General features: G+C 38.2%; 2 protein-coding genes and 1 long non-coding RNA gene across 9 annotated transcripts; 2 read left to right on the top strand and 1 right to left on the bottom strand.

The window, feature by feature from the left end:
* The first annotated feature begins 4819 nt into the window (after positions 1–4819).
* st3gal8 (ST3 beta-galactoside alpha-2,3-sialyltransferase 8) lies at positions 4820–25263 on the top strand. Of its 4 annotated transcripts, XM_017692839.2 has the most exons (9): positions 4833–4904; positions 12515–12717; positions 14342–14437; positions 14558–15359; positions 16920–17110; positions 19168–19347; positions 20248–20293; positions 20973–21092; positions 22068–25263. In XM_017692839.2, the coding sequence occupies exons 4-9, from the start codon at positions 15036–15038 to the stop codon at positions 22269–22271; spliced, it is 1065 nt and encodes a 354-aa protein (XP_017548328.1). In that variant the 5' UTR covers positions 4833–4904; positions 12515–12717; positions 14342–14437; positions 14558–15035; the 3' UTR covers positions 22272–25263. The 4 variants fall into 4 exon arrangements, with proteins under 4 accessions (XP_017548330.1, XP_017548328.1, XP_017548329.1 ...); XM_017692840.2 differs by lacking the exon at positions 14342–14437; XM_017692843.2 differs by lacking the exon at positions 12515–12717 and having other exon boundaries at positions 4867–4904.
* Positions 25264–27265: 2002 nt separating this feature from the next.
* Positions 27266–112593, bottom strand: unm_sa1614 (un-named sa1614). 4 transcript variants are annotated; one of them, XM_037532538.1, is made up of 29 exons: positions 112309–112593; positions 87351–87423; positions 86426–86571; positions 85941–86015; positions 85385–85434; positions 83066–83195; positions 80827–80912; positions 76645–76720; positions 69314–69400; positions 67744–67752; positions 64452–64552; positions 62515–62584; positions 61988–62075; positions 57880–57928; positions 53930–54093; positions 52519–52652; positions 51910–52001; positions 47803–47989; positions 46146–46231; positions 43860–43975; positions 42784–42851; positions 42260–42367; positions 38628–38859; positions 38324–38503; positions 37110–37173; positions 36744–36805; positions 34834–35018; positions 32030–32152; positions 27266–27619 (listed from the first exon to the last, which is right to left on the bottom strand). In XM_037532538.1, exons 1-29 carry the CDS (start codon positions 112432–112434, stop codon positions 27545–27547), a joined length of 3042 nt encoding a protein of 1013 aa, XP_037388435.1. In that variant the 5' UTR covers positions 112435–112593; the 3' UTR covers positions 27266–27544. The 4 variants fall into 4 exon arrangements, with proteins under 4 accessions (XP_037388435.1, XP_037388434.1, XP_017548334.1 ...); XM_037532537.1 differs by having other exon boundaries at positions 36714–36805; XM_017692845.2 differs by lacking the exon at positions 67744–67752.
* Positions 112594–122526: 9933 nt separating this feature from the next.
* On the top strand, positions 122527–124304 carry LOC108424673. Its single transcript, XR_001857636.1, has 3 exons — positions 122527–122720; positions 122847–122936; positions 123307–124304. It is a non-coding gene; the product is annotated as an uncharacterized LOC108424673 (long non-coding RNA).
* The last annotated feature ends 11979 nt before the right edge of the window (positions 124305–136283 follow it).

Here is a 136283-nt window from a genome sequence, read left to right on the forward strand (position 1 = left end):
GAGCACCTTCTTCCACATGTTTGGTGTGTCTCCCAGGTGGCTTGTGGCAAACATTAAATGAGACTTTTTATGGATATCTTTGAGAAATGGCTTTTTCTTGCCACTCTTCCATAAAGCCCAGATTTGTGCAGTGTACCACTGATCGTTGTCCTATGGACAAAGTCTCCCACCTCAGCTGTAGATCTCTGCAGTTCATCCAGAGTGATCATGGGCCTCTTGGCTGCATCTATGATCAGTCTTCTCCTTGTTTGAGCTGAAAGTTTAGAGGGACGGCCGGGTCTTGGTAGATTTGCAGTGGTCTGATGCTCCTTCCATTTCAATATGATCGCTTGCACAGTGCTCCTTGAGATGTTTAAAGCTTGGGAAATCTTTTTCTATCCAAATCCGGCTTTAAACCTCTCCACAACAGTATCTCGGACCTGCCTGGTGTGTTCCTTGGTCTTCATGATGCTCTCTGCGCTTTAAACAGAACTCTGAGACTATCACAGAGCAGGTGCATTTATACGGAGACTTGATTACACACAGGTGGATTCTATTTATCATCATCAGTAATTTAGGTCAACATTGGATCATTCAGAGATCCTCACTGAACTTCTGGAGTGAGTTTGCTGCACTGAAAGTAAAGGGGCCGAATAATATTGCACGCCCCACTTTTCAGTTTTTTATTTCTAAAAAAAGTTTAAAATATCCAATAAATTTCGTTCCACTTCACAATTGTGTCCCACTTGTTGTTGATTCTTCACAAAAAATTACAATTTCATATCTTTATGTTTGAAGCCTGAAATGTGGCAAAAGGTTGAAAAGTTCAAGGGGGCTGAATACTTTTGCAACCCACTGTACATATTTGAAACAAACATTGTCTCAAAATCACAATGGTTAGAAACACAGTCAAAGGCATCCAGTCCTGTTTCGTGCTTTACTAGTTGTACAGTACAAAACTTTTTCACATAAGGAGAGATATATATATATATATATATATATATATATATATATATATATATATACACACAGTGGGGAGAACAAGTATTTGATACACTGCTGATTTTTCAGGTTTTCCCACTTGCAAAGCATGTAGAAGACTGTAATTTTTATCATAGGTACTCTTCAACTGTGAGTGATGGAATCTAAAACAAAAATCCAGGAAAATACATTGTATGATTTTTAAATAATTAATTTCCATTTTATTGTGTGAAATAAGTATTTGATACACCAGAAAAAGAAACTTAATATTTGGTACAGAAACCTTTGTTTGCAATTACAGAGATGAGACGTTTCCTGTAGTTCTTGACAAGGTTTGCACACACTGCAGCAGGGATTTTGGCCCACTCCTCCATACAGATCTCCTCCAGAGCCTTCAGGTTTCGTGGCTGTCGCTGGGCCACACGGACTTTAAGCTCCCTCCAAAGATTTTCTATTGGATTCAGGTCTGGAGACTGGCTAGGCCACTCCAGGACCTTAAGAGGTTTCCTACGGAGCCACTCTTTAGTTGCCCTGGCTGTGTGTTTTGGGTCGTTATCATGCTGGAAGACCCAGCCACGACCCATCTTCAGTGCTCTTACTGAGGGAAAGAGGTTGTTGGCAAAAATCTCACGATACATGGCCCCATCCATCCTTCCCACAATACGGTGCAGTCGTCCTGTCCCCTTTGCAGAAAAGCATCACCAAAGAATGATGTTTCCACCGCCATGCTTCACGGTTGGGATGGTGTTCTTGGGGTTGTACTCATCATTCTTCTTCCTCCAAACATGACGAGTGGAGTTTAAACCAAAAAGTTCTATTTTTGTCTCATCAGACCACATGACCTTCTCCCATTCCTCCTCTGGATCATTCAGATGGTCATTTGCAAACTTCAGACGGGCTTTGACATGCGTTGGCTTGAGGAAGGGCACCTTGCGTGCACTGCAGGATTTAAATCCTTGACGGCGTAGAGTGTTACTGATTGTTTTCTTTGAGACTGTGGTCCCAGCTCTATTCAGGTCATTGACCAGGTCCTGCCGTGTAGTTCTGGGCTCATTCCTCACCTTCCTCAAGATCATTGATGCTCCACGAGGTGAGATCTTGCATGGCGCCCCAGACCGAGGGAGATTTTCTGTTATTTTGCATTTCTTCCATTTTCTAATAATTGCACCAACAGTTGTTGCCTTCTCACCAAGCTGCTTGCCTATTGTCCTGTAGCCCATCCCAGCCTTGTGCAGGTCTGCAATTTTATCCCTGATGTCCTTACACAGCTCTCTGGTCTTGGGCATTGTGGAGATGCTGGAGTCTGACTGATTGAGTGTGTGGACAGGTGTCTTTTATACAGGTAACGAGTTCAAACAGGTGCAGTTAATACAGGTAATGAGTGGAGAACAGGAGGGCTTCTTAAAGAAGAAGTAACATGTCTGTGAGAGCCAAAATTCTTACTGGTTGATAGATGATCAAATACTTATTTCACACAATAAAATGGAAATTAATTATTTAAAAATCATACAATGTATTTTTCTGGATTTTTGTTTTAGATTCCATCACTCACAGTTGAAGAGTACCTATGATAAAAATTACAGTCTTCTACATGCTTTGCAAGTGGGAAACCTGAAAAATCAGCAGTGTATCAAATACTTGTTCTCCCCACTGTATATATATATATATATATATATATATATAAACCATAACCAGCTGTTGTAATTGTTTTTTTTTTTTTTTAAATGAAGATGACAAGTTATTTAAAACTTCAGCTGTCTTCTAGCTCTGTAGAGACCCTAGTCATATCCTCTTTTGTCAACTGATCCTATTTATATGCCTAGTGTGTCCAAAGTGTGTCTTCTCTCTTTTTGCCCTATTATGACTGCCTGTCAATGCTTCTCTTAGGTCTGGCTTGGCTCCAACTTAAAATTGGCCATAGTCACACCAGCTCTTAAGGAGCCTGGACTTGACCTTGTAGATTTTGGGAACTATCGATCCATTTTAAACCTTCCTAAGTTACTTGTGTGTGCGGTAGCCACCCTGAAAAATCATCTAACTTCCAGCAACCTATTTAGGTAGTTTTCAGAACTAACTATAACACTGAAATTGCACTGGTTATGGTTCCAAATCATTTATTGATAGCAATCAACTCTGGGTTGTTAAACATACTTGTTCTTTTGGACCTTATTGTTGCATTTGACATTGTGTGTCACAATATTCCACTGCGCAGACTTGAGAACTGGACTGGCATGACTGACACTGTACTTGCATAGATTAGATCATATTTTATTGACAAGCATCAATTTGTCTCTATTAGCAAGTTTAGGTCTGACCCATCCCATCTCTCCTATGGTGTTCCCCATGGCTCAGTTCTCAGCCCTTTGCTTTTCATCACATATATATGCTACCACTTGGCAATAATACTATATAGAGCCTCCAGGTTCATTGTTATCCAGATGATATGCAAATCTTTACAATAAACACTAAACACTCAGACCTGTTGCTTTGATCAACTGTTTGGCTGATTAAAGACCTGGATGGCTAAGATTTTTTTTACAATTAAGTAATGATGTAACTAAGGCCAGACCATGGGAACATACAATGTTTCTCAAACGCTTACACAGGCTCCCTGTCCATTTCACAATATAGCATAAAATAATTCTGTAACATTTGGGAGTGATGAGGAGGTGGACACATGTGTGAAGACAAGTGAGATTTAGTAAGGTCAAATCCAAACTTGGGGTCAACACAGTCCAGGGTCATAGAGCCAACATGGATCAAATGTGGAAAAGACATGATGAAAAATGAACAATCCAAACACTACAAACTGCACAAACAATACAAAGACCAACAAACAACTAGGAAAAACACAGGACTTAAATTCACCCCGGGATAATGAGGGATAACAGGACACAGGTGGAAAACACAGGTGGTAACAATCAGGAGTGGAGTCTGAAAACAAGGGGGCCTGACTGGGAAGATAAACGAAAGCACTTTGACACGTAAACAAAAGCACATGGAAGACCAAAACACAAGCACATGGACAACTGGGAGGGGCCAATCATGACAACTTCTTTTGGTTTTTAGGTCCCTCTATGTCTAGCACCATTTTACCTTTTAGCTTTTCTTCAGCCGTTTTCGCCTTCGTGCTCTTTCTAAACCTCCAACACCCACTTGCTTTCTGACACACCCTCCAGCGTCGCACTCCCCAGTGACTCTGATAGGAAGCAGGGGTCAGGATATCTACAGTACAAATATAGCTCTTTCGATGCGGAAGACTGGTTCCTGTCACCGTAGCTGTTTCTCTAGTACACACCAAACTACTCTGAATGACTTTGTTTACATCTCACCCATTTAATTATGTAGAATTTTGGAAAAATCTGTGGAGCTCCCCTTTAAGCAGCTATTAACATACACACCTTAATCCTTCTTCTTTTTTCTTTTTCTCAGAATCAAATTAGGATACAATTTAATTAAAAGCATGTTTTTAAATAGAGTCGGAACTGAAGTAAAAAAAAGGAAATGTCAGGATCAGAAGAATTGATGCCTCAGTATTGATCCACCCCTCCTTGCCCCTATCCTTCAACACACACACAAACACACACACGTGTGTGTATGTGTGTGTGTATGTATGTATGTATGTATGTGTGTATGTGTGTGTGTGTGTGTGTGTGTGTGTGTGTGTATATATATATATATATATATATTGTGTGTGTGTGTGTGTATATATATATATATATATATATATATATATATATATATATATATATATATATATATATATATATATATAATGTGCTTTGTGATTTCTAAGATTGGCCTTACACTTTCATACACGCGCGCGCACGCACGCACACACGCACGCAGGCGAGAACACGCACGCGCAGGCAGCATGTAAGTCTCGACATCGTTTCTTTCGCTTGCAGACAGAAAGCAGCAGCAGTACGGCGAGAGCTACAGCGGTGAGTAACTAAACTCAGACTAAATTAAACTAACCACAAAAGTACCCCTAACCTCTTTTCTTGAACTTAAACTAGCAACACATCACTCAAATTGGCCAGAAACCTTGGCCAAAACGAATTTTGGTCGACGATGCTACAGAAACGGGGACAGTGAGCATGAGCTAGAGCCTTGTTGAATATCCCTCTTTCCTAAACTTTTGTCTTCATAGCCTTCAGACTGTAACAAAATACATTCGTGCCCATTCCGAGACATAAACGTAACGCTACTAACCAGCAAATTAAAACCGCGAGATGGAAATTAGATCGAATTTGTGCCTGAAAGGTCCATTATGTTGTTCAGCACACGGGTCTGAGTAAAGTTAACGGACATTTGCTTATTCACGCCGAACAGCATTAACAGTGTGCTGGATTTAAGCCCAGAGCAGGCTAGAGACGCGCATGTCGGTGTATATAGGTCGAGTAAATATGTTAAAGCAAGTCCGAATAACGTTATGAAGTAACTTTTCTGTGTGCTGATAAAGTCATGTGTCGTGTAACGTTAGTTAGACAGTGTTTAGTGTAACTAAACACATGAAACCGTGCTTTCATGTGAAATGGTACAGTTTTTAAAAGCTAGCTGGACTGCATGTGTCCTGGTCTTTGCTTTTAGTTCAGTTTAGAGGCTGAAAAGCGGTATTAAATGCGTGACATTACAGCCCCCACCCCTCTGAACATGGTTTCCCTGGGGTTGTGGGGTGGGGAGTGGGGGTGTTGTCGAAGAGGACCAGCCTGTAATAAGAAACATACTATGCATCTTCATTTCCACTCTTGCCAGTGCCCAGCTGGAGCAACAAAGCAGGCAAGAAAACAAGGTAGAGGAAAAAAGTCTACAGTACTTTGGAAATGGGCAAATTAGGAGATGTGGGATTAGAGCATGAACTCATTTCCTGACAGGACATTTTGCAACCCTGGCACCAGGAACTAGCCTTTGAGAGTCGGTTCCCAAGCCCTACTTTAAAGGAGTAGTTTGGTGAAAATTCAGATTTATCTCAGATGTAGTCGATTAGTCAACGCAAGTTTGGTCTGAAGTTAAGAGCTTTTAAAACATCTTAAACAGGCTGTTTTGTGGTTTGTGATGGTGTATAAACTATTATGTATTAAATACCATTACAGAGCTAGGCATCAAGATGGGTTCTACTGTTTTAAGCTATATGAACTATATGATATCCCTTTTGAATTAGGGATGGAGATGTGTACATCTATGTATTTTTGGCTGAACTGTTGCTTGAAATGCTAGTTCTGGGAGATTCCCATGCATGTCCAGTGAACTTGTGTGGGAGACATTGTTATGAGGATAGAAGAGCACAGAGGGCCAGCTGTTTTAAATTCCCCAAGATGTCTAAGCTCAGGGTAGGGAGGTGTTGCGGGGGGGTTCAGGCTGTGGGCTCATGTTCGGTCAGATATAGTGAGGGGGGGCGTTGGAGAGGGGGCACAGCATGCCGTGCTTTCTTGCTTTTATTGAGGTTTGTGCTGTGACTGAGTTTGAGCCAGGAAACATGAGCCATTACACAGCCTGCTGCTCTCCCCCTCTGCCCCCCAGAGCCGCCCCCCAGATAACAGTCCTCTCCACTTTAAATTCGTACTTTACTTTAGTGCTGACATGGTGATACTGTTTAACACACTCAAAGACAAACCTTTAACCTTTCCAAAAGTATTTGACTGGCTGTGATCCAAAGCAAATCTTTAAAAGGAGGTTTTAGGTAGCTGTTTTGTTTGTTGGGAGAGTTGTATAGTTCAGATTAATTATGTGTAAAGTGTGTTTACACTTCAACAAAACTAAAATTAGTGCATGACTGGGCATATTGGTTTTGTTCTTTTCAGACTTTTTTTTTTAATAGATTAGCATCTATGAAATACAGCACTTGAGATTAGTCCCAGTGATTTACAAAATGTGCCTACTCCTTGCTATTTGGTCTAATAATGTGATTTTATTTTTATTTAACTTAGTGCCCAAACAAACTTATTGAGGTTGTTGTTTTACAGGTGTTTTGATTTCAGTCCGCTTTATCACATAAGCGAAAGGATTTTTCAGCTTTTTAAAATTTTTTAAAATCCCAGAGTGTAGTTTTATTATTCTGCTGTGATGTGTGATGACAGGACAGCATTGCAGTGGGTCTGTCCGTCCGTCCGTCCGTCCGTCCACTCACTCACTTACTGATTTGATTAGGCACTGTTTATGTTAATCAAACCAAGGATTAGAGAGGTTAGCGGCTTCCTCTATTAATCCAGGTTTACATACTCAAGCTATGACCAGTCCTTACCCACATGCACATGGACGTGTGATGCTTATGAGGAACAGCCTATTGTGTGAAATGCGAAGAGGAATCAAACAGAATTGATTGACAGCTGTGATATGTATAATTCATCCAATAACGCTGAGCATACCGTGACTGGACACCAGGGGAAGTATAATCAGGACAGGGATGTGAAATTAAGCACCACATCAGCTCCTCATGCTATATCATGTTAGGTAAGCTGAGGTTGTTGCATTTCATGTGGGTGTGTGTCCTTGCTTGAAATATTATGCTGTGGGTTGCCGTTGCCTCAAGCTGACAAAGTTAATTGTGAGCTGAGTGAGCTCTTTTTTTGGCCAATTGAGCATATTAATTGGCATTAGCCATGAGAAATGAAAGAAAAAACACACATAGCATAACCAAATGTAAGTGCAGAGTAAGTTTTATCACTAGGGATGGAATTTGTAAACACATATTTGAATATCAAACAAATGTAATTTTTTAATCTAAAATGGCAGGGAAAGAGTTAAACTAAGTGATGCAGAAGTAAGTGGGCAGAGTAGCCCTATTATTTGCTATTCAAGTGAACCTCAAATAAAGGATAGTTAATACTGCATTTAAACTATCTCATAAGTAGCTCTTTTGCCACCTGGCGACCAGCTAACAGTGTTTTGCTTTCTTGCACTAGATTAGGTTTATAAGAATAGTGGATGCCTTTTAAATGGTGTGATTTTGGCTGTGTAAGATTGGTATAGAGTTGTTTGGGGTTTAGAAAGTAACGCAGATGTAAAGCAATGAGAATTGTGAGATTACTTTTCTCTGTAGGTAATGAATAGTGAACCTATCACAATTTAAGGGAAGTAGCAATTTGCAATGGATTATTGCTGGTCACTGATGGGTCAGCTTCTTATTTTGGAGCATAACTATAGTTTTGTGGACTGATCGTATGTCTAGCTAAAAACTTTGAAAGGCTAATTTTAGACCATATGTGGGCTGGTTAACTGCCCTGTGAGGTTTGTTTGTGTATTGCTGCCCCAAGCACTCAAATTGGCTTGACTGTAAAAATGCACATACTGTTACAGGCTTTATAATAGTTATAATAAACCTAGTGTGGGGATTTATGGTTCTCATGCTCTGACAACTGTGTATCCCTCACTTTTTTGTTACAGAGGAGAAAGCGTGTGGCTTGGCAGTCTGGCAAAACCATGCTTGTTGGAGCAGTATGTGCTTCACATTGTTGTTACGATTTACCTCTACTGCAAAAAAGTGGTATTTTTCACATCTTTAACCAAAAAAAAGATCAGAAGGATGTTCATGATCTGAAATCTCAGGTTAGGTGTGCTGCATAATTTGACATTGTGATATAACTGTGAGGTCAAACTAAGTTCGAAGCTGGTTGCTTCATGAGACAGGCCTATGATGAGCCTGAAACTAAATAAACAAAAGACTATTTACATAGAGATAAACTAAGAAAATAATCAGCTGATGTGTTGAGCAAGTTGCATCACACCAAAATTTGAGCCTGCTACAGTGTTACTTAACAAAGGATTTAGAGAAGGCAGAACTATTTATTACTTATTGTTAAGAGGTAAAGCATAAACTCCCAAATAAAAAACGAAATGTTCATTTCTTTCAGGTTTGTGTTGAGTTTTGTAACCTGGGTGACGAAATCAGCATTTTTCCAACTGTTTGATGACAGAGTGCTGTGAAAAGATTGCTGTTGCTGAGTAAAGGGCACTCCTCAATGTGCAATCAAACCTGAATAGTTTGCCTAGTGCTAGAGAGCCTGTGGTTTTAGCAATAGGAAAGTTAAAGGCTCCCCTTTTCACTGGTTCCATTTTGTCATATTGGTATGCTAATGAAGCTGCTCAGATGCGGGTGTCCTTTATGACGCCTAAAAGCTAAAGAATGGCTGTGCGAACTACTTTAGAACTTGATCATGCAGACTTTTAGAGGTTTGATGGTTTTGGGGAAGCACAGGCTTGTTCTCTTATTGGAAAAGGCTAAAATGGCCTTGTTTTCATTTCTTGTAAAGGTAAGTAAACGTGGACTAACACTGAAGCAGGTAACAATATTGGGGTTTTTCAGATCACATTAGAATCACGTCATTGACTGAGTACAATTGTTTGCACAAGGAATAAGACTTGAAATTGGTGCGTACGTTACTGGACAATACAAAATACAGATATTAAACAGATGACACAAATAAATACAAAGAGTAAATGCCACAAGGGGTTCTATGTATTGTATGCACAATGTAAGCTAAATGTGCAGATAGACAGTATGCAGTTCCTCCACTTCAGCACAAGACCATCTTTTTGGTGATGACCTGAAAGGTTCTTTCAGTTTTTGACCTTGTTTTTGAGCAGGAATAAGTTGAATCATTGAACCATCAGAGTTTCCCAGTGGAGCAAAGGGGTGTGGCAAGATGAGCATTCTTAGTGTGGTGAGTGTTCAGTAAATGAAATGCGATTTTTGAAAGTGACACTGTGAAAAAAGTTTTCTTACTCAAAAAGCACAAGCATTTAGCTATTAAGGCTGCATGTTTTGTTGAGCCTGCTTAGTTAGAAGTGGCAATACTGTAATATGTTATCGGTATTGTGATGACTTTTATCATGATAGACAGAACATACACTATTATTGCTAAAAGTATTTGCTTGTCTGCCTTCACATGCATATGTGCTTGAGTTATATCCCATTCTTAATCCATAGGGTTTAATATGATGGCGGCCCGCCCTTTGCAGCTGTAACTGCTTCAACTCTTCTGGGAAGGCTTTCCACAAGAGTTAGGAGTGTGTTTATGGGAATTTTTGATCATTCTTCCAGAAGCGCAGACAATGATGTTGGATGAGAAGGCCTGGCTCGCAGTCTCCGCTCGAATTCATGCCAAAAGGTGTTCTGTTGGGTTTAGGTCAGGACTCTGTGCAGGTCAATCAACTTCTTCCACACCAAACTCGCCCATCCATGTCTTTTATGGACCTTGCTTTGCACACTGGTGCACAGTCATATTGGAACAGGAAGGGGCCATCCCAAAACTGTTCCCACAAAGTTGGGAGCATGAAATTGTCCAAAATCTCTTGGTCTGCTGAAGCATTTAGAGTTCCTTTCACTGGAAAAAAAAGGCAGAGCCCAACTCCTGAAAAACAACCCCACTCCATGAACCCCCCTTTCCACCAAACTTTACACTTGGCACAATGAAGACAGATAAGCACCGTTCTCCTGGCAGCCAGCAAACCCTGACTTGTCCATCGGATTGCCAGATGGAGAAGCGTGATTGGTCATTCCCGACAACATGTCTCCACTGCTCTAGAGTCCAGTGGTGGTGCTTTACACCACTGCATTCGACGCTTTGCATTGCACTTGGTGACTTAAGGCTTGGATGCAGCTGCTCGGACATGAAAACACATTCCATGAAGCTCTCTACGCTGTTCTTGAGCTAATCTGAAGGCCACATGAAGTTTGGAGGTCTGTAGCGATTGACTCTGCAGAAAGTTGGTGACTTCTGGGCACTATGTGCCTCAGCATCTGCTGACCCTGTGCTGTCATTTTACCTGGCTGAGTTGCTGTCATTCCCAATCACTTCCACTTTGTTATAATACCACTGACAGTTGACTGTGGAATATTTAGTATCAAGGAAATTTCACGACTGGACTTGTTGCACAGGTGGCGTCCTATCACGGTACCACACTGGAATTCACGGAGCTCCTGACCCATTTTTTCACTAATGTTTGTAGAAGCAGTCTGCATGCCTAGGTGCATGGTTATATACACCTGTGGCCATGGAAGTGATTGGAACACCTGAATTCAATGATTTGGATGGGTGACTGAACACTTTTGGCAATATAGTGTATTTCTGAGAACTTAAAGAACTGACCAGTGTGCGTATCTTTTAAAAGAGAACATGAGTTTTGTTTAATTGCTTTCAGTTCAGCACAATATGAGAAATGTTGAAAAGTAAAAGTCTTGAGTAAAAGACTTTGCACTTTTTGATGGCAGTTTTTAAATTGGATTTTACAATAAAAATCGCTTATTATTAATTGTTATATAAATAAATGCAATTAACAATTTAAGTTTTTTAAAATGCTAGCCTAAAGTGGCCAAATTGGCTGATAAGCCATCTTACTCGCTAGCTGTGTTTACTTAGAAGCTAACACTGGTTTACTGTCGAATCAACACTGCATGCACACTCACAAATGTGTCCATAATTCAGTGTAGAGTTAAATAAAGCTACTTGTTCTTCACAAGAGTGACAATATTGGCAAAATATAAGCACATTCTTCCAGCACACTTGCTAAAACCTTAGAATTAGGTAGATTGCTTACAAATAAAATTCAGCGCTGCCCTTGGTGTTGGTGCACCAAGTTGGACTTTTTTTTTTCTTTTTTCTTTTTATTTCATAAACCGCATCAAGTCTCAGGTAATGCATTTATTACTTTCTTTTATCTATATTTATTTACCTCAACGTAACACATCCAATTCATGCTTGTTGTAGCATATTATGATTTATTTTTTCCGTCAGCCGCCAGTTCTGTTACATCAGCTAAATCGGCTGGGTGTCACTCGCTTACTAACCCAGAGAGAGTGAGACACTACCAGCCACAGATAGCTGTAGCACCACCAGCGTTCAACTCGCAATCTGCTAATGAAAGGGCTAATGCTTCGATGGTTGCACTACTGCAGTCACTTTAAATAAATTTGATCATCTCAAACAAGTGCAATTATGCAATTACATGAGAATTGTGACTGGCTTCATTGTGGCACTGCTGTCGCCTTGTATCTGTGGCAAAATGTAATATTTATTGTGTACTGTGAAAATATCTTAAAAGATTGTCATGTGATATTTTGGCTTGAGCACCAGTGTGAAACTAAAGAAGCAAACTTCAGACACCAAACATATCTTGGTGCATAGATTTCATTTGAAGTAAAGACTAAACTGCGTTAAAAAATTTTTTGTGCACAACTGTTACTTTAACGTAGTGAAACATTTTGTAATTCAGTTGTGCACCTCAGGCAAATACAAGTATAAAGTTTCTAGTTTATGCAAAGATTATTCAACATAAGTATAACCTTCAAACAGCAATCAGTTTCATAAACATTTTCACTTTAAATTCTGAGTCACTTTTACATAACTTTGAGTCACTGTGATTCATTTTTAAACCCGAAACCATTTATTTTTTTTAAATAAACATTTTGTGTTCATAGTCTGCCAAGGGCTAAGATCGCAGACTATATGAACTGTTTGGCTTTGTAGCTTGTCTCCCTCCATATTCTTTAGCCCTGTTATTTAAGGTTCCTGCTTTTTTTTTTTTTTTTTTTTTTTTTTTTTTTTATATATAGTGATGGGAAATGCCAGACTGCCGCTTTGCTGACTGGGTGTGTTTTGCTGTTGCTGGCTGGAGACGCAGTGTGTTTGGTCTGTAGGCAGAGAGCCGTCTGGCAGCCAGCGTTTCTCCCCACCAATCAGCTGAACATCAGCTGATCCCACAAAAATCCTGCGTCCCCCACTCCCTGCTAAAAGGAAAAGGCAGATCAATACACAGGTATCAATACATCTGATCTTGACTATTTTTTAGAAGCAGTTTTCATGTAAAAATATCAGGATCAGGTGTTTTTCTTTTAAGCATTAATTCTAGTAATTATTTTCTATAAAACAGAATGGATTTTGGTGGTGGAAAGGTGTTTTTTTTTTCCCACTCTGCCTCTCCCTCTGCTTACCAGTATCTTTACTGGTATCAGGATACAAGCTTTGGTATTAGTTTGAATCTGATCAAAAAGTAAGCCAGTGGTATTGCCCATCCCAACACCATTGCATGGACATGGATTGCTGTTGCTAATGTGCATGAAAAAAAAACTTTTCTTAAGGTTTCTTTCTTTATTAACTCTTATCGTGTACATTGAAACCTTAGCGTAGGATGAGCACAAGCAGATTTGTTTTATTTTTGTCACATATATACACAATCAGACTCTTGCCTGGTAATATTTGAACAACCTGAAAGATGACTGGTTAACTGAAAATCAATAACTATTGTTAGTAACATTAATATTAGCAATAACTGTAATAAAAGAAAATAACATGGCTTTATAGAGTTAAAATTATGATAAGAAAGCATAACGTCACTTTTTATTCTATGTGTTAAAATTCTGTGAGGACAACCATTAGTCCATGAGCCTGCTGAATACTTTGTTTTATAGGCCCGCTGTTTAAATGAGGATGTGTATATGAGGACACCTTGAGGCATGCTTGTTGCAATTGACAGTCATGCTTGGGTGCTTGTTTCCACACACCCTGAAGCAATCGCATCAGTTGTGCCTAAATCACCACTTGTTTTGTTGTATGTTATTCTTATGTCTTTGTGAATAGCAAAATCATTATACATGAGCCTACATTAGTTCCATATGGCTAGTCAGCACAAGGCCCGATGGTATATTGTTTATTGTTGGTTTGATATTAGTGACGGTGCTTGCATCTTAACCAGTCTAAAATATATATTTTTTCCAAAATACCACTGTATTTTGTAACATGTCACATTATTGATTCATTGATTTACCAGTACATTTTATATGTATTGGAATTGTGTGCTCTAATACAGCGATTGTCTAAGACATTGCAAACATGCAGTAATATAATCACAATACTAGAGTGGTAGCATTATCTTCCAGCCCTAGTCAGCACTGCTGCTCCCTAAACTGAAGTGACTTGTCCCAGGATGCCTGCTAAGGAGGGCAGGGCAGTGCTATTGCAAGTAAGCCAGAGTGCAGCCCTGAGGGACTGCTTATTGATTCAAGCTCTGCGTGGGCACTCTGGAAGTAGCTGTATTTGACACGCATCAATTCAGGGTAGCATTTGCCTCATGCTTCCTGCAGGTCAGAACGAAAGCAGCCCAGGCATTTTATTTATGAAGTTGTTTGACGCTGCCGGGGCAGGGGGAGGCTAGGCTATATTCCTGCAACCTCAGCAAGCAGCAACAGTTGTGTCTGTCTTTCTCTGCCTGCCTTCTACACTATTGCACTACTCTGAGAACAGATTTGAGACTGAGTAGCTGCACTGTGACTTGCAGAAATAGCCTTTTAAGCAGCTGTTAAAGTCAGCGTTTTTTTTATTTTTTTAACTGAGTTTTAATGCAAGATTGGTGGGTTGCTGCTTTTTGTGTTAACAAACGTCAGGTGGAGCTGAGGTTTCCAACTGAAACCTTTCACTGCAGAATCACTGGCACTGTTACAGAGTGTTCTATGGGCTGGTGGGAGAGCTTCTTGCCAAAGGTTTGTTTTCCCCTCTGTCTTCTGTGCTTTGTCATTCATATTTGCAGCTACCTAGATGTGGCAACACTGATAAAGATTGATCAAGGTTCATCACCTGTAACTGTGTTCTGTGTGTTTTAGGAACAAGGAGGCTGGGAAGCAAAGGGGGAATCGGTTATGCTGATGAGGCACTGAGCTCACAAATAGTATTCTCCACCTGGCAAAATAAGAAGTGAAACTATATGGTTTTTTGCACTCATTTCTTTGACGACATACCAGAAGCCTCCCTGTGTCTGGACCAACGGAGAGCCCTTGTCGTGGATTTGTTCTACTGTGTCCCCAAAAAGGAGCTGGAGATAGTTAAGACATTAAAGACTATTTTATAGGAATATTACTTTTATTTTATGCCTCAAAAATACGTTTTTAGATTTTAAAGAAAATTGTCAGCTTATTTTCTACCTGTCTGGCTGGCACAGAAGGGACCTAAATGATTCAAACCAGCTACTGGATCCATCATGTTATAGAGCCACACGTGGCCTCCTAGCACTGAGGAATATCACTTTTTTTGCCCATTGAGCATTGCAAAAGGCAAAAAGGATACAAGAAACCTGCTTTAGCCATGCTGCTGAAGAAGAAATTGTGCATTGCTGCCTTGTTTTGTGGCATCCTGTTTTTTATGTTGGCCACACACACTATTCAGAAAAACAGTCTCTTGTCCATGACGGAGGACGTTACACACACGGCGGCCCAGTTTGTACTAAAGAACCAAACACACTCTCAGTCCGTCACCCAGTCCATCCAGCGGCGCTCCTGCAGCTGCCCCACATGTGTTACAGATCTGGGTGTCTCTGAGTGGTTTGACCAACGCTACGACCACAAACAGCAACCCTACCTCACTACCAAGGAAAATGAAATAGATCCACTTGCATTAAAGTGGTGGCTGGTAAGTGATTTGGAGGCAAATTCTGTATGCAGATTTTAGGTCTCTAGACCCAATCATTTCCAGAAAAAAATGGTCTTTTGTATTTTAATAAATATCTGAAATGTTCAGTTTGTTTTAATTTAATAGTACAATGCTTGTTGTATCCAAACTCTGAAAGTAATGCAGTAATACTCTTACTTGTAAAAAAGGGGTTAACAACTTAGTTTTTCGCCATGTTATCTGGACACAGCCAAGTGAGCTCTCTCATTGATTGGCCTTAAAGAGATTGATAGAAAGCCTTTCAGGTTAGATTAACTGCCAACATAATTAGCAAGTGACAGAGAAATCAACCAATCATGTTTTCTATTGCAGTATGTAGGAGCGATTTGATGAGGGGGAAAGTGTCTTGGATATCACTGACTGTGAATATGAGCTGCAGCCCTGCCTGTGAATATGGCCCAAACTGAAGGCCCATCTCTAATACTTGTGTTTTGCCACTGGATTTACATATTTGACATTTATTTTATATAGAATTTTAGCACAAAAGAAAAGTGATGAAGAAAAAGGAAATTAAAAAGTAAACACTGGAATCTGATTCTGAACAGCCATAGAAATAAGGTGTTAAGTCAGTGGAAGTACAATAGATTGGTTTAAGGAACACTTGCATGTTTTGTCATTGCTTCTTTTAACATACTTAATGTTAGGGTCGTATTAAAAGAAATGAAGTGTAGTTAAAACTACAGATATTTCGGCAAGTGGAAATTTGCATATAGCAAATTGAGTTGCGCTATAAGTTTAAGCACTGTTGTATTTTATTGTACTATAACACAGGGTTCACTTGCATCAGTCATGCACAGGATACAGAAGAGCAAAGCAGATGCTGCATGGAAAAGAAAAAAAAAAGCTTTGATTGAGCACAGTCCAAACACTGTGTCTCTCTGGGTTGCTAATGCATCCTGCAAGCATCATTTGAAAGCTGCAGATATCATTAACCACACTGGCCCAGAGACATATCTGGAAAAGAGTGCGTAATCGTCCAAATCTGTTATTACCATCACTTGTTTAACAAATATTATTACAATCCACTGAGGTGAACCCCCAAGCCACCATCTTTTATTCTGATTACTTAAACAAAAATCCATTTACCATAGTGAACAGAGAGATGGATCCAGTCTGAATAAGCTACTTTCCAGCCTATGCATGCATTTCAGTAAGGTTTAATTTAACATAATTAAAGGCTTTCTAGCTTCAGACAGTGTAACTGGGGCCAAACACAGATAAGCTTTTCAGTGGCACATATGCTGCAGTTTCCTGTCTACAATGACACACACACACACACACAGGCAACCTTACATCAAGCTACCTTGTTGAGCTTTTATTGAGAGAGCCAAAATGCTGTAATAAGATAAGGTCATAATTGAGGTACAGTCAAATGAAAGACGAGTTTTATTTCAGTGCTTTAAAATTAGAGGCTTCTCAGGGTGCTTATTTCGAGGAACATGAATGAGGGTTCCTGGAGGAAGAAAAGATGCTTTATTGGATCGTCTGAAGTTCTAATGGTGCTTGTTAATGTGAATGCAGGCTCTGCAGCGGTCAGTTGATGGGACAATCAAGGAAGTGATGAAGAAAATGTTCACTGTGATTTCTTCTCCACCTGTGGAAGAACTGCATCAGCCAAGTCACTGTCGGACCTGTGCTGTGGTTGGAAACTCAGGAAATCTACTGCAGTTCAAGTATGGAGCTGCAATAGACTCCCATTCCATTGTCTTTCGGTATGTTCCACTCTGCTGGTTCTCAGTTCAACAATTCAGACTGTTTTAATTAACCTACTCATGATCTGCCATACATACTGGCATCACGACAAAAACAGAAGAAGCAGCAGTTTTCAGTAGAACTTAGTGAAGTTAGTGACAGAAACAGTGGTAACTAGCTGTTTATCCATTATATAACTTTATAAAACACATAGCAGAGCATACTGCACATTGATGTGAATGTCAGCAAATTTTTGGACACTGCCTGTGGGGGCCTTAACTTTTCTCTCGCCATGGTCACGTTGGAGCTGAGGGATTAATTGTTTGCAGTTCCCCCTTTCTTATCCAGCACGGATTTGCATACAGAGCATTAATAGGTTCTAGAGATGTTCTGTGGATCTGAATGTGTGAAGTCTGCAGTGCAGTAAGCAAGTTTTGGAAATTATAGGAAAATGACAGCAATATTGTAATAAATCAGTATAATACATGGTATACTGTCACTATTACATCTCTAATAGTGTCTGTATATGTGTTTACAGTAGTGTTTGAAAGTTTGTGAACCTTTTTAGAATTTATCTGCATAAAATATCTTGTGAAATTTGACCCTAATAGTAGACAAAGAGAACTAAATTAAACAAATGAGACAAAATATTATACTTTTTTTTTAATTGAGGAAAATGATTCAATATTACTTATCTGTGATTGGCAAAAAATATGTGAACCTTTGCTTTCAGTATCTGGTGTGACCTACTTGTTCACCAATAACTGCAACTAAACATTTGGGTAACTCTTGATTGAGTTCTGCACATAGGCTTGGTGGAATTGTAGCCCATTACTTCATACAAGACAGCTTCAGCTCTGTTATGTTGGTGAGTTTACTCCCATGAACTGCTTACTTCAGGTCCTTCCACCACATTTGTATAGGATTAGGATTTTGCTCTGATCATTCCAAAACATTAATTTTATTCTTCTTTAACCTTCTTTGGTAGAACAACTTGTGTGCTTAGGGTCATTGTCTTGCTGCACAACACACATTCTTTTGAGTTTCATCTCAGGGACCGATGTCCTGATATTAAGCTCTAGAATTTGCTGGTATGATTGAGTTCATTCTTCCATCAATGATGGTAAGCCATCCTGACAAATAAACAGAAAAACAGGCCCAAACCATGATACTACCACCACCGTGTTTCACAGATAGGCTACAGTTTTTATGCCTGAATGCAGTGTTTTCCTGTTTCCAAACATAAAGCTCATTTAAACCAAAAAGATCAATTTTGGTTTCATCCATCCACAAAACATTGTCCCAATAACCCTCTGGCTTGTCTCTCCAGTGTTCTTCTTGGTGAGCAGTGGCTTTCTCCTTGCAACCCTACCATGCACACCATTATTGTTTTAATGTTCTCCTGATGGTGGACTCATGAACATTTAACAGGCCTTTAATTGCTTAGAAGTTTTTTTGTGACCTTGTGGACTATTACATGCCAGTGGTGGACAGTAATTAAGTAAATGTAATTTTTTACTGTACTTAACTTTGTACAAAACTTTGTTTTGAGCTTATTTTGACCTGTTGGACATATGTACCCAGTGCAAGCATACGGTTCAATGTCAGTGCAGCAGGGTAAAATTTGGGAGTGCCTATGCCAACATAAATGATGGAACTAATTAACTTTGTGTAGAAATCTATTTTGTTCATGCCATGGTACAGATTAGGGTTGATATGATGGGGGTGTTTTTCATGGCATACTTATTCAGTTTGTTGCTGGATTTGCCTACACATGATGCAAAGTATGGCTAACACTAAACACTTACAGCAGTTAAAGCATATCATTATGCAAATGCTCAGAGTGCAGTTCCAGAGAAGTGTTGCTCAAACTCCAATGTTGCTTGCAATGCTGCACCCACTGAATAACGTTTTTAAATAAAAAAAAAAAGTAAATTTAAAAGTAAACCAGAGGGATCAGAATAGGTCACTTAGAATTAATTTAAGAGTAAAGTGCTAAACCATGTATCACTATATATGTCAGCAACAACAGAATTACATACAGTAACTGAAATATCTCTGTTGGATTATCCTGCAGGATGAATAAAGCCATGACTGCTGGGTTCGAGCAACATGTGGGGAATAAAACCACTCACCACTTCATGTACCCAGAGAGCGCTGTGGATTTGAACCCTGGTGTCCATCTTGTCTTGCTGCCTTTTAAACTGAGGGACCTTCAGTGGGTGACGAGTGCACTTTCAACTGGAGAAATTAAAACGTGTGTTCCTCATTCAGCAAACTCACAAACATGTCTATATTTTATTTGCATCATAGTCAACTAGAAAACTGAAGGCTGGGAGAAAAGCAACCTTAAGCAGTTCCCTTCTAGCTAATTTCCCTGACCTATCCCTTCTGTGGCCTCTGACACACTTTTCACTCACCAGCTATCTTCCTGTCTGTTTTGGACTCACTTGACTAAATGCATGCTTTTCATTATTGTAATCAACATTTTAATCTAAAGGCGAATACTCAAATACATTATATTTATTTCTAAAAAGTTGATGGCTATGATCCCATGTTTGCATTTTTGTGATTAGCTTATGCATATTTTCAAGCCTGTTGAAAAAGCATCTAATGAGGTGGCTCCTCCTGACACGGTTTGAGTGAATGCCAAAATTGTGCAAAGCTGCATCCGAGGAAATGGTGGCTAATTTGAAGATTCTAAAATAGATAACACATTACATTGACTGAAAAATGTGTTCCCGTTTTGATGTATTCACTGTTCTTCGGCAGTGTGGAAAATGGTTAGGCTAAGAAACCCTTAATGAGGTGTCCAAACGTTTGACTGCTACTGTATTTTCTGTTCCTGCCAGCAGGGTGGAATCTAGCCATCTAATAAATTTCAGCTTCCCTATACAATTAAGACTATAACCATATATTAAAGGTGTGGTCTTCGCTGTCATACTGCATAGATGTTTAACTGCATGGTTTAACAAAGCCCAGATTTGCCAGACATTCTGTAGTCACTCAGTGTGAAGCCGCCGTTCCCTGAAATTCACTCATATTTGAGTGGCCCATCTTTATTTTGTTTGTTATTAACAAGTTTGTTAAATTTATGTATAATGTATATAGATGTATAAACAGTGCTTTACTAAGAGACATTCTTTTTCAACCTCAGGACATATGTGAGAGTGAAAGAACGTGTGCAAGCAGATAAAGACAAGGTGAGTGTGAAGTATAATCATTTAGCCAAAGCCTGTGGCATTTACATGCATAGGGAAATGTTCAAGGCAGTTCCTTGGAACATGGTGAGGGTAAATGTCTTTTATTATTACGAGTACATTGACTGTGAAAGGATTCAATTTTGAGATGCACTGAAACCATGACCAAGAACATTTGGCTGAAAATGGTCAAAGGCAGCACTTTTGGTAATTGGCTGAAAGAGGGGAAAAAATGTAAAGATTAAATTAGACTTTGTTGAAGTGTCAAAATTGAACACAACATATCATTTGAACGTTATGAAAATGAAAAACTTTTTTAAAACGCTTTTGTTCACCCTCCTGTGTTGGTCAGTGCATTCAAACAGTTTAAGCTGCAACAGAAAACAGTGGGAATAAAAAGAAATTGCCCATGTGGAACTATTTTACGGTTTCTGTGTGGGACATTAGACAAAGCATCTGGTAGTACCTATTGGTTTTGTGTTTATTAAAGGCAAATACAAATAATTATTCAATTGGATTCGGCTTTTGGCCAGGTGTGTCTCATTCTCATGTTCATTTTTTGACCTAAAACTTTGTTTCTGTGCATCAGTAATGAAATCTCAAATTTCAGCACAATTTGATGATTTGTACCATTTTTACACCCATACTGTATTTTTTTACCATGCTGTGTTTTGGCTTGCAGGTGATTGTGGTGAATCCGAGTTTTTTTAAGTACACTCATGATCACTGGACAGAGCACCATGGAAGATACCCATCCACTGGCATGTTAGCCATAGTGTTCGCTCTGCATCTCTGTGATGAGGTAAAACCCCTTACTTTCTTTTAGTTTGGATAAATCTTCATAGATCTCCCTAAACTGCCCAGGTGGTTAGAGATTTAGTTTCAGTTCCTCATATCACACTGTGTAGATTATAATCATATGATCTTAACATGAATTATCACACTGCTGAGGCAAACTGCATGCTGTTAACCTCTCAAACACCACAGAACCCCCAACATTGCAAACTCCTATAATTTACAAATAACTCTGTTTTGTGTGTAATTAATTAATTAAATTAAATTAATTAATTAATAACAATAATAATTTGCATGTTAAAGTTTGAGGTAATTTTGAACTTGTATGTGGTTTCTTATACTGTATGATACATTTATTTGTAAAAATGGACAGAAAAAAAGTACATACAGCGTTCAGAGACTGAAAGGCTGCTCTGATTTTTTTTTTTTTTTTTTAAAGCTATAAACCATATTTTTTCTGTTTTTATAGGGAACAGTATGTAAAGATATTGAATATGTATATAATGACTTCAGAGCAAGGTTTCTTTTTTTTTAGGTCTAATTCAGTCATTTTTAGGACCTCGGCAAAATACAATTTTTAATGACACTAAAATAGGGCATGTATTTGTGTTTTACTGAAATTGATTAGTGTAAAAAAAAATGTAATTATTTGAAATTCCATGATCCTTACGATGTCTCTTTACTCTTTCCAACTTTTAGTTCCACTGTCCTTAAGAGTTTCGTCATCCATTATGATATAAAAGAGGCAATATTGCTCCACAATTTAGATAGAATTATATTTTTTAAATGTTTTTTTTTTTTTTACCCAAATTAAGACCTTTGACCAAGATTAAGACCTAGTCTTGTAATGTGTCACACAGTTAGACGTTCCTTCAAAAGTGCAACTAGAACTAGGCACTACTATGTTGTTTTCTTTTACTGTGAAGTAGACCGAGTTGGGCAATCCAGGTAATCCTCATGTTATTGTGGTTTTTCCCTCCAGGTGTCTGTGTTCGGCTATGGTGCGGATTCACTGGGAAACTGGCACCACTACTGGGAGGACAACAAGTATGCGGGAGCTTTCAGGAAAACAGGTGTTCATAATGCTGACTTTGAGAGTGAAATCATCCGTAAATTGGACACAGAGGGCAAAATTAAACTTTACCCGAAGGTGGGACAACAAACCAGTCTGAATCTGAAGGAATGACTCAAAGCCACGAGACCACACATGTTGGGTCAGAATAGAGGCCAAAGAGGACAAAGACACACCTGTGATCCACCCTGCTATTAACTGACCACTGTGAGAATTGCTGAACCAAACCCACTGACAACAAGCTGTATTCTCAAGACCAAACAAACCTTAACTGTTTTTTAATGAATGTTTTATTGTTACTTGTCACACATTTAACGTAGAACCACAAGATGGACTAAATTCAATGAGAACAAAACTCTTGAAGATGCAGGAGGGCAGTGGACCAGAGAAGGAGTGGTAAGAGGAAGGAATAAGCTTAAAGTGATAATTGGGTCAAGACATGTTTGGTGTCTGAAGTTTGCTTCTTTTTTGCACTGGAGCTAACAGGCTAATGTAGCTAACAAATAATTGATGCTTATACTACCCTGCATGCTTACCTCAGGCCATGTTATCTAAAATACTATCTAGACTTATGTGATGTAGGCATACTGTAAGCACAGTGCTATTTGGTGGGGTATAGCTTTGTTAGCTACATTAGTCTGTTAGCTCTGGTGCAAAACATAAAGAAATTATGTAAATGTAATTTTTCACTGAACCTTTAAAGCTGTTTCATGTCCACATTGAGCTGCACTGTCAAGCCTTACACATACTGACCCTTGGGACTTGACTGCAAAGAGGAAAAGGATGAAAATAAAACTCATGTTTGGCAAAGCGGCATTCTTGGCCCACTTCTCAACTTCTCATTTTAGACAAAAAAGCACTTTTTACTGCAACTGAGTACAAAGTATGTTTTGCATTATAGTTACCAATAAGTGTTTTTAAGGAAAAGTATTTTTTTATTAGTTTTTGCTGTATGGATCACTAAAGCAAATGAAAACATTATTTACCATCTGGATCCAAATTGGCTATTTTGCTTGCCTTGTTTTAGCAATACACAATAGAGACAAAAGTATTGGGACATCTACAGGTGCTTTTATGACATTCATTTGGAGTTGGTCCCCCCTTTGCAGCCATAGCAGCTTCCATTCTTTGGAGAAGGCTTTCTGCAAGATTTTGGAGTGTCTGCGTGAATGTTTGGACATTCATTCAGAAATGAATGAGAGGGCCAGGCTTATAATCTTCGTTCTAGTTCAGAGGAGCTCAATCCTGATCCTGGAGATCGACCACCCTGCAGAGCTGAGCTTCCAAATGTAATCTAGCACACCTGATCTAGGTAATGAAGGCCTTCTGGAGTATCTGGTAATTGAGCCAGGTGTATTGGATCTGAATCCTTAAGGGTGGTGGATCTCCAGGACCAGGATTGAGCACTACTGTTCAAGTTCATCCTAAAGGTGTTCCATCAGGTTGAGGTCAGGACTCTGTGAAGGCCAGTCAAATTTGTGCACTGGGACACAGTCACGCTGGAACAGAATAAGGCCTTCCCCAAACTGCTCCTACAATGTTGGAAGCATACAATTGTCCAAAATTGGTGTGCTGAAGCATTAACTAAGTGACTAACAGGTGTGTCCCAATACTTTTGTGCATATAGTGTTTGTCTTTTTTAAAAAAAAAACAATTGAGCACATCATGATCAGTAGATTGTGAATATTTTTATTATTTATATTGATTAATGGTGCATTAAAGGCAAATATTTACTCTGTTGTTTTGCATGAAGAACCCAACCGTCCTTGAACGTTGAGCATCTGTGCCTTTGCGTGGTTGCACTGATTACACACACACACATTTCAGTTTACTACCTTTGCCAGTAATACTTACCACAGTTTGGGATTTTTACCAGCTACTATTTTAGCAACATAGACTGAAACGCATCTTTGACTTGACCTGTGATTTAGAGTAATAAATGGAATCTGTTTTGGATAATTGTAATGACTGATTGTGGTTTTGGTCAAAGTTGTTTTCTTTTTGTAGCCTATCAACTGTTGCAGGACTGTGAAAATGCTGAAACTTGACTTTTCATTTTGTTGCAGATTTTTCTTATTGCCAAGTTTCTTATATATTTGTGATTTATTATGTGATTTTATGTTTATGAATGTATTATGTTTTTCTTCTACATTGCCCTGTGCCTGATGATAATGGCGATGATGATGATGATGATTGTGGTCTACTGAGGCTGAAGGTCATGTCTCAATTCACATTATCAAAACAATAAAACCATCCCATCAAGACTGAAGGAAAAAACCTTTCATACACACTTTAATAAGTGTTCTAACAAAACTCATTAATGAGTAATGAAAATAGTGCAGGGGACATAAACATTTCTTCCATTTACCTCCTGTTCAAAACATAAAATCAAATTATAAACAATAAAAAAATCACGTATTAAGAGATCAGGTAACATAAATAAAAAATTGGAATGCAGAAGTAAAAATAAGGAAATACAACATTGCTATGGCATTTCTTTGAGATGCACTAAATATTTTCACTTTTTAAAATTACCATTCCAATTCTACTTCATCACAGACTTAATGTAAAACAGTGAAGATAAACAACATTAATACAATGTATTCAAGTTACAGGCATCAGTCACAGGCAACTATTCCCCTACCTAGTATAAGGTATGAATGTGCAAGTTGGTAGAAAAATAAAGCAATAAGTCAGTGGTTAGTCTTGGGGACTTGTTATTTACAGGATTGTGGGATATGAATTTATTTCAAGTATTACTTTTAAAGTTGTGGCCCAGAGATTTCTGTTAATTACACTGCATTCAACACACACAGGACATGTGACTACACACAGTATATAGTCCAGGCCCAGACTTGCCTTGGCCCTGATGGCCAAGTATTTAACTAGGTTACCATCTCCCAGTGTGCTTTAAAGAGAAATGAGAAGTTACATGTGTTAAAAGATTCTTGACCTGAATGTGACAGTGTGCCCCCATTTTAACGGACAGAGTACCAAATCATGTGCAAGCACCTTTGTAAGCAACTTCGTGCCAAGTTTTTGTGAAAAATCTTGATAAAGCTGTGGTCTGTCTTGAATAAAGCCTTGTGTACATATATAATCACGACCACCTGTATGGAGTCTTTTTGACCTTAGGAATCTATAAAGACTGAAATACTGAAATAATTTGCCTTTTTTGTGCATTAGCCATTTGGCCCTCATTTATACCCTGCAAATACACTTACAGGCCACAAGCCCATATGTTAAATTGATACATCCAAAATAATACCGATACATCATTGCATCATTAGCATTGCACTTCTCTATTTGTCTTAAAGGGTAACTTCACTGATTTTTTTTAATTCTGTAAAATTCAAATACACTCAGAGCATCTTGATCTGAATGGTTAATTGTAGAGAAGCATACTGAAGCTTACTTACAGTGGTGGTGATAGGAAGCTGGGGTCTTAGTTAAGACACGTACTTGAATTTCATACGAAATGTGTTAAGAAAAGTACGCAGCATTTGTGTACAACTGATGTGAGGGTATGTCAGCTTGGTCATTTCATCAGGCTGTTTAATTTTTTCCCCGACAACGTTCTGCATATACTTTTCCACAATGAATAGATTTTAAAAACTGTTTATTTTTAAACTATATACAACAGTTTCTCAGGTATCAGGCAGTGAATTCATAACTATTTCATGTAATAGCTCTCTGAGGTAGCTTTTAGAGGTATTGAACACTTCAGACGTCTGGTTCATATCACCACCACTGTAAACAAACACTGTGTACATTCCACTAGAATGAAGCACTTCACATCAAACCTCTTTTTTATCTTTTCACCCAAATTATTGAGAAATTTAGAGAAATCTGTGGCATACCCATTTAATAATGCAATTGAACTAACTTCACTTGTCAGTGTTCACATTTGCTTGTCTTTCCTTTCTCCCCCAGACTTGAACATTTTAATACCAACTAGACTTGGATATGATATGCACATCTTTAGACTTGCAGACAGTATGTGTTGTCTTAACACTTCTATCTCATAGACATTAGGACTGCACAATTATATATATTGTTTGTTAATCATTACAACGATATTAGTACATGATGACATACAAATATCAGTCATGGGCGGGAGGTTAAGGAACAAGCCCTGTGACTGGAAGGTTGCCTGTTCGATCCCCTCGGCTGACAGTCCGTGACTGAAGTACCCTTGAGCAAGGCACCTAACCCCCAACTGATCCCCAGGAGCCGTGGATAGGGCTGCCCACCACTCCAGGCAAATGCGCTCACTGCCCCTTAGTGTGTGTGTTCACTAGTGTGCATGTATGTGGGTGTTTCACTGCAAGGATGGATTAAATGCAGAGGTCTAATTCCACATTGTGCAAATACAGTTGGCTGATGGTTCTGAATTCATCTTCTTAAATTTGTTCTTGAGAAAGGTCCTAAGAAAAAGTCTACATCAGATTTAGAACTTTTTCTTAATTTAGGATCTGTTCATAGCTTTGTGCTCTTGAGTGTCTGTAGATTCTGTTCTTACCTAAGATCAAAACCCAAATAAGAAAACACTGGCGAATGTCAGAATCTTCCTGAAAACTGCATAAGTGGTGTTTCATCTTTCATCTTAACAATGGCTGGTAAACGAGGCCCATTGTTTTTTTTACTGAATCTTGACCAATCACTGTTCTAGGTGTTTCTGTGGGAGGGTTGAGGAATTAAGATATTCATGTAATTCAACAAAAGTAAACTATTTAGACCAAAATAATGCAAACTAAGCTTTCACCATGTCGCACTAAAAATTCCCCAACATGTTTATAAAATATTGCAAGGTGTATCTGCAATACGTAGTTGTATATAACTCCTGGTATTTTGTCCATATTGTGCTAGCCCTAATGTAGACACCCTAAATGGTTCTATACAGTTCTATTAGAAGCCTTTAATCAGGAATAGAACCTTTACACGGGACTCTTGTGTCCACTGAAAGGTTATTTAGGGAACAAAAAAGTGGTTCCTCTGCCTGTCTGCAAATGGCTGGTGTTAGTTATTCAGAAGCAACAACAGCTTGGGTGGAATGAAAGCCTGCAGCCACACAGCCTCTTTGCAGTGAAGATCTGCCACCATAGTTCCATAGCGCTGCTCCAAAGGAGCCTATTTGGAAACTTTATTTTTTAAGAGTGTACATGATGACATATTCAGCTCTCTTGTGTCTGAAGGGCCTGAACAACCACTGACTGTTACAGAGGTTGTGAAGACTTGCTCTGTGCTGTAGAGCTCTCTGTGTCCACTGCCTTGCTTTGTAGCACTGATTATTCATAACATGACCAGAAGAGCAGAAGACATCTCATGCTTCTTTCTCCGACTGCTACCACCGTCTTCCACTTGGTCTCAAACTCCTTTGTCCGGCGTCACTGGGACAGTAATGAGACGAAAGAGGCTGGAAACAGGCCTTTCTTCTCTGGCTGTCCCTCGATGTAGCCGTGCTGGGAAGAAATATTGTTGGCAATGACAAACGGCCTCAGAGGAACATCATACAGTTCAATTTTGAAGAGGAAGCACATTATACAAACATGGCCTGAAGGGAAATAAGCCTATAAAAAAGTATTTACCCAAAACAAAGGATTCAGGAACGTCTTGGTGTCCTGAGATTCTTGGCCATCGTTTCACTTTATTACGTTTCTTCCACTCTGCTCTCCCCTTTCCTCTCTTACCTCTTCTCTTAACTCTCCTCTCTTTGTGCTCAACTTATTCTCTCCTTCCTTCCTCTCTGCTCATTCTTTCTCCTTTTCTCTCAGCTCTCTCGTACTCACTCTTTTTCTTGCTGTCTCCTGCTTTCTCTCTTTCCCTCCTTCCTCTCTTCCTTACTGCTGTTTTCTCTTTCCTTTTTCTCTCACCTTTTTTCTTCTTTTCTTCAACGGTCTTTCTTTCTCTTTCCTTTCCTATAAATTTTCTTATACGTACACTCTTTCCTTTCTTGCTGTCAACTGTCTTTTTCCTCCTTCTCTTCCTCTCCTCTCGTTTCTCTCCCCCCACCTCTTTCTCTCTCCTCTTTCTGTTCATCCTCAACTCTCTCTCTGCTTCCTATCTCACAACTTTCTTTCTCTCCTTTCGACTCAACTGTCACTCTTTCCTTTCTTCCTGTCAACTCTCCCACTTACCTTGCCTCCTTCCTTCCCAATCATTTCTTAATCTCACACTCTTTCCTTCCTTCCAGTTAACTTTCTCTCTCTCTCTCTCTCTCTCTCTCTCTCTCTCTCTCTCTCTCTCTCTCTCTCTCTCTCTCTCTCACACACACACACACACACACACACACACACACACACACACACACACACACTCTCAAACTGAAATGTATTCTTCTGATGGGCCATTCATGGCCTGCTGCTCACTGCTCACTGCCTTTGTGGGTTTTTATTTAAACCCTCTGGAGACGCGTGGATGGTTCTTTCTCTCCAATACGGAGACAGAATAAAACATAAAGAGGCACAAACGGAGCGAGCCATGCCAATCATTTCCATCTGTTCCCCGGAGAGAGAAAGGAATACATCTGTACATACAGCATGGCTCTATCAAAGGCTAAACAAGGGCCTCACTGCTTCAACTTAAAAACAGCTTCCACTATAATAGAGAGGTTGATAAACTGTTTGTGAGATACAAATTGAAGTTGCCAGGAGGATAAATTATTAGAATTTCATTTACGAGAAATAGAAATGTGTCGGGGCAGCAACTGCCAGGATACATTTTCTTAAAAGCACACATGATAATCAGCATCATGACTTAGTTTTCATGCAAGACATAAAGTGGTCAAATTGCCCACCTGCATCACTGAATTCTCAAATGAACCCTTAGAAGTCAATACAGATATTACTGCCATCTACCTACACTGTTGAGTGTACTATTTATACTATTTATTTGTAGTTATTAATTTTATTACCAAAGTAAAATATTATAGGATAAAAATCTTATGAACAGAAATAGAGCACTTTATTTAAAGGCCAAATACACTAATTTCTAATACCAATTTTCTCTTTTATATTTCACTTTTAACAGTGTCATGGTATTGTCAAACTGATGCATTTGGTCAATTATAAGAAAATATGTGATACATTATGTGAACAGTTAGCTGATAAGTGTTAAAAAAACACTTCAGGTACATAGTCACCAAAACAGTTTGCACAAATGGAGAAGCCAAAATTTTCATATGCTTGGTTTAAACTACATTGATGTCCACTTGTTCAAAAAAATATTTAGAAAAATGGCAGGCTTTTTTTGTTTACACATTTAAGTTAATTTTGGAATTACATTAACTAAAGGTTCCATTCAGCCTTTGAACTCTAGGAGGCTGAAGCACATGAGTATGTTGTGAAACATCACAACATATATGTAGCATAAGTATAACAGAACCTAAGGCTTGGTCAAAAGGGTAAAATTGTTAGTTGTATAGCAAATAACAATAAACCTACGAAATTGCAGAAACAAAACAACAAAATCAACATGTGGTGTGTCACTGTGATACAGGCACATTCAAACTGTATCTTTTGGGAAATGTTGCAATGGGAATATGTCAAGATTCTGAAGAAGATTCTGTTAAAGAGCCGACCAAATTATGCCAACAAATCTGGAAAACAGCTCACTGGCCAGCAGATTGAAAGATGTCAGTTTATATCCCGAAACAAAGAAAGGAGACAACAGTGTGCAAACTATCACACAATTTTCCTAACATCACACGCCAGTAAAGTTATGTTCAGGAACATTCAGCGCAGACTAGAGCCATGGACTGCCAGATGTGTAAGAAGGCTTCAGGAAAATCATAGGAAAAAAAGACATCATTGGATTATTAAAAAAGCCAAGGACTTCAAGAAGGATGTCGACATGTGTTTCATTGACCACAGCAAAGACTTCTATATTGTCAAATGGAATGATTTCAGGAACACCGGAATACTAGCACATCTTATCATTCTAAAGGAGTTGGACAAGGCTACATACTATCACCATATAAGGAAAGTTAAGGAAAGTCCTAATAAGGAAGGTCAAAGGACAGCATGAAAAGAAGGGACTGTAACTCAGTATGAAGAAGATTAAGGTTATAACAACAGGAAATACCACTAACTTTACCACTGATGATGGGGATGTGGAAATGGTGGACAGCCTTTGCTTACTCAGATCAGTTATTCACAACAGAGGATCCAGCACTCAAAAAATACAGCAAAGATTGGTACAGACTGGCGCATGGATGAAAGATTAAAAAGGTCTTCCAATCCAATGATTTGTTGTGATAAATAAAAATTAGAATTGTCCAGGTGGTGGTTTTAACGTATGAGGCATTGGGGCAGTGCCTCAAGGGTGAGTTGCTGAACAGTGAGAACAGGTGAAAACAGGGCAGGATATTGGAGGAGCCAACAAGATAACAAAAGTAGAACGGACGTTACAGTGGTCTTCCCACTGGTTCTTTATGGATGTGAAAGCTGGAAAATAAACATCAAGACAGGAAAATGATTGATGTCTTTGAACTTTGGTGTTGGTGAAGACTTTGGAGAGTTCCTTTGACGGGAAAGAAAACAAGCAGATAGATTCTTGACCAATCAAGCCTCACTTCTCACGTGGCGCCCAGATAAACTGAAGACATTTTCTCAAAAGAATTCATTGAAAAAAGACTACTATGCTTGGAACAGTTGAAGGTCAAAGAGGAAGAAGATGGCCAGCTGCAGGATGGACAGAGACAATCAGAGGAACACAAAATATTGACAGTTTAGGCTAACATAAGCTTTTGTTTATAGAAATATAAAGGTTATATCAGCATAATCTATCAGTATTTTATGATCAGTGATACACATCAAATATTGTGGCACCCACACATCACTGTGTTGAAAACTTGACAAAACTGAATTTTTAAAAATAATTTTTATTTGTTTTCCTGTGAGCCTTCATTCTTTCTAGTGTTAAATTGGTGGACATAAAGTGGTTTAAAACCACATCATTTTTTCTGGGCAGCCTGACTAAAGGCCTGGATGCAGTGTAAGCAGGTTAAGTGCTGTTTTTGGCATGTATTTGTGGAAACATTTTGGGAGACTTGCAGTGTTAGTCTCATAGCTCCATTTCTAAACTGAAAAAGGTGAATTTTTTGCTAAACTATCACTTCAAGGTGCAAAAAAATATACATAACTGTCAGAACATACAGCAGATTTGCTTTACGGGATTGCCATAAACCAGCCTCTTTTGAGCATTCCCGCTAGCAGCGAACTGAATCAGGCCTAGTTTCATGCAGTAGGCACGATTATACACAGATATCATGTATACATTTGAGAGATATAGCTGGATCTTATACTATGGAAGTGAAAGTTTAAATAAAAAGGTCATTTCAGGCACTAACAGCGAGCATGCCATGTATCATCATACACTATATGTGTACTTTGGTGAACTTTAGCCATTGCACTGTCAAATCAATCAAACCAAATGGAAAAAATACAATGTCACAAAAAATCTAACTCTGGTGAGGAGCAAACAAGCTTGGTGTGAAAACAGCCTTGGATTTAGACCATTTAGACCCACAATTTTTTCCAAACCATGGTTCTTTGACCTGAATATGGGTGGAATGGTCACGCGACAAACACGTACTGAGCTAAGGGAAAAGTTCTATAGGCCCAGATAGGCCAAAAACAGGGTCGGTGCTCCTTTGGCTAAGAAGTATTCAAAGAGACATTTAATAAATTCATACAGACTAAAAACTGTGATCCAGGGCATTAGATCATTTATCGCAGTAAAACATTTTACACCATATTAGTGAGCTACAGCTCCTCTCACTGAACTTGCCTTACTGTTTGAGAAAGGCTCTACCCCCCAGCTGAAACAGGATTAAAATGAACTGAGACAGCGTATTTGACTATGTTACTTACCCACCAGTCAGCGTCTTCTTCTGTCAGAACCACCAGTACCTCTCCCTCATTGAATGTGAGCTCATCATGGTGATCAGCCACACAGTCATACATGGCCTTCACTCTCTTAAGCTTTGGCTTTATCTGAAAAACACATTCAAAGACATCAGGCCTGGGTTTAGCACACACCCCAGTTAATCTTGTGTATTTAGCTGGAGGCAACCACTTGCTACAATAAGCCTGTCCATACATGAACACAAAACTATGCAGACTCATTACTAGACACATGCTACATTCTTGCATGGTCAGTTAAAGGTTCGCTCATTATTCATCATCCCTTATTCTTATACCTACCATCATACAGTACAGTGCAAAGTCAAAGACTAACTTTCATTTATTTAATTTCCAGTCTAAGCAGCCATTAAGTGCAAGGTTTTCATTTTCATTTTTTTAATATTTAAAATTATTTTTTCATTTAGTTGTTCACTCTTTGCCTTTATTACAGATTTGATTCTTTTTGGGAGGCGTGCTTTCAGTTTTTCAAAGAAATTTGCAGCGGTGTTTTTTTCTGCAACTCCGAAGTTCAGTCTTACAAGTTGATTGCATTTTCTGCTTCTCACAATCCAATTAATCCCAAGCAGATTTAATGGTATTGCAGTCTGGACTCAGGTGGTCAGTCCATTATACTTCAGCAGCTACTTTGTTTTGTTTTTGCATTTTTTTTCTTTTATGTCTGTCTCCTTTTCTCATAAAGGCTTCTTGACAGCTACACATGCTTTCAGACTCATGGCCTTGAGGTATCTTCTCAAAGTGGAAGGAAGCACAGCAACTCCTTTTTCAGCAAGTGTGAAAGCAGAAGCACTGTTAATCTTACACAGGTCTTACACAGTTGTCAGAAGTCTCATTTTGTTTTTTCACTTTTTCCTTTGACTTTCATCTTGTTTATGCAAGTGGTTAATCTTAGATATCTCTTATAACACTATAGAAATTAAACTTGGATATAACTTAAAATAGTCAGTGTACAGCTTGTATAGCAGTGTAGATTTACTGTCCTCTGAAAATAACTCAACACACAGCCATTAATGTCTAAAAAGCTGGCAACACAAGTGAGTACACTTCAGTGAACATGTCCAAATTGTGCCCAGTTGTGTCATTGTCCCTCCCTGGTGTCACGTGACTTGTGAGAGTTACAAGGTTCCAGGTGTGAATGGGGAGCAGGGCTGTTAAATTTGGTGTTTTGGGTATAATTCGCTCATACTGGTCACTGGAAATTCAACATGCCACCTCATGGCAAAGAACTCTCTGAGGATGTGAGAAATAGAATTGTTGCTCTCCACAAAGATGGCCTAGGCTAAAAGAAGACTGCTAACACCCTGAAACTGAGCTATAGCAGTGACAAAGGTTATACAGCGGTTTTCCAGGGCAGGTTCCACTCGGAACAGGCCTCACCAAGGTAGACCAAAGAAGTCCACGTGTTCTCCGTTATATCCAGAGGCTGGCTTCAGCATTGCTGCAGAGGTTGAAGAAGGGGGAGGTCAGCCTGTCAGTGCTCAGACCATATGCCGCACAATGCATCAACTTGGTCAGCATGGCCATCATCCCAGAAGGAAGCCTCTTCTGAAGCTGACGCACAAGAAAGCTTCAGTTTGCTGAAGACAAGCAGTCCAAGAATATGGATTACTGTAACCATGTTCTGTGTCTGATGAGACCAGGATAAACTTGTTTAGCTCAGATGGTGTCCATAATGTGTGGTGGCGTCTTGGTGAGGAGTACCAAGACAACTGTCTCTTGCCTACAGTCAAGCATGGTGGTGGTAGCATCATGATCTGGAGCTGCATGAGTGCTACCGGCACTGGGGAGCTGCGGTTCATTGAGGGAAACATGAATTCCAATATGTACTGTGACATTCTGAAGCAGAGCATTATCCCCTCCCTTTGGAAACTGCGCCGCATGGCAGTTTTCCAACTTGACAAAGACCCCAAACACACCTCCAAGAAAACAACTCCCTTGTTGAAGGTGATGGACTGGCCAAGTAGCAACCTGTGCAGCTCTGGTGAATTCCATACCCAAGAGGGTTAAGGCAGTGCTAGATAATAATGATAGTCACACAAAATATTGACATTTTCAGCACAATTTGGACATGTTCACTGTGAGGTGTACTCACTTGTGTTGCCAGCTGTTTAGACATTAATGGGTGTGTGTTATTTTCAGAGGACAGTAAATCTACACTGCTATACAAGTTGCACACGGACTACTTTAAGTTATATCCAAGTTTCATTTCTATAGTGTTGTCCCATGAAAATATATAATAAAATATCTCCAGAAATGTGAGGGGTCTGCTCACTTTTGTGAGATACTGTACATTGTTTTATGTCAATGACAAACAGAGCTGAGCTCTATTTACTACAATTTGATTGATAAATAGTTTCCAATACAGCCTTTATAATGCATTAAATTACCAGATGTGATAAACTGCACTGACAGAAAAACCTTATAACTGTTTTTGATAAACAGACCATAAATAGTACTTTCTGAACAGTGTTTACATGGTACATCCAAGATTTTTATTCTAAAAAGCGAGGAGAAATCAGTTTTCCATGATTTCCAGTTTGTTATTTTAAACTGAATCTCAGTTTAGACACTAGAATCAGAGTGAAATCAGCACTGACGCATTTAAATCTGATTTAGAGATAAGCTACAGAAAAGATTGCAAATAAAGATCTGTAAATCTTCATTTGGGCAAACAGCAAATTATAAACTGATGAACAATCTACTGTGGCTACACCCCTGTGTGTGAGTAAAATGCAGTGACATGAGACTCTCACCACAGTGCGTCTGGGCAGTGGGTGTGGGGCGCTGGGGCAGGAAGATACAGAGCTGCCATTGGAGTCCAGGCTAAAAGATCTAGGGGAAGTGGGGGACAGGGCCTGGGCATGACGGCCTGAACTGCTTGCCTGTGGAGTCTGATACAGGAAGTGACAACTGCTGCCCTCCCCATCTGCTCGAAAACCTGCAAAGAGACAGCAGAGCTGTTACACCACTTCCTTCCTAATGTTTTCTGCAACACTCAACTCAGCTTCTGTGGAAGCTTCATAGGAATAGGATAGTTTGAATCTGAAATAAAAATAAGAGGCCTTGCAAGAAAAATTCCTCTTTGTTTTGTCTGCATTCTCTCTTTCACATATAATGTACTGAGATGGCCAAACTATTCACACTACCATTTAAGCTATTCTCCAGCTTGTTGGTGTTTGTCAAGTAAGTGTATGTGAGCCTTTTGATGGAGTCATGCTTAAATATGCCATTTGTCTGCAAATTTTAGTTCACAATTTTTATTTATTCACTTAGTTTAACATACTGAAAAGAAATGCTGAACTGAGAAAACAGTAATTGTGAATTAAAATGTGCAGAAGTGTGTTCTCCGCAGAGAATGCGATAACTTATTTTTGCATAGAAAATCAACAAAACGTAATTTGAACAAGGCCACCTAAATTCTGCACACAGCTACATACTTAACGTACTATGTACGCTTAACCAACAGTTGATAGTGTTACTAAAGCCAACTAACAAAACCATCACGTCATAAGAACTACAACAAAAGAGACCTTTCTTTACATTATGGGATAAAAAACTGATGTTAAATAATGACGTTAACAATCAATATAACAAAAGTATAATCTTGATATTTTAAGACATTTCACGATTTCACTATATGTATAACAATATTTAGTTTAATATTTTTTGTGCTTTAAACAAATACAGTCAACAACTGTGAGTACAATGATTTTTATTTAAAGTTATCTAAATTCAATAAAACAGGACTATTAGGCTCTCTTTGTAATAAACAATGACCATGCAGTTGCCTTCAGTGTCTTTGCTTCAGTGTGTTAAACCCACTTTATCATTTCAAGATTTACATTCCAGCATGGGGTGTCTCCTCCTCTTGACCATGACAGGCTTGCTGAACTTTTGATTCTGCCGTGTTTGCAGGACCAGAACCAGTCTGAACTGGTTTGAAATGTCTGTTTCACAGCACTTGGCTAAAGCTTCGACAAAGGTTACAGGGAAAGGTAGATTCCTTGCTGCCATGATCATATTGCACATGCTATGTGTTCCTACAGTGGTGACCTTTAGTTGTCCACTTCCAGATAGAAATTATCCAAACTTCCATCTGAAAGGTTTTTAAAACGAAACTTATGCACACCAGGAGGTTACCTCAGTCATCGAGTTATCTATGTTTGCACCTTTCAGTAAATCCACACAGGAGTTAAGGAAGGAAGTCAGGGTCAAACTTGGTGATATGATTAATCTTGAGCGTAATAAAGTTGACAGCCCTACTGAAAACGCCTGACAAAAAAATCATAGCAGACATTCAAAATGCAATGTTATATAAACTATGTTTAGTTTATGCATATATATATATATATATATATATATATATATATATGGTGGCTTATCATCTCACATCCACCTATCAGTTTACAACTGTTGTACATTTATTTTAAATAGTTCAACCATATCAAATACTCCACATCAAATTAATGACCGTTTCAGCCACACTCGCAGAGTTACCACCAGGGTGATCTTCATCCAACTTTAAAGCATACAATGAACCTATTTAAACCAATTTAAACCACACACACAAGCAAAGCAACAGAACATAGAAATCTAGTAAAAACACATCACAAAAAACAGCATGAAAACCCACCAGAAATAAATGAAGGCCTGGCGTGCTCACCTCGCTCGGGCAGCTCAGACAAAGAATTGAGTGCTGTCATGGTGTACTTGGGAGACCCTGAGCTGAAAAAAAACTTATTATTAGCAATAACATCCTTAAAGTTTAATATACCAAAGCATACTGCTCGGTTTAGGTAAAAATAGACAGAAAGCGTGTGATTTGTTCAGATATCGAGATCTACATGATCCCTGAAAACTGTAAACGTGTAAAAATGTTAGTATGTAACAAAAGCATCATATAAAATCTTTAATAATCTGTGCACATTATGCTGACTATGTATCTCAACAGTAAAGAGTGATGATTCATTATCTCACCACTAGAGGCCAGAATTGACTTCTAGCAATCTATCAAGGTGCAGGTACTTACACACACTTGTGAACAGATGAATCATGACTGCTGAAGCCTCGAGGACTTGCTGGGACACCGTAATCTACCCAAAAAAAGGCAAAAACATTAAGCCATTAGCTGTGTCAGGCACTCTAGAGTATGGAAAACACGAAAATGTGATACATCATCTGTCTCAGGACTGAGAGAAAGAAGCCCTTAGTGACCTTAACATGTGCATTAAGTGTCCTTAAAATGAAACATAGCATGTTGTCAGCAAATGTGTTTATGAACTGTATATTAAAATGAAATAAAAAACGATTCCAAATAATAAAATCTTTGAGATGTAAACCTTTAAAATGTAAGTCACTGAGATGATGATGTGAAATGTGGCATTACAGAGAAACTTACTGAAACGTACTGTTTTTTTGCTGAATCTGTTATTTTTACTAATATTTGCTGAAAAATGCCACATATACATTTATGTTAACTTACATTCACTTAGAAAACAAAAACAATTTCAAAAACATATATTCTGACTCTGCATACTATACTCTGCATTATATATAAATTCTTTTTATATTTTCCTGTGTTGATCATGGTGGTAAAATGTTGATAAATCTAAAGAAACATGCTGGTTTTAATGCAGTGCTGTCTGAGGGGTCAAAGGTCATGGGCTTTCTTTTTACACTGTGTTTTTTCTGGATTCCCTGAATCTCTTGACAATATGGATTTACAAAGCACTGCTTTCTGTTGTTATTTGCATTTTACCTATGTTTTTAGATTAGGTCTTGTACTACACCCCACATGTGCCTCATAAAAATACATCAATGTATCTTATGTCAAAAAACGGTATGTCAAAACTTATGTAAAACTATTTTGTGTAATAGTTTTCTGTGAGGGAGCTTTTAGAGGGCTTCAGATGGCTGGTTCCTGTCACCAACACTGAACAATTCTGACTCTTTTTGTTTCTCTAGAATGAAGCATTCACATCAATCAACTAAGAATGGCATTGTTAACATCTTAACGATTTAATTATGCAGACACTTCTGTGACACATCTGTGGCATCTCCCTAAACTCTACTGTCTGAAGTGTGGACTTGCCAGCACAATGTGATTTTACCCAAAAAAGGCCAAAATGTTAAGTTAAATGTAGGCACTACATTCTCAAGCTAGCATATCATTGCTGTGGAAATAAAACATCTTTGATATAGTAACTTTCCAGCAAAAACAAAAAAGGGTGCACATGTGTGTACCAGCATGTCCTGGGCGTAAGCCTCCGTGTGGACTAAGAGGAACCTGAGGAGATGGCTCAGAATACGTCCGCTTGTGTCGGATCACCAGTGGAGGAGGAGGAGTTCTCTTCTTACTGAAGCTGACCTCTGTCCACCCATCTGGAGGACTGACTGGGGGAGGAGGGGGAGGAACATTCGGAGCTGGAGAGAAGAGAAGAGAGAAGAGCAGAGGAGAGGAGAAGAGCTTCACTTTGCTACTTTTTCATAAATTTAAATTCAAATGAATTTAACAGACAAACTGATGGTTTTAAGAACTGTTTCTCACCACGGGCTCTAGGTGGCAGTGGTGGTGCAGGAGATGATGGTGGAGGAGGTGGGGGACTGTCCAGGCTGCGTGTTTGAGGACTGGGGCTGCAGTATGCTTCTCGTTTGTGTTCGCCTCGCCCCAGAGCAAGCCGGCGGCCCACGCTGAATATACCCCCCGAACCACGTTCCTGAGATCCGCTGTGGTAAAGGCTGAAAGGCCTACTTGACCGGTCCTTCTTCACTGGACCTGACTGCAGATAAAACCATACAGCCACCAGAGAGATAAATCAACTTACAACTGAAACTCAGTCAAATGAGTCATGGGCAAAATATGTATCTGTCATAGTATATTCAAATGAGAATACTATATTCAAATGGCAACGCTTTATTCAAATAATGAAGAAACTCACTTACACTGAACATTTAAGAATTACTACAGTAGCTTCTAAACAAGGCAGGACGTAACCTGAACTTCTACTTAACTGATAAAAGAACAAATACATTACTTTTCATGTTTAGGCTGACAAGTTTTGTGCTGTGTTTTGTAAATATAAACAAATTTTGATTTTGATGCCTGTAACACTTAAAAAAATTGGGAAAATAAAAGTGAAAAGTTTATAGAATATTCAAGTTATGTCATTTTGAAATATACCACAATAAGCAGGTGAATTCATAAAACATGAGGGTATCATGATTGGATATAAAAGTAGCATCAACAAAAGGCTGAATCTTCGTAAACAAAGATGGATAATGGCTCAACACTTTGTGTCAAACTTTGTGAGAGAATTGTCCAACAGTCCAAAAAGATTTCTCAATGCAATATTGCAAAATATTTAGGTCTTTCACCATCTATTGTACATAATGTTGTGAAATAATTCAGGGAATTTGGAGAAATCTCAGTCTGTGAAGGGAAAGACTGGAAACCACTGCTGAATGTGTGTGACCTTTGAGACCTCAGACAGAACTGCATGAGAAACCATCATGCTGCTGTGTTAAATGTCACATGGGCTAAAGAGTACTTTGGAAAACTGTTGTCACTTAACACAGTCTGTCAGTGCATCAAGAAATGCAACTCTATTACACAACCTTGTTTTGGAGAAAAACAGACATTGAGTTCTCTGCGCCAAAGACGAAAGGAACCATCCAGACTTTAATCAGTGAAAGATGCAAAAGCCAACATCTGTCATGGTATGGGTGGCACAGCATAGGTGACTTGCATGTATGTAAAGGAACTATGTATGTGGACATGTATATTGGGATTTCAGAGAGACATATCTGCCATCTTTTCCCATGAAGTCCATGGTTATTACAGCAAAACAATGCCAGGCCTCATTCTGCACATGTTACAACAGTGTGGCAGCATGATATGTGTGTGCTTGACTGGCTTTCCAGTCCAGACTTGTCTCCTATTGAGAATGTATGTTGAATCATAAAGAGAAGAATAAGAAGACGACAACCAGCTGAAGTGTTGTATTAAGAAAAAATGGACAAAAATTCCATTAGAAGTGTAATTAAAAGGATAGTTGATCTAACAAAGTGGTAAAAATGCCTCTGTCCTAACTTTTTTCTTGAGTGCACTGCAGGCATCAAATTCTAAATTTGTTTATATTTACTGAATACAATTAATTTGGTAAATGAAAACAATGGAAATCTTAGTATCTTAGTTTGTCAGTTAAATAAAGGTTCAAGAGAATTCAGAAATCACATATTCTTGTTTTTACTGCATTTTACAAAATTTCCCAATTTTTCAAGGAATGAGGTCGGATCATCTCTATACATCTGCCCTCGAAAAATTCATGAAAATGCATGATTATGAAACCTGAAAAGACGACAATGTTTTTACGCCATCCCATATCCATTCCTTTTCCTGCTACACTAAATATGCTAGGCTATTGGATTCAGTGTTCTATGCTATTACAAAATGACAAGAGGAAACAATGCAAAAATACAACATTGTCTGTTTGAACCTCAGACTGACTGAAGCTTCTGTTCACTAAAATTTTTGATTGACATCAATTTTCATTTGACATCAATGTTTGATGTTTTAAATTTAAGGTAACCTTAACTTTTAACTTAGCTAGGTAGTTAACTGCTAGTATCCACCTTATCTTTTTACATATTTTTTACATATTTTTCACCTGACCGCTGTATTTTGAGATTATTGTCTGGATGTTTGGTTGGGGAACAGGCATTTCATTACTGTTTGAGCTAAGTCAAGGACAAAGTGCTACTAAGTTATTTTATGTTCCCTGAAATGTTTCTAAGGTGTTTCTGGGACAACATGCAGTTTGTAACTCTCACTGCAGCCGAGTGAAACTGAAAAGATGGCAAGGACAGCATAAACCTATTAAGAAAGCACACTGCTTTAAAAGACCTGAAAGTGGCTTCATAATCACTGCATTGGCTGAGCAGCTTAGCAGAAAGCTATTGGGCTAATAGTCCAATAATAAAAGACTTCTAGTTTTAGCCCTCACACAGGGAGTTACTTAAAAACTGAGACATACAAAGTAAAGAATATGCCACAAGCATGCCTTTAATTATCTTACAATATCTTTATTTAAAACAGAGCTAACATCAAAATCCAACACAATGTTAAGCTAACCAACTAGCCTGGCAAGTTAAAAAATGTAAGTGAATGAACAGATTTTGTACATTTACAGTGTTCTTCTTCATGGTTTTATACCTGTACTTTAACATGTGAACAAAATCATAAAGTTGAAATTAACTGACTTTATTACCATAAAATAATTTGCATAAGCTATAAATAGAACCCTCTGCCCAAAGCTTTTCTCTCATGCAGGCACAGATTTCTGTTGACAGATCGATTTCAAACAGCACAAAAGCATCTCAATAATGAAGACTGTTAACATTTTATTCATTCCCACGTTTCTATTGTATTATGATGTTCTTGGCTTTTAACATATTTAACATATGTAGTCTGTTTACAATTCTCAGGAAGTTCCGAGCATAAGCCACTTAAAGCATTATAGGACACAGGAATAAGGTGGATACTAGCCTGCACAAGGTAGATACTAGTCCCCACTAATGTAGCCAATTGCTAGGTCTCTCCCTTTTTTCAATGCTACCAAGTGCTAAAATTCCAATTCCAAGTGCCAATTCTTTTATCTTAGCTAACAGATGCCCATGTTGGCTAGCATTACCTGGAGTGACTGGGGAGAGGGAGGCCCAGCATACCCACCCTGAGAAAATGAGGTTAAATATGCCCTCTTTGCTTTCCAGTCACAGATGGCTATGGTGAGGAGATCAAACTCACAAACACACAATAGGACCAGCACCTAGGAGGTTGCAAAACTCAGGAGCCCCATTTGCATTGTCTTTACTGTTAGACTGCTAACTGTGCTGCCCATTAGTAACATCATTGGCATTAGCTATGTTAGCACACACATGCTCTGTAGCTAAAAGACCATGGTAGATGTAATCTTATTTTTGTCATACATACAATCTTTCAAGCCATTTTATCCGAAAGTTCTTTTTTTCAATGGAAATTTCTGAATGGAACAACTCTGACCAATACAATCTACTTAATCATAACAGGCCACCCAAGAGGAGTTAACTATCTAAAAAGCACATTTCTGATGCAGTTAACCAGCATAGTGACTACTTGAGGCTAAGTAAAATATAAAGTCTGACCTTGTCATCCAGATCATCGTCACTCTCATACAAATCGTCCTGCCGCAGTCTCCACTCGTACTCCACATGGATGTGCATGTTGAACTGATTGTTCTGAGACTGCTGGATCTGAACAATAAACACAACAAATAATCACACTTCAAAACAGCTAAATCACTGAGTGGCTTGTTCTTTGGGAGAATGAGCTACATTAATCTACTGGAGCAGTCAGAATTTGTTTTTTTAATTTTCTTGGACAGTTTGATCTAAAGACTGACACTTTTAATGTACAAAGTGTGTCCCACCCCAAAATGTAGAGATTTAGTGAAACTTAAAGTGGAACTAATTATATTCATTGTCAAAGCTGAAATCATCATCATAACTACTATATGTCTAGTTCATTACTGAAAGGTGTGTCCTTGTGAGCCAATCAGTCCTATCTGCTATTTCATTTGCACAAAATGTGTAAAACACCATTTTGAGTAGATGTGTTTTGAAAGGTACTGTAATTTGTAATAAAAGAAATTAAACCCTGTGCAGCATACCAGCTCCTCACAGTGCGTGTTCTTCAGTCTTCGAGCGATGTCCAGAGCAGTCTCTCCATTTTCGTTTTCTATACGGACAGAACAATAACCATCAACTCCCTCTCAACACCATCATTCACGCTCTATAATTAACTTCTCATAATCAGCCAACAGTCCAAGTCTGTTTACAAGGCAATCAGCCTCATTTCTGAAGAAGATGGCATTTTCTATTCAGCTATAAGAGACTTACATTCAGATGAGGACATGACAACTGCATTATATTCTCTATCTGTCCCTTTCACATGTAAACATAAATTGTAACCATAAGCTTTTCTGAATATAACATCAGTACTGTAAGTACTTCCAGAAAACTGACCAACAGATGTTTAATTAAAAACAGGTTTACAAGAAGTGCCATACTGTGAAAGGCTCTAATGTCAGGAGATTGTGAGTCTAAATCCTGAAAACAACATGTACTAATACAAGTTTTGCACTGAATTTATCAAATACACCATATACAACAAAACATAATATCAGAACTTTATGTACTAAAAGAGCTATGATGTAAAATTACTAAAAGACTAGCAGAATGAACAAATAAAGAAGAAGCGACACAGCATAAACAGCTCTAGAATGATCAGTAATAGAAAGAATATTAATAGAATGAAAAAATAGGTACAAAATGAACAGCAACAGAACGAAAAGTTAAAGAATGAGCAGCTATAGAATGAACAGCCACCGAAAGAATAGTTATAGAATGAACAGCTATTAAATGAACAGTTATTAAAAAAACCTATAGAATGAACAGTTACAGAATAAGCAGCTATAACAGCAACAGTTGAAGAATGGACAGCTATAGAATACAGGTTACGTTTCATGATAAAAAAAATACTGAATGAATAAACAAATACAAAATGAGCAACAGTAGAAAGAACAATTACAGAACAAACAGCTATACAATGAGCAGCTATATAATCATAGGTTTCATGTGTATCATGAAAAAGTAATATTTTACATTTTTGCCATATTGTTCAGCTTTATTGCTAAAATGAAATGCAGTGTGAAATAATGGTTGAAATGAATGTGTTTTTACTCACTGATATGTGTGTTGGCCTTGGCCCTCAGCAGGAGCTTAAGGCACTCAGTTTTATTGTGCAGGCAGCAGTAATGCAGTGCAGTGTTACCCCGCACTGTCTGCGCATCCAGATTATTACTGAAACACAGTAAACACACCAGATTGTTACTTATACAGACATTGTAAACACCACAGATTATTACTGAAAAAAACTGTGATTATTAGTGACACAAACAATGTAAAGACACTAGATTATTACAGAAACAAACACAGTAAACACACCAGACATAGTAAGCCTTAGGTTATTTCTGAAACAAACACACAGTAAACAAACAGATCATTATCGAAACAAATAGCTGTAAACACGCCTAATTATTACCAATACAGATACAGTAATACCAATACCATAGTTTTGCTGAGACAAACAATGTAAACACACTAAAATATTACGGAAAAACACTGTAAACACTTCAGATTATACGTGAAATACTGTAAACACACAAGACTATAAAACTGCTTTCTTTTTCTCATCTGCCCATCTGTATTGTGCTCTCCTCTCTCAGTTTTTGTCTTTCTTTCTTTTTCTATCCTTTCCTCCCTCTCCCTCTCTTCACTCGCTACCCTCATTCCCTTCAAGCTACAGTCAGGTTCAGACAGACGTTCACCCAAAAATGACAATGCCTTAGGAAATTTAGCCTCCAATGTTGTGTCTACTGAAGCTATGAGTGTCCAGATGGTCTTTCACGTCTTCTGTCAGGCATTATAAAGTTTGAAAATGGCTGACCTAACTCACTTTCAGCAGAGGCCCTAAGTGGCAATGCATGTGGCTTAGTGGTAAATGAAACAATATGAGATATGTAGAGATCAACATACAGTAGATCTGTAAGTTTTTCTCTTAAATTTGTTCTTGAGCGAGGTCCTAAAACACAGTCACAGGGGAAAAGGTGCTTCCTAAGAGCCACCTCACATGGCTGCTCTGTACAGCCACACCTCCTGCAGCAAAGTGAACCGGTAACTGGAAGCTACATTATTTTGGACAAAGTAATGCAGACAAGCTCTTGAAAGGCACAGATGTCTAAGTGTTGGACCTATTGTAGAGATCTAGCAAATTCGGTCCCCAGCGATGACACAGCCACCAGTGGCTGCAAGTCCAAGACAACTGGCCTCGCCCTCTATTAGCCTCCCTCTGCCCCCTTGACTTAGCATAATGATAGTAAATGTGGTCTGTTAGCCTGTTATCTACTGTAACTGAATTGGCAGTTGGTGTTCTCTTTGAAGTGTATTGAGCTGTCCAATAACGATGTGTTATCTGGCATCACATGCTAGGAAACGTGCAAAGCTTCACCAACCTAGCTTGATAGCACTGAGTGAAGGGCGAACTGGAAAAAAGCTGGTTTGGTTAGTGTACCCAGAAAGAAGCTGAAGATTTCATACTAGACAAAGCTTCTTATTACATACTAAACAAAGTTTATTTTTGCTTTATCTAACTTGGATTGTTATTTAGCTAAGTTGTTTGACATGGCAAGTGCAGAGAGTAAGCTTTAGCTGGAACAAGTGAAGTTATCCTCACATTCATCTCCTGTTTAGGAACACTTCGGTTTTCATTCGAGTACAATAATGATGGGCAAAGAAGGTAGACTGAATGATGACAACACTGCATGAGTATCAAATAAGTGCGCTAATACCTCAACTATGCTAAAACATTTGTGAAGGCATTACCCCGTGTCTCTGTTACTGGAGCAAAGAAAAAGTCACAGCAGCTACTCCTCAACACAGGATTCAAACAGCTGCCAAGTGCTGATTATGAGCAGGTGAAACGCTTATAGCTTCTGATTTGCACCCATACTGGGTAGAGAGTCCTTGTTTTCGCAGTTTGCTGGGAGAGACTGAGGCATGTTAGAAAATCTTTCACTCATTTCAGCCAAAAGGTAGGAGCCACACTTTAAGTAGAAACTCAAATTGTAAATAAATGTGTAATGTATCCTAACACATGTAAAGCATTTAGCATACACTTTGCACTTCTGCATACTATTTTTATTTATTTTATGTATTCTAAGAAAATTCTTGTGTATTCTTGTGAATTTCCCCGCTGTGGGACTAATAAAGGATTATCTTATCTTATCTTATCTTAAAATGACTTGTGCCAATTATTCCTTTAACAAGTTATTCCTTTTTGTATATTCTTACACTCCTATAATTGTGTTACTAGAATTATATCTAACTATTTTTATACCTATCTGGATATTGTAAAATATAGTAATATCAGATCCACAGGTAATAAGCCAGGTGATTAATAACATGGCCTCACCAGTTGTGTACCAGGAAGTCCACCATGTGCAGGGAGGTCCGGTCAGCCAATAAAACAGCAAGGTGTAGTGCTGTCTCCCGCTTTTCCTTAAAGGTGGACAAAAGACAAATAACTGACCATTTGTAAAATTCTGATAAATCCTGCCACCCATGTTCATTGCTGTTACATCTCTTAAGTTTTTATAGCAGTTGGTCTTTTACACTCTTATGTATATGTGTCAGTTCATATGGTTTACCCATATAAGATGCAGGTTTATTGCAATTTTGGAGGTATACGGCTAGAATACAGAAAATGTATACAAGTTCGCCATGAGTCACTAAAAAGTAATCTGATCAGACTGTGGGCGGTCGTTTATGTACAATTTATCTTTAGAGACTGTTGTTTTGTCAGTTCCTCACAGAACACAGTTTGACTCTGCTCTAAGGTTCAGGAGTACAAGAGTAGTAAAGTATACCGCTTATGACTTTTCAAATTCTATTCCGCATCAGAATGGTTAAATAAACATTGACTGGTAGTGTGAGCACTCATAGAAAGAGGGAAAAAAACAGAGCCATGAAAAACTAAGCATGACAGTGGCTCAGTTTTTAATATTTTTTTATGATCTACAAATGTTTCAGTACAGCATCAAACCTATACATTGATGTGTGGCACTGTGTGAGGCTCTAGCCTGCTTGCTAAGCTAATGATAATGATAAATCTGTGATCCAACATCACAGAACAGAATCCAACTTTTTCTATGGTTAGCAAATGTGTTATCATGTTTGCTAAGCTAATGCTAACCATGCAGTCTCCTAGTTGGCAGCACTGTTTAACATTTATCAACACTGTTCAGAATATCAACTGATAGACAGATTGAGAGACCTTTTCTGAATGATGCCTTAAAAATTGGGCAGTATGTTCACTTAGTTGGTGACCATGTAAGTGAACTACTCATTTTTTTATTTTGAAGTAATGCAGGATGAGACAAGGAGATTAGCTATTTAACTTTCAAAAAACAAAAAGAAAATCTCTGCTTCAATATAAAGTCACAGTAAACAAAATAAAAACAGGATAAATTGCTGTTGTTGCTGATAATATTAATGGTAAAAAGGTTCCGTAAAGGTATCAGTGAATGTATGTGCTTTAGTGGCTGTGAACATAAGGGTTGCTGTCTCTAGAGGTTGACAACTATGTATACAGTGTGATGCAATGTCTTTCAGAGGAAACCCAACATTACACCTACAAAGAAGAGCTGTGTGTGTTTGCTGCATGATGAACATGTGATAGCTCATTGAAAATGAGTCTTGATTTAAAAGTGAGAAAAAAATAGGTAATCATACAAAATTATTTTGGAAATAGTGCTCTTATTTGGAGAAAAGGAAACACAGTATGATGTTGTATGAAAATATATCTGAAACAGTAACTTTATAGGGGGAAGAACGAAATGCTCTTAACATCTGCTAACATGACAAATTCTATTGGTCCTATTTGTCATTTCATTTTTACATTTTTTTTAAATGTAAGTTTATTTTATATATATATATATATATATATATATATATATATATATATATATATATATATATATATATATTCATATGAGAGTGATGGAATGCCCATACAAACCAGTCACAGGATGTGTGTGCGTGTATGTATATACGTGTTTGTGCGTGTGTACCTGAAGTAGGCCAGGCAATGGCAGGCTCAGGTCCAGTTTTTCAGCGTAAAGCTGTAGCAGGCTGAAAATGTCCCGGCTGTGCACGGCCTCTTGCAGCCGGCGTCGCAGTGTGTCCGGAGAACTGCCACTACGCTGAGCAAACTGTAACTCCAGATACTTCGCTAAGATAAAGTCTTTACGTTCCGCCCTGCAGAAAAACACACATAGGAGTGTAAATCTCCAACCTAAATGATTCAGTTGGATTACAATTCTTTAGTACAATATTCAATGCATCAACAATAAAATGATCCAATAATTTTGGTGCAATTATAGATTTTTGTAACACATTCAAATACACTGTTCTGATTAGAGTGAACTATTCACACAGTACAGAGTGAAACATCCAACCGATTCATATCGGTATAACGTGAAACTGTCCACAACATTGTCACAGGGCCAGAACCATTGCTTAGTCACTGCACAACAGCATCCCACCCCACACCAGTGAACAAAGAAGTAAGAAAAGTGATGCTTTGCATTCCAATTTTATTCAAACCTTAGTGAAATTCACTTGAATGTGTAACCTACTCAATGTATTTAATATTACTTGATCATTCATATGTTTAATGGATATATAAGTCTGTCTGTTGGCCTGTCTGCCCTGTGATGGACTGGCGACCCGTCCAGGGCGTATCCTGCCTTCCAATGACTGTTGGGATAGGCTCCAGCACCCCCAGCGACCCAGAATGAAAAGCGGCTTAGAAAATGTGTGTATGCATGTCTGAATGTGAATGCCTCAAATATAAGCACTTCTATTGCTAGACAACTAGCCTGCTAATTTCAGCCATTCATTGTGAGCTAAATATAAATGTACCTAAAGTAAACGTAACTGGACACAGTAAAGAGAACGGAACATAAAGAAAAAGGTAGTTTAGTATTTATGATGCAATTGTGGTTGTTTTAAGAGTTTGACCATTTGCTTTGTAGTTGGAAAGCTTGTTTGGATTCCTATGTATTACTAATTAACAGTTTCAAAGAAAGCCGCCTGAAATTTATGGGGTGTTTTTCTGTAGTTTATGAACATATTCAGTGATTTTTGAAATACTCAAAGAGACAGATTCTCAACCATTTTTTTTCAGAGTTCTTCATAGATTTCCGTGCTCTCCACAGAAATGTATTAAAAAAATAATGTTGGAAAGGTCAATGAGGTTACAAATTGTTACTGTTTATGTCAACTGAGAAATCCCCAGGGTTTAGTCAAAGCAAGAAACATGCATTTCCACTTTTGTTGCATCATTTAAACACAGGAGCTGTCATTTAGACTGTGTAAAAAACTCATGATGTATGTACCAATAAAAATGCTTGTAAACTGCTTGAAACAAAATTTCTTTACATTAACTTACATTAAATGAAAAAATGTTTCTGACCTCTTCTGTAAAGATACCATTTAGTAGATACTTGTTTTTCTTTGGAAAATGTATTTGTAACAATCAATCAAAGGTACTAGTGTTGGCAACATGCAGAATTTGAGTGTTTTTGGTCTTCCAGTTCAGGTCAGAGATGCCTGATTTAAGCTAAAATGTAAGCTTCTGAGAAAAAAAAAACAGTAAAGCGTTTAGCTGCTAAAATGTTCTTTTATTTTTAAAGCATGAAATGAATGTATTGGTTGATTATACCAATCCAATAATAGAAAGCAACAGATAAATTTCAATGTGTAATGCACCAGAAACATGGGTTTGGGGAGGGGGTGTGGTTTGGGCACTGTAGGGTCTATGTGGTCAGAGATTTTAGCGCAGGGCTAAATTCCAGGCACTTAAGTCATTATAGAGCGCAGATTCTCAGATGCAGTTTTACTGTCCAGCTCATTATCCAATCATTCCCCAGCGTTTCTGTGAGTTATTTTAGGAAAGGCACAGGTGGGAGACTGACATTTTACTTTTAGCAAAACGTCCTGAGCTGAACCTGCATCCTCACAGGTCATATGTGATCGAAGGAGGTTTCTCAACAGGTGAAGCCAGGCTTCATTTTCAGCTGCTGGTCATGCATTGGAGGAGAGCACTAATTTCCCAACTCTCATTTACAGTGTTTTAGCACCATGCATAACAAACCATTATTGTTATCCATGACGCTGAAACATATTTCCAAGTTACGGTTCTCATCTAATCATTTAATAGCCCTTTTTACTTGTTTGTACTTATATCTTACTAATATGACCTACATGTCCTTTTAGACATGCTGACTATGCTAGACGTGAAAAGAAAATAGGCCAGTAACTAAACTCTGGGAGTAACTGAATTCTGGGAGTGCACACTGATAGTTAATAGGCCATATTTACTAATATTTTAAAAGTTTTTACTGTCTTCCTGATCTATTGTTCCCTTGGATATGTGACTGCAGTACTGATGTTACCCTTGATACTGAAAGCTTATGTAGGAACTTGATATTATGGTGCTGTTATAAAGGGTGAATCATTTTCAAAAAGGTGTTATATAGAACCATATAAAATGTGTTCTCCATCAATCTGAAGAACCTTTTCACTATGAAAAGAAACCATTAATCATGCAAAGGGTTTTTTGAGCGTTCAGGGTTCTATATAGAACCATTTCATTTACTTACCTTTGAGGAACTTTCTAAGAACTTTCTAGATCTTTTTAAGTGCGTATACTACTATTTTGCGTATTTCTTTAATGTTCATTAAATATACTGGATCTATGTCCATTGCCATATGTATGAAATTTTGTAAAAGTGTTGTAAAGTAGCAAAAATGTTTTTACAGTATGTAATTGCTCCATATGCTCCATTAAGTGAAAAGAGTTTGAGACTGATATCTGGAGGACCTCTTTGTAATCTTTGTAAATGTGAAGGTACCGTGTTTTTAACACAACTACATGTTTTTATTGTGACTTTTTTCACTGCGGAAATAGCAATTGTCTATCTAATATTGTCATTCTTTACACTTGCCAATTGTGCAAAACAGCACCACCCTCAGGTTATTAAAAAAACATCAGTGAGGCAGAAATGTCTTTTCTTTGTCTGACTTTGTCTGGTTTATTGGCTTGTTCCGGATAATGATGTCATGGTTGGCTTGTAGCTGACAAAGCGACTGCAAGTGATGGGTCAACATTCGCAAGAGATGGATTTGAGTATTTTACGAAAGTTTACCATGAGTCTGCTAATTAATGTAGTGTTTATGCAGACACAACCAGTTCAACTGTATTCCACCCAAAAATACATGAGGAGGAGAAAGGTGATGTGAGGTCACCAGCAGCCAATGTGAAAAATATATTCTAGACTTCCGCAATATATTTCATAAGACCTAAACAGAATATTTTATGTGCCCACCCTCTGCTCTAGATTTTTTCCTCAAAAAAATCTCTTGAAACATATAACTTGTATAACTTGTAATTAGCAGCCATTTTCATACACACAAATATATATATATATATATATATATATATATATATATATATTTCAATGTTTAAATAAGTTCATTTGAGAGCATCTCAAACAGCTCATCATTGAGTAATGTGTGTGTTAATGCAGTAAATGCATAAAATGTGCAGGATAGTGGGCCGTGGGCCTTCAGGACACTGTTTTAGAGACCTTCCAAAACAGAGCCAATCAAATAAACAACCGTATTTAATGTAGCACAATCTCCACTGCACCAGAACTCCACTGGTGCCTCTTTCATGTATTTGAAATGGTCATATCTTGGAAAACTGAACTTTTTTTGACCCCTTAAATTTCCAGGCCCCACCAGCAGGCCCAACATCTTATCTTCAATAAACTAAGCATAGCTCAGCCAGTTTACACTTTAGTCCTGGTTACTGAAGAATAAGCTTAATATTTTGAGGGCAATCCAATACAGCTCAATCTTTTTTTTTCTAAAAATGTTTTCTTTTTTTTTTATTATAGTCTGATTATAATTTTTCTCTGATTCTTATTCTGTTCTGATTTTCATTCTATTTTTTATTCTGATTCTGCTTATGTTATTAGTGTACAGTGAGAATGATGGACTGCAATGCCTTGTTGTGGATGCTGTTTGAGTGATGGAAGCAAAGACTCAAACAGCTGAATGAGATTTTCCTCAGCAGTTGGAGAGACAAATCCAGTCTGCCCATCACTCACATGTCACTTTCTGCAGATGGCTTCAGAGACGGACTGGGGAGGCTGGCCTCAACAATTTCATTAAACCCTGAGTTCCCCACATTCCTCGCCAACTGGACAGAGACAGAGAGACACAGAGAGAGACAGAAGAAGGAATACACAGAGTATTTATAAGTGTCAGGCAGAAAATATCAAGTGAAAATGAAATGAGAAACAATTAAAGATCAAATTTAGCCAGTTTATCTTTTATCACAAATGTAATAAATTAGCCATTTAGTGCTAATTTAGTCTCAAACCAAGTGATGTTGTTAAGTTATCTTGAACTGACTTGCTTATGTGGTTTCTGACAGTACCTGGCATATTGTTAATGCCATATACTCCTATACAAATGAACCAAAGTATAATCCTAGCCCTAGCTAATACAGTAGCATTAGGCATCTTAAAGTCTGAATTTTGTTTATATTAACTAAAAAAAGCACACATCAGACACCAAACATGACTTGACATTTGGGGCAATTATGATTTCTGTCCAGACCATCAATTTCAAGAAGAGTTGACATACTTTCAAATCTCTGCACTATTTACTTTGTTGTTCTATTTTTCATTGATTACTATGGAGAAGCACCCTACCAGCAATTCAGAAGTGCCCAGTTTGTCCAGAGAAAGGGACTGAATGCGTGAGTGATGAACGCCCATCTCCCGATGGATCCCTGAACACTCAATACATGTCAGAATGCCCAGATTGGTGGAGATCCATGTAGGATCTGAAAACAACACAGCAACATGAACAGTGAGTATGTGGCTTAATAAACCACAAAAAGATTTTATTGCATACTGTGTTAATCTGACTATGTAGCTCAGAAGTTGTTGGTGTGCCTGTGTCAAGGCCTTGCTATAGCTTTTCTACAGTAAAGTTTCTTGAAGAAGCAGCAACGCAAATAAAAACATTGAAATTAATTTCTAAGCTGTGCCATCAGCTTTTCTCAGAGACAAAGCCTCTGCTGGCTTGCCTGCTTTAATTATGTTTGCAGTTAATGGAATGTCTTTTAAGGACAGGCAATGTCTAAATGCTGATAAAGAGGCCTACAATGAGTTAAATTATGACTGATTATTTACAATTTCTTGCTGAATGATGCTATACTGGAAGTCAAATGAAACAGCAAGAACACTGTACTGTAGCAGTGCAGCTGCTAGTCAACAGGTTATTGAAGGCCTACACCAAATTAAACTTCCCATTGTGTTTTCAAGTTCCTCTCATTATGCTCTGAACCACATGTCAAAAGTCCAAAAACATTCTACCTATGACAAAGCAAAATGCATTTCTAGACAAAACAAAAAACTATTTTTTCCAGTATTGCTTTAAACACTTCAATCTTAAATTCCTAATTGCTAAACACACAATAAGAAGCGCCAACATTTAATTAAATATTCTAGGTGCCCCATGGCGTTTCTAAATTAAAACTTCTCTCCTTGCATTATGCATTGCATTTATATTTCTCACTTGAAGATTTTTTGTGAAATTTTGTTCTATTATGACTTCAATTTCATGTTTTTTATGTAACTAATTAGAGAAACCCAACACACAACTGGTAATCCTGTCAACCGAGGCTTGATATTCAGGAAGATGGAAAATTGTGTCCCATTTGCCTACCCAGTCGATGGACTTGAATCTTGTGATCAACAGTATTGAAAGTTCCAATAAGTCCAAAATAGATGGATTTGCCAAGCATCCAAGCCCAGGATGTCAACATTTACTAGAGAAGACTTGAAGAACCTTCTTTTTTAAAAGTGAAAAGGTTGTTTGAGTGTTCATGGTTCTATATAGAACCATTTTCTTGAGGAACCACCTTTTATAAAGGTATATATTAAAATACCTGCTATAGTGATACCTTGAGCTAGCATATGACTCTATACAGATATACAGCTACAGATAAGATACATATACATCAAAATATCAGTTGTGTGGAGAGAAGGTGAGTTTCAACTTGTGTTCCTTCCTCTTCTAAAAAAAAAACAAAAAAACTTTGGGTTCATCTCTTACCTGGAGCTCTGCAGTCACAGCACACGTTATTCCCCGGCATTCGGAGGATATCCTCAGTGATGGAGCGGGTTAAATCCTCCACACTGCTCTCACCACCTGTCTTGCGCTCATCTAGAGCCACATTCAGAGCCTCCTGCTTACTGTTAGTCAGCACAGAGATCCACCTGGAACACAATGATTTTAGGAAATAATTCAGTGTATCATGAAATCTCAAATTTCACAAAGACTCCACTTTGTTTGATTACTTTGGTGCAATGCCCAATGATTTAAAAATACGCTGAATACATAATGTGACTAGAGGAACTATTAACATGGTACTGGAATATACACAATAAAATGGACTATATATTTATACACTCACTGGCCACTTTATTAGGTACACTAGTTGCTAGTAAAAAGGTTGGACCCCCTTTGCCTTCAGAACTGCCTTAATTCTGTCTGCCCATTCTCCTCTGACCTCTCACATCGACAAGGCATTTACATCCACACAACTGCCACACTGGATATTTTCTCTTTTTTGGACCATTCTCTGTAAATTCTAGAGATGGTTGTGCATGAAAATCCCAGTAGATCAGCAGTTTTTGAAATATTCAGACCAGCCTGGCGCCAACAACCATGCCACATTCTGATGCTCGGTTTGCACTTCAGCAAGTTATCTTGACCACCTCTACATGCCTAAATGTATTGAGTTGTGGCCATGTGATTGGCTGATTAGCTATTTGTGTTAAAAAATAAAGGGAACACTTAAAGAACACTTCTGTGAAATCTTCACAGATGAAAGCAGGTTCACACTGAGCACATGTGACAGATGTGTGTGTGTGTGGCATCTATACCTGAATTCCAGAGATATAACGAGGGAAACACTTTGTTTTTTAATATGTAAAGCATGTGTAAATGACCTTGGAATTCTTTTAGAGCTTGTGTAGCAGCATGATGTTTATCTAGTAGGGGGCGCTATTAGCATGCAAGTCATTTAAAGAGAAAGAAAACATAAGCAGGACACAAATGCATTTGTTTTCAGTATCAACTTTTAAAAGAAGAGGGGAAGTAGTTTTCCAAAAATGTTGAGTTTTTATATTATTATTTATTCATTAAACATTTTCATGTTAATTTAGCATACAAGTTAAATCTGCAGCTATTTGTTTTGTGTTTTCTAGGTGATGAGGGGGTGGATCACAATCAATATTCCTCATGTTTAAAAAGAAAATACTGTGCAAAATATTTTTAGATATTTTACAAATTGCCCAGTCTTATTATTGATAACAAAATATTCTGACATTACAAATTTGACGCAGTTGAATTGCCATCTTCAGACCTTTGGATCAATGCTTCATGATCCCCTGATGCATTTTGACACCTCATACACACATATACACATACTTGCACACATACACAGTAAATCAATAAATTCAGAAAGCATGACGCATTTAAAATAGCTAGTTCTGCAGTGTTGCAAAGGGCTGTACTGCATACCATATAAAGCTATAATACCACGAATGGGCTTCAATATGACCCTGATCCAAGTTTCACTTTCCACTGCCTTCCACATGATGCAAGGAATGGCTCACTATAAAATGTTAATGTTGTTAACAGTGAATAAAATCAGACACAGTAATTAGCATTATACCATCATGCCAGTTGCTGCTTCCATTCATAAACAGCTAACATGTTTGGTGCTAAAGAGAGAGCAGGACACATTCTGCAATAATACCACGCCTATTACTACTACTACAAATATTAATAATAATCATGATAACAATAAAAACAGGCTGAAGTTCAAACCTTTTGAAGTACTTTTGTATCACCACTGTATGATTTTTTTGCTGGAATTAATTTATTCTCTGCTACATGCGCTTTGTGAGCATTATTATTGTCCAATGTATTGCAATGTAGTCCGTATTCCTGCACTGAAAAAAGTGATGCATTGAATTTACAAATGTAAATATCATTTCAACATGAATTAAACATAACACAATAATACAAACATAATACAGTTTTATCTCTCAGTTGTGCTGATGTAATACACATTATTACTGTGGAAATTATGTTTTTTCGAATCAAATCAATTCATGTTTGTGGTGTCTTCAATTGCTTTTCTCAAAAGCATTCAGCGGCTGTTTTCCTATTAGTTTTGAAAGATGCACCGTGGCTATCATAAGCCCTTTCATTTGCAGCTCTTGGCCTCTGGCATTTAGTCACAGATAAACAGGCAGAAGCACTTCAATCACAGCACAGAGAAAATCATCTGAGGAAGGGAAATCACATATTTCAAAGGCTTTCTTTGCTGTCATGGAAAGAGACACTCTTGGAAAGGGTGCATTGTGAATTAACAAAAAAAAGCTCTCTTCTATATGACTCAGTACACACTTCAGCTGACTGTCACATGAGTATGGGTTGAGCATAGAGGCCAAATAGACACAGCACTCTGTTTAGAATACTTGAAACATACTATACTATTCAATATGCACCTAAATTAAATTGATGTCTCCAAATTAAATTGATAGTTAGGTGAAAAAAGCTAATTTATCCGCTTCTCCCTGTTACCCTGAAAGTTGATCAGATGACATGTTTGGCTAATACATAGCTTATTTGTTTTCTGACACTGTATGACATTTTGTTATCTCTACAAACAGACAAAAATACATCATATAGTTAAAAACAGTTGTCAGGCTTGATCTTTATCCAGAAAGTAATAGATGCAGTAACACTTGAAAAATGCTGGTAAACACTTGTTTTTTTGCCCAGTTTTTCAGAATTATAAACAGTAGCAGGTCTGAATTCTATCCTTACTTTTGTCCATTTTTATACAGAAACCACAAAAGCAAGTATATTTGGGATAACTTCACAAATTGACAAAGTTTGCATGAGGACATAGCTACACAGCTTGCATGATGCTAAATGGTGAGGTATAAGTTTCCGTGACTTGTTAGCTGATACCTCATATACCGCCAGCACAAAACTTTAGACACCAATCACATCTTGACTGATAGACTATGTTTGGGCTCATAGGGACATTGCATATCTTTTTTTTTGCATTTTTGTATGAATTATTTTTAAACCCAATTTTCTCATGTTCAATTCCACCCACTTGCTAGGTCTCCCCTGTCATATGATGACTCCAAGCTAGGAGGGCAAAGGCTAGCACATGCTTCCTCCAAGCCAAATGAAGCAGCACCACATTAGATATTTTTAACTATTGCGAAATGAACATCATTGGGAAGCTCAACTCACTTGGAGGAGAATGATACCTGATAATTCATGTTGTGATATCTAACAGAGACCCTGCGTGGGTTAGCATTGCGCTTAATGATGGAAGAAGGGTGAATGAGGGCCATCCTACCTAAAGAAGTAGCATTCCTAAGCCAGATAAAGCACTATAATATGGTGTCTGTGTGCTGCTCCGAGTCCGTCATACGTCTTTCTGTGTTCACATCACATGCACAGGCTCAAAAAAGGTCAGCCTGATGTTTAAGTCTCAAATGCAAAATCAACATTGTAATAGCAATAGCAGATAATTCACTTACATCCTCAGAAGTCACCTCGTTATTTTGACTGAGTTCTCTTTGAATTAGCTTTCAACACTTTCAAAATCATCAGATCATCTGCTCGGGAAAGGGGTCTGAAGCACAACATTCCCACTAGAATCCCCAAATCCTCAAAATCCCAACCCAAGTCTGAATTTTTACTCTAATTTCTCTTGGACGCTCAGCATAGTATTGCTAAGGACTTAACTCCCAACAATAGGGCCAACAATTAAGATGCTGAGACCACTTGGTTGCCCTCTCTTAACATGTGTGTGTGTGTGTGTGTGTGTGTGTGTGTGTGTGTGTGTGTGTGTGTGTGTGTATAAAATGGATACAACTGGTCTAAAAGCTTTATGGAATCCAAAAACATGCTGCAGGATTTTCATTGCCAGCGGAAGAAAGAAAAGATCAAATAAAAATACTCACGCCATGCAGTCAGGCTCATCTTCAGCCAGAAAGTGATATGTGCGGTTATCTGCAAAGAAAACACAGGTGAGCAAAGTCACACATACTTAACAAACATTAGGTGCTGAAACAGGATCCAATGCTAACATTAGAATGCAGTCTGTAAACATCTTGCACCCAGAAAGCCCCTTGCCTGGTTTTTAAAACTCTACTGAGAGACGTTATCATACCTGAGATCATACTGACTGAAATACTGGCAGAATTTCACAAAATAGCAAAAAGTCAGACTCCAAGAAATCTACTGATACTCTGTGAAACTAAAGTACACTGTAAAATATCCAATACAGATACCCGCTCATCCAATGTTTCTTCTGAAATCAAGGATATTACTGTGGAGTGTGTTTTCTTTTCACTGCAGCAGCATCTACTCTTTCCTTTGTGCTAAATACTGGAACATTGCTGTGAGGATTCGATGGCATTTAGCCACAAGAGCATTAGTGAGGTCACCTACTGGTTATGGATGATTAGTTGATTAGTTGTCTTCCCAAAGGTATTGGATAGAGCTCTAGAGAAGTTTCACTGCTCAGCAGTCCAGTGCTAGGGGTCTTTATACTCCTCTAGCCGAGACTAAAAATGTGCAATTTATAATTATTTCAACCGATTTCAGATTCCTTGGCCTTTGCTCATTTTCTGTGAAGAATATACACTGCTCAAAAATAACACATCCTAGATCTGAATGAATGAAATATTCTCATTGAATACTTTGTTCTGTACAAAGTTGAATGTGCTGACAACAAAATCACACAAAAATCATCAATAGAAATCAAATTTATTAACCAATGGAGGCCTGGATTTGGAGTCACACACAAAAACTGGAAAAACACACTACAGGCTGATCCAACTTTGATGTAATGTCCTTAAAACAAGTCAAAATGAGGCTCAGTATTGTGTGTGGCCTCCACGTGCCTGTATGATCTCCCTACAACGCCTGGGCATGCTCCTGATGAGGTGGCGGATGGTCTCCTGAGGGATCCCCTCCCAGACCTGGACTAAAGCATCTGCCAACTCCTGGACAGTCTGTGGTGCAACGTGGCGTTGGTGGATGGAGCGAGACATGATGTCCCAGATGTGCTCAATCGGATTCAGGTCTGGGGAACGGCCGGGCTAGTCCATAGCCTCAATGCCTTCATCTTGCAGGAACTGCTGACACACTCCAGCTACATGAGGTCTAGCATTGTCCTGCATTAGGAGGAACCCAGGGCCAACTGCACCAGCATATGGTCTCACAAGGGGTATGAGGATCTCATCTCAGTACCTAATGGCAGTCAGGCTACCTCTGGTGAGCACATGGAGGGCTGTGCGGCCCTCCAAAGAAATGCCACCCCACACCATTACTGACCCACTGCCAAACCGGTCATGCTGAAGCATGTTGCAGGCAGCAGATCGCTCTCCACGGCGTCTCCTGATTCTGTCACGTCTGTCACATGTGCTCAGTGTGAACCTGCTTTCATCTGTGAAGAGCACAGGGCGCCAGTGGTGAATTTGCCAATCCTGGTGTTCTCTGGCAAATACCAAGTGTCCTGCACGGTGTTGGGCTGTGAGCACAACCCCCATCTGTGGATGTCAGGCCCTCATACCATCCTCATGGAGTCATTTTCTAACCGTTTGTGCAGACACATGCACATTTGTGGCCTGTTGGAGGTCATTTTGCAGGGCTCTGGCAGTGCTCCTCCTGTTCCTCCTTGCACAAAGGCGGAGGTAACGGTCCTGCTGCTGGGTTGTTGCCCTCCTATGGCCTCCTCCACGTCTCCTGGTGTACTGGCCTGTCTCCTGGTAGCGCCTCCAGCCTCTGGACACTACGCTAACAGACACAACAAACCTTCTTGCCACAGCTCGCATTGATGTGCCATCCTGGATGAGCTGCACTACCTGAGCCACTTGTGTGGGTTGTAGAGTCCATTTTATGCTACCACAAGTGTGAAAGCACCACCAACATTCAAAAGTCACCAAAACCTCAGCCAGAAAGCAAAGGTACTGAGAAGTGGCCTGTGGTCCCCACCTGCAGAACCACTCCTTTATTGAGTGTGTCTTGCTAATTGCCAATAATTTCCACCTGTTGTCTATTCCATTTGCACAACAGCTGTGAAATTGATTGTCAATCAGTGTTGCTTCCTAGGTGGACAGTTTGATTTCACAGAAGTTTGATTTACTTGGAGTTATACTGTGTTATTTGTGTTCCCTTTATTTTTTTGAGCAGTGTATAACACATTTTCAATGACTTCACTCTATTCAACCCTACACACTTATATTACACGTGGTGTTGGGGTGAATCCACGGAATAAAGGTGTGGAGGTGCTGTGTCCTTCACTCTGTTCTGGTCCTACAAGGCAGGATGGTAGTGTGTGTGTGTGTGTGTGTGTGTGTGTGTGTGTTCACCAGACCACTGAGTAACAAATACATCATCACCACACAAGGGTTAAACTCCCTGTAGCCTACCCCTTCTCGCACTTTCCAAACATGCTCTCATTGCTGTGATGAATTTGTAACACAACCATCCATGTACTTTAAAATCAATCCTCTTTAAAATATCAGCCATGTTTATGATGTGATGACACAGCACACCAGATGTATAGAATAATAATGAATGAATAAATAATGATAGTGATGCTTCTAAGGCCTATATTGCAGGCATTGTTCGCTCTGGAGTGCTGGTCAGTGCACAGGGATGAGAAAGCAAATTCAAATAATTTGTAATCAGAAATGCAGAACTACAAATAAAGAAAAGCAAATAAAATGCTAATCCCAGCACACTAAACCACATTCGTGAAAGTGAAACTAACATTGCATTGCCTTTTGATTAAATTCAGAATTAAAAAAAATCCACTCATAGCAGTTGCAATGAGGCTCTCTTGGTCAGGAGTTGATAAATGGAGCGCAGGGACGGTAGACTTGTTTGTATCATCCATAGCAGGGAAGTAACATTACCCATATGGCCAACTAATGAAATAGATAGAAGATTAAATCAAGTGTAAAGGTTATCACTTATAAAAGTATTCCCAAGGTTATTTGGTGTACTCCTGGGGTAATTCCTGGGGTCTGGAAATCCTTGCATAATAGAAAGAAGCACATTTAGTATATTTCCTTGTGCATGGCCCATAAATTGTGTATTTAAGCTTCTGTTGTATATAAAGCACCAAACTGCCGCAAAAGTATAAATTCGGTCTATGGTCTCACTTCGGTCAATGGGCTCTGTTTACCATATTGTTTATTGTAGACATTCACACACAGACAGCTAGCTCTAACTGAGTCAAATACACCCACATTGCTATGTGGCAATAAAGAATCACATAACTATTAATAGCAGCAGTTATCAGGACCAGTCTGAGAGTTATGTAACTAAAGCAGAACAGTAAAAGCCAATGCAAGTATTATGACACAGTTAACCTGAGTAAAGCAGCTTCTGCGTATAACTTCATCTTATTCATACTGAATTAGAGCGACTTTTGATATCCTTGTTTTATCCCATCCTTCACAGGGAACAAATCTAAACATGGAATTTTCTACTAATTTTAGTGCACAATTTCTATTTCTTTGCTGAGTTTAACATAACAATACATATAATAATATGTAATATATGCCATATTCATAAAGTTAGCAAATAAATAGAAATTGTGTTTTGTCTTTAGAGAATGTGTACTTGCTTTCATTTAGAAAGTCAACAAAACATCATTTGACCAGGGGTGCCCACACTTTGGCATTGTACATTGTACACATTACACACTGTTTGTTTGGAATATGCAAACACTGTTGCTCTCACTGGATGCTGGTGATGACAGCCATAATAAAATAATATTGTACTGCTTCAGCCTGTCCAATATATACAGCATCAGTGACAGTAAGTTACTCAGTGAAATAACGACTTAGAATAAATTGGCAGTTATTTTCACACTTTGTAAAGCAATGAAATGGAAACTTTTCTCTGCATTCTTACACGTGAGCTTTCTTGCTATAACTCTTAAAATAGGGTACTCTTTTAGACATTTGCTATATTTGGTATATCTTTATATTATGTCATCATGTCACATATTGCGGCGTTGAACAGAGGGCCGCAAGTGCAGTTGTAACTTACGTGAAATTAGGTCAAAGCATTTTTTGTCCTCAAGACTGGGTTTGACTTGGCAGGTGAGGAGGTTCAGTTTGGCTGGAGGTTTATTTGGCTGACAAGAAAGAGAGGGCACATAATCACACTCAGAAGTCACCGTTAACGCTTGTAGCTGATTGAAACAAGCAGAGAAATTTTAATCTTTCAACTTATATCATATTTGTGTTTCTAGTAGAAGAGAAGATATTTGAATACAATTAGAATTTGCATGCAGAAAGAAGAAACATCCTTTGCAGTACAGTTCTCTTTTTAATTGGGAAACAAATGGTAAAAAGTCAGAAATGCAAACTGAAATTTGTTGATACAGAATGTAAATTCACTGTATGCAATAGTACTGTAATTATGTAATGAAATAATAATGTAATCATATAATGAAATAATAATGTAATTATGTACTTACATGGTAACATGTAGATTTATATAAAAGCAGAGTAGTGTAATATATTAATAAAGCCACAACTGGGCCATAAATGTAATATAATGCTATTTCTTACAGTTCCATGCGCGATTGTGAGATAGCAGTTGTGCACACTGCACTTCCTCTTCTGCCACATCTTTCTCAGCCTGTGATACAGAGAAATGTCATTACATCTCGCAAACATTAATTCCAACATGCTAACTAGGGCAATGAGGCTGCAAAATATGTTGTTTGTAAACTGTAACGGCAATATTACCCTTTGTAAAGCTGTTATTGCTGAAGTGTGCAATATGCAAATGAGCCCGCAATCACAAAGCTTTTTGGTAAGAGCTATGAACATCCTGAACAACCACAATTCCAGGGATGTTTTCTGCAGGTGTTTTAATAAAACAAGGCATTCTCGTACAAACCCAGTTTCAAAAAAGCTGGGACAGTGCGTGAAAGGCTAATAAAAACAGAAAGCAGTGATCAGTAAATTCTGTTTGATCTTTTATTAATTAAAAACACAACAAAAACATAATATTTTATTTTTTACCTTACGAACCTTACCTTATGTAAATAATATAGCTCATTGCAATTGTAATACCTGCTACATGTTCCAAGAAAATTGGGCAGGAGCATGTTGAACACATGTTAAATTCCACTTGTCAATTTGGGGACTGAAGATTCCAACTCTTCCAATTTTGAGAGCAGCATGTTTTGCCATTTTCTGTTATACTAGACTTCAGCTGTACAACTGCACTTGGCCTTTGCTGTCATACTTTTAGCTTAATAAGACACATCTTTAGTGTGAGGCATGTCTGGAGTGGGCAGGCCAGTCTAGCACTGCACTCTCTGATTAGGCAGCCATGCTGTTGTAGTGTGCAGAATGTGGCTTGGTGTTGTCATGTTGAAATAAGCATGGGTGTCCCTGAGGGAAAAAAAATGGCATCTGAAAGGCACCATATGTTGTTCCAAAATGTGTTCAGCTTCATACCCTGAAACACCCTGGCCTTTGAACTTTATGCCGGTAACAATTTTGATGGTCCTTTTATTCTTTGGCTTTGAGAACATGAGGGCATTATTTCCATAAAAAATCTCAAAGGTGGACTTGGTAAGGATGAGGGTGTAGAGGGTGAAATACCTAAAATCCTTGCAATCCCTGGTTGAGGAATGTTATTTTTGATGAATTTTTTGCTTATGTGAGTGGCGAGCCTCAACCCATCCTTGCTCATAAAGGACTAGGCCTTTCCTGGATGGTCCTTTTATATCCATGGATGATTGCATCACCTGTTTAGAATAAGGTTTCATAATGTTCCTAGTCTTACAATAACCATGTCCCATCTTTCATGGAACGTGTTGCATGCATCAATTTTAGAATGAGCAAAAAGTGATGTTGAGGTAAAACATTACAAATTTACAGTTTTCATTCAAATACAAGTTAGACTAGATTTAAAAATCACTGCTTTCTGTTTTCTGCATTTTACAACTGTCCCAACTATTTTGGAACTGGGTTTGTAATTTAAGAAAAGTAAATTATTTTGGTCAAAACAATATAGGCCAACATTTAATAATGTACCCTTACTAATTCACCCGTACACTTAAAATATGTTGCAAAGCGTTATATATAGAAAAAACATTATATATATTACAAAAACAATGTTCATAATATAGTCAGTAAAGCTTACTGTGCCAAAACTTATCATGATAGCAATAATATGACATCTTATCGCTCCACCCCACCACTATACATACAGCAGAACACATAAGAAGCCATGCTGACATTCTGCTTTTTAAAGCAACTTCCTAATACAGTCAGAAAAGCCACATTACTGCTGTAGGAAAATCCCTTTAGTATGGAAACTCCAGGGGAATAAATCAGAAGTGGAAAACAAGTTCACTGTGAACAGATTGTGTTCAAAAACAGTGATTCAGTCATATCACGCTGATCTGCATCACTGTGGTGGGAAAAACACACACACACACACACACACACACACACACACACACACACACACACACAAATGACTTTACCCGTCACTCTTCTTGTAGAGGTAGCCTGATTTCTCTGTGCCGTATTGCTTGTTGCCTTGAAGCTGGTGCATGCTGTACACGGTCTGCCTGCTTAAAGAATCCTGTGGCACACACACACACACACACACACACACACACACACACACACACACAATAAGATCACACTGGCTCTCTGATTGTATATTCTGACACTGTACAACATGCTGTGTTCTATTAAAATGTTATTATAAGAATGGTAAGATGCTGTCTTACAGTGTCAAAAACCACTTAACAATGTCTATTTGAGATTACACAAATGAGAGTTTTGTCCATTTATCAACATTTCTGCTTAGTTTGATCACTGAAATATAAACAAATGTATTTTAGAAAGCTCTAATGTGAAATGGTGCACTGCAGGGAAACTTACTTCTTTCTTTACAACGGTAATAGCAGTCAAGGGTCATAATGACCACAACACAAATGTAGTTTTTTTCCCTACAATACAAAATGACCAGTGCACCTACACGTCTTCTGACTTTTATATACACTCACTGGCCACTTTTAGACATGTAGAGGTGGTCAAGACAACTTGCTGAAGTGCAAACTGAGCATCAGAATGACTTGAACGTGTCATGGTTCTTGGTGCCAGATGGGCTGGTCTGAGTATTTCAGAAACTGTTGATCTACTGGGATTTTCACGCACAACCATCTCTAAAGCAATATCACAGGCATCCAGAAGCATATTTTATAATCATTTTGTGTACTGACTTTCATCATGTAATATTTAGAGGCACAGAATGCTTCAGACTTCTAGTTCCTATTACCACCACTTTACGTTAAACCACTCTTAAAATGATTTGTTTACATCTTAATCATGGAATTATGCCTTAATAATTTCAAGTGTGTGATGATATAGGCATGCTAAATGATATAAGCTTCCACAACATACTAACTAGGTTCACAGATCTTGCACAAACCTAAAAAAGCAAACTTTGGACATCAAACATGTCTTGGCTAATCAACTGTATTTGGAAACTTAAATTGATTTGTTTGCTGAACTAGCATTTTAACATCACTAGTGTTTATTGTTTGTGAATTTAAAAGATTTTGTTTCAAATGTTTGTGAATTTAAAAGTTGTTCTAGATTAGAGCATCAAATAGAAACACAGAAACACATACAGTATTGTGCAAAGGTCTTAGGCCAGCCAAATCTATTAATCTGGGCATAAAGTGTGTTTTTGCTCATAAAACATTACAATAACTGCAAATAAACATTAATACATTAAAAAGGAGGCAGACCTGTAGTAAAAGGAGGTAGAGTTTTCAGTAACATTATTGCTATGTAGCGAGCTGGTTCAGTCATTCTCGTTGCAGCTCTAGCCACTGCATAGATTTGTACAAATCCACAAGCAGCGCAAGTGATTTAAGTTAATGCTATAATTATTAGATAAGCTGGGTATTGGAAGGTATACTGGACTGTCTTTTTTGTACTTGTATCCTAATTATGGTGTAAAATGCATGTTCTGAATGTAAAATATTCAGTATCATGGCTCTTCATAAAAATTATGAGCATGTAAAAGTTGCAAGTGTTGCAGTATAAATAATCACCGAGATTAAAATGACATAATATGCGTAATAATCTAATTAAGTGGAAAAATTGAAGCAGTATATAGTTTTTTTTTAATGTTCATTTTGTGAAATGCACAGAAAATTCATTTTCACTCACTAATTCAGATTTCTCACAGGAGAGCGCTAGTGTTTTTTTAATAAATAATTTAATAATTAATAGGCTGAATAATTTATAGGCTGAAGATAAAAAAGCAACAGGAACAGGCAAACAGTAAAATCCCAGATCACTGTTGGCTTTATGTATGACATTACAGCCCCAGGTAATTAACAACTTTTAAGCATTTAACCCAAACATCTGGATGTGGTTCTTACTGTTCTTCATGACCTGATGAACTACAATTACTATAAACACTAGATTTTATCCTGTGTCACAGCTCAGATTATTCTTAAGCAGATGGCTTGGGCAGTGGAGAAATGCTTGATACTGCACACAGCACATAGTTCCAGCCCTGATAAATACATTTTTCGTGGCCTAAGATGTCTGCACAGTAATACAAAGGCCTTCCACTGACGGTGGTTAAAGCAGCCACAGCGTGCAGTGTAACACATGCAGTATATCAAAAATGGAAAGCAGAAGTGTTGCTTCACACACGCTGCAGATTAACATATGTTCACAGTTGGGGGAGATGACACATAACAGTCAAAACATTCCACACCAAGGTTCAATACATTTAGGCCATGCACTAGGTGCAAACATGACTGTATGAGCAGGCAAAGAAGCACTTAAATATCATGTTATATTACAAATAAATAACATATCATACCATTAATAATAATAATAATAATAACTTCATATACACCAACCAGACCCTTTATCAGGTACACTACCTTGTATCTACAGTCACTCCACTTACCAGGTGCACTTTGTAGTTCTACAATTATAGACTACAGAATTACAGATCTGTTTCTGTGCACTTGTTAACTTGTTAAACTTGTTAGATCTCTTGACTTTGTTTTACAATGGTCAGAGCAGTTATTACTTGGGTGGTGGATCATTCTCAGCACTGACTCTGACGTGGCTGTGACATGTTAATGTGTGTTGTGCTGGTCTGAGTGGATCAGACACAGTAGAGCTGCTGGACTTTTCACACACGTGTCACTGCTTGACTGAAAATAGTCAACCAACCAACCAGCATCCTGTGACCACCCTTGAAGGACTAGAGAAAGACAAATATAAACTGCGCAGCAGCAGATGAATTATCGTCTCTGACTTTACACCTACAAGGTGGACCAACAAGGTAGCAGCGAGTGGACAGTTAGTAGACACAGGGTTTAAAAAGTCCACTCCGCTCACACCAGCACAACACACAAATCATGCCATTTTCACAGTGCTGGGAATAATTCATCACCCAAATAATACCTGCTCTGTGTGTATATGTATTGCGTTTTAGGCTATATTTTTGTCTTGAAAAGAGGACAAAGCTTACAAATACTAAATAAGAACTGAAAACTAACATAACGAACAAGTACTTGAGCATTCAAATTATTAGGGCCAGGCTTAGTGTATGGCAAAAAAAGAAAAGAACATGCATGTTTAATAAAACTTTAAAAAAGAAATAAAAATTAAAAAAAAAAAATCATGAGGACACTAAACAAACAGACTGGTAACAATGATACACATACATCTAAGGATGCATGTAGCACAAAAACAGCACTGCATGCAAATCCATAAATGTAAACTTACTCTCCTAGACTGATTGCATTGAGCAAAAAACATCAAGTTAGTACTGCATTAAATACTAATTCTAAACACTGTACATCCAAAAGTATCCAGACACTATTTCAAAACATTTAATTCAGATGCTTTAAGTTGCACCTATGCTGACACAGGCATTCAGTTCTGTGCAAACAGCTTGCATAATCCCCATAGAAAAGCTTTGCCAACTGAATAGAAGCTCTGCTGCCACACAAGAGCCTAAGGTCACCATTTCCAATGTTTTCTGTATAAAGCACCCCAGCAGTGGGCTCTGGAACAGTGAAACAGCATTCCCTGGAGTGCTGGAGCTCTAACCAATTCCTTTGGGATGAGTTTGAGTGTTGTTTGTGATCAATAAAAAAATCATCCAACATCTATACTTGGTCTCACTAATGCTCTTGTGGTTGAATACAATTAATACAATAGTAAATACAATACTCACAGTAGAAATACAATACTCACAGTAGAAATACAATACTCACAGTAGAAATACAATACTCACAGCAATGTTCCAACATGTAATGTTACGCCTTCCCAGAACAGTAGAGGTTATTACTGCAGTGTTTTTATTGTTTTAAAGGGCCCATGCCATAGACAAAAAAATCGTTTGTTACTTTCGTGTAGTATGTAAATACTGTGAGTGGAGAACACACTGTTCACTCCATATAGTCCAGCTGCAAAAACAGCCCTTTCTGAATTACCTGTTTTTCTGATGTCAAACCAACATGTTGACATATTTTTTGCCTTTTCAGCCTTCAGAAGCCCCACCTATTAATTCTGATTTTTCAGTCCAGACTGCTTTGCGAATGAGGCACAATACAGGACAGGTATTCAGAACAGAGGTAATGTACATATATTAGTCTTAAACACACAGTAACATAAACAGCCTGTTTAATTTTAAGGGATGAAGAGATGTTGGAAAATGTGCTAACACTTTCCTAGAAGCCTATATTAGCATGTATCCATTTCAGATGCTTTATAACTTGTTGGATACAATGTTTTGTAAGTCTATTTATACACACTAATAATGAGGCTCCACCAAAGACCTATGATTACCACGTTGGTGACTTATAAACGTGTATTAACACTAATGTCACTAATTATAAAGTCTTTTAATGGTTACTGACCTGGGCATAATTATAAAGCAGCTATAAAATACTTGAACAATTATAAAACATTACAAATATTTAAAATGCAATTACTGTGCTTCAAGCTAAATTACTGATATTTTAGGTTATTCATATTTGAACGTTAAATGCATTGTTTGTCTGTCAGTGTGTGCCCTATAATTTACTGTACATCTTTTATTATTCCAGGATCACCTGGGAGAGCTTCCCCAGCTTCCAAGGATAACTAGATGTCACTTACGAATTAGAGTAATATTTGGAAACACATAGAATGTGGTTTCATAAAGATTTCAATCATGACAACTGAAAAACCAGAATCTGGATGGTTTTTTGGTACGATTGTGTCTGCGGTGAAGGGAGAGGGTGGGTTCCAACTTCAGAAACCAAAATGACATCATTGTCAGTGTGTGCATATGAGTGTGAGAGATTACCTCTTTAAGCTCAGGTTGTAGGGCAGGTTTCAGCTGGTCCCGCAGAGAACAGAGCTGCCTCTTCTCTTCATCCTGCCTGTGCTTAATCTATACAAACACAAACACAGAGTGCACACAAACACTCTTGTAAATGTATGTTAGGCATTAGAGGTCTTCACAGGTTTAAAACTGAAGACCAACCCGTATCAGCAGAGCTTACTGTATCTAAGAAGCGACTTAAGCAGCTTAGGGCCCCATGGCTACAGGGGGCCCTGTAACAGCAACTTCTTAGGTGTTACAGTATTATGTTGTGTAAGACGCTCAAGTAATGATAAAAAAATATAACAACTAAATACAAACATGCATGTAAAACTGCAAAATGGAACAGAAGATGAGGTGAAATAGCCAAAAATAAAGGTTGTACACCATTTGCATGTAGCTTTTATTCAGACAAATAAGAAACAGTCAATCTGGATAGAAAATATGTAAGATGAATTGAATTTAATCACCAATACTACACAAATTAGCCAGATCACCAGTTCGCTACTGTTACGTAAACAGTTCATTTTAACTTAATTGTTAAGATTAACTTAGGAAGGTTTATTTAAAACTATATGTAAGATTTAGATGTATAAATCCTCAGTAATAGTAGTCCTGTTTGGATCGAGATCACAGTAATGTAATAACAAAACCAGATAAAACCAGATAAGTAATGAAATAACAAAACCAGATAATAGATAAGGCGCCTCCATTTTAAATTGTTCTTAAATTAAACTGGATACAAGGCTAACAGCTAAAATGGACGTTGATTTTACCAATTTCTTAATCATCATTTTCATGACCACTGTGTGAAAATCCACAAGATTTTAGGTGATGGCCAAATTACAAGGACAAGGAAAACGAAATATCTCAAAAACACCTCTTGCAAGAGTTTTCTGTGGCATTTAGTAAGTTACTAGCTTAACCCTAGTCTATATACCATTTAGCTGCATAATGTATTGTCATTGTTCAGAAGTAGGTACACATGCCATTAACGCCGCACAATGACGTCTGGATGCTGGGCTATTTGGGGTAATTTGGGGAAATTACACAGATCCTTTATCCTGTAAGAATCGTCCAGTCAAATCACACACAAATTACATCCACATCCAAAAAGTTACTAACTCCTTAAGGCCCCTAAAATGCTAGAGCCAGCACTACCTATCTGTGACTTTGAGACTGGGATGAGTCAGAATGTTTAAATATTTGAACAGTCAAAATAATATAAAAAAAAAAATTGCTGCCGTTAGAGCAAAACTTTGCATGCCTATTTTTGTTGTTTGTCAGGTTTTGAAGTGATTTGAAAATGCCCTTTACATTATTTGTAAATTTCATGATGAATGGACCAAAAGAAATGGCCCATAAATACATGGGAAAAAGTGTGCTTACAGTGACATTAAAACGGAAGTATGAATTTTTCTTCTTCTGTTATCATTCTGGAGATGCTTTCTGAAAGGTTTTGTTCAAGAAAATTATGAATCAGGATTTTCGAAATGCAAGTAAGCCTCTGTCGACTGTTTTTTTGTTGCAATTGGTTCAAGGTACATTTTGACGGAAGCATGTTCACCTTGAGTTGTGTGAGTTTGTTTAGCAGCTTTATAACATGCCAATGCTGATTACTATTCACATGCACAGAAAACCCAAAAAATAAAACACAAGTAAACCATATTTTTTCACAGAACACTGGTAAACAGCATGAAGCAGAAGTTGGCTTTTTATTCCAATTTTCTGTTCTACCTTAATTGGTGTTGGAGTTACATTCACGTGCCTGGTCAGCATTTAAGGAAAAACTTTAAATCTGGTTAACTGGCTAATATTGGTCACAGAATTGACCAAGAATGAGTACAGTAAGGATTTTCTCAATATATCACTGAGTTTCCCATTAAGCTCAAGCTCCCTTCAGCAGCCTCTTTGTGCTGAGTATGTAAAATTATGTGAATTGTGATGGTAAAATGCGTTACAAAAAAAAATAATCAAATAATCTGTACTGATACACAAAAAATGGGTATACTATGTTTAGAACAGTTTAATCTCATCTATAGATTAAGTGGAATCAATGAGTCTAGAAAATCTGGAGTCGTGCATCACTACTTTTAGCAAGTGTCCCTTTTCAATTTTTTCATGAAGGTCTAAAGACAGTTCTGTTCAATATACTCAATTCTGCTCCATGTTTTTGCTACGATTGAAAGAAGCAGCATTACTCAGGAAAAAAATGCTAAAATATGGCCATGATGATTAACTGATGAAGATATGATGAGTAATTTACTTTCGTTCTTGGAAGACAATTTGGAGTCAAGTTTTGAGTGAGGTCTTTTTGAAGGTGTTTGGAGCACAACGTACATTACAAAATATATTTCCACATGCTGTGGGCACATTACACATTTCCACCAGAGAGGTCTCCAAATCTCCAAATCGTACATAGTGCAGCTTTAGGTTATTGTATTTCAACAAAATATACACACTAATTTGTTTTAAAAACATACTGTAAAGCTAGTTGTCCACAAACATATAGTGAATGTACTCTTCTGTACAGCTGACATTAAGGACATTAACTAACTGCTCTTGATTTTCAACTTTAACGCTGCCTAAAACAAACACTCTATTCATCTTAGATCAAACACTTCAGACTCATTCAGCCTGATTTGTGCTGATTCTTTTTTCTGATACTGTCAGAAAGAGGAAGAGTGGGAGTGGAAGCTTCTGACCTTGATGCTTCGTGATCAGAAGAATTTCAGCTAAATCATGTTTGCCATCCACATGCACAGACTGTTATCACCAGCTTTCTTAGGTGCTCTTGTCTTACATAAAACATAATGACATAACATCTTTTATGCTATATTTAGATTATTATGTGCATCATGTATTTTACAAACCCAATTTCAAAAACATGGAGATAGGTGGAAAATGTTAAAAAAAAAAGCAGCAATGATTTGCAAATCATTTTTAACATGTATTCAACAGAACACAGTACAAAAACTTAAATTTTTCGCATATATACCCTTTTTCCAAATTTGATACCTGCCATACATTCCAAAAAGATGAGAAAGAGGCATGTTTCCCACTGTGTTACATCACTTTTACTTTTTACAATGTTCAGCAATCTTTCAGGAAGTGAGGACACCCATTGTAGTACTTGTGAAACTGGAGTTTTTTTTCTCATTCTTGCTTGCAGAGATGTCGCTGAAAAAGGTGTCATCTAGATGACAGCATATGCTGTTCCAAAATGTTTACGTACCCCTCGGCATTAATGGTGCCTTCACAAATGTGGAGGTTACCCATCAAAACACCCCTACACCAAGACAGACACTGGTTTTTGAACTTTTGAACAGGACATTCATCATAAAACAATTTCACAGGTGAACCAACCACAGCAAAGGTTTCCTCTCTGCACCAAACCATCTCAGGTGAGCTTTAGCGCAGAGAAGTTGGCGGTGTTCATGGGTGTTGTTGCTGTTGTTGTTAACTTGTGTTTGTAGATGCGACAATGTGTTCACTGACAAGAATTTTCCAAAGTATTCCTGAGCCATATTCATTACAGAAGCACGTCTGTTTTCAAAGCAGTGAGTGTCTGAGGGATTGACGGCCATTTAGTATTGTTTTTTGGCCTTGTCCTTTTCTAAAAAAATCTCTGAAACATTTAATTTACTGGACTATAGATTGTGAAGTCCTTACAATACTGCACCAAAAAACATTGCTTTTAAAATGTTGGACTATTTGCTCACAGTTTTTCACAAAATAGCAAATCTTGACCTGAAGCTTTTCGTGAATGCTCCTTTTACACCCAATCATTACAGCAGTACTTGTTACCTACTCATCTGTTTACCTGTGGAAAGTTCCAAAACAGGTGTTTTTGATCATTAAATAAACATCCTAGTCTCACACTGGCTCTGTCCAAACTTTGGCGGGTGTTGCCCACAACACATTTGGAATTAGCCTATATTTACAAACATCAATAAACTTGGGTTGGACAGCTTTTGCAATTTGCTTCAGGTTGTTGCCTATCTGCTCTGTGAAGAACGGTCAAATCAATTGTAAAGCATTTGGCTAAATCTGAGCACATAATACAACTCTGTTCACTTCAGAAGTCATCCTACTGCTTTTGTCAACAAGTATAAGGAAAACAGTTCTATGGGCAGCCACACATGCCCAATCCATAACACTACATCCACCATGCTTGGTAGATGAGGTGATAGGCCATGGATCATAAGCAGTTATTTCCCTTCTCCATATTCTTCTCATCTCGTCATTCTAGTACAAGTTGATTTTTGTCTGTCCATAACATGTTCCCAAATTGTTCAGGCTTTTACGATGTTTGTTGGCTAACTCTAATCTGGTCTTCCACTTGGACACAGATAACCCTACCTCCTGGAGTTCTTTATCTGTGATAAGCCTGCCTCTGGTGTTCTTGGTCTGTTATAAAATCTAATCTGGAATATAAAATTGGAGGTTTACCATGATCTAAAAACTGCATGACATTGTATTAAGCCTATACAATAGCTGGATGGCCACTTAGCCATGAATAAATGACAGGCATGGAGCCATTCATCCATTGTGCATGAACGAATACAGACATTTCCGCCAAAATGAGCCCACACATGAGTACTGAAAAAATCACACTAGACAAAAAGTAATAGAAATAAAAACAATCCTACTGTGTCTCACGCATCACTGCATTGTCATCATTGAGATTCAGCAAACATTAGCCTAATGCCTTCTAAGTTAGCTAAATGACCAAAAGCATTTGTGATGGTTTGTCCCTGCATTGCTAACTAGGTTGATGAATTGCTTGCCTAAACATATTGGCCCTAATTGTGATCTGATCATAAAATGAATGCATTTGAAGAATGGCATATCTCTATGATCAAACTCCAGCATGAATCTGAACACATTAGAATACCAATAATAAGATTAGAAATAAAATTAACAATAATACTAATCATGTGTACATTTAGCAATCCAATACAAAAGTTGTTTTTCCTCATTCTGAGAATGAATGCTCTACATGTCATGTTAAATAACAACAATGTTACAATGTTAATCATGGGCTGGAGGTTAGGGAACCAGCCTTGTGACCGGAAGGTCGCCAGTTCGATCCCCAGAGCCGACAGCACATGACTGAGGTGTCCTAGAGCATGCACCTAACCTCCAACTGCTCCCCGGGCGGTGGGCTGCCCACCAATTGATGATTTGCAAGACTAAATCAGAAGAAGTCAAATAGTCAGGTTAGATTAAACCTTTTAAGTAATCTAAAATATTACATTACTAATTAAATGTCACATAATTTGTAATCAGGAGTAGGTATTATTTTCAAGTGATCTACCCAACTGTTCATATTCATTATCCTTGGAGAAAATCTATGCAACTTTGGAAGATCTGGATGGCTCTGTGATTATACCTGGAACAGGGAACATGAACTATGTTCCCTTTACGTAACAATTTGCCTTTTTTTGTTTTTTCATAATTCCTTCTTCCTTGTACCTTGTCTTGTATCTTCATGTGGATTCTATTCATTTTTGACCTATTTAACAGTGACTTTGTTTTAGCCCAGTGAAACGTAAACCTAATTTTAAAAATGGTGAACATGGAACATGGATGGGATTAAAACACAATCTACTGGCTCAATTTGAGCTTCATTGCTAGTGGCAGCTGCAGGATAAGACATGCTCAGAATACTGATTACAGTCACACACATGCGCGCACACACACACACACACACACACACACACACACACACACACAAACACACACACACACACACACCTGATGCTGTTTCTCTGAATGAAGGTAGCATGTGTACTGCGGCTGACGTTCAGCCTTTCAATTGTATGACATATGAGGAACATTATCACTCTGAATTACTTATGACATGGTGTCTATATGAAATGAATAGGCTTTTTTCAACATTTTTAGCTGTGCTTGGTTCAGCCATTTAATCAGCATTAAACCTAGTTGGTAAGAAAGCAGATCATGCTACACCTCAGCATAAATGATCATCATAAATAGCCCTTAACTAGACTTAATGCAGACCAGCACACTTGCATAACACAGATTCCAAGTCCAATTTCCAGAAAAGCTTTAAAAAAGCAAAATCATCACATATAGCAAAGAAGTGCATCCTGCTCAACTGGAATCAACAAAGACCTCCAACATTCAGTCTGTTCAAAAAAACTATGAATGAAATATTGCAACTGGAACAGCTTACTTACTGTCTAAAAGATAAAGGAGACATTTTTCAGAAAATATGGGAACCACTTATGGACTTCTGACTACTTTGTGTAGCCGGCACTATCTGTTGTGATTGGGTAGTTACAGGATATGTATTGTGACCTTTTTTTTTAACTTACATTCAAATTTATTTCTTTTTATATGCATTACTCCCCTTTATTTTATTTTATTTGATGGGTTTTTGTTATGAAAAAACACAAATACAATAAATAAGAAATATATATATAAAAAAAAGCAAAATCAGGCCACTGTTTGCTGCCAAGGGTTGGTTAAATTGCCATGGCTACACCACATCTACATGGTCCTGATCAGTCAGAGAAGCAGAGTTTTTGAATTGTGGTTAAGAAATTATTAATTTTAAATTTTGGTTAATGATCACCATACCATATCTTTAGAATTACTAAGGCATTTTTAATATTTATTTTTATATTAAATATTAGATTCCCACACCTTTTCAAATAACTGAATCTAGAAGATTCTGCACCTATGCACTATGTATTAAAAAAAACTAAGCTAAACAGCAAAACAGTTCAGCTTTCAAGCCTCAAGTCAACTCAGTCATCACAGAATCAACCCAATCATTGGCTGTATTTCAGACAGAGACGTTAATGAGATTTTCAAAAAGCTGAGTTTGCCCATGAAAAAAAAATAGTTTCCAAAAATCTAGAGAGCGTTTTCAAAAAGCACCTTTTGCAATGATCTAAAATGTAATACTCATGTTGACAGAAGTCCGAATGCAAAGAAAAACTCCAGATATGTGTAAATGAGGTCTAAGTATTTCGCTATGAGCACTATTTGGAAGCTGCCAGTACCTGAGCTTGATGGTATATTTAGCCTCCAATCTACTTACATTAGAATAAGCATAAGTTTTAAAGGAGACAAGAACGCTCTTCTGTAACATGCTCTGGATACCATTTATGACACAGAGCATCTGATATTACAAATGTAAAAGTATATGTAAATGTTCCACCACACTTTCTTCTGCTGCTTTTGCTGCTGATTGCTTGGCCTGTAAACGGTAGGCTGATTGTGATTTGAGCTGCATGGGCACTTGCAGAGAGATTTTCATCAGTGTCAAAAACACTCACAGCGCTGAGTCCTCCAGTTAGAGCATCAATGTACTGCTTCAGCTTCTCAGTGGCAGCCAGACATTCCTGAAAGAAACTGATAAATAAAAATTATTTAAACCATAGTTCGACAAAATCATTCACAATTTCCCCCTTTACCCCAAATGCAATCAATCAGGCTAGACATATTTGGTGTCTTAAATTCTTTAGTTTTGTACTGGAGCATAATTAGCCAGAGGCTAATGTAGTAATGGAAGCTTATATCCCGTTGGTTAGAACTGTGCACACTTATAAAATACTTAGTGAAGCAGGCAGCCTAACAGAATCTTTTATTTGTAAAAACATTGTGATTATTATCTATTTACACAATAAGCCACTTATGTAATGTTAGATAATTGTTTATAAATATAAAGACATTGTTTATAAATATAAAGACTAATGTATCATATAAATATGGTAACTATGTCTACTGAGTTTTATGAATGAAATTTGCTAATTTTATGTAGTGCTAGTAGAGGTTGCACAATGGTATTGATACGAAAACAAAAAGTGCTTTTTAAACTGTTGATTCAAATGTTGATTCGTCGGACCACAGGACACTTCTCCCTTCAATCCATTTTAAATAAGCTCAGCCCCAGAGAAGGTGGTAGCATTTCTGGGTCCTGTTATTATATTGTTTTTTCTATGCGTTTTAGAGTCTTACCTTGCGTTTGTGGAGGCAGCAATTAAGTGTTTTCATAGACGTGTTTTTTCAGAAGTGTTACACATACAGTTTCCCATGCCCATGCAGGGATTTCTACTACAGAATCAAGTCTGTTTTTAAAGCAGTGCCATCTGAGGGCCCAAAGCTCATGGCCAGCAAATACTGTTTTGTGGCCTTGTCCCTTGCATGCAGAGATTTCTCCTGACTGTCTGAATCTTTTAATGATATTTTGCATCGAAGAGAATGGAGAGTATGGATGAGGAATAAATGGTAATATCATAAATGAAAATTTAAAAAATTATTTACTATTGTAGTGATGCTTAGATTTCAAGTAACTGATTAGAATAATGAATAGAATGTGCACAAGAGGGTCATTTCAGGGCAGAGATTCTTTCACATTAATGACAGATTTGAGCCACTTACATATACAAATGTGAACCATTAAGTTAAAAAGATAGGATCTGAGCAAAAAATCAGAACTGAGAGTTATATGAGGTTTATAATGTGAATGTAGCCTTAAAGAGGAATTAAGTGCCCATGCAGGGATTTCTACTACAGAATCAAGTCTGTTTTTAAAGCAGTGCCATCTGAGGGCCCAAAGCTCATGGCCAGCAAATACGTTTTGTGGCCTTGTCCCTTGCATGCAGAGATTTCTCCTGACTGTCTGAATCTTTTAATGATATATTGTATCGAAGATGATGAAATCCCTTTACTATTTATGATGAGAAATTCTTGAGTTCTTGAATTGCTGCACTATTTGCTGACACAGTCTTTCACAGAGTGATGAACTCCTCCTCATCTTCACTTCTGAAAGATTCAGCCTCTCTGTGATGCTCTTTTTATACCCAATCATGTTAATGACCATCACACAACTTTACCAGCCTTTTGTTGCCCCCTTTTTTGAAATGTGTTGTTGGCATCAAATTCATAATGGGCATATATTTTTTAAATAACAATAACATTTCTCAGTTTTAACATTTGAGATGTTGCCTTTGTACTATTTTCAAAGAAATACAGGGTTTAACTTTGCACCTAAATGCATTTTGTTTTATTCACATTTTGCACAGCGTTCCAACTTTTTTGGAAATTGTACGTGAAAACAGCACAAAAAAGAGATATTTTAAATTTTCATTTCATCTTATCAACTTTACTAATTTATGTAAACACATTAATTCCAAACGCAACATGTCAGGCATGGCATGGCGTGGCATGTGCACCTTTAACGCTGAAGGACACATTGTATTTTGGATCAACATCTGTTGCTATCTTAGCCTCTTAATGTTGGTCCCCCGCAACCTGTCAGATCAAATTTGCATCCCTGCAGGAAGTAATGAGTAAAGTATTTCATTTACATTTTGAGATAAGTAATTAGTTACTTTTAATGGATTACTTTTTTTGAATACCTTCCTCATCACTGTCAGCACCACTGATTTATTGTTAATGCTGTAGCCTCCCTCTTTATCACCCCCTTTCCTTCTCTCTGTTCTCTCATTCCAAATGAAGTACAATGCAGCACAAAGGCCTTGAACGTGTATGGGAGAAAGTAGAGAACCACATGCATACACAATGCTCAAAGCATCGATCACACGCCCACACACAAGGCACTCTAAATCTCTCCAGCAGCGCAGCCACTGAACACAACACAGGTGTCATTACTGTTATAATATTGCTGTTCATGCAAAACCTGGACTGCAGGACATGCTACTATTTACTATTTCAATACAAATACAGGCCTATACTCCCCAGACACTTTATTAGAAGCCCCTCCCTTGAGGCTCCACCTTGTTGATGTACTGTTAGAGACTGTAGCCCCTCTGTTGAGGCACAAATTTGCATCTCTAGTGGTCAATTTCTAAGCACACAGCCACTCTTGGCTGGATATTTGTGGGAGGTGGATATTTTGGACAGATGGGCTGTGAATGTACATCTATATAGTAAATCTATAAGATAAAACTTATTCATTGACCAGAAAATGGTCTCTAATGAAGTGGACAATGAGAGGAGCACATGGCAGGGATTTCCTCCCCACTTTCACAGGAGTTACAAAATGCAACATCTCTCATGTTTTAGAGGAGGTTCCTTGGTTATACTATGCATTGTTTTTCTTCAATAACTTTAATAGAATTTTGATGGAAATGTGTATGGTCTATAAAACCAAAAGCATACTGATTTTTGGTTTTGTTGGTGAGTTCACAGGAGTGGGTTCTCCTCCTCTTTTACCCCTCATTGCTCACTAGAAGCTCTGATCTGATAACAGAGTTATGGACAACAATATTTATATTTGGTTATACGATTTTCATTCTCTTGGCTACTAGTAGGGCCTGCAGAAAGAGGCTAATAAAATGGCCAGTGTGGGAAGCACAATGTAGGGGTTTCTAATAAAGTGGCCAATGAGTGGAAGCACAAAAGGGTTTCTAATAAAGTGCCTCATGTGCAGAAGCAAAAGATAGGAGTTTACCATTAAGCAGCTAGTGAGTGGAAGCACAAGGTACTAATCAAGAGAATGGAGAGTATGGATGAGGAATAAATGGTAATATCATAAATGAAAATTTTAAAAATTAATTACTATTGTAGTGATGCTTAGATTTCAAGTAACTGATTAGAATAATGAATAGAATGTGCACAAGAGGGTCATTTCAGGGCAGAGATTCTTTCACATTAATGACAGATTTGAGCCACTTACATATACAAATGTGAACCATTAAGTTAAAAAGATAGGATCTGAGCAAAAAATCAGAACTGAGAGTTATATGAGGTTTATAATGTGAATGTAGCCTTAAAGAGGAATTAAGTGCCCATGCAGGGATTTCTACTACAGAATCAAGTCTGTTTTTAAAGCAGTGCCATCTGAGGGCCCAAAGCTCATGGCCAGCAAATACGTTTTGTGGCCTTGTCCCTTGCATGCAGAGATTTCTCCTGACTGTCTGAATCTTTTAATGATATATTGTATCGAAGATGATGAAATCCCTTTACTATTTATGATGAAAAATTCTTGAGTTCTTGAATTGCTGCACTATTTGCTGACACAGTCTTTCACAGAGTGGTGAACTCCTCCTCATCTTCACTTCTGAAAGATTCAGCCTCTCTGTGATGCTCTTTTTATACCCAATCATGTTAATGGCCATCACACAATGTTACCAGCCTTTTGTTGCCCCCGTCCCAACTTTTTTGAAACATGTTGTTATATTTTTTAAACACTTCTCAGTTTTAACATTTGAGATGTTGTCTTTGTACTAATTGTACTACTAATATTTTTGTATTACTGTATTACTAATAATTGTAATTGCATTTTGTTTTATTTACATTTTGCACAGTGTTCCAACTTTTTTGGAAATTGTACATGAAAACAGCACAAAAAAGAGATATTTTAAATTTTCATTTCATCTTATCAACTTTACTGATTTATGTAAACACATTAATTCCAAATTGGAATGACTCCAGAATCTGTGGATCCCTAATCTCTACAAAAGAATAAAAATGGAAGGCATTATGCATCTTACTTGCACTGAGAGTGGTAGTGCTTGATGAGATTCTGCAGCAGGTCCACACCTTTCTTGGTTTTTATTTCATTCACTTTGATGAGGTACTGTTTGAAAAGGAAAAAGAGGTAGAAATCCATCTCAAGTTAAATTCTGAGCCACTCCAGTTAAAAGCATTACCTTAAGAATTTAAAATACAAGACCAGTCTTTACGTTCCCTGCAGACTGACATTCTCTTCAATTCAAGTGAATTAATGAACATACAATTTGCATATACAGACAAATGACAAATACAGCACACATAGATTATCTGAATGAGACAAATCCTAATCCTAATTTGCTCAGCATGTGTGTGAGGCAGAATATATTGAGAGTCTTTAAAAGATTTGACTTCCTCAAGGAGAGTTCTGGAAATGTTTAATCTTCCATGTGAAATCACAGTGTATTGTTAACTTTTATGTATTCTACTATTGGTGTTCTTTCAAACAAATGAATTGCTGTCCAAATAAATAGCTTTACACATCACTCAGAGAGAAGCCTTAGCCCTTTGTAAAGTGATATATGTTATTACTACATACAGGTACTCACATGTCATGGTTGTCCAAAGTTGATTTTTGTTAACATAAGTGACATTACTATTTTGTAGATACATGTTTTTCCTTAGACACAAATAATATATAATATGCCCCCCTCTCCACATTTCTTCACTCCTGACCAAATGATGTAGCCAAATTTTTATATTTGCTAAAAATCTATGATCTAATTTATTCTGAAATTTCATCCTGATGAAATAAATCCAGGGATTTATTTTTGGGGTACATTTGCATAATTTATTGTCATTGGAAAATAGTGATTTGTGCTTTTTTAAGTTGTATGAGAAAAACTATTTCAAATGTATGAATACGAAGGGGCTGAGGATAGAGTAATATATTTGATTTTAAAATGATTTTTGTTCTTTGAAAATGAAACTTTGGGATCCCCTCCAGGCACAGTATAGTATCTTGCCCCAAAAATAGCAAGAATTAGGCAACATTTTTAGTCATCTTACTGGAGGTGTTAGTTTGTATGTGAGTTTCAGCTCAGCAGAGTTATCTGATCTGTTTTAATGATCTATAATAATAATGTCTAATAATCATCTGCAACAATTAAATATTAAGCGCAAAAAAACGTACAATCTTGAATGTTATGACTTTGTTTACATTCCTCTTGTTCTTGTTATTAATGAGAGTTTAAAAAAAAAACTGTACAAAGATAATAAATTCATTTAAAAAGATTTGACATTCTGTAAACACATATGACAAATTCATGCAAGATTCACAAGGGGGCCTACTTTTCCAAGGTATGGGGGGGCTTCTTGTTCCAGCAGTGGATTTTCTTTTTGTGCTATAAAAAAGTCTTGTTTAACAGTAAATGCATATCCTTAAGAGGGGCATTTCCTCCATTAGCAAAAGTTTTTTAGCAAAAAATATTGTAGATATCTTTTTACACGCCTTCTCACACTCTAGGCATCTACAGTCTTCTTTCTGAGGTTATATCTGAGATCCATCTAGATCCAGATTATATCCAGATATCTGAGGTTTAAATAAGACATGTTCCTCCAAGATAATCTCTTAACAGTGTTCTAGCACCTGATCAGGTGCACCTGATTTCATTTTACATGTGTGAAGTAGTGATGTATTTTGGAGTGTACTTACCTTTTCTACATAAGAAAACTGCACTACTGTTTATTTCAGTTGTGTAAAAGATGACAAAATGTTGTCACTTGTTTAATTAACTTCTTCACATGACTATATATATATATATATATATATATATATACATATATATATATATACATATATGACTATATATATATATGAATATATATATATATATATATATATATATATATATATATATATAGCACATATAAGACGTCATTTTACATATCATTGCTGTCGGAAGAAAACCTTGTATCTCCATTTTTGGCATTTTTCAGTTTTTGACATAATTTGAAAGTAGCTGTTGTGATGAGAGGCCTAAAAGAAATTACCCAAAATGACATGGGAAAAATTCTGGTTCCAGTGACTTACATTGAAAGTGAAGTATGTTTTTTCCTTCTCCTGTAAAGTTACTATTTTGGAGATACAAGGTTTTCTTCTGACAGCAGCGATATGCTACTACACAAGGGACATATGTATGAGCCAATGTTGTGACATTGAAAAACGTGTAGCTGGGCGTGTGCTGTGGTCTGTACTGTGTTATAAAGTTGATATCTCACCTCACACATCTGCAGCTGGAACATCCTGCGTTCTTTCTCCAGCTCTTCTGCGATCTCTCCTCCACTCACCTCCGTTCTCACCATGCCATACTGCTTCGCCAACTCACGCTTCTCTTTCTCTATCTTAGTGCTTTAGAGAGAGACAACACAACAACACATCTGACACCACAGTGGATTTAAAGGAGTAAAAATGTACATCTACTGCTCTGTTGGTGCTGGATTAGTTTTATGTGGGTTTGTTCTGAAGTTCAAGTGAATACAGACCAGATCTGTGATTTTAATCTCAACCTTAAACTCTGCTTTGTTCAAAACTGATGAACACAAACTGCAGGGTAAGCAGTAAGTTTTGAGAGGAAGCTCAGTCTTTTAGTTTCAATTTGAAATATTTCCTCATCTTTTAAAATTACATGGGAAGTAAGTGTGCTGATCATAAGACTAGATATCACAGACAAAGAAGCTAAAGAGGGAAGTCCAGGCACACAGCGCTTACAAGAACCTCACATGCTTTCTTCTGAAATCAAGGGTATTAACAGGGAGTCTGTCCCCAACAAGCTTTAGGTCATGGACTACTATTGAAAAACTAGTTCTGGATAAAAACAGCACTCAAACTCATCTCAAAGGTCCTGAATGGACCTCAATCACTCTAGTTTCAGACAGTGGAACTCGACATGGAGTTCTTAGGCTCATTTGTGACTGCTTCAGTGTGTTCAATTGATTTGGCAATTCTTTTCTATTGAGAGCCAAGCTGAGCATGTGCACCTGAATACCTGTCAGCAATGGGTGCACCTTAAAGTAGCAAATTCACTAATTAGAAGATTAGAAGGTGTCTAGATATTTTTGGACATGCAGTGCAATGCATTTCTAAGGTTTCTACTTACTGACTGTAGCTCATTTGTTTCTGGACAATTAATCAGCCTCGGCTATAGCCCGTTCATCAATGCAAAAGGACTACACACTATACATGCTCACTGCCCATCAGGAACCACTCACAGTATTCTTAAGCATTTGGCCACTCTCAACAAAGACAATTAAACAAATTCCAATTACAATTATTCCAATTTTCTATTTATCGTTAATAGTTTTAGTTAAACAATGCTTTACTGACTGATGTGACAGTCCATTATCAATCATCACATTTCATCAATTGAATAAAACAACATAAACTCACGGCTTAAAATAATATAATTGCAGCCGTGCACTTATATAATTGTAGCCTTGCACTTATGTTCTGTTTATGAACAATTATTTTTCATTCGTTCTCCTCATGAAAAAGTATTTTGTGTTATAATATTTTGGATGCATTTTATGTTTTTTTTTGTAGCACTTTTGTAATTCATGCCGTAATATTGTGTTGTGCATTCAGATTTACCAGTTCAGCCTGTTTTGCTGACAGAAAATGTGTGCAACCTGGCATCCAGAGGTTATATGGTCCTTCATGGATTTCAGTGCTGCGCGATAGTTCAACAGAAGTGACACACTGCCTGTGTCACAGTGCCTGACACACTCGTAGCAGCACCACACAAACTATCATGCTGCTGCCATGTCAGGGTGCCTTCTGTGCTAAGAATGATCCACCCCTCAAGTTATACCTGACCAGTAGTGTGTCCTTATGGTGGTCCCTTTCCATTGATGTATGAGGTAGAGAATGCTGATAAACTGTGGAGCAACAGTTGAACTACTAGTCTATAACTATAACCCTACAAGGTATATGTTTGGTGTTTCTGATGAAATTGCCAGTAGGTGTAGTTACAAGGTAGGTCCCATGTGTTAAAGGCCAGATCAGGCCTCTGATCTTATCCAGCCTGCAAAAGCATTTTAATTTTCAATTATTATTAGCCCATTTCACAACACGCTGCACTACAGTCCCCAGCATGCACTGTAACGCAATGTACGTGCTGGGGACTGTAGTGGCTTTACTGGGTTTGACACCCCTGAGGTAAGTGGACATAACAAACTAGACCCTCAGTTGTCATCATTGTAGATGAAGGCACAGTGTACAATTTCAATTTTAAAAAGGATTAGTTTGAGCCTATAGCTCAGTTGCTGTATAAAGGACACAAGAAAAACTCTTTTTTTTCCTTTAACAGCCTCCTTTTCTGCTCCTTAGGGAAAGGCAAATGTTTTCTTTTCCTTTGCCTTGTTTGGCAAACTTGTCCAATGATACTCTTGTCTAATAAATCTAAATACTCTCCCTGGGCCCACAGTCATCTTTAAATTTATTATCCGGGGAACAATTTTGTAGGACAGTGACAGTCAGCAGTTTTACACAGAATTAACACAATAAAATTTAAATAAACCAGCAGAAGAACAAGCACTCACAATTTATTCTCATAATCCCTCCATGCTTTATCAAACGGCTTCTTCAGGTCCTGTGGGGGATATAAAAGAGCAAGAAAGTGAGATTTTAGTCATGTAAAGTTACAGTAATATTACTCAAAACTGCTCAATCGATTGATAGAAATGTGATTTTAGCTTAAAGTACTGTGATGATACTGCGATTGCAATATGCCTTGAAATACATCAAATACATGTCGTTGCTGCTAAAATGACCTATTACATATCTACATATGTATCACTGTTGTCAGAAGAAAACCTTGTATATCAATTTTTTGTCATTTTTCAGTTTTTGACACAATTTGAAAATGGGATAAATAAAGGAAATTTTAAAATGGACCAAAAGAAATAGCCCATAATTAATTGGGAAAAAAGTCTGTTTTCACTGATTTACATTAAAAATAAAGTATGGTGCTGTCTTTCTTTCAGACACACTGACCTTTACACACAACCCATAAAACCACACACAATAACAGACATGTGACACTTTGGAAAGACACCAAAGACAATCATTGCATGTGACTTCAATTCATAAACTTACACCTTTAACCTCTTTCAAATCCCCTTTTACCAGCGAGTCCAGGAAGAAGTTGATGTTGTGCAGCATGCTCTTTAACTGCAGGAAGGAAGATGGTGAAATGTAAGGCATCGTTATAACACAGCCAATGTCTCAATAAAAGGAACTTAATATTTAGAGGTCCCTGTTATCACCAGGATTAGCAAAGCATGGTGTAATTTTATATTTTTTTGTAGTTTGTGTCTGTAGATAACTAAACTAACTAAAATGTGTTACTAACATAACTAGGAAGGAATAATTAGTTGAAAAATTTCCCTCTCAACTTAAATGTAGTCCATCAGCCAAGACACATTCGGTGTCTAACATTTGTTTCTGTCATTTTGCACTGGAGCTTCCAGAAGTAATAAGTAACACACATCAAACATGTCTTGGCTGATCTACTGTATTTGGTAAAGTAAGAAAAGTAGTAAAGTAGTCCTCTAAACTGCTCTTCATCCACAGCGACTCACCAAGTTCTTCACTGGCGTCAACAGCTCTTTGGAAAACTCAGCAAACTTATTAAATGCAGAGGCCACCTCCTGCTCTCCGTTATTCCGGAAATTTACAGCCAGCTTTTCCATGGAGTTGATGTACAGCTCCAGATGTGTTATGTGGTCTACAGGGATGTTTACAACAGTGCATATTTTTTACTTAACAAACATGATATAGTGTCAAATCACATTCATTCAGACATGACAGGAGTAAAACCATTTGTTACAGTCCAGATTTTTCAACTGATCTCTATCTGCTGCATCTGTGTCACATGGACAGCTATCACCAACAATAATTTCAGCATGTTTAGAAAAGAAAAGAAAACTTCACTTAAAACAGTCACTGGGCAGCTGTTGAAGCAATGGTCATTAAGCTAGAAGAGATTCCAAAACAATTTCTGATGAGTGTAGACTTCACTGATCCACTGTCAGGCAGAAATTTAACACCACTGCTACCCTTCCCAGGAGTGGTCATCCAACAAAACTGACTCCAAAAGAAAAGCATCCAGTGACATAGAAAATGCTGTATATCTATTTGTAACAAGTCTGGATATAGCAAAATTTTCAAAATAATAACAGCTGATATATATTGGAAAACATATTTTATTACACTAATAAAGGTGGAATTCTTCATAATATAGCATTGCTATTTCCTGTGTGTATGAATTCCATTACCATGTGATCATGAAAGAAAAGAAAAGTCTTGAAAGTGGTCTATAATACATTTTGGAACAAATCCTTTAAAAAAACAGGCTGGTTCCTAAAAGGGTGGAAGTAGTTGCCTGGTCCTGTCTTGGTAATGGTTGCAGTTTCCTTGATGCTGTTTCATGTTGTCTGAGTAGCTATTTGAAATGAGGCACAATTCAATCCATTAGAAGTTATTATTCTGCAGGAGTGAGTTTACCTTGACCTGAGGCATGCTTAGCTTTGGCAGCTTTCTTCATTTTCTGCAACACCATCCGGTCACAATCCAAGGCCTACAAAAAAAGCAGTTTCAACAGATAACTTAAAGCTAGGGCAATTATTAGCATATTTGTTCTGAACATCCTGGAGAATAATGATATCGATGTATACATATGCATTTTAAATACACAATATCTCCCGTACTGAATTCAGCTACTTTAAGGTTCACCCATTACTGACATACATAGGAGTATAATGTTTATAGAAAAGCACTGCTAATACTACGGCTTGCTCTGGAGAAGCTGCACATTCACTATATTTCCAAAAGTATTTGCTCATCTGCCTTCACATACATATGAGCTTGAGTGACATCCCATTCTTAATTCATAGGATTTAATATGATGTCGACCCACCCAACTCTTTTGGGAAGGCTTTCCACAAGGTTTAGGAATGTGTTTATGGGAATCTTTGACCATTCTTTCAGAAGCGCATTTGTGAGGTCAAACACTGATGTTGGATGAGAAGGTTTGCTCACTGTCTCCACTCTAATGCATCCCAAAGGTGTTCTATCGGTTTGAGGTCAGGACTCTAAGCAGGCCACTCAAGTTCTTCCACACCAAACTTGATCATCCATGTCTTTATGGACCTTGCTTTGCGCACTGGTGCGCATTCATGTTGGAACAGGAACAGGCCAGCCCCAAACTGTTCCCAGAAAGTTGGGAGCATGAAATTATCCAAAACGTCTTGGTCTGTTGAAGCATTAAGAGTTACTTTCACTGGAACACTTTGCATTGCGCTTGGTGATGTAAGGCTTAGATGCAGCTGCTCGGCCATGGAAACCCATTCCATGGAGCTCTCTATGCTGTTCTTGAGCTAATCTGAAGGCCACATGAGGTTTGGAGGTCTGTAGTGATTGACTCAGCAGAAAGTTGGCGACCTCTGCACTATGCGCCTCAGCATCTGCTGACCCTGCTCTGTCATTTTACATTTGAGGTCAGGACTGACGAGGAAATTTCACGACTGGGCTTTCTGCACAAGTAACGACCCATTCTTTCACAAAAGTTTGCAGAAGCAGTCTGCATGCCTAGGTGCTTGGTTTTATACACCTGTGGCAATGGAAGTGATTGGATCACCTGAATTCAATGATTTGGATGGGTGAGTGAACACTTTTGGCAATATAGTCTATGTATAAAGATCACCACACCTAATGCTAAACCTAGGTTAGAGGAGTATAAAGACCCCGAGAATTGGGCTGTGAGCAATGGAACTGTGTTCTCTGGAGTGATGGCGTTCCATCCAGTACCTATGGGATGAGTTGCCATGGCTTTTGTCTGCCAGAATTAATCATCGAACAGTAGTACCTGACCCAACAAATGCTCTTGTGGCTGAATGTATACAAATCCTCACAGCAATGTTACAACAAAATTTGTATTTACAGATTTAATTCCACTAATAATCTTAGTGGTTAATCTGACATGTTACATCTTCAGTTCAGCTCCTGAAGTCCTAGCAAATTGAAGTGTATCTACTTAATCTAGGCCTACACAACAAGATTTTTATCCTGATTTGCTAATTTCAACATATTTTCACAAGCTGCACAGAATTACCAGGTAAAAGGCTTAATCAAAAGTGACTGACAAAATGAATGATCTGGTAATGTGAGAGCAGAAACAAACTATTCAACATTTGGAGAGAGATATTTTAAGAAATTTTTGATTTTTACAACTCAAAAATGGTCAGCGATGTAACACAATAAACACAGGCAACAGTCAGCAAGAAAAGTAAAAGAGTGGAGAAAAAAGGAGAAGAGGCATGTATGCAGTGAACTGCTGAGACAGAGGAGCTGCTTGTTGAATGCAAATAAGCAAAAATAATATGTTTACAATGTATGGATCAAGATGTCAAGGCATTCTCTTCACAATTTAAAGTCAGCTTCCAGTTTGCAGTGGCATATTCTCCACTGGACAATTTTCCATTGGACTGTTCAAAAAACCCTTTGTTTCTAACTAAAACTCAACAAGCATGATACTACCTAACAAAAGTTAACTTTAAAAATTACAGACATGTTTTTTTTTTTATTATTATGTCACAGGAATCATTAGGCCTTCTCTGAAGGACTGGAAGGCACTGCAGGTTCCCCACTGCTTGATAAAGGACACTGTCAATTAAGAAAAAGCCTAGTCTCCAGCATGTACAGTCAACCTTTCAGCCTAAAGAGTGGCACTGAATGTGTTGCTCTATTATTCGGCCATTATAGAAACTTCTGCTTCAAAAACATCACATATTACATTAAACAGTCAAACTGGGAACATCCCTTTATACAGACATTTCCTGTTTCAGCAATTAAAACATTGCAAAACACTATTTCCAAGTGTCATTCTATGTGTTAATTTCCTTTTTGAAACTACTTTACTAAATGTGCAGTTACAATGTAACATCTGAGGCCTCTGAACAATGTCAATGTTTTGTATAAATGCATTGTAGATACCATACAGTAAAACAGTAACAGATGTGTTAACAAGTACACAATGTAATTGTGATTGCAGTCTTCTATAAAAGTTAAAACTTAAAATTGAGGCTCCGATTCAGTTCAGCTCGCCCTTTCAGAGCTCAAACAACCCTTCCTTCAATAACAAGCCAAAGCTAGTGACATTACAACCCATGATTGAATGGTTTTGCTTGCTACTAGTATGAAAATAATTAATTTTAAACATATCGATTTTAAGGGCTAAATATTGCAAAAATTGATATGAATTAATTCAATCAAAATTTATATTTTAATTTAAAACTCCAATGGCCAGTTTAGCAGACTTGGGTTAAGCCTAGCCTCTGACTATACTGCAGTGTAAATCTTTCACTAAAAAATTATTTTCAGTGACATAAGCTTAATCTGGGTTGGAGAAACTGTCCCAGATTTACTGATAGAAATCATTGTCAGTTCATTATTGTCACATTTTAAAACAAAAACGTATAACACAATATAACCTTGGTTGCACTGAGGCTGGGGTACCCATAATTCTTTGTGGTTTGGTTTTTGATTAATTAACTCTTAATTTTCTTATTTTTCATCAGTTCTCTTTGTTTGGTGTATATTTTAAATTTTTTTGTAACATGTATCATGGTTCTGCCTTCAAATTAAGCAGTTCAGTCTGTATTGCTACAATACAGCTACACTGGTAAGAGCTCCAATGGTAATGACTTATTAGTACTGATATTATCTGTCACTAAAAATCATTCATGTTGTTTGAACTACATTCTGATAAACTAAATACATTTTAGAAGCAAACACCCATGTGCTATGTACAACAGCGACAACTAACAGGCAGTCTGGTAAGAAATACTGAGCATTCAACCCTAAACACAGAAAAAAAAGTGAAAATATATATAAAATGGTCTATTAAAACAGGCCTAGATCACACAGTTACAATAATAGTCACAAATTGTAATTAGATATGTTTTCCAAATCACATGAACTGATGAACACAATACATATTACTAAACTGTGATATGAACTGAAATATGAAAAACTATGTCCAATGATTTTTATATAACATTTAAATGCACTAAATCTAATAAAACAGGACTAATTATGCTCTCTTTGTAATGAAATATTTTGAATTTTCTGTATAACTATAACCCCACCGTGGTGGGGTCTGAAGTCTAAAGATTTTATTATCTTTAAAAGTTATGATGCCTGATTTTTAAAGCTTTAAATAGGGTTTTAGTCTAAAATGTATTTTAAAAAGCCATTGTTGTTGGAGAGGTACATACAGTTTTACAGTTTTTTTCAGACTTCCCCCTTTTATTACCATTAACAACAACACATATAAAACTCAGATGACATGTGAAGGTTCACTGGTGGTTTTGGGCAGTAAATAAAATAGCTATGTCTGTGCTGTAGTCATCGCCACCCCTGGTTCCTATCACCACAACTGTAAACAACTGTTGGAATTTCCCTTTAGGCAATGACTACAGATGGCACAATACAACTTTTTCTTCATGTACCAATTAGATGTTTCTTTACAAACTGCTAAGGTTAAAATGAACTATTTTTAATGGAGGCAGTTCTCTTAGATAAACATCTAAAAGTAAATCATATACTTTAAACTACTCAAAAACTCTATTATCTCAAAAGAAGAAATACAGTCATTCATTCTTTTTTCCCCTATAAGAACTGGTGCAGCATTTTCTGCTGATATTGACCTGACACTGAAGGATGGTTTTAGATCGATGATCTCTAGTACTGATGACTTAAGTGTATCTCACCAACTGAGAATGGAAAACACCGTGCTCCTGAAATAACAGCTACCATGACTCACAGCTACCAAAGTCCAGCCCTAATCCAACCTTATCTTTAACCTAAATGGGAAATAGAATTTCCTCTGAATTTCCGTTTCAGTTATCTACCCCTCTGCCATCCATGAGCTCAGTATAAACAGTTTGGTCTTCAAAGTATCAGACGGAGCTGAGCTGAGCAAACACTGACCCTGCATTTTTACATTGTATTAACCCTTACAAGTTTAGAGCTGTTATTGATGCATAGTCTAGAGTTATTAATACCTAGCTACCTAATAGATTACATTTACATTAGATTTACACTGCATCATCATGTTCAAGTCTGCACTTCTACTACTTCTTCTGTTTGTTATAGCAAAATGTGACAAAAAATGTAAACACAATTTTGTTTTACATATAACACAAACTTTTCATCAACTTTAAATATTAATAAAATATTTCCTTTTCCACATACAGACATGTAATTGATTAAAAGTTTAAAATCCACACTTTCCACAGAATTTCTCCATTTGCTTCAATAAGTCATAATAAAATGAAATATTGTATGAGGTGATTTAAGTGTTGACCGATAATGACCAATTCTACATTGTCATATTACATGTCATAATAAATGTCATATTATTATAATTCTACATTGTCATATTAATGAAACCTGTTGATTAATACAAATACATTAAACCTTAAAATGTAACCTTAAAGCGGGTATTAAAAAGTTTCACAAAACTGTTTGGTTTTTTTTCACAAAAATTTCCCCAACAAAAATTTAGCAATCAACAGTATGAGGTGTTGTTGACTGTCTTACATTTCATTCAAAAACATACTGTCAGTGCTTTATATCAAGATTTCTGCTGATGGAATTATCTTGTTGACATTACGACCAAACAATACATCATTGTGTCCTAATCCAAAGGTAATTTCTTCGCTTTTGCTATGGTACGCCACACAACAATCCAAGGCAAACCATAAAAAGGAAGCCTTTCAGAGGTACTGACCATCTCAGTGAAACTTAAGGTTCATCTGAATGGCTGAACATTATATAGAAATACCAGAGAAGATTGACAGGGAAAAGAATCATAGTAATATCCACTACAGGAGGGCATTATGACGATACTCCGTTATCACGACAAAGTGCCTCAGAGTATGTGGATATTGTGGATATTGTCAGTACTTGAAGAACAGTGTTTCATTGCAAAGAAAGCATAATTAGCCGTTAATTAACATCATGACATCTACAAGGGCTGGGCTCTGAACTAGTTCAAGGAAATAAAAATGAAAAACTAAAACAAAAAGTAACTATCTCAGAACAAAAATGCAACCAGAAACAGTCATCTCTAATAGGGGTTAAGTCAGTTAAGTCAGTAGTCAAGATTTATTTATATAGCTTTTTGCAACAGCAGCTTTGCCAAAAATTTGTGTCCAAGCCCCCAATGAACAAACCAAGGGTGACAGTGGGAAGGAAAACTCCCTTAGAGCAAGAGGAACCAAGACTCCAAAGGGGAACCCATTCTCCTCTAACAATTCAAGGTGCGAGTAATTGAATTCTGAAATCATCATGCATGATTTCATTCAGTGCATCATTTCACAAGGCACAGTAATTTTGGTCATAAGCTATAGATTTAATCAGTTATCTCCACCCATAAAAAGATAACAGCTCTAACTGTCCTCTTGAGGGCAGGTCAATGTATTTAAATGAAAAATTTGCTATTTTAACTATGTGTATCATTTCATTTGGAATTATTTTGATCAGAATAACCTCCAGTAAATAATTATGGGCTATTTCATAGCTACATGTTACTATACAATTATACAAACAGAAATATTCAATAGCCCCTTGACTTGACATAGCAATAGGACTACTATTACTAAGGGAGCTCCAGTGTAATGCTGTCAATAGTTCTCGCTTGTACTACTGTATGTACTAAAGCAGACAATGAAAAATGTAGACAAAAACATTTATTGCGTGTTACTTGTTACATCTGACCGTTAGTATGGACATTACTACAGAAGTCTGAAGTAGCGCTGCTTAACTGAGTCGTCTGCTATGTGTTTCCACACGACAAAATCTTTTAAGGTTTTAATAAACCTTATTGCTGTACTGCTCCTCAAAGTACACTATAAGTGTCATTTTTGTGAGAACCTCAACTATTTTTGTTACACCAGGTTCAGTCAATTACTGAAGACTATTCACATCTCAGCTAGTAATATACAAACTATGCAGATACCGGATTAAAATCATGGACCATTTGATTAATCACCTAAAATACACAGGTAAAACTAATCCAGCTACATTTGGGCTCAAATACTCATGTCTGCATTGCGTTTTTTTGGTTGCGTTTTCATCGCAATGCAAATTTACTTTTTGTTCTTTGCAGGTTCAGTGCCCAGATTCAGTGCAGTAAGACTAGTCTCAGGTTTAGAGACTAATAAAGGGGACGATTCATTCTACACTGCCCACTAAAGCTCAGTGAGTCAGAATAATAGAGAAGTTCTGGCAGCCAAGCCCCCGCACAGACGTCCCAAAATAACACAACAGCAGTCACGAACACACGCAGCTGCCGTGTAAAATATCCTTACAAGTAGTGCAGTTTCATCAAGGCAAGGTAACAAGGTCACATGATCTGGAAATGTATACATTAAATCTACATCTTCTAAAAATCCAAAAGCAAAACCATAAAGAATAAGATATCTGAAAGTGCTGGAGTTCGTGAAGTTGTGTCTTTTGAAAACTGAAAAAGACTATGACTGGCTTGTCATGGTGAAACTTTCATGCAACTAGTGGCATACTGCGAGTTGCCTGCAACATACTATCCACGCAACCTGACAAGAAGCAAATAAAAACAATCAATGTTGCATGCAGCATGTGATTACTCCACTTTACAGACAAATTAGCAGCTCATACATTTTGATACACCATATCACTCTTGCTATCTTCTAAGATCTTTACAGCTGTCACTGCCATTCTTTTTATTCTATATCTATATATCGGTCATTTATCAATCTGTATAGGGTTCATTACTGCATATTTGAATGTTTTCATCTGTTACGTGTAGGTTACGCTGATTAAGGAAATAAATGCTTGAGCTTATGACTATAGCCTAATTGATGCCTCAATCATCCTGTCCTAGAAGCACAAAAAGATCATCATGGACCATAATTTAAAATCCATCACTATCCACTTCTGTGATAATTTTATGTTCTGGATCCCAAATGAGCTCTTTATAAAGTGGTGCATCTAATTCATTTGATCTAATTTACAAGCATTTGTCACTTTGTTTGCACACAGTTAGACCTCTGCATTTAACCCATCCATGCACACTAACCACATACATGCACACTAGTGAACACACACACTAGGGGGCAGTGAGCACACTTGCCCGGAGCAGTGGCAGCCCTATCCAATCCCGGGGAGCAATTGGGGGTTAGGTGCCTTGCTCAAGGGCACTTCAGTCACGGACTGTCTGCGCTGGGCATCGACCCGGCAACCTTCCGGTCACTGGGCTGGTTCCCTAACCTCCAGCCCACAACTGCCCCTAAAGAGAAGAAAATGAATCTAGCTATGTAAATCAAATTAACAGCAGGCTAAAGAATAATAAATGGTAGCTCATTTGTTACACATTTGCTACTGTTAACTGGCTATCTGCAGAAATACTAACTTCAAGAAACTTGCAATTAATAAAATAAAACCGACAAAATGAAAAACCACCAACCTCGTCTTCTTCTCTTTTATTTTCCTGTTCATCAATCTAAAATAGTGTTATATAATCAGCACATTGACTTGATGTTTAATGAAACTTGCAACTAATACGACTGAGCTTCAAGTGAGTTGCAAGATTGTTTATTAACTCAAATGCAATTTGATTTCACAAAGTTTCAAGCAACTAAAGTAGCATGAAAGTTTCATTGTGTAAAGACAGCCTAGGCTAAGTTGTTTGGCTTCACAGTGAACTTGAGTAAAATGTGCACACTTCAACATAAATAATATAAATAAAATATGCAACAAATATACATCAACACGATTTTCTTTTTCAGCTTACATTTTCAGTTTTGCTAATTATTGTATTGATGTACACATTTGAATCATGCAAATTTAGTGCATGATGAATTCAGGACATGCCTGAAATTCAGTTTATGATGAATTATACATTTCTGCCTCTTTTTACAGCTATAAACCTAAGGCCTAAGTTTGCATCCTTTAAAAATACATAAGATGGTCAACCATCAGTTTGATAAGAACTGTATTTTATTAAAAGAAGAGGCAGGTTAATAAACAGTTGAGTGTAGGGTCAGTTTTTTCAGTCTTCACTTTAAGCACCCTTCATGGCCTTTTTCAGTATTGATTGGCACTGACAATGGGAGAAGAAGAGAAAAACCAGCCGTTGGCAATACAAAAGATGAGTAATAAGCTGCAACATCACACCACAAGGTGAAAATGGACTTAGATTGTTTGCTTTGTTCTCTTTTCGGCTGGCTGTCGAAATCAACTTCCTTTAAAAATCCTGGTTTCTATGGAAACGTTGTTTTGAAAGCGGTGGATCTCACTGTCCTTCCGTCTCTTAAAGCACAGATGAGTAAAATGTCAGCATGAATAAATTACCAGCAGTGAATATTTGTCACTGTCAGTCCAAAGACTCCAAAAGCTGATATCATTGTTATTAGTTCAAGTAATGCTGCTGATGTTATGCTGAGTAACTCCAACTGGAAGCTTAAAGGAATTGTTCAGCGAAAAATTTCATTTGTACAAAAATAAGTTGCATAGTAGTCAAGCCAGAATTTGGATAAACTTTGACACATTTCACTAAAATGCATCCCTAGTTTAACTAGATGAGATCCAACTAAACTCTTCTCATGTAGAAAGCACATCAACACATATATTGCTTCTGTTTTACTTTTATTTTTTTTCTCCCATTATGCTGTGTGTCAACAAGGTTGGCTTGGACACGGCCATCAGTCCGTAATACAAGATGTCTTTTGGATTTGGGATAACCGCATAAGTTAATACATATAATGAAAATGCATTTACATTTGCCTTGTAACTTCAGACATCAAATATATCTTAGCTGATTGATTACATTTGATAAAAGCTGATGATTACAAAAGTACTTTTATACTGAAACAAATGTCAGCAGAGAGTGTAGATTCTAAGATAGTGTGTGTCTGTGGAGTGTTCATTCTAATCCTTTGTGGTTTTTCCATGTTGTTGTCTGCTGGACACTGAAATGAATGAAAAAAGCGATACAGAATGTAAATGGAATGTAAATGTTATTCAGTACACAACTCACTTATTTAATTAAGGATAATTAAGTACTTGCATTTAAGCCCTTAAATGGCCAGGGCCTGTCAGTGGCCTAAGAATAGCTCAACCAGTTTGCATCAAAGTCCCTGTAGTTGCTGAATAATACATATAGATGCAGCAATGCCACTTTTTGCCTCCCAATATGATATCAATGTTTGATCATTTAGTATTTTTCAATACTGAGTACTGACATCGATATCAACTTTATCTGACTTAAGTGACCTATAAGTTCAATAAGTACAATTACATTTTTAAAATGTTTTATTTTGGTAAAATCTATGTTCTGGGTGAAAAATAAAACACTTTTAGCTTGTCTAGATGCAAATTACTGGTGGGATTACATTTATTATATGCTTAAAAAAACATATTTTTGTTTAGTTACTGTATATTTTTAGTATTTTCTATTATATTATGAACCATGTTTAACAATTCTAATTAATGTAAAATGTCTTTATTGTACAAAACAGTTAAAAACAGAATGGAACAGTATATAGATAAACCTGTGGTGTTTACACATCAGCACACAGCAGCTTCTCTGTCCGTAAATATTACTGTCATTTATGCTGTCAGTATCAGCGGCTTTTCAATGTTTTTTTCTGGCTTGGTTAAAGCAACAGGCCACAAGACCCCGCTGATTTGCAATACAGCTGACCAGAGGCGCACCACAGGCAGAGCTAGTGGACGCACAGGCCTGTCTAGCGGGCTGCTGTGTTAAAGGCTAAATCAAGACTAAAGGCTATCGCTGGGCTGAGAGTCTGGTGATTCCTTCTCCTTTAAATGAACTCAGACTGTAAGTGACCACACAGCGACAGATGAGGGATTAATGAAAGAAGCACTTCAGCTGTTTAGGTAAGCGGCTCCATTAGTGTGTTCTTAACACCAAGAACCGCTGTTATAGATTCTTTTACTGCAGCTTGTCATCCCACACAGCTGAAGAGTTGTTACGTTCTGTCTACTGGCACGCATACATGCAGCAGAAATTGCATTATGGTGTCAGTCAAAGCTATCGGTAACCTCATCACCGAAACAGATTCTGTGTTAAATGCCAGTATCGGTGTCGATACCACTTTTACTGATATCAATACAACACCAATAATAAGCCTTAGTATGTAGTAAGAGCACACACAAACACATTTTCTAAGCTGCTTATCCTCCTGGGTCACAGGGGGTGATGGAGCCTATCTCAGCACTCAATGGGGGGAGGCAGGAAACTTCCTGTACAGATCTTCAGGCCATCACAGGGCAAACACACAGACATACACATTCACACACTCACACCTAAGGCCAATTTAGCATCTCCAATTTGGACTGTGGGAGGAAACCACAGCACCCTGGAGGAAACTCAAACAGTCATGGGGAGAACATGCAAACTTACACAGAACTGACCATGGTCGTTCAGCTGGGGAATCAATCCCATTCCCTTCTTGTTGTGAGTCGACAGTGCTGCCCACTGCATTAAACAGTACAGTAAAATGAAAGTAAAAACTCTCAACTGCTAAAGTTTAAATTGTTCCTAAAGACAACTCAGTCAGCTCACAGGGCCCCAGTCAAAACCCATTTTACCCACCGTTTTACTGTTTTTTTCTGGCTCAGGTTTTTGCCGGTGGGACTTCATTCCCCTGACAGTGCAGAGTGAAGCAGTAGGAGAGAATTCCACACTCAGCAGAGCTAAACCCACGGAGCTTTTGTTCCTGGAGCCAGCCACTGTGTCTGGCTTTTAGTATGGCTTTTGTATGCATTCAGCGCAGTTACATTCAAATACTTGTGAGACAGCTCACTGTGCCAAACAAATAATATGAAGAGTGAAAGAAAAGCAGCAGTCAAACACAAACATGCTAGCATGCATGCTTCCATCACTTCAGTACAGCACTTTTACACACATGCTGTATTTCCATTCCACAAAATCATTAAGCACAGTCTTTAACAAATTAGGCTTATACTCAGATTATTTTGTTAAAAAACAGTACTACAATGACAAATTCAATTTACAAAACTGCTCTTTTTCAACAAAAGACATAAAGGTTAAAGTGTCATTCTAATCTCACGCCTTCAAGGCACACTCAATGTTTCTCATGCATTTTTATAAAGCGACCTACCGATGAATCTGAAGGCTCATGACGTTTCCTACTACTGTTTAGTTTTCACTGATTAACAACACACTGGACCAGCAACAATGGTCAACATGAATACAAGAGAAAGAGATCACATTAGCAAGTTAGTCACTATCCGTCTGCATGTGTTATCACTAAATACGTACCAAACTGATGAGAACTGAAGGAAAATAATAAGGCAAGTAACCAGCTTTGCAATCATGATGAAAAACAAGAGTGATGTTAATGACTATGTCGCTGATGAAAACAGTTCTGTCCTACCTATAAGCTAAACAGTAAGCAGTGCTAAAAGCAGGCTAACCTACCTATTTTCAATGTGTAGCTGAATTCCATAACTATCAAGTGCAGCCATGTAAAGAATGTGACAGTGCTACACCCAGTAGCAGTGCCATTACTGCTGTTATGGGGGCACAACAAACCTCAGTCTCATGGATAAACCTTCACTGACTTTCAGTATCTGTTGAGCAGATCCACAATCACTTTACCACATTAACATTAATTGCCCCTGGCATTTACTTGCACGCCTTTTGTCATGTTAGGCACTTCAGCATATAACATCATATAACAATACAATAACTAAAACATTTGCTAAATGTTGTTCAAACACTGCAGTAAAAAATACACTGCAATATAAAAAAAAATACAAAGTTATACACATTGCTTCCAAGGAGTATTCAACCCCCTGCAGATTATGCAAATAGCCTTCAAACTTTGAAGAAGAGTAGCATTTATTAACAGATGCCTAAATATTACAAACAAAAAATATAAGTTGCTCAATTACATTATAATACATTTAAAACATTAAAATTAGGATCAATCATTATTCAATCCCTAGGTTTAATATTTTGTGAAATAACCCTTGTTTACAATTACATCTATTAATCATAAGTAATCTTGGCCCACTCCTCCATGCAGATCTTCTCCAAGTTGTCTAGGTTCTTTGTGCATCACTTGTGGACTTTGATCTTGAGCTCCTTCCACAAGTTTTCACTTGGGTTAAGGTCAGGAGACTGACCACAGGCCACTGCAACACCTTGATCTTGTCCCTCTTAACCAGGCCTTGGTTTTCTTGGCCATGTGCTTGGAGTTATTGTTCTGTTGAAAGATGAAATGACAACCCATCTTAAGATCCTTGATGGAGGAGTGGAGGTTTTTGGCCAAAATCTCCAAGTAGGCTGTGCTATCTATCTTCCCGTGGATGCGGACCAGATGGCCAGGCCCCTTGGCTGAGAAGCAGCACCACAGCATGATGCTGCCACCACCATGCTTGACTGTAGGGATGGTATTATTGGGGTCATAGGTAGTGCCATCCTCTCGCCAAACCACCCAGGTGTGGTTGGCACCAAAGACCTCGATCTTGGTCTCATCAGACCAGAGAACCTTGAACCAGTCTGCCTCAGAGTCCTCCAAGTGATCATTAGCAATCTTTAGACTGGTCTTGACATGACGCTTTGAAAGTAAAGGTACCTTATGGGCTCGCCTGGAATGGAGACCATTGAGGTGGAGTATGTCACTTATGGTATTTATTGAAACCAATGTCCCCACTGCCATGAGATCCTCCCAGATCTCCCTCCTTGTTGTCTTTGGGTCAGCCTTGACCGTTTGGACAAGCCTGGCCTCGGCATGGGAGGAAACTTTGAAAGGCTGTCCAGGCCATGAAAGGTTAACAGTAGTTCCATAAGTCTTCCACTTCCGGATGATGCTCCCAATGGTGGAGACAGGTAGGCCCAAGTCCTTGGAAAGGGTTTTGTACCCTTTGCCAGCCTTGTGACCCTCCATGATTTTGTCTCTGATGGCCTTAGAATCCTCCTTAGTCTTTCCCATGTTGATCATGTATGAGTGCTGTTCACTTGATTGGGGAGGGGTTTTTATAGTCAGAAAAGGCAGGAAAAAACAGATCATTAATCCAAGCATGTGAAGCTTATTGTTCTTAATATCTCAATTACTTCTTAATACTTGAGGGAACCAAACAGAAATCTGGTGGTTTGAGGGGTTGGATAGTAATTGACCCTCTGGTAAACTTTGCAAAATGTTTAAAAATGAATAAACGGAGGAATAACATTCTTTTTTGCTGCAGTGCATTTCACATGTCCAGGCCCATCTACTGTCCAAATTTTACAAAGCTAAGTTAACTCCAAATGTGTAAACCTGAAAAATCTGCAGGGGGTTGAATACTACTTTTAGGTACTGTATATTGCTTTGCACACAGAAGCAATTCAACCATCCATCCATCCATTTTCTAAGCCGCTTCTCCGTCAGGGTCGCGTGGGGGGTGCTGGAGCCCATCCCAGCAGTCTTCGGGCGGAAGGCAGAATACATCCTGGACAGGTCGCCAGTCTATCACAGGGCAGACAGACAGACACAGACAGTCACTCACACACTCACACCTAGGGGCAATTTAGCATGTCCAATTGGCCTGACTGCATGTCTTTGGACTGTGGGAGGAAACCGGAGAACCCGGAGGAAACCCATGCACACACGGGGAGAACATGCAAACTCCACACAGAGAGGACCCTGGTCGCCCAGCCGGGGAATCGAACCCAGGCCCTCCTTGCTGTGAGTCGGCAGACAGACCAGAGTCTCCTTACATCCTCCTTAGAGTAGGCTGACCAGGTCATTGGTTCTATGTTAAACATGAAGTGTTGATGTGGAAACAGATCCAAGATACAACTTACAACTTTTTTGTTAGGGTTAGTGTTACTTTAAGAAATGGCTACATCCCTTTTAAACAAAACCCACATGACACCCCCGCACCACCAACCCCCAATACCCGCAGCCTATATTGTGCTTAAGTGATTTTAGATCTGAATCTGTGTCAGCAGTTCTTACAAACCGCTGGTCTCGGCATCAGCTTTTATCTACTACAAAACAAACATAAAAATAAAACCAGGTTGTAATAATCCTGTGTGAACTTCAATGTTGGAAAATATTTCATCATATCACATGGAAAATGCATTTTCAAAGTTTTTCTTAAGAAGCGCTCAAAGAAACTGTATGACTCTGAACATTTAAACACAAGTAAAATGACAGAAAAGGTTTCCTTCTGACTGTAAATTCCAAAAGCAAATGACAATGCTAATAATACATTGCTAATAACACTCCAAACACCAGGCTACATAGTAAGGGTAAACAAAATTATGACAAAATTAAATGTTTGGACACGTCAGCACCTGAAAATATTGCACATTGAGCTATTTTGGTATGATAGCAAAGTATAAATCAAGTACTGATTTCTAATTTATTCTCTTATCCCTTACGAATCAGTCACAAACATTATAGACCAACAGATATTTGCTTATAAAAAAAAAACTTGACATCAAACATGTTCATATTTGACTGATACTTCATACCGATATTTCACGATACATTTATTGTACATGGAAAAAGGAGCACATTTAAGCTACTGTGCTACAATATCTCCATGTAAATAAATAATAAAATTTTCTGTAATACAGAAGGTATTCTCAATTTCTACAGGTAGTCTCAATTTCTACACTTTTATGAATCTTCATGTATCACCATCAGTATCTGCACTAACACATATAGACATAAAAATATTAGATATTGACAATGGCCCACAATTTTCCTATTGATGTCATCTCTAGTTTAGCCTACACGTCCCACTCCCTCCTAATAGCTATCATGTGTTTGTTCTCACAAACTGCAGATGAATAACTCTACTGTGGAACTCTAGGAGAAAAGTGTTCAATTCACCATCTATCTATTAAAGGTTGTGCTCCCTCATGTGATCACATACAGATGCACAAAGCTGAATCAGTCATGCACATGATCCAAATATCACGTTATAATTAGACAGCACTGTCATTATTAGTCAGATGCTGATTTCTACCCTCCTTTGCACAATATTGTTAAAGACTCATCTCACCATCATAGGTGTACTAGTTAAGTGGTGTGAATAGGTAGAAACACAGTATATATTAACTTCTGAGGAAACTGATTCACCATATGCTAATCTAACAACTGCAAGAAATACAACATATTGCCAAAAGTATTCGCTTTTAGACCTTGCTCTGTGCACTGGTGGGCAGTCATGTTGGAACAGGAAGGGTCCGTCCCCAAATTGTTCCCACAAAGTTGGGAGCATGAAATTAATCTGATGGCCACATGAAGTTTGGAGTTTTGTAGCGATTGACTCTGCAGAGAGTCGGTGACCTCTGCACACTATGCACCTCAGCATTCATTGACCCCGCTCTGTCATTTTATGTGGCCTACCACTTTGAGACTGAGTTGCTGTCACTGGCAATCACTTCCACTTTCTTATAATACCACTGACAATTGACTGTGGGACATTTAGAAGCAAGGAAATTTTATGACTGGACTTGACTGCAGAGGTGGCATCCTATCACAGTACCATGCTGGAATTCACTGAGCTCCTGAGAGCGACCCATTCTTTCACAAACGTTTGTAGAAGCAGTCTGCAGGCCTAGGTGCTTGGTTTTATACACCTGTGGCCATGGAAGTGATTGGAACACCTAAATTCAGTGACTTGGATGGGTGAGTGACCACTTAGGCCAATAGAGTGTATCTGTGATTTTGTGCTTGATTTTGATTTGAGCACTAATAGAATCGATACTTGCCTAACTGAGTCATATAACCATATCTCGTTCTTCTTTTCTGCCATTGTGTTACACAACCACTGACAAAATTTGATAACACGCAACAAAGCTAGCCAACCAGTGGACAGAAAATGTTATACATCAAAACTGAATTTATGAAAAAGCATTAAGCTGGGGTCTGATGACAATAACTCCAATAGTCACCTTCCAGCCCAACAAATTTTGAAATCTTTTATCTGTTGACCTTGTCTTATCCTTTATTCTTTTGCCAGATTTTCAACGTTCACATTTGATATGTAAATTAATGTTCATAAAATAATTAATTGTTATTTTCATAGTGTTTTATATATAAATATATAAAACTATATATAATTTTTAACACAGGACTTTTAGAATAGCTTTAGATCCTTTAAAGTATTTTCTGAAGCATCAGTTCTCAATCTGGATGTCAAGGTTAAGGGTGCTGCAGAAAGAGCTGTTGTTCTTCTATTTTGTAAGTTTTAATTTTGTCAGCTTGTGAATCTGCTGTCAATGCAGTACTTGTTTAAAAATTGTAGGTGTGAATAAACACTATTATGTATGTATTAACCAGTGGTGGATGGTGCTTTCAGACACGAGGGAAGCCCAGGCAGCGATAATTTAATGGCAAAAAATAATACTTATAACTTACCATTCAAGAGTTTGTAAACCATATTAAGACAACTTTATTTTCTTTTCAATGACAACCTATAAAATGTAGATTTAAACATTATCAGCTAGACACCAAAAGGTATTAATGTATGTTTTACCCAATGGTTCAAGTATTTTTAGGGAACACTGAGTAACTCTGAAATGATAAACAATTTAGTATAATTATATATTATTTTGTGAAGATTTCTGCCTTAAAATTTGTCCACTGTCTTGTGACAGTCTCAAAGACTCCCAGGGAAGTGACACCCAAAATGCTGCAAAAGCCTGTTGTCCTATATGTGCTGATCTTTGCTCAACTAAAACAGTGTTTATTTGAAACAGCTATTAACTCTCACTGAAGCCCGGGCAGCGATTCCTGCAGACTATATTGCCAATCAGATGCAGCTTGCGTTAAATAAACATCATGATAATTTTCAGTGCTGTTATGATTAAATTTTAGGGGAAGCTCTGCTTCCTGGTCTTAAAGTAGCATCCACTCGTGTCAATCACACCTCTGCATAAGCATATAAATCACTGGCCTCACATCAATTCAATTTTATAACGATTCTTTAGGAAACAATGCATCATGACAATTCATATCTCAAATTTCACCACACTTCAATTTGAATTTACTTTGGTAAAATTTTGAATTATTATTATGAATTATTATTATCATCTATACTGAATGTTTAATGTGACTAGAACAAGTATTTACATAGTAGTGAAATATATACAACCTCATTTCCAAAAAAGGTTGGGATGCTGTGAAAAATGTAAATAAAACAAAATGTAATGATTAAATAATTTAAACCCTATTTCATTTAAAATGCTTCAAAGACAACATGTCAAATGTTGAAACTGAGAAATGTTATTTATTTATTTATTTAAATTATATGTCCATTTTGAATTTGATGCCAGCACCACATTCCAAAAAATTTGGGATGAGACAAGAAAAGGCTGGTAAAGTTGTGTAATGCTTAAAAACATGGTGGTTAATTGGCAACAGGTCAGTAATATGATTGGGTTTAAAAAGAGCATCACTGACAGTCTTTCAGAATTAAAGATGAGGAGGGGTTCACCACTCTGTGAAAGACTGCGCAGGCAAATAGTTCAACAATTCAAGAACAACAATTTTCAATTTAAAATAACAAAGAACCTTTGCTTTTATCATCTATGGTACATAATACCATTAAAAGATGCAGAGAATCTGGAGAAATCTGTGTATGCAAGGGACAAGGCCAAAAAGCACTGCATTTTAAACAGACACAATTCTGTAGAGGAAATAAATGCATGGGAAAGACTTCAGAAAGACTTCTGAAAAACACAGTCTATGAAAAGAATTTGGTGCTGCATCCACAAATGCTAATTAAAACTCTTAAATGCAAAGAAGATCATATATAAACAGGATCCAGGAAGGCTGGGCTTCTCTGAATTTTTGGAAATCATGGAAACTGTGTCCTCCGAGCTGAAGACAACACAGCTTATTGTCAGTGCACAGTTCAAAAGCCAGTATCCATGAAGGTATAGGGATGCATTAGTGCACATGGCATGGCTGACTGGCACATTTGTGAGGGCACTATTAATGCTGAACGAAATATCCATGTTTAGCAACATAAGTTGCCATCCAGACAATGTCTTTTCAGGAAAGGCCATGCATTTTTCAGCAAGACAATGTCAAACCATACTCTGCATCTATTACAACAGAATATTAAAACAGTCCTGCCTGCATTTCAGACCTGTCAACTCTGAAAACATCCAGCACATTATAAAATGAAAAATACAACAAAGGAGACCCTGAACTGTTGAGCAGCTAAAATGCTATGTTTAGCTAAGATGGGAAAATATTTCACTTTAAAAACTACAGCAGTTGGTCTCCTCAGTTCTCAAAGGCTTACATAATGTTGCTAAAAGAAGAGGTGATGAAGCACAATGGTAAACATGCCCCCATTCTGATGTTTTTGGAATGTGTTGTTGGCATCAAATATATTTTTCAAAAAACAACACAATTTCTCAGTTTCAACATTGATGAAACTGATATATTGTCTTTGTACTTTTCCAAAGTAATACAGGGTTCAAATGATTTGCACATCATTAAATTTAGTTTTTATTTACATTTTGCACAGTGTCCCAACTTTTTTGGAAATGGGGTTGTACAATAATAAAACAACACTATGTAACCTTCAGACTGTTGCATTTTTACTCTCACAACCTTCGGTGCAGCCATGATTTTTCTAAGGCTAACTGGGCTGGAGGTTGAGTAGATCAGCTCTAGCTCCAGTTTACTCAGGCGTTCACTTTTATACAGCAGAGAAATCATCTCTTAGCGGAACAAATTTAGAGGCCAGACCATTGCAGCGGAATGAGCGGCTTAAAATGGCCCACCAGCATGGACCAGTTTCTATATAACATAATGGCGAGAGACAATTTATAACTCATATTTCATACTTATATTTCACTAGTTAATAGCTGTCTGTAATACAGTAGCAAAAAATGCTAATTACATCAATTGGAACAATACATGCCTGTGCATTATTCACTTGTATTGTCATTCAAGAATACATCTGTAAACTCAGAGGACTGCTGAAAGGTGAATTATTACAGATGTTTGCATAAAGGCATAAGATGGAAAGTCACTTACACTGGTTTGATGTGAAATGCCCTGTTCCAGAGAACCTTACCTAGTCAGAAGTTACCTGTTCTCAGTAGTGGAACCAGGTGTTTACAGCAATGCCTTGGAAGCTACTTCACAGACAGTTATTAAATGAAATGGTTACATACAGCATTCTTGATAGCTGAGTCATTGATTTACGACAGTTTTGAGATGACGTTTTTGGCCTAAAACATATATTTGTAAACAGACTCATGGCAGAGATGTACAAATAAGGCAAAATCATACTCAAAGAAAACTTATTGTTAAGATTTCCTGCTGTTTTACAATTATCAACACTACATCTAAAAGTTCAGAAGATGTGTAGGTTCACTGGTTGTTTTGGCCAGTGAATAAAATGGCTACATTTGCAATGTAGATTTTACAATATCTAGTTCTTTTTATCAAGATTGCAAGGAATTAATTTGTAAACATATTGTACATTCAATGGTTTCTCTTAATACATGTATATAACTTCTACAGTAAAATCTGTGGCAATTCTGCATGCATTTATCCATGATTCATCTATCCATCCATCTAACTGTCATCTCATATCAAAAGGCCTGTCAAATGAATAATGTTCAACATAGACAGGGTTTCAGTTTTCACAAAACCTAACAAACAGAACAGCAGTTAACTCATTTCACAAAAACGGTTAACAACTTTCTCAATTAACCCAGGTTTATATACTCAGGCTGTGATTAGAAAAAGTAACTAGAGGGGAACAAGTCTATTGCATCCTCTGATTCAGGTGTTCCCAACTCTGATCCTGTAGGACCCCCTGCTCTGCACATTGCAGTGCTTGCCCTGCTCCCAACACACCTGATCCAACTAATCTCCTAATTAACAAGCATGTTTTAGCAGGAAATCACAAACACATGCAGGGCAAGGGGTCCACCAGGACCAGGGTTGGGAACCACTTCTCTGATTGGTAAGAAGCTCAGAACTGGTTACTCCAAGAGCTGTTTATAATCTTCAGGCCTGAAGCAGCATATGTTGTCATTGCAAAGTATCCTAAAAAAAAAAGTGATCCACTGTCATGAGACCACACCAGTTTGCACCAATATGACCTCTTCCCTTCTGACATGGATACCTGATGGCTGAGTATCTATCTATCTATCTATCTATCTATCTGTCTGTCTGTCTGTCTGTCTGTCTGTCTGTCTGCCTGCCTGCCTGTCTGTCTGTCTGTCTGTCTGTCTGCCTGCCTGTCTGTCTGTCTGTGTATGTATACACATGAACCTGACATTTCATCACTTCATTACAAATACCTCCTTGTACCTTAATAAAAGAAACACAAAAGCTTTTATTTTGCCAATTCAGCCTGTAAATTACACAGGATTTAGACAAAATGTGCTGATTCTTCATTGGGTGATTGCAGAGGGCCTGTGTTTGTGCGGAGGTTGCAGTAATGTGCTTTAATATATATGAGCCTTTAAGGATAAGTCAGTTGGTGAAATTGAAGCCAAATTAAACAAGCTTTATGTACACATTCTAATTTCAGTTACAGTAATAACCACTAAAGCAACAGTCTATGGTGTCATTTCTAGAGTCTCTATGGAAACAGTGCTACAGAGAGAGTGGACAAATCAATGAATTCAATAAGCACAATTCAGGGGTAACAGCCTGAGGGGAAATTTACAGTGTCTATTTTTTTTGTGAATGTTAGAGTACCATAACAGAAGCCATGTAAAACCTCTAACATGATGATTTTATTCAATTACAATTCTTAAGGATACAAACTGATACATCATGGAATCCTAAATTATACCATTATTCAATAATAATGGTATAATTCAGTATAATTTACAAATAAATTGAATGCACAAATGTGACTGGAGGAGCTATTTCCACTGTAATATGACATAGAGAATAAAAACAAAGCTTTATGCTAGATTTTTACATTTGAAAATAACCCAACAATTCTTTCTTTTGGCCAAAAATAATCATTACATCATACTGTAATCAGATCTAACACTACAACATCTATGAAGTTGAATCACCACATTCAAATCAATGCATCAATGCATTTTTAAACCCCTGTATAACAGCTATATCAAGTGTCTCCACTGAAGCGAATGAATGGCTGAGTCAGTCCGGTTTCACTGCAAAAACAAGCCATGACAAAACAGTCTTCATTGCACATGCTGGCGTTGTGGATTATCCAAGCACTTCAATTATCCACCCCATTCTTCCACTCCAGTACCTCCACTAATCCCAAATCATCTCAATTTACTTTCTGTACAATAAAAGGACAGCCAGCAATCAAATACACTCACACATGTGACACATTTCAATTTTAAATGAAGTTGCAGAAACCAGCCTTCTGCTCCACATTACAATTCAAAGGCCCTATAAGCAGATCAAATTATACATAATGGGGAAAAACAGGACAATCCTGTGGATTTACATTTGTCACTTCACTAAGTCATGCAGGCCCACACATGGTGTTCTGGGTATATAAGGCCATGGGTCACCACAGATTAATCCACAGACACTGTGTTTTGCCCTATTTGGAAACAGGCTTACTATTTCAGGTGACAGCACCAGTGTTAGCTGGCTAACAAAATTCAGTTGCACAAAAAACTTTAGCAGCTGGTGGAAGAATACATTTAAAATGTGTTTTATTATTAAAAAATAGGTAGGTTTTCATGTAGGATGAGTAACAAAGGTCACCACTTCAGATGAACGAATGAGCTAACAAGGCTACCTGGTACAATGTTGGACGCTGATGAGGACTCATTGTTATGTACATGAGATCTGTGAAAATATTAATTTGTAGCAGAAATACATTTTCACTGTTTCTGTACAAAGCTAACATCAGTTAGAGCAGTGGTGCCCAATCCTTGTCCTGGAGGTCTACCACCTTGCAGACTTTAACTCCAACCCTAATCTAACATACCCAAGTCAGGTGATCAAGGCCTTCAGTGACATCTGACTATGAGCCAGGTGTGTTGGATCAGAACAGTCCAGGGTTGTAGATTAGGACCAGGATTGAGCACCTCTAAACTAGAATAACCTGTTTAGCCTCGTTAGCAAAAAAGCAGCACCATCTTTGCCTTCTCAGTCACGTCCTTAAGAACATGTCCAATATGCTCATATTAGGGCACTTGTGTTTGGCAGTAGCAAAGTATAAACTTATTTACTCACAAATACAAGCAAAAACGACACATTTTTGCATTTCATTTGATTGTTGGCCTGTTGTAATGTAACGCAAATAATGATTTCATTATTCGGATAGTGGCACCTCCAATGGTTAACCCAGTACTTGAGTACCTAATCATACTACCCATAGAAACACTTCTTACTAATGTCATCAGTGTAACAATAAAACACAACTCAAGTGTGAAGCATATATAATATTATTATATTATATATCATGTTCTTTACATATCAACATAAATGCAATAGCATTGCATCACATGATTAAAAAATCACATTATTAAAGAAGAAGAATAGTTTGAAAGGCACAAATAGCCTCTTTTTGGCTGTGCATTAAAGAGTTAAATGCACCCCAAATCCTTTAGAATTTTCCACACGTATCTGCGTGACAGATGATTTAGACTTAAAGCCAAAAACACAAGTGAACTTGCAAAACCAAGTGATAATGAAAAACAACGCTGTACATTGTGAGGTGCCAAACAGATGCACCAGAAAAAAACAGCGTGTCCCGCTATTGAAGTCATACTTCTTGCATTTACCCTGCTTTGCCTTAGAATGAGTGCCACTGTTTCCAAGGCCCATCCAAACAGTGGGATTTTCTTTGGTAGCCTTAAGTCTTTGCTAATCTAATGAGCCACCCTGTGGACGCAGAATGGAGGGGAAAAAGGGTCACTTCCAACCCAGACGTGCTCTATGTACCATTAAAGCCCTCAGGCGGTGGATGCGTTAAGCTCACTGGTCACAAGGGGATCCATCCTGTCAGCAGACGCCCAAACAATCAACCACATAATGTGGTACACCGTTCAATTTGTGACGATTTCGGTGGGCCGGGTCATCACCATGGTTACCCCACACTCTAGAGTGTCTGCCCATATTAGAAGAAGTCACTGTTCCCATTGTTACGGACGTGACCTCTGATGCTTCTTGCAATCTGGCACAAGAATGACACACAAATATATTACCCAATAAGCCTCAGTTAGTGATGGGGGGGCGGGGGGGCAAGCTGCCCAGTTACAAAGTACATACTTGGAGCATTTATCATGGCCACCTTACTTACTAAAGGGTATTATTCCCTCTTTAAAAGAATAATCCAGTATTTTTCAACCTAATCTGTACCTGCTGTTTCTGTAGCATACGATCAGTTACTACAAACAATAATTTCGTCCTTGTTTATTTAGAAAAGAGCACAAAATCTGTTGACTCAAAGTATGTTTATAACAGATGCCAATGGGGAATCTAACTGTGTTTTGTGTATATGTTCTTTCTGTTGTTTTCTATGTATGAAGTGTGTTAAAGTTATTGTCTGTGGTAACTGATGGTATAATACAAAACTGCAGATTAGGCAGAAAAATACCATGGTGTTCCCTTTAGGGACTTTCTACATCAAATGATAAGAAAAGCAAAACCTCCACTAGTGCTCAGTAGTAACCCACACATTATGGCCAATAACAAGAACATGTGTTCCAGCCTAATATGATGAGGCTGCAACAAAAAAGTAAATTAATTTAATATAATATTCAAGATGATGACAAAATGCGAAAAAATGTAAGATGTCCAATTCATATTGTCCAATTTGTAAGGGTGTTATAATAACAGAATAAACCTGCATATCTGAATGCCAGAATCCTCTTGCAGTGGTTTAATTCAGCATCTCTCCATCACTGGTGCCCCAGTCAGTTTCCCCATTATAAACCCCAATGAGCCCACATTCAGAGCTGACAACAAAGGCACTGCATCATTCCACTCGACCTGAACCATCATTCTCCCTCAACCAAATGGATATAAACGTACTTTAAGTCATGCTTTCACATGGAAAACCCTCAGGTCTCCTACAAATCCCGATAATTTCCAATTAGTGTGGCTATATTCATAGCCCAGTTGAGAACAGTCCAGTGGACAAAGAGCTCCAGCCTCAGCGCCGCAACGGCAGTAACAGCAGCAGCAGTGCTGGGTGAAGAAAGATTTGGAAAGCGGGGAGATTTTTGCAAAAAAACAAAAACATAATTCACAAAAACACAAAACAAAGCAGTTGGTAGAGAAGTGAGGAAGATAAAGGGATCGAGGTGAACATAGTAAGAGTACACACCAGCACGCTGAAGCAATGCTAGACCAGAAAAGCCTCCAAATGTAGCGTTAGCGTTTCTGTATTTGTGAGAAGCTATTTTATAAAGCAGAGCTAACAGAAAAAAAGGTGTTTTCCATACCTCCTCGATGTTGTTGACTGTATTCCGACAGCTTGTCATTTTTGTAGTGAAAGATGATGTGGTGGGAGAACTGTAGTCCTCCAGAGTCTCCGCGATAAACTCCTCCACAGATATGAGCTCAGGCATTTTGGCGAACAAAAATAAGCGACTCTGTTAACTTTTAAGAAATATTTTACAGCGAATCCATACAAACGAAGGTTTCTGACAGGAGCAGGGATGTGTTTTTAGGCTACTATTTAAACGCAACAACAGAGAGAGAACTGTAAAGTACCCAAGTGTTACGACCCCATGGTCACAGCAGAAAGAGGAAACTGATGCTGCTTCATGAGTGCTAGTTTTTTTCCCACCCGTATTCAGACGAATCACGCCCATCTACGCTATGATTGGCAATAGGTTTCCGGCCTCATTTACTGGGATTGGCTAAAAGTTTCCCGCCCTCCTATGTTGGGATTCGCCAGTAGTATTTTAGCCCTGTATTTCGATTGGCTAGAAGTATCCCAGTGCTGCCTAATAATTGGCTATTATAATCACAGTCCTATATTTTGATTGGCTAATTTTGATTGGCCTTATTTGATACAAGGCAAATTACAAGGATTTTTGCTACCGTTATGTATGCTAGACTGCATATAAATTGATCTACTGCACAGTGAATGCAAACTTCAATTCCAAGAAAGTTGGCATATAATGTAAAACACAAATAAAAATAGAAAGCATCTTATCAACTACACTGTTTTTGGAAATATACGCTCATTCTGAAATATACACTCATTATTAATGTCTAAAGCACATTTTTAAAAAAGTTGGGATGGGGCAGTTTAAGAATAGGAACACTTTAAAGGTTTTTAAAAATCTTAAACAGGTGATGTATTACATAAAATATGCACCCATTAAAGGCAGGGCATGCTGAGGCTCACCAAATTACCTAAAAATGTTTCAGCAAATAATCCAACAGTTTAAAAACAATGTTACTCAAAATATAATTGAAAGGATTTAAGATATTTCATCATCTATTGTAATATAAGAATCTTGAGTGACATCCCATTCTTAATCCATTAGGTTTTTTATATTGTGGGCCCACCCTTTTCAGCTAAAACAGCTTCAAGGGTTAGGAGTGTGTTTATGGGAATTTTTGACCATTTTTCCAGAAGCACATTTGTGAGGTCAGACACGGGTGTTGGATGGGAAGGCCTGGCTTGCAGTCTGTGCTCTAATTCGTCCCAAAGGTGTTCTATTGGGCTGAGGACAGGACTCTGTGTGGGCCACTCAAGTTCTTCCTCTTCAAACTCAATCATCCATGTCTTTATGGACCTTGCTTTGTGCACTGGCGCACAGTCATGTTGGAACAGGAAGGGGCCATCCCCACAAAGTTGGGAGCATGAAATTGTCCAAAATCCCTTGGTCTGCTGAAGCATTCAGAGTTCCTTTCACTGGAACTAAGCGGCTGAGCCCAATTCCTGAAAAACAACCCCACACCATAATCCCCCCTCCACCAAACTTGGCACAATGCAGTCAGACAAGTACCGTTCTCCTCGCAACCGCCAAAGCCAAACTTGTCCATCAGATTGCCAGATAGAGAAGTGTGATTCTTCACTCCCGAGAACACGTCTCCACTGCTCTAGAACGCAGTGGAGGCGCTTTACACCACTGCATTCAATGCTTTGCATTGTGCTTTGTGACGTACGCCTTGGATGCAGCTGCTCGGCCATGGAAACCCATTCCATGCAGCTCTCTATGCTGTTCTTGAGCTAATCTGAAGGCCACATGAAGTTTGGAGGTCTGTAGCGATTGACACTGAAGAAAGTTGGCGACCTCTGCGCACTATGCACCTCAGCATCCGCTGACCCTGCTCTGTCATTTTATGTGGCCTACCACTTCATGGCTGAGTTGCTGTTGTTCACAATCACGTCCACTTTTTATAATCCCACTAACAGTTGACTGTGGAATATTTAGTAGTGAGGAAATTTCACGCCTGGACTTGTTGCATACATGGCATCCTATCATGGTACTGCACTGGAATTCACTGAGCTCCTGAGAGTGACCCATTATTTCACAAATGTTTGTAGAAGCAGTCTGCATGCTAGGTGCTTGGTTTTATACACCCGTGGCCATGGAAGTGACTGGATCACCTGAATTCAATGATTTGGATCAGTGAATGAATACATTTGGAAATATAGTGTATTTTGAAATGGACTGATGCACAATGAAAATGTGCACTGTGGTCTGAAGAGTAAATAGAGACCATCCAGATTGTTATAAGCATAAAGTTCAGAGGTCAGGGTACATCATGGCATCTGATTGTATTAGTGCATACACAAAGGGAGAATTACACTGAAAGACATAAGAACAACTTGCACTGCCTTCTAGATGATGTCTTTTTCAGCAAAGTCAAGGCTTATTTTAACATAACTGCATTCTGCATATGCTAAAACAGCACGGCTGCCTGCAGTCCTGACTTTTCTTCCATTAAAAACATGTGGCACATTCTGAAGTGCAAAGTATGACAAGGAAGGCCCTGTATGGTTGCACAACTGAACACTTATATAACGAAAGAAGAGCAAAATAATTCTGCTTTGTACTCTGGATCAGTTGGTGTCTTCAAATTATTAGTAAGTGTTGTTGAATGGAAAGGTGATGTAACACAGTGGTAAACAAGCTCTTGTGTTGTGTTTTTAAACGTAATACAGGTCAAACAGAATGTAAGAATCACTGATTTCTGTTTTTATTAGCATGTCATATACTATGCCAGCTTGAGTTTGGAATTGAGGTTAGTAAAATCTATAATGTCACCTCCTAAGTAGTCATTACATATTTCTTAGTTAGAGAATTCTGGATTATGTCTTATAGCAGTTTAGTTACATAGTTAATCCCTCAAACTTAAACGTTTACAGTTTATCCAATTAAACCATCACCCTAAATATTATACTATATTAATTAGTATTCAATGTTGTAAAAATGTTTTAAAAAATGTATTTACTGGTGAGGTCATGTGGTGCATTTGGAGTTTTATCTGTCTCAACATTATCTTGTGTTTGTTTCAGTGTGTACAAACAGCTTAAAGTAAACCTTCGATCTGAAAGTGCATTTACAAGCCAAGTTACATTCTGATATGAGTGAGGTATCTAAAAAAAGTGACTTTATTTTCACACTGCCTGGTGGATTCAGAGTGAGAGAGTGGTGTGGAACGTGAGAAAATGCATTGTTAATAAAGCCTGGAAGACACCTATCCCAGCTGTCAGCTTTCATTATAGTTTCACTCAGTCACCTCAGGCTTTTCTGTGCTCCAGACTGTTAAGAGTGTCATGTGACTTTAGCTGCAGAATTCCCACACTGTGTGCGCACTGTGGGTAAGGATGGACGATACAGCTGATTATCTTTGCCTTTCTTTTATACCAAGTAATCCAAGGCTAGTTTCCCCAAAAGCAATGCTACTACTTTAAAGCGTGTTCTTGTGCACGTACAATCTATGTGATTTATACAGTAAAAGCCAATAAATATGAATCTCAAAAGTATTTCTCTTTGCAGGGCCCATGTCATGGAAAGAAGAAATTCTATTTTTTTAACCTGTAGTATGCAAGTACTCTTCATATAGGGAAAATATGCATTGATTACCTCAAAGCTGGATTATTTTAATGCCCTGCTGTCTGTCAGCAAAAGCCTTACCAAGCTTCAGTTAGTCTAGAACGCTGCAGCCAGAGTCCTCACAAAAACTAAAAGTTTGACCATATTATCTCAGTTTTATCAAACCTACACTGCTTGCCAGTTAAATTTCACATTGAGTACAAAATTCTTTTACTGGCATATAAAGCTCTAAACGGCCGCAACCCTCAGTACCTGAGTAAACTCTCTTGTTATTAACCATCACACCTACTTAGATCACAGACTGCTGGCTCAAACCTAGAACTAATAAAGCTATATCAGTGAGCAGAGCTTTTTCACACAAGCCACCCCAGCTTTGGAATAACCTTCCAGTCAGTGTTCAGGACTTAGACACAACCTCAGTCTTTAAGTCTAGGCTAAAAACCTGCTTGCTTAGTCAATCCTTTGGTAATTAGTTTTTCCTGATAGATAAAAGGCACAGATCTGGGGGTTCATGATCATAGAGTATTTGTTAAACTGAGAGTGTCGGTGCTATTTGTCCCACTGTTGTTGATGGTGGAGCGGAGGGGCACTGACATCTCAGGGAACCATCATGTCTCTGTTACCTTCTGGCTCTCCTTTTTAGTTAGCTGTAATAGCTCGAACTGCCGGAGTCTCTGCTGTACTCTATGAGCCCTGTATACTGTAATAAGTCTCTCTTAACAGAACTCTGTGTGTTTCTTTACTGAGCTGTCTTGATCAGGTGCCCACTGCTCACCCATGCTATGGACCAGTTTGACCACCTTGTAGCTTCCTGCTGTGCAACACTGTGCAAACCTCACCTGCATGCCAGTGACCCTCCTGATGATACTGCTGTATGTGCAGACTCAGACTGTTTAATCATAACCATTGCTTCACCTGCTTTTCCCCTTGTCTGTATTTCAGTGTTTTACACCAATGTTAAGTCATTACTTTTTGCTTATGTTCCTCGTGTTATTGTTTGCTATTTGATGTCGACCAGAGGTCCTCTCAAGGTTTCTTCCTCATGCTCTTAGGGAGTTGGCTTGCTCACAGGGACTTGAACAAAGATTTTTCTGTAAAGCTAGTCTGTGACAATGCCTGTTGTAAAAAGAGCTATGTAAATAAAATTTAACTTTGACTTGATTTAACATAAAGCAGACCTTCTCTTTGCATGTGACATTAATATGTAAAAACATATGACATGGGACAAAAAGTCCCATACAATATTTCAGGTTTTACAGCATGATTTGCAGCAGCATGGGCACCATTTTTTAGCATGTTGTTTTTTCTCCTGACTCAGTAATGCTACTTGTTTCAATTTTAGCAAATCTTAAATGGTGCAGCTTTAAAGAAAAATTAACTAAAATTACTGACAATCATTTGGTTTTCTCTGAAGGCCTACAAGACCCTGAAGGTTCCCCTCATAGAGGGATTCAACAAAAGTAATTCTAAATAAAATAGAGTGAGTGAATTTCTAAAAAAGCAGTCAGCGCTGGTTCTGCTGCTGTAATCAACAGAACATTAAAAGATAAATGAAACTATAGCCTCAGCTAGGAAGACGCTGTGACTGACAACATTATTATAAAGTTTTCATTTTCATCGCACATTTTCATCTGTGGTCAAATTATGACAGCAGCTAAAGGGGAATTCCTTTTAGCACATTCAGTTTAGCTTTATTTTCCAGTCCATTACAGGAACTGTCAGTCTCAGAGACTGACGCAGTGACAGCTAACAGGATGAACTGTGGTTTCTGTATGAAGTGACTGCATTCATTTACTATTATTTTTAATTCAAAGGAGGCAAACAAAAGAGTCATTAAATCAGTTCTTTAATGTTTTTAATTTCAAATTTTAACCAGTTTCAATCTGCTGCATATGTATCGTATGGTCATTTACCTTGTTACAATAATTTTCAGTTTACTCTGTACTGTAAGACAGAAAATCCACTGACTTGGAATTGGCTTATTACAGAAACCATGCACAGTTGTTTTAACAACTGACCATTGGCTTCTACTATAAATGTATTTCTTGGGTTTTTTTTTCTGGCTTTTCTACATTATTTTCTATGGAAAATCATCAATCATCAATGATGCCTATGCAAAAATCTGAGACCACTCAATTATTTGATTCTCTGTAAGAATGAATTACTTAGTGTAGATGGACAAGATAGAATTAAAAGGTTCTATCTGCAGTACTGAGATATTGAGCATGAAATATTTCACTTTCAAAACAGAAGCTCTTACATAGTACAAACACTTTTCATATCCTAATAAAGTCAGTGCCATTTGAGAAACATCTCTGTGCTTGCTGTTCTTGCTCTTTCTATGCTGTTGGTGCTTTACTGTTTTACTGTGTGGGTTTCCTCCGGGTACTTCGGTTTCCTCCCACAGTCCACAGATATGCAGTCAGGCTAATTGGACATGCTAAATTGGCCCTAAGTGTGAATTTTTTTGTGTGTGTGTGTGTGTGTGTGTGTGTGTGTGTGTGTGTGTGTGTGTGTGTGTGAATGTGTATGTCTGTCTGCCCTGTGATAGACTGGTGGCCTGTCCAAGGTGTTTCCTCCATAGACTCCAACACCTCCCGCAATCCATTTTTTAATATGATGTCTTACTAAATTGTTGAAAAAAAATCTAAAAAGCTTGTTTAAATAAGCTTCACAGTCAAGTGGAGACAACGCCCTCTAAACTTACATGCCCTCTAAACATACCACATCAAAACATGTTTTTTGATGTGGTTATACCACATTCAACAGCTGCACCGATTGGCTAATGCAGACAGAACCTTGTAATACCAATATAATCTACCATTTTCAAGGAGGAGCCTTTTATTTATTTTTTTTAAATAAAGACTCTATGGTGCTTGTTTCAAACAATAACCACAAACTACTGATTATAGTTTGTATATTTATTTTATGTGCAGACCTACCTGTTGCAGAACAATCTGCATAATCCATCAAGGCTAATGAACTCCTATTAATAGCTTTAGGTCATGGAAGCTACTTGCACAGAGCCGAAAATTACAGGTAAGAATTTTAGTGCTTTATTCAAAATCTGCAGCTGTTCAGTAAAACAGGCCACACTTGGCAACTCCATCACCATTTTATCTTTCTCTGCTCTCTGGATGACCTCAGATTGTCATCCCTTTAAGTAATGCATTAGTCTGTGTAAAACTGATATATTCAAGTTCAATTCATTTTAAGTTTATTTGTATAGCACATTTTACAATGATGTTGTCACAAAACAGCTTTACAGAAGTGATGTAACACCAGAGAGTGAGGAGGTGGATGCATAAGCGGAGATAAGCGACTTTTATTAAAGGCAAATCCAGGGTCATGGTCAAAATGGTCCAGGTTCAAACAGCCGATACGGAGAGCAGGAGGGACAGACATGACAAGGAACACAGAAGTCCAAACACTTAACAAAAACTCTTCAAATAATACATATACTATGCACACAAGCCTTACATCAAACAGCACATAAATACATCAAACAGTACAAAGACCAGCAAATACAAAGGGCAAACACGGGGCTTATAAAACACAAGGATAATGAGGGACAGGCGGCAAACAGGTGGCAACAATAAGGCATGGAATCACAAAACAAGGGGCCGGACTAAGAAACCAAAACAAAGAACACGTGGCCTAGACCAAAACAAAACATGAACACATGGACTGGACCAGGAGGGGCCAATCGTGACATTTGAAAACACACAGTTACAACATATATCCCCTAGTGAGCAAGCCAGAGGCAATGGTGGCAAGGAAGAACTTCCTCAGACTGGAGGAAGACACCTTGGGAGGAAGCAAGACTCACAAGGGGAGATCCATCCTCCTCTGGTCAAACAATATTTACAATTTAATAAGCCAAATAAAAGCTAAGAGGATCTCTGTTTAAAGTCTGGATGGTAAAGCTTTAGAAACTGCACTGGTAGAGGCAGTCTCTGACTGACTCTTTATGAAAAGTGGGAGTGAGCTGAAACAGTCTCATCTTATCTCAATGCTGGTACATCTGGATGGCACAGTGATGTAATTGAGGGTGTTGCAGTTGGCACAAATGAACAGGAGAGTGGGTTGGTAATAGGTGAGGTGGAGGCCCTGATGGTCAGTCTTCCAACAGCTTTCAGCAGGATGGGAGGGCAGTCATTATCTCAGGAAGAGACAAAGATAAAGAGACAAAAATAGTTCCTATGACTGTAGGAAATATGAATCCCCCCAACGACCCCCCCCACCCAAAGTGTGGCTTGTGACTCCGGCAGATCTAACTATAACAGCATAAACTAAAAGGAGAGAACCAGAAGGTAACATACATATGAGAGTACCCTGAGACACTGGAATCCCCCCACTCCACCGTCAACAAACCTGTGTGATCACGTGAAGTGGTGGGTCAACAGCACCAACATCTCAGTTTAACATAAGCCTCTGTGTCCATGAACCCCTGGATCTCCTGCCTTTATCTAAAGGGGTAGGCTAATTATCAAAAGCTAAACTAAACAAATATGTTTTCAGTCTAGACTTAAAGGTTGAGACTGTGTCAGAGTCCTGAACATTAACTGGGAGATTATTCCACAATTTGGGGAATTTGTAAGAAAAAGCTCTTCCCCCCATTGAAGTCTTCTGAATTTTGGGGACCAGTAGAAAACCAGCATCCTGTGATCTGAGTAAACGTGGCGGTTCATAATGGGAAATAAGATCTTGCAGGTACTCCGGAGTGAGACCGTGCAGGGCTTTATACGTCAATAAAAGAATTATATAGTCGAAACCAAATTTGACAGGAAGCCAGTGTAACGCTGATAAAACTGGGCTGATGTGATCAAATTTTCTGGTTTTAGTGAGTACTCTAGCTTGCAGCATTCTGAACTAATTGAAGTTTGCTTAGGTTCCTGCCGGAGTATCATGACAACAATGCATTGCAGTAGTCTAGTCTTGAAGTTATAAAGACATGTACCAATTTTTCAGCGTCACATAGGGATAACGCATTTCTTAACTTTGAAATGTTTCGGAGGTGAAGAAATGCTGTCTTTGTAATATTACCTATGTCTTGATTAAATGTCAGATCTGAATCTGTTGTCACACCAAGATTTTTGATGACTGAATGAGGTACTACAGAGCAGTCAGCAAGATTTAACATTAAATCTGAACATTTATTCCGAGCAGGATTTGGACCAAGAAGGAGAACTTCTGTTTTATCTGGGCTTAAAAAAAAGGAAGTTCTGCAGCATCCAGTGTCTTATATATTCTACAAAATCTTCTATTTTATTTAATCTGGATTTATCATCTGGTTTGGCTGATATGTACAGCTGTGTATTATCAGCATAGCAGTGGAAACTAATTCCATGTCTATTTATAACTAAGCCTAATGGTAACATGTATAACGTGAATAACAGAGGACCTAAAGCAGAACCTTGTGGAACTTCATATTTCATTTTGTATAATTAGATGATACATTATTTAATTGTATGAACTGAAACCGGTGAGTGAGGTAGGATGTGTACCAGGGTAACGCTATTCCTGTAATTCCAACCACGTTTTCCAATCTGTCCAAGATTATAGAGTGATCTATAGTGTCCCAAGCTGCACTTAGATCGAGTAGTACCAGCAGAGATACGTGGCCTTGATCAGAGGCAAGAAGAAGATCATTTGTTATCTTAACTAGAGCTGTCTCTGTGTTGTGGCAGGGACCAGATTGGAATTTTTCATTTATGTTGTTCTTATGTAGAAAGGAACAGAGTTGCTGGGCTACAGCTTTTTCTAAAATCTTAAAGATAAATGGAAAGTTGAAAATAGGTCTATAGCTAGACAAATTGCTGGGGTCAAGATTTGGCTTCTTTATCAAAGGTTTAATCACTGCTAGTTTGAATGATTTGGGTACATGACCTAGGCTAAGAGAAGAATTAATTATTGTTAAAATTGGTTTAATTATAGCTGGTAGTATATAGCTATATTAGTATATAGTATATGGCTTGTTTAAATGTTTGTTGGAATCATGTCAATTGTGCATGTTGCAGAATTTGAGGAAGAGATCATTTTTTTCTAGTTCTGACTGTTGAAGTGGACAAAATGTTTCCAGTCTTTCTTCTATAAGTCCATGAAATCATTGCTGCTATAGTTGGCGGGTATTTGAGTTACAGATCCTGCATGGTTTTTGGTAAGTTTTGCGATTGCGCTAAATAAAACTAAATAAAAGGATTGTTTTTGCTGATTTTGATAAGTGAGGATAGATATCCCGAGCGTATTTTAGTAAGTGCCTTTCTGTACCTGCTAAGGCTGCCCTTCCAAGCAGAGTGAAATACTTCCAGGTTGGTTTGTCACCATTTGCACTCTAATTTCCATACTGTCTGTCTTAAATTGCATATTTCATTTTTGTAGCATGGAGCAAGCTTTTTCTGTTGCATCATTTTAATTTTTATAGGTGCTGTCACGCATCCTGTGCGTGCCTCATTGGATATGAACTCTATTTCCCAGAATCCTATGGGGGATCTCATGACTCCTCACATGACTGGGCGCACCTATCAGCGATCTTGTTCACCGGGTTACTGATGTGAGACACCTGTGGTGTTGACCATGTGACTGACATAGTTTAGTATAAGAGCCCGGGCTTTAGATTAGAATGTTGTGAGGTATTGAATTTATCCTGTGATCTGCTAAGCATTTACTTTGACTCATGTTCCTGTTTATGACCACAGACTTTGTTTTCTGACTTTGCCCTTTTTGCTCTGCCCTGTGGATTGTTTATTTGGTTACTGCTTTTTGGAATTTTGACTCTTGCCTGTGTTTGGACCATGTTTTTGCCTTTTCCCTTTTGGACTGTTCGCCTGGTGGTATGTGTGTGATATTGTTTATCTTCTGCCTGATTGGTTTGACCCATGCCTGTTCTGTGACATTGAGATTAGATTGTGATCAGTAAAGCCTCCTTTTATATCTGTGAGCGTGTGATCTCGTTACAGAATACCTCACCTGCAATGCAGATGGCAGACCCGGAGGTGTTTCAAAAAGCTCTGACAGAGCAAGGGCTGTTTCTCAGAAGACACCAACAGGTATTGTCTGGAGTCACTCATTCCTTTGAATCTTTTAGCTCACCAACAATCTGAACAACAGACACAGTTAGCCCAACTACTAGTGAGTGTTAGAGGATTAAGCACTCTGCTTCGGAGCATGAATCTAGCTGAGACTGAGGTGAATGCCACTAGGCCACTAATTCAAGCTGAGGCTACTCTCACTGTTTTTCCCATGGGCAAGCCTGAGAAATATGATGGTGGTCCAGACAAATGCAGTGTTTTTTTTTTTTTTTTTTTTTTTTTTTTTTTTTTTTTTTTCTTTTTTTTTTTGTTACAGTGTGACATTTTACTTTGGTAATTCCAGCTCCGTTCAAGCTAAGAATGCCTTTGTTTTGTGTTTGACGGACAGAGTTCTGGAATGGGCAACAACTAGTTGGAGTAACATTCATAGTCTCTGCTATTCCCAATACCTTAAGGAGTTCAAGACTGTCTTTGATCATCAGTATGAAGGCAATGTTAATGGGGAACTATTAACGAAGTTACATCAGGGAACTTCCACTGTGGTGGACTACTCTCTCATTTCCATACTTTAGCCGCTAGCAGTGGATGGAATGAGGCTGTGCTTATGGTAAATTTATGTCAAGGGCTGAACCCTGAGATACTGACTGAACTTGCCTGTAAAGACAACGACCTGAACATGGACCAGCTCATCACTCTGGCAGTTCACTTGGATCATCTATTGCATCAACACAATGTCAACAACAGGAAGAACTATCAAAAGACTAGCCACCAGACCAAGAACAACAACAGAACACAACGATACATCTGAACCTATGCAGTGTGTTTCCTCCCGTTTGACACCCGGAGAGAGAATGCGCTGGATGAGAGAATATCTATGCTGGTATTGTGGTAGAGCCATTTACTGATGAGTTTATTGTATACCGTCATCCCAAATCTGTTTTCAGCCCTGATGGATTCCAGAACGGAAGGAAATTTTATACATGCCTGACTCGTGGAACAGATGCAGATACCAGTGCAAGAACTCAAGATGCCATTAAAGGTGGTGGCACTGGATGGAGGACCAGTGGGCATGGGATTCATCTCCAAAGTGACTCAATCACTGGAAATCCAAACCAGTGCTCTTCATAAGGAAACCCTATCCTTTTTGGTACTAGAACAATCCAAGTTTGAGATATTAGGTCTGACTTGGTTAGACATTCATCCATTTCCTGGTCTGATCACATGGTCCTCAGATAGTCAGATTTTTGTTTTCACTCATGTTTGACTCGACCTTCCTTATCGGTCTCTCTACTTCAGTTGAAAGCCTGAATGCTGACCTCACAGTCCAAGTCCCTACAGAATATCTAGACTTAAGACGTATTTAATAAATATAATGCTACCAAATTACCACCACACTGAGAATATGACTGCGCTATAGAACTAGTAGATGATTATACATTTCCTAAGGCTAAGCTATACCCTCTGACTCAAGTAGAAGAGAAAGCCATGGATATCTATTTTCAGGAAGCTTTGGAACAAGGTTTCATTAGGCCTTTTACTTCTCCCATAGCATCCAGCTTCTTCATTAAAAAGAAAGATGGGGGTTTGTGTCCTTGTATAGATTATTGTGCCCTTAATCAAATGACCAAGGAGTACACACATCTGCTTTCCCTAGTACCTGTGGCACTAGAACAATTCAAAGGAGCTCAGATTTTCACTAAATTGTATTTAAGAAGTGCCTATAACTTCTTTAGGATCAGGGAAGGGGATGAGTGGAAGATGGCATTTGTGGCCGTTAGGGGGCACTATGAATATAGTGCCCCCCCCCCCCACCTCAGTGTTTCAAGCGTTCATTAATGAGGTCTTAAGAGACATGGTACGGAAATATGTAATCGCATATTTAGATGACATCCTGGTATGTTCTCCTGATAAAGCTACCCATGTACAACATATTTGTTCAGTTTTTAGGAGGCTGTTGGATTACAGCTTGTTCTTAAAGGGAGAGAAGTGTGACTTTCATCTCGATTCTGTTTCTTTTTTAGGATATGTCATCAGTCATACATGACCACAAAGTAGATGCAGTCCTCCAGTGGTCTGTTCCATCATCAGTAAAGGACTTAGAGGTTCTTAGGCTTTGCTAATTTTTATAGAAGATTTATCCACAACTTCAGTACTATAGCAGCCCCTCTTATGTCCCTACTCAAGGGTGGTCCTAAGAAGATTAAGTGGACCAAATGGGCAGAAAGTGCTTTTCAGAAGTTGAAGACAGCTTTTTACAGATGCTCCCATTCTCAAACATCCAGATTCATTAAAACCTTTTACAGTTGAGGTAGATTCAAGGATTCAAGGAGATTTTATTGTCATTCGCATCACATGGTACATGAGGTGGAACGAAATTAAGATCTCATGGTCCAGTTTACACCCAAGAGCTGTTATTAAAATAGATAAATATAAGCAAATAGATACAAAAAAACACAAAATAGAAAAGTACACAAGAGAGGGAGAGTAGGCAGTTAGCAGCAATATGAAGTCCAGAGTGCAAGTTGCTATAGCAGCATGATATTGAATTTAGAGCAGTGGATAAAGTGTCACCGAGACAGGGGTAGGTGCCAAAACCTCCTCCAAAACCTCACCCGGTGACTTTTTATTCTCATAAATTATCTCCCACCAAACATAATTATGGAATAGGAGACAGAGTTTCTGGAGGTTAAGTTAGCATTGGAAGAATGGCACCATTGGCTAGAGGGAGCGAATCACCCGTTTGTTGTACTGACAGACCATTAAAAATTTAGAATGCTTGCGAAATGTAAAACATCTTAATGCTAGACAAGCCCGATTGTCCTTGCTCTTTTCTCATTTCCAATTTAGCATTAAGTATAGACCAGGCTGTAGGAACACTAAGGCAGATGCACTCTCTCGTCTATATCAAGATCAGACAGATCCTGAACCAATTACAAGCATTTTTCCGGAAGAAGTCTCAATTTCCTCCCTTAGATGGGAGATAGACGAAGCCATAAAGAAAGAACTAGCCAATGTTACCATTCCCAGTCAATGTCCTCCAGATAAGACCTATGTACCTCTATCTTTTCAAACCCAGCTTATCACCTGGGTGCATTACTCTATCACCTCGGGTCACCCAGGAGAAACTAGGATGAGACAGTTATTGTCACACAAGTATTTGTGGGAATCAATGCATGAAGACATACTCTCTTGTAGTTTCTTATTCAAACTGTTCATGATGTAAGACACTCAAGTCATCACCTACTGGTAAGTTAGTTCCTTTGCCTGTACCTGACAGATCTTGGTCACATCTAGCAGTAGACTTTGTAGACTCTTACCTGAATCGCAAGGGCATACCACCATTCTCACCATTGTAGATCGCTTTTCCCGAGGTGTCCACTTTGTCCCGTTTCCCTCCATTCATAGTGCATTCCAGACAGCTGAAGCCTTGTTTAACCATGTTTTTCATTTATTCTGAATACCTGAGGACACTGTCAGACTGTGGACCTCAGTTTACTTCACAAGTTTGGGCAGCATTCTTTAAAAACATTGGAGTATCGGTTAGTCTTACTTCCGGATATCATCCTCAATCAAATGGCCAATGCAAGAGGATGAACCAAGAACTGGGAAAATTAAGAATATTCTGTCACAAGAGTCCATCGGATTGGTCTCGTTTCTTGGTGTGGGCAGAGATTGCACAAAATTCCCTCATAAGCTCTATGACGGGAATGACTCCATTCCAATGCTTCCTGGGGTATGACCTCCCATAGGACCCTGGACTGGAGCTTTGACAGATGCTCCAGCTGTGGACTCATGGATGCAGTGGAGTGAGCAAGTTTGGCAACAGATGCATCAGAGGATTGAACAGGTACTTCAACGGCACAATGAGCAGGCTGATCGTCATAGGAATGAAACTCCGGATTGTTTATCTGGTTACTGCTTTTTGGAATTTTGACTCTTACCTGTATTGGACCATGCCTTGTTTGTTTGTGTGTTTTTTTTTTTTTTTTTTTTTTTTTTTTTTTTTTTAAATCTGCGAGTGTCTGATTCTGTTAGACTTATTACAGGTGCAATGTTATCTAATGTTGATCAGAACGTATTTTCTAGGCAGTCTGTCTAACTCTGTTGGGTCTGATGAAGGAAAAGCTATGCTTGATAAGTCTGGAACGATTTCAAAGTGTTGAACTGTATCTGGTGTTATTGAACGCTTCATGCAATAATGGGGTGATGTATATACATTTTCACTAAGATCTAGTTCATATGAAATTAGGTAATGGTCTGAAACTTCTGAAGTTTGTGGAAGAACAGTTAGATTACGTATGTCAACACCTAGAGTCAAAACTAAATTGTGTGTGTAAATATGTGGTGTTTCACTTCACGAATGGGTTAAATGCAGAGATGGAATTTCTCTGTTTGTAGGATTTAAAGTATCACTTAACTTTAAATCTAGAGTGTCTAAGGGTGTCTAAGGCCTACAGAGTCTAAAATAAATGAACGCCTTTTTTAATGGATCTGATGTGTTCTCAAAGTGAATATTAAGATCTCCTGCAATTATTACTTTCTCTACCATGTAACATGTGCATATTGCTGTTGTTGGAAGAAAACCTTGTATCTCCATTTTTGATATTTTTCAGGTTTTGGCATAATTTGAAAATACCTGTTGTCCTTCACATTGTGTGCAAAGTTCATGATGAATGGACCAAAAGAAAGTACCAATAATTACTTGGAAAAAATATCTGGTTACATTGACTTACATTAAAAGTGAAGTGTTTTTTTTTTTTTTTTTTTTTTTTTTTTTTTTTTTCCTTCTCCTGTACAGTTACCATTTTGGAGATATGAGGTTTTCTCCCAACAACAGCGATATGTTGCTCCAAAACTGTACCTTTCAGCATTAATGGTGCCTTCACAGATGTGCAAGTTACCCATGCCACAGGCACTAACACACCCCCATACCATTAGAGATGCTGGCTTTTGAACCTAGTGCTGATGACAATCCGGACAGTCCTTTTCCTCTTTGGCCCGGAGGACACTATGTCCACGATTTCCAAAAACAATTTGAAATGTGGACTCATCAGACCACAGGACACTTTTCCACTTTGTGTCAGTCCATCTCAGATGAGCTCCGGCCCAGAGAAGCCGGCGGCGTTTCTGGGTGTTGTTGATATATGGCTTTCGCTTTTCATGGCAGAGTTTTAACTTGCACTTGTAGATGGAGCGACAAACTGTGTTCACTGACAATGGTTTTCTCAAGTGTTCCTGAGCCCATGTGGTAATATCTGTTACAGAATGATGTGGGTTTTTAATGCAGTGCTGCCTGAGGGATTGAAGGTTACAGGCATTCAATGTTGGTTTTCTGCCTTGCTCTCTAAATCTTTTGATGATATCATGGACTGTAGATGATGAAATCCCTAAATTCCTTGCAATTGCATATAGAGCAACGTTGTTCTTAAACTGTTGGACGATTTTACATAAATCAAATCAAATTTATTTGTATTTTATCACTTTTTACAACGGATGTTGTCACAAAGCAGCTTCACAGAATTCCAGAAAAGACAAAGTTTTAACAAGAATGTAAAAAACCTTCGGTGGGCAAGCCAGGGGCAACAGTGGCAAGGAAAAACTCCCGCAGAACTGAGGAAGGAACCTTGGGAGAAACCAGGCTCACCAGGGGGGACCCATCCTCCTCTGGTCAAACTACCTACAAGTGATTTATTCTACTAATATTAATAGTAGTAGTAATAGCTAGGAGTCTATGAAATCTAGTGTAGTCCAAGGTAGGTGGCAGTAGCTGGGACATGGGCAGCTGGTCTGAAGTGGGTAGCAGGAGGGCTCGACAGTCAGTCATCCTTCAGAGTCCGGCCAGACATGTGGGTGGTTGTATACTCGGAAGAAAGGCCGGGAGAGGGAATTAGTTTTATTCTCTCTGTTTTTACGTAAACAGGGAATGTAAACATTTAGAGAGTGTGGTTAATGACTCCGGCAGATCTGACTATGACAGCTTAACTAAAAGGAGAGAACTAGGACACACAGACACGAGAGCAGTCTGAAACAGTTTGATGTCCCTCCGCTCCGCTGTCCACAAACCTGAGTGACCGTGTGCAAGCAGCGGGACGACAGCACCAGCATCTCAGTTTACTCTAATTCCCTGTGTCCATGGACCCCTGGATCTGCTGCCTTTATCTAAGCTACTATTAGCTACCAAAAGCTGAACTGAACAAGTGAGTTTTCAGCCTACTTTTAAAGATTGAGACTGTGTCTGAGTCCCAAACATTTTCTGGAAAATCGTTCGAGTTTGGGGGCTTTATAAGAAAAAGCTCTTCCCCCAGCTGCAGCCTTATGAATTCTAGGAACTATTAATAAGCCAGCACTCTGGGATCTGAGAAGTCGTGATTGCTCATAACGGGAGATAAGGTCTTGCTCAGGTGCGAGACCATGTACGGTTTTATGCGTCAATAAAAGAATTTTATAATCAATCAATATAATTAATATATATATATATATATATATATATATATATATATATATATATATATATATATATATATATATATATATATATATATATAATATAATCAATACGGAATTTAACAGGCAACCAATGAAGTGATGATAGCACTGGACTGATATGATCAAATTTTCAATTTTAATGAGGACCCTGGCTGCAGCATTTTGGACTAGTTGAAGTTTGCTTAAATTCCTGCTCATACATCCTGACAGTAGTGCGTTACAGTAGTCTAGCCTATAAATAATAAAGGCATGTACTAGTGTTTCTGCATCACACAGGGATAGGGCATTTCTTATCTTGGCAATGTTGCGAAGATGTAGAAAAGCTGTCCTAGTGATGCTGCCTATGTGTTGATCGAATGATAAATCTGAATCTATTATAACGCCAAGATTTTTTGCTGCTGAGCCAAATTTAAATTAAAACCTGTAGTTTATTTCTTGCCAATTTAGGACCCAGAAGGAGAACCTCTGTTTTGTTACTGTTTAGAAGGAGGAAGTTCCATAACATCCAGCATTTCACATCTTTTACACAGTCCTCTATTTTCTTTTATCTGTATTTGTCCTCAGGCTTGGCTGATATGTACAGTTGAATATTGTCTGCATAACAATGAAAGTTAATGCCATGGTTACTTATAACTTCCTAACGGTAACATGTATAGTCTAAATAATAATGGTTCTGAAATAGAGCCTTGCGGAATTGCAAATCTTACTTTTGAATAACTGGAAGATAAATTGTTTACACTGATGAACTAATAACATTCTGTTAGGTAAGACTGGAACCATGATAGGGCTGTCCCTGTGATTCCAAACATGTTTTCTAACCTTTCTAGGAGAATATTGTGGTTTATTGTATCGAGGTCAAGTAGCACTAACAGGGATACGTAGCCTTGATCAGAGGCAAGAAGAAGATCATTAGCTATCTTAACTAGAGCTGTGTCAGTGCTGTGATGCGGCCTGAATCCACATTGGAATTTTTCATATATATGGTTCTTATGTAGATATGAACTAAGTTGTTGGGCCACAGCTTTTTCTAAGATCTTCGTTATCAAGATATAAATGGTAAGTTAGAAATAGGCCTGTTAGTAGACAATATGCTAACATCAAGATTTGGTTTCTTGATCAGAGGTTTGATAACTGCTAGTTTAAAGGCTTTGGGAACATAGCCCAGACTAAGGGATGAGTTTACTATAGTTAAAAGAGGGTTTATAATGACTGGCAGTACTTCTTTAACACTAGAAGTCCCAGAGAGGGGTCTTTAATCACCGTCTTTTGTTCTGTAAATAAGGCCATTACTGGCGCACCACAGGAGGTTGTTGTTTGCCATTGAGTTTAGCTATTTAGTTTCTAGTTAGTTCTATTCAGTTTATTGTATTTGATAATATAAATATTATACATTTTGTATTTAGTTTAGTTTTATTTGAGCAAAAAAGCAAACAATTATTTTTTTTTATTATTTTAAATAGAGAATTAAAAATTTTACAGCAAGGTAAACTCTTATTTGTTTCCAAATAAGTGCCATTTCTTTGTGTGGCTAGCATTTCAGCACTCACTCAGCAGTCAGTCTGCACTGTCAGAACATACCTGGCACTACATTTACCACACGTGTATTTGTAGCAGTCGACACATCTCTCAGTTGCACAATTGTTCGTGCATTGACGGTTGACCTGACACTTTGCCCTTTTGCCAGGGCTGGGTGTGGAAGGTTGTTGCCGAAGCAGTTTCTCCTTGCGTGCCTTCTTCTCATTCACATGAGAGTCACCCAACTCTTTTGCAAGCTCAACCAGGAAGTCCACCCGTCTCTCCTGCACCCCAGTGCATGCCTGATAAAGCACATGTGCATTTAGTGCTGCCATGTCAATCATGTTGTAGAACAAGGCGACTGGCCATCTCCGTGTTCCTGCATGCACGCTGTACTCCCGCATTTGGTCCATTACATCCACCCCGCACTTTGTGTTGTTGTATTGTGTGACCGTGTTTGGCTTCCTTTTGGTGGTATCCTCACTCTCAACCACACTGTGCATGCTGCTGAGAATGTAAACGACCTTCTTCTGTTTGGGTGCATATACTGTCAGTGTTGCTCCAGTGGTTGAAATCACCTGAGTGAAGAATTCAGTGCGGTCCATCTGTCTAGCGGATTGAGGAATTTCCCGGCGACTCTTGTTGACTGTGCCGAGGATAGTGGTTTTCCGGCTAAGCAGTCGTGCAAGTGAGAGTGATGTAAAGAAATTGTCTGTGGTTACAGTTCTGCCCTTGTCCATGAATGGTTCCATCAGCCACATCACTACAGTCTCTCCCTGTTGGGACGACTGGGGTCCTTGCCAAGACATGGGAGGACATTACAGATGTACTTTGATTTCAAGTCGCAAGCCACCCAAAACTTAATACCAAACTTATCTGGTTTTGTTGCAATGTATTGCAGAAAACAGCAGCGAGTCTTTGACGGGAATAGCTGTTCATCAATAGTGATGTGTCGACCAGGGTTGTAGGATGCGATGCAGTTGGTGACAAATGATCTCCACACATCAGAGATTGCAGCAAACTTATCGGTCTCCGCTCGCTCACTGCGTGTGAACATGTCATCAAAGTGTAGGTGCTGCTCCGTGTGACGTGCATGTTGTGTCGTCCATTCTTGAATGCTACGAAGCATGTCAAGAGTGATAAAACAGAGGAAGCTCTGAAGGCGACTCCGGACACTTCGTCTGGCCTTAGCTCTTGGCTCTCCAGCTGTAGGGTACGGTTCTATTGGGGTGAAATGGAGACGTTTCCCCACTTGTTCTTCACGCCACACTGTACCATCTTTTGCGGAGGAGGAGTCTCCTCATCTGCAAGATAAATAATTAAAAATTAACATTTTGTTTTGGTTCTAAATAAAAAAGAGAGTCAGAAAATGGAAATAGGTAATTTGAGAAATCTAACCTGAAGACAGCTCAGAGTCCGAATCCGGTTGAAGGACTATGTCTTCTCCATCTGAGTCACAAGGGTTGGTGTTACTCAGGATCCGTTCCAATGCCTGTTGAGTGGTGAACCTTCTCTGCATTTTGTTTCTTGTGAACAAAATAGGTGAAGCAGTCACCTATTTATCCCCCACAGCACAAAAGTAAATTTTTTGGGAATTAAAGTAATTTTGAGGGAATTGCATTGAGTATGCAGGTTGTGCAATTTGCAGAGGAGATAATCTTCTCTAGTTCTAGCTGTGGGAGTGGATAAAAAGTTTCCAGGCTCTTTTCTACAACTGTGTTTTGTTTTATATCAGCCAAGTCAGATGACAGCCAAGTTGGATTTAATACTGTAGGTTGAATTTGTTGTCTAATTTTCAATTTTATTATTAAAGAAGTCCATAAAAACTTCACTGGTGAGAGTTGCTGGGATTTCTGGTTCAGTACCTGCCTGAATTTTTGTGATTCTGGAAATCACACTAAACAGAACTCTATGATTATATTTATTATTCTCAATCAGCGAGGCCAAATATGCTGAGCGAGCTTTTGTGAGAGCATTTCTATACTCTATAAGGCTGTCCTTCCAGGCAGAGTGGAACACTTCCAGCTTGGTTTGTCGCCATTTCCGCTTTAGTTTCCGAACTGTTTGCTTTAAGGTATGGGTTTTATCATTGTACCACGGGGCGAGCTTTTTCTGCCTTATTCTTTTTATTTTAAGTGGCGCCACATTTTCTAAAGTGGATCGGAAGGTATTTTCTAAATAATCGGTTAGTAAATCTAGTTCCATTGGGTCTGATGGAGTGAAAACTGGCGTTGATAGTTCTGGCAGATTTTCTATAAATTGTAGGGCGGTAAACGGTTTTATTGAGCGCTTTGTAGAATAACGAAGGGACGTACATATATTATGGCTAAGACGGAGCTCATATGAAATTAGGTAATGGTCGGAGACTGCTGAGGTTTGCGGTAGGATATTAAGCTTTCTGGGTTAAGACCTAGTGTCAAAACTAAATCTAACATGTGACTGCAGTAGTGTGTAGGCCCTGTTACATTTTGGGTAAAACCAACAGAGTCTAGAATTGAAGTAAATGCCTTTTTTAGTGGGTCATCTACCTTCTCAAAGTGAATATTAAAATTTCCTACAATTATTACTTTATCATTGCACACAGCCAGGTTTGCAGCGAAATCACTAAATTATTTAAAAAATTCAGAGTAGGGCCCTGGTGGCCTGTAACATGAATGGAAAGGACCTCAAAGGAAGTGAAAGTGTCACAGTGTTTCTGATGAATATCTAGATTATTTTGGTAGATTACACATCCCAACTTCATTGGAATTGGGGTTGTACATAATTATAACCTAGAGGGGTGGCTTAATTTAATGCAAAATATTCATCAGGTTTAATCCATGTTACTGTGAGACATAACACATCAATTTTATGATAAGTTATTGTATCGTTTACAGTGAGAGCCTTAGAGTTGAGGGATCTTGTATTAAAAAAACCAAAGCTTAGTTCAGAGACGCTGCAGTTAGACACTGGATCTGATATTTTTATATTAATTTAGTTATTTAAACAAACTGATTGAGATTTTCTAAGTTTGTGTTTAAATCAGGGCAGTGAAACTCGATATAGTTGTACCTAGGTGACATCTCAAGGCAGCGAGCAGACGGTCAGCCTGTTTGTCTGCTGCCTGGTCCCAGCCCTGAACAGTCAGCAACTATCTATCTTGCTCTGCCGACTAACTAACAGACTATGGGCTATGCTGCATGATAGCAGAGCGGCGCCTTCCCACATGGGGTGAACACCATCCCGCCCTACGAGACCAGACTTCCCCTCAAACTTGGGGCAATTATCTATAAAGCCCACAAGATTTTCTGCATACCACTTGGACATCCAGCAGTGTAGTGCCCAAAGCCTGCTATAAGCTTCAGCACCCTGTCATCTTGGAATAGGGCCAGAGCATATTATGGCATCGGACATCGCATGGGCTATTTTGACCACCTCTTTAATATTACTCTTAGAGACTTCAGAGTGCCGCATTTGAATATCATTGCCACCTACATGAACCACTATCCTCAAATATCTATTCTTTGCTAATAGCTTAAGGCTGCTGCTAATGTCTGGCACCCTGGCTCCTGGTAAGCAGATAATTCTAGCTGCTGGTGTTCCTAAAGGAGTAGCTAGTTTCACGTGTCGCACAATAGAGCTTCCTATAACCAGAGCACTTCTGACAGGCTCCTTGGTGGGTGTTTCACAGAGTGGAGAAAACCTGTTTGACACGTGAATAGGTGGAGCGTGGTAGCACTGTCGCCTCACAGCAAGGAGGGCCTGGGTTCGATTCCCCAGGCGGGCGAACAGGGTCCTCTCTGTGTGGAGTTTGCATGTTCTCCCCGTGTCTACGTGGGTTTCCTCCGGGTTCTCCGGTTTCCTCCCACAGTCCAAAGACCTGCAGTCAGGCCAACTGGACGTGCTAAATTGCCCCTAGGAGTGTGAGTGACTGTCTGTGTCTGTCTGTCTGCCCTGTGATGGACTGGTGATCTGTCCAGGGTGTATCCTGCCTTCCGCCCGAAGACTGCTGGGATAGGCTCCAGCACCCCCCCGCGACCCTGACGGAGAAGCGGCTTAGAAAATGGATGGATGGAAGGATGGATGGATAGGTGGAGCGTGGTGCTCAGGCGGGCTAGCTTTAGCTTAGGTTTTGTTACTATGCCGCCGAGACACCACTCATTCACCCTGCTGTGGAGGCTCTAATGCCAGAGTCGGTGGAGCACTAACTTTCCTTGAGGCACCCGGGGTAGATAACATTGAACTCTGCTCTCTATCCCCGATTAAGCCCCGGATGCGCACCTCTAACTGATTCACCTTCTCCACCAAAGTACCATAGAGGTATTTACTTTTTCAGTGGATTTAAATCTTACCACCACCTTTCATTGGAAAGCTAAACTCTAGTCTCCACTCTCTGTAGTAGGCAATCCTGTGGAAATGGCCTATAAGGGTCTACAGATGGTTAGTATACAATAAAAACTGAAAAACATTAAGCAAAACAGATGAAGCAAACACAGAAGCAAACACTCAGAATGAATACTAGCAGATCACAGAGCCACCAATCACTGCCACAATACAATTGCTGGATTTAAATTGATGTCATTGAGTTTCTTTTTATTTTTGTTCACAGAAAGTGATTGACAACAACTTCACTTTGCAAGCAAAAACAATTATATGATTTACATGTACAATTCACGTGAACAAATGAAATGAAACTGCCTTATTTCTTAAGAACAAAATTGAATGAAGATGAGAAACATTGTAGGCTCTGGTCCAACACTGTTTTCCTTTTTTACAGGGACAAATGTGTTACTGCAAGATAGTGTTTTGACTCAGTCTCTGTGCTGAATATGCTTTACATTCATTTCAATGAAGCCTGCTATTTAATTGAACAGTTCACACTGTGCAAAGCTATTTATAGTTTTATGGTTTTGCTTCAATAAGATTTCTTTAAATATGAAAATAGTGCAACCATTAAGGAGAATTTTCAAACTTAAAATCCATGTAAAATCAATTTACAATCTAAAGTGGCCCCCAAAAGTATTTGGGCATCTGTGCCATACTTAAAAATGTATTAAATACATTGTCTTTAAAAATAAATTTCAAACGAAGAGCCATTAGTATTAAACAGATCCTTCCAAGAGGGTAATTTTCTTTTTGACAAAGGTAACTGGTGAATTTCACATCATTACAGTCAGAGGGAGATTCTTTGCAGACTTCTGCAGGTTTGCATCCAAAATGTTTTTGTATGCTTCTGAGTTCTTGATTGGTGACTCTTAGGCTTAAGCTATGGCTCAGCCATAAATGTAACTTGGCCTGTGTCATCCCTTACTCTAAATATAGTCCACTTAGTGGAGTCTGGTTAGAAATCTTTGGCAACACTTTGTACAAAGCCTATATTCATAA

The sequence above is a fragment of the Pygocentrus nattereri genome, chromosome 21, assembly GCF_015220715.1.
Source record: "Pygocentrus nattereri isolate fPygNat1 chromosome 21, fPygNat1.pri, whole genome shotgun sequence".
NCBI classification, from domain to species: domain Eukaryota; kingdom Metazoa; phylum Chordata; class Actinopteri; order Characiformes; family Serrasalmidae; genus Pygocentrus; species Pygocentrus nattereri.

What these genes read in the sequence shown, in the direction of transcription:
- unm_sa1614 (XM_037532537.1), bottom strand. Translation starts at nt 112,434, where the DNA reads ATGCCTGAGCTCATATCTGTGGAGGAGTTTATCGCGGAGACTCTGGAG. An exon ending in CAGTCAACAACATCGAGGAG is followed by an intron (nt 87,424 to 112,308) that starts GTATGGAAAACA and finishes CTTTTTTTGTAG; the next exon opens with GCCTTGGATTGTGACCGGAT. An exon ending in CACTACCACTCTCAGTGCAA is followed by an intron (nt 76,721 to 80,826) that starts GTAAGATGCATA and finishes TTTATTTATCAG; the next exon opens with TTTCTTTCAGGAATGTCTGG.
- st3gal8 (XM_017692841.2), top strand. Translation starts at nt 15,036, where the DNA reads ATGCTGCTGAAGAAGAAATTGTGCATTGCTGCCTTGTTTTGTGGCATC. An exon ending in TTGCATTAAAGTGGTGGCTG is followed by an intron (nt 15,360 to 16,919) that starts GTAAGTGATTTG and finishes ATGTGAATGCAG; the next exon opens with GCTCTGCAGCGGTCAGTTGA. An exon ending in TCAACTGGAGAAATTAAAAC is followed by an intron (nt 19,348 to 20,247) that starts GTGTGTTCCTCA and finishes TTTCAACCTCAG; the next exon opens with GACATATGTGAGAGTGAAAG.